Source organism: Podarcis filfolensis, assembly GCF_964270895.1.
Source record: "Podarcis filfolensis genome assembly, chromosome: 6".
Classification (NCBI taxonomy): domain Eukaryota; kingdom Metazoa; phylum Chordata; class Lepidosauria; order Squamata; family Lacertidae; genus Podarcis; species Podarcis filfolensis.
In genome coordinates, this window is record NC_139609.1 from 32,684,746 (window position 1) to 32,828,924 (window position 144,179).

The 144,179-nt window shown below is 41.7% G+C and overlaps 1 long non-coding RNA gene across 1 annotated transcript; it reads left to right on the top strand.

Moving 5' to 3' along the window:
- The first annotated feature begins 32,328 nt into the window (after window positions 1–32,328).
- On the top strand, window positions 32,329–77,369 carry LOC310765650. The gene is made up of 3 exons (XR_014549703.1): window positions 32,329–32,433; window positions 41,764–41,850; window positions 76,229–77,369. It is a non-coding gene; the product is annotated as an uncharacterized lncRNA (long non-coding RNA).
- The last annotated feature ends 66,810 nt before the right edge of the window (window positions 77,370–144,179 follow it).

The following is a 144,179-nucleotide window of genomic DNA, read 5'->3' on the forward strand; positions in this document are numbered from 1 at the left end:
CTGAGGTGTGAACAGAGACTGGGGGTTGGAAGGTTGCCAGGGTAACTGGGTGTCAGGTGACAGGAAAGAGAGTATTTAATGGGATCCTCATAACAGAGGGTCCTGGTTGCGCACGGGACCCAAGAGCTCACCTGATAGGGTTAAAATAGGGGGGAGGAGCAAGAAGTCCTGGCCATTCCCCTGGGATCACACCAGGTGATTTTAGCCAATAGCCAGTGGGTGGCGTGATCCAGGGGCTTTAAAAATGGCAGTGTGGCGCAAGGAGGGGCACTTGCTTCGCACTGTTGAACACCCGCCCACCCTCCCTAGTTTAGGTAGAGTCACTTGGCCTTGCTTTGGTTTGGGTCGCCTGTTTTGGAACAGGGGCTGGGTAGGAATTCTGCCATTTGGCAGATTGGCTTTAGCCATTTGGTTTTCGCCTACCACATAGCAAATCATCACAACTTGTAAGGTGGCAGTTAAGCATTGGCTCAGTTGGATTGTGGGGAGGGGAGGTGTGGCCATCAGCTGCCCCTCCAGGAACTGGGTATTCCATTAAAGGAATCTGGGGGTCCTGGATCTCTTCCGGAGTCCGCTTGAGGGGCTAGGGCCATGCCAGGACCACAGGAACCCCGCGGTGAGCTTAGGTTGGTCCTCATAGACCTAGCTCCCTCGTTTGGTTTACCCCACTGGACGATCACCCTGAGAGGTGGAGTCAGTTATAGTGGGGAGTCAATGCCTAAGCCAATACCGCTCACGTGATTGTATTTCAATAAAGTTGTGGCCAAAATTTGCCCAAAATTTGCGTCTCGAGGTCTTGGGGCCTCGAGACGCAACAGGGAGTTGGGAGAAGCAGGGAGAAGAAAGACTGGGATCCATCTTGGACAGATTGGCTGAAGGCTGGCTGCACTGCTGTGGGGGGCAAGCCCCTTTTGAAATGACTGTGCTGTACGATCTGGACTCCCTCACTCCAGACTGTAGATGTAAATAGGTGAATAAATCATATTTCTTACAACTATAGCGATCTCCACTGTGTCTTAATTCTCCAAAGGAACACAGACCCTGGGTGAGTGCCTGGAACCCCCTAGGATCTTGCTGCCACTCAACAGGGAGTGGGAGTGGCACACGTCTTTTGTAACACACACACACACACACAATTAAAAATGCCTCTGCGGGTGTGTCTGCAAAGCCCAACCCCACTGCCATGCCACCCCAATCCAGCCCCATCCAGGTAAGCTGTAGCAACCTCAGTGCCACCAGCCACTACTGGCTGTGCCCTAGGAAATAAGGGAACACAGGAAGAGCACTGCTTGGATCAGGCCAAAGGCCCATCTAGTCCAGCATCCTGTTCTGACAGTGGCTGGTATACAGAGGCATACTGCCTCAGACAGTGCAGGTAGAACAGTGGGTGTAGAAATGAGGGAGAGAGAGAAGATAAACCCCAATGACAAAATGGACCAAGAGTCAATGTACACTCCAGCAGGCTTCCTCAACCTCGGCCCTCCAGATGTTTTTGGTCTACAGCTCCCATGATCCCTAGCTAGCAGGACCAGTGGTCAGGAATGATGGGAATTGTAGTCTCAGAACATCTAGAGGGCCGAGTTTGAGGAAGCCTGATGTACAGGGACACTGGAGGCAGAGAGCTTTATTTTCAGCCAGAACTCACCAGAACTCAGTTCCGGCACCTCTCAGTGGGTATATGAACAAAATATGTCTATTCCATCCCACCCACCCCCATCTACAGGGCCTCCTAGGTATCATGATGTGCAGGGTTACATTAATGCACAGCCTGCGCATGGAAGATGGAAAGCACCAGTATCCTGGGACCAGGGGCCACCACAGCAGATAATTTCTAGGAACCACAATATTTCCTGCGAAACATGCAAACTGGCCCTATGTAACTAACTGCATGGTTTTCTGAGCTGACTCTTTCTGGTCTGTCATTAGGCAGCTGTACCCTTGTCTTCCCACAAACCTTCTTGAACTCTTGCTTTCATGGGCCAGCACAAAGGGGGGGCAATGGGGGGGGAGAAGCACTATTTACTAACTCACAATTACAAGCCACCTCTCATGCAAAGGTATATGCTAATGTGGGGCCTGCACAGAAAGGCCGTCGTCGCAGCTGAAAGGAAACAAGCTGCTTGTAAAAAGCAACGCGCCGTGCAAGATGCCTTATAGACTTCGCCTGCAGGAACTGTATCAATTAACGACGCTAAAAGCCCCAGCGTAAGATGGGCACTGCACACAGCATGTCTGCCAGTGTTTTATTATCAAGTCCATTATGATGAGTTCTTGTCCCAGACAAAGGAAGAACAGAAAAAGAATTCAGGCTGACAAATTAGACTTGAAATCAGTTTCATTTACATAACGACTGGAAGTTCATTAATAACAGAGTTTTAATTATTCATGCTCTTGTTTCACTAGATACAGCAGTTTTCCCCCTGCTGTGCTAGATGTCTGGATTAGCTAAAACGAACCATGGCAAACTGATGGGCTGCCCAGATTTCTTAGATTCTTTTTCTGCATTCAGCACTACAAAGAAGAGGGTAGCAAAAGGGAAGTGTGTGTGTGTGTGTGTGTGTGTGTGTGTGTGTGTGTACACTACTGTTTCTTTCACCCGAGTTTCCAGCATGCTTGTGCTTGTTAAAGAACTGTTTTGCACCGGGTGGGAAACTTCCCATTTGAATTGGAAAGCAGCCTTGTGAAGTGTTAACGGTGTGAGATGTTCAAGCTTTGCATACATTTGTCAATCAATAATTTCTCGCATAAGGAATATTGCACTTCTGTGAGAGGCTTGTAAAAACTGTTGCTTGCTGCACATTTCCTTCCAAATATTTTTAACGTTACTTTTCTATCCAGTGCAAAACACAAAGGCTGTTAACAATGAGGACTAGGCTACAGAACTTGAATCTTGCATGAGTTATGTGGGACCGTTTCTTCTTCTGTGTACATCTAGAATAACTCAAAATGAAGATGCCTCTGAGCATGAGCAGAATGTCAAAATGTTATCAGTGAGCTGCTATATTTCTGCAGTGAAGATCAGGGAGCCTGAGTCAATAAATCTGATTTGCAGTTAAATTTATCCACAGATGTGTAAGCTCATTGAGCCAAGCCTAGAATTCATAGGAGGGCAATCAAAAAAATGCCTACATCATGTGTTATCACCACCTGTTGTTACATATATGTTGCACACACAGAAGAATCATCCTGTCCTTACGCATCCACTCTTTGAGTTTGAATCTAAAGATCTCTGACAAATTTATACAAAGTACCATAGTTTATCAGAAGTAGTCCGCACAGATTTCACAGATTTTACCAGAGAGGATTTTGCAATACCCTTTGCTGCTTACTGAAAATCTGGTTATCACTGCAGAATACGCACAACTCTAATTTTCATGAAAATTGTGTGCATGTGTGTAAAGGAGGGGGAATTGGTGCTCATATCCTGAAACATTAGACACCCATCATACTGAATTAAAAGTAACATTCAAGGGTGGTTGATATACCCAAAAACTAGAAGGCCACTAAAATAACAGCTGGTAGACAACATGAGAATTCTTTCTAAATGCTGCAATAATGTAAATTATATCCAACAACCTATTTCATTTCAGCACCATTTAATTAAAAGGTAAGACTACTATGTCTGATGCATCCACACTAATAATACAAAGATAAGAACATAAGAAATTCAACAATGTGCTTTCCATTCATCCTAAGACATAATGTTTTCTTTATAGTGTTTTACTTCGAGTGTAGCTTGCCTGTTTCCAAATTCCCCTTTATTTAATTCACTCTCCCGCAATGTATATAAAATTACCATACCTAAGGAAAATGAAAATACTTCTTTTTTCTTTAAAAGAAAAGGAATGGAAAGCCTGTGCAGAAAAGAAGACAATGCAAGAGACATCTGGATAATGTTTGATCTGGCAGCGCCATTCAGAGACCCCCTCTTAGCTTGCTGCTGTGGGCAAACAGGAGGGTTCCCCCCACCCCTTTTCCTCTGCTTACATTTGATGTCCAGGTGCAGATGTGCACTCACCTAAATCCTCTCCAGATGCTGCCACACATCTGTATAAATCTCCTGCTTTTGTTTTTATGAGCTGAACACACCAGGCTCACCTGACACATGCATATTGTATTATATAGAACGTCTCGGCATTCCACCCTACAGCTCTCTACACAAAAGTCTTAGGAGACAAAAAGAAGGGCACAAAGCAACCCATTTGGACCTTTTCATTCCATTCAGACTTCATTTGGAAAGAAGAACTTCCTATTTGGATAACATTACCCATGCCTTCTCTATATGCGCCGTTGCCCTGGCCTGGTCAACAAAAGTAACCGTAGACCTTGTTTTCTGTTAAACATGTGGAAGGCTACTGAGCCATTCTCATTAGGACCTCGTTTTCATTCAATCTGGTCTGATTTAGAATCAGATGATGCAAAATGGGAGGGGGGAGAGAGAGCTGTTGAAACAAAAAAAATTATTTAAGTACAGATGGGTTGGGCAGGTCCTTTTTCCTCCTTATGCTTGACTGGATATAAAAACTAATGTGGCTAGATCAGGCCTAGCTCCAGCACCCTGAGAGGGTATATTGCTATTGCCTCCAACACCACTAATGATATCTGACTGCTGCTCTTACTGCTGTTCAGGACAGCTTCCTATCAGCCCGTGGTGGCAGGGAAGCAGTGCTACAGTAGTGGTGCTGTTTGGATCTTCGGACCCTCACATGTGGTGTCGCTGGCACCCCCAACTTAATTCTGAACTTCCTGTGATGACATGAGGTTGGCACCATTAAGTTTACTGCATATAATCAGGCGGCCTGTCCACCAGCTGGGCATTACAGCAGAGAAGTGCTGGGGGAAGGATGGCACAACACAGCGCACCACCTGAGGAGGTTTGCTGCTATCATTATTGCTGCCACCACCTTCCCGCCTCACCTTTCTCTCCTCTTCCTCCTCCTGCCTGCTTTCACCTTGCTGCTGCTGCTCCTGGCACTTCTTCCTCCACCATTTCAGGATTATCACTGCCTCTCAACATCATGCTTCTGCAGAAGCATGTGTGACATGCTTTTTATGCGTCACATCAGCCACAGCGTCTCCCTGTTAGAAACAGCCATGTCAAAATTTGCTAGCAAGGACTTAAGATTCTTCATAGCTGTCTTAAATGTCAAGAGGGCCTGGTGGGACTCTTACTATTAGGGTTTTGAAACCCGTACCATGACTGGATCCTCTGTCTACATCTTGTAGCACAGTGGCTATATCCACATTTTCCAACTTCTTTCTTGCTGGCTTGCCACTGGGCTTACAAGCCCAGAATTAGTTCCTTACTTTTTCTTCCTTGACTTGCAGTCTCTCCACTTTCTCTACTACCTTCTCTCTCTCTCTGTGTGTGTGTCTCTCTGTCTCTCTCTCTCTTTCTCTCTTTCAGCTGTAGACCCTTCCCTTCCCTTCTGGTCTCTTTCCACATCTCTGTAGCATCTCCTACAGACCCCTCAGCAGCCTGCCTCTCACGCAGCTGCTCTATGTAACACCACAGCTGCTGTTGCCCTGCCCCTTCTAACTTGACTGATTTTTTGCCTGAGCAAGCCAGGAGAAGAATGATGTGGGAGGAGGCTGCTACCCACCACATTCTCCCAACAGAAGCCTTAATCAGAGTGAGAATGGGTGGGCCTGGAGAGACCTGTTGGAGAGGCACTGGCCATTTTCAACAGCAGCATTCCATAACTATGCAGCAAGCTTGAGGACCACCACTGCTTCAACATCAGCCACAGCAGACTAGTATGAAGGTAGCTGCCAGCTGCAGTGGTAGGCAGACTCATGGGGATGTAACCTATCACCTCTAGGACAAAAGAATATCCCTGCTGGATCAGGCCAAAGACCCATCTAGTCCCACATCCTGTTCTCACAGGGACCAACCAGATGTCTTTGGGGTGCCCACAAACAGGACACGAGTGCAATGTCCCCCTCTCCATGTGATTTCAAACACATGGCCTCCTGCACAGGCTTGTATCCACTACAGCACTGAATAAGCATCCCACCAGAACAAGGATTTCAGGTTGTATGCAATGAGACTTTCCCCTTTCCCTTACTCCTAGCACTCAGCCTCTGCCATAAATGGGGAGCAGGCTTGCTTTAGCTCTCCAAACACAGTCTAGTAATTATGACTCATAACCTTAATGATACAGAAGGTATTGTAATTATGCTTATTTAGAATGCTATTTTATGTTTCTTTTGACATATTTTGCTTCAACAAATTTTATTACCATTTAACAATTCTGTGCTTAACCCTGGACTGTTTAAATCAGGGAAGTGCTGCCGAGATGTTCAAAATATGTTGCATTTACTGTAAAACAGGAAAAATGTGTAGGGGGCTGAAAATCCACCTCTATTAAATGGAGAGGGTTTGCGTAGGGTCATGCCAGCACATTCATGAATATCTTGTAGATCATCAGAATCACCTACATATGCCTAAAGGATCGAAATCTGCCTGGCAAGGATATGTTGAGGAAGACTTCAAAGTCTGTAAAAAACATTTATGAGTTGTAACAAACCTATGAAATCTATAATAAAAAAATAAAAAAAATTGTCCAGTAGCACCTTAGAGACCAACAAGTTTGTTCTGGGTATAAGCCAGGGGTCGCAAGCTTAACCTTGCCTGAGCCGGTTCACTCCTGCGAAGATTGCTTCATGGGCCAGATTGTGTCTGCGCAGATGCGATTTCCGGCATCTGCACATGCGCAGACACATTTTCAGGTGTCTGTGTCTATACAGATGTGATTTCTAGTGCCGCGGAAGCGAGTCCCCGCTCCACCGGTTTAGCACAGTGCGCAGGGACTCGCCGAGTGGGCGGCTCGGTTCGGGGGCGGCTCGGGGGCCATTTAAACGACCCCCATGGGCTGCTTGTGGCCCACGGGTCGCAGGCTGCCAACGCCTGGTATAAGCTTTCGTGTGAATGCACACAAAAGCTTATACCCAGAACAAACTTACTTGGTCTCTAAGATGCTACTGGACAAATTTTTTTTTTTTTATTTATTTCAACTGTGTCAGACCAACACAGCTACCTACCTGAATCTATGGGGGACTAACCTGTGGCCCTCCAGAAGTTGTTGGACTACAACTACCATCATGGCTGCCCATTTAGAACTACTAAATCAGACCAAAGTTCCCAAACACAAGCCCTGACAGGTAGAGACTTCCACACTTAATGCCAAGGTTCTAACACTACCAGTGGGTACTCATATGGAGCTTCCAAAGCACAAGGAAACAACACACTATGGGCTTTTAGAACTACTGATAGTGAATATGTTTAGTGCAGGTAAAATTAGGAGACATATCAATCCATACAAGCACATTTAACCCTCTGAATGAACACTTAGCCAGACTGTCTTTTGCCTGACAGCGGATATATATTCATTTATGGTTCTAGGGAATCAAATGATTTAGGGCTGGGAGACAATGATAACCCAGGATTTAAAGGCTTATGCAAAACGAAACAAAACAACACAACACACACACACACAATTTTAACGATACCAAATCCAGTTATCTGGATTTTTGAAGTGTCTTACATTTCATAACACCAGGTAATTTCCAGTTGCATACTCAAAACTTTCCCTTTAGCCCCAATGAGTAAACCTTCAGGTAGGTTTAGTGCAGAAGATTAAGACTGCATTAAGATTACGTCTGAAATGTTCTGCTACCAATTAGCCCTCTAGTATTTCTGTAAGCCTTGAATTTTTGATGCGATCAATGACACCAAGTGGAGCCATCTTCAGTGGAGAGGTTATTAAAGATATAAAAATCAATGCAAAGATGATACTTGGAAATCTATATCACGAGATAATGAATCACCATGAGAGCCGACTAAGGAGGAACGTCAGCAAAGCAAACAGAAGGTTTATGCATAAGAAAGTATTTGATGCCAGAAGAATTTGAGCTAAATTTTGCATGAGACAGAAATCTTCAGGCAACACTTATGATACATTTGCATGGCAACGTTTTAATGAGATGATGACACAAGCCCAACCAAGCACAAAGATTTTTTTGTGTGTGCATTAGAGAGAGGAGTTGGGATGTGAAGTGGGGGAAGGGAGTAAGGGCTAAGCTCAACAGAATGCTTTCACTTATTTTGCTCCATGCAAAAAATTGAAGAAAAGAAATGCCTTTCCAGCAACCAAATGTGCCAATGGTGAATGGAACTCAACACAGCCCAAAAATTTAATGCATGTTTTTCTCTGTTAAACCAGAATCACCAGTGTTTTGTTCACCGATGTCAACAATTTCTTGTTTTCACATGTTAAAAACTGTATACTAGGCTTGGCCACTACACCACCATTGTTTTTTAAAAGAAAGACAAAAGAAATAAAAGAAAAAGAAAAAAATCTGGTATAAAAATATCAATCCATCAATTAAATCATCTCCAGGGCACACAGGATTAAGACAAAAGGACTGTAACTTGACTTTAATGACAAAAATATAGCACTGTAAATGTTCTGTGGTCTGTAATCCTCACTCAATTTCTTCTAAATGAAACATTTGCCTGAGCTTTAAGTGCAGGTTGTAAATGGAGTTACATGCTGGAGCTTCACAGGATATTCCAAATTTAATTTGAACTGGGGATTGATTCAGATGCCTTCAAAGTCAGGTTTCTTCCTTTCCCAAATTGAGCTAGTGCATGACACGGCAAGTTCATTTGGGTTTTACTGCTTGACACAATTGTCTTTGACATTACCAGCATTTATGGCATGTTCTGCCTTGCATAACAACACCTGATTTTTAAAAAAGAAGAAAAAAAAGTGGCATGTACCAGCAAATTTACTAGGTTCTCAGACTGTGCTCTCACCTTGAAAACAATCCTACTCTCTGATTGTCTCACTTGCATTCAAAAAATAACAGTGAGTGACTTTTGCATAAGCCTCTGGTCCTCATTTCCAGTTGCAGTGAAGTCTAAGAAAAGCACCTGTAGTTGCTCACTTTTATCCCTTGTTCACACCTGTCCTCTCCCCACCCCCACCCCGTCTTGTAAAGCTTTGGCGTAAGGACATATGTGTGACAGTGCTTATGTTTCCCTGAAAAGCCCCGTAATGGCATAATAATGGGCTGAACCAGGATGGAGGCTGCAACACTAAACCCACTTAGCTGGGAGTGAGCCCCACTGAATTCAATAGGACTTCCAAATACAGTGGTACCTCGGGTTACAGAGGCTCCAGGTTACAGACTCGGCTAACCCAGAAATAGTACCTCAGGTTAAGAATTTTGCTTCAGGATGAGAACAGAAATCAAGCGACAGTGGGAGGCCCCATTAGCTAAAGTGGTATCTCAGGTTAAGAACAGTTTCAGGTTAAGAATGGGCCTCCAGAACGAATTAAGTTCTTAACCCGAGGTACCACTGTAGACATTGTTAGGATCGCAGCATCAGTCATGCTCTGAGCAGTCTCACTGAAGTCAAGAGAAGCTGATATCTCATTGCTTACTTAAGTCCCATGTATTTGAGCAGTCTACTCTAAACATGACTCTGAAAACAATAATTATGTCCTAAATGACACTGGGCATGATCTGGCAAAATTAAGTAATGTAAGCTTCACTGATTTCAGCAGCAGGGTTGATACAATTATAAAATAATATGAGACAATGTAATCTTCTTCGGGCAAGTTTGTGGCATTTGTGGTTGAGGGATCCAAAAACTGGCCCAGTTAAAATGTCATGAACTCAGGTCCATAAATGATGGGGAAATAAGTCATAAGCCTTCATGCTCCCTCCTTGCTTCTCTCCTTTTTTTCCTCCCATGGGCACATGGTTTTGTACTGTCTTCTGTAATGATTTGTTAAATCAGTTTCTTGTAATGTCGGTATTGGAAACTGTAATATCCTTCCTGCTTATGAACCAGGATATAAAACCAAGAGGGAAAGAGGCACATGGGTTGCTGTCAGACAAACCACGGTTTATCAGTCCAAAATCATGACATTTGACACTGCGTCTTTCGTAAATGCTATACTTTTATTCCAACAAATGTGTCATTCTTTAGAACCTGCTCGGCTTTAATTCTCAGGTAATTCTTGTTGTCTAGCTATGTACAAATGCAATGTTTTTCTTTTCTTTTTAAAAAATCTGTATTGCTACTTTTCACTTTTCAGAATTATCTAATTCTACATTCATCAGCATCAGGACACTCAGTTTTCACAGTTCACTGTGGTACAACAGTCCTAAACGCTGTTTCTCCTAGACATACCATGCTTTTACATTTGCAGCTGCCAAGCAACAACATTCACAGATAATCACACTCACAATCACAGCCTATTGTTCTTTTTTAAGAGGACGCAAACTGCAAGGCGGGTATGCTTTGTTAATCAGGAGCTTGCTGTTGATTTTTATAGATAGGCACATGCAGCTTTGGAGATTTCTCTTTTTAGCATTTTTTGAACTACAGGGATAAAGTAAGCCATAAAGGAACACAGTATGTGGATAAGGGGAGGGGAATCATACTTGCCTAAATCATATAGGATTTGAAAGTACCGTATTTTTCCCTCTATAACACGCAGATTTTTTCTCCTAAAAAGGAAGGGGAAATGTCTGTGCGTGTTATTGAGCGAATGTGTGGTCCCTGGAGCCAAATGGCAAAAAAAATCAGGCAAAAATCAAATCGCGCGTCTCGGAGAAGGGAAACCTGAAAAGAGGAAGTGGCTGCTTTCCTGCATTCTGCCTCAGGGTCTTACTGCCCACCCTCCTCTGTTTCCTTGCTGTGTTTGCTCAAACGGAACAAAGAGCAGGGAAAGCCCCTCCCCTCCGTCTCTGTGCTCCGGTGCTGCTGAAAACATGCAGGAGGGAGAGAGAGAGAGAGAGAGAGCTGGCTGGCTTGGGTGGGTAGGTGAGGGAAAACTTTTGCCTTCCTTTCCTCCCTCCCGTTATACCCCTCTCCTGCATTCTTAGCCAGCTGCTTCTCTGCACACCCCTCTCGTGCTCCTTGTCCATTCTGTATTTTTCCTTCCTTCCCCACTTAAAATGTGGTTAAAAAGCATGGATCCACATGGATCCTCAGGATCTTTGCATTGGGTCACCCCAAATTCACCATCAGATCACATAGCATGTCCATGGCTACAGCCTGCCCCCCAAAAATCACACACGCACTGTTGCCTGGGGCTGCAATGGTGCAAAAATGTGGTTAAAAAGCATGGATCCACATGGATCCTCAGGATCTTTGCATTGGGTCACCCCAAATTCACCATCAGATCACATAGCATGTCCATGGCTACAGCCTGCCCCCCCCAAAATCACACACCCACTGTTGCCTGGGGCTGCAATGGTGCAAAAACGTGGTTACAAAGCATGGATCCACAGGGATTCTCAGGATTTTTGCATTGGGTCACCCCAAATTCACCATCAGATCACATGTCTGTGGCCACAGCATGAAGCACAAAAATGATACATCCACTGTTTCATTCAGAATGTTTTTTCCCTTGTTTTCCTCCTCTAAAAACGATGTGCGTGTTATGGTCAGGTGCGTGTTATCGAGCGAAAAATACGGTACATTGGGGTACCATCACAGTTTCAGTCAACATAGGTGAGTTTATTTTCTGCCTTTACACCTGCTAGCAACAGTCAGTGGGCCAAAGGATCCTGCTCTACAATCCACACTTTAGATTTGTTTGCATGGGTAGATGGCACACATGAGCAAAAGTCCAACACAATTATTTCAAACAGAATGGATTCACACACATGTGTTCATCATGCACAATTGCCGATGTCAAGAGATGCAAAATACCCATCACAGACTACAGAACCCAGAGATAAGCAGAGCTTTCCTGCCTCTCCAAACAGAATGGTATTCACGGGTTAGAGATTCATCTGGGAATCCCATGACTAACGTACGATTCATGTGTGGATCCTCATTTTGAAGCCTCAGGAACTTTGAATGACCATGTTCTCTTCAGGAGCTACTAGATTGACCAGGATCATGTGTTTAGCTCTACTTCTGAGGTGGCACAAATTCTCCTGGCTACTCTAGTGATACGGAAGAATTTTTGCACAGGAACTTTTCTAACTATGGAAGCTCCCTCCATGAGGTCAGCAGCTGTCTTCACTCCCGTAATGCCTGAAGAGAGTGCACATATTCACAAACTCATGCTAAAATGGCAATTTATTATTATCTAATTTCCTTATGTGTGCATGTATGTGTGCTGCATGTAAGTCTTCATATTTGGTATTTGCTTTTTTATATGTATTTATTTTTCTGAGCACCAAGGGTAGCACACATCATTTCCCTCCCCATTTTATCTTCACGACAACCATGTGAAGCAAATAATGACTGCCTTAGGATTACCCAGTGAGTTTCATCAGTGAGGGGGGGATTTGAAATGACTTCTGTTCCAGTCTTCTTCAACCACTCTTAACTACTAAACTGCACTGTTCCCTTTGTACAAGGACAGAGAACAGAATACCACCAATCTGACACAAACATTCTGCAGAAAAAGACAAATCGACTATGAAATCTTCCTGCAAGGTCTATGAGGCTATCACTCAGCTGCATTTTTAAATGGACACAGCTGGATTTTTATGGCTGATTAAGATTTCTGCTAAACAACGGGCTACTTTAAATTTCCTTGGACTCAAAATGGTAACAAAAATTTATCAATGGCTGGAACAGGTGGCTCCTAAACTACATCGTTCCTTCAGCGAGGCAAATTGAACACTATGCAGGCAGTGGAGTACAATCAGTGTATTTTTCAAGAAGTAATTCTAGACATCTCAGCAAGAAGCATTTAAGATGCTTTCCCACAAACAAGCAACAGCAGCAGCATATGGATTCCCCATGTGCTGCATTTCCTTCCTGTCCGAGGCATAAGTTACGGTCTCCACTCAACTAGTTTTTACTTACAGGTCTTTCTTCCTGCAAAATTTCATTGCTAACCGATGGGCAATGGAGGATTTGCACATATTTATTGACTATGTTATTCATTAAATTCCTATACCACCCTTCATCTGAGGATCACAGGGGAGTTTGAGAGATTACACACACACACACACACACACACACACACACAGAGAGAGAGAGAGAGAGAGAGAGAGAGAGAGAGAGAGAGAGAGGATAGTAACAAACAAACGAAACCCACCCCTTCCTACACAATTTGAATGGCAATATGTTCTTTAATTGGCCTATATGGCATCTCCATGGCCAATTGTGTGAATGAAATTTAGTTTGATGTGGCCGTGTATCGATTAAAAAAAGCCACAGTTCCGTAACACATCAGGTAATGCATTGTAATGGAGTTAGAACCCAGCACAGAATTGGGGAAACAAATGCAGTAATCCCTGCATCCAAAGGCACCCTAATACTAAAAGCTAAGTAGGCTGTGTTCATACCCTATCAAAAGTTGATCCTAAAATATTGTTTCAAACAAGTCATAATATCGAAGCCAGGCACAGCCAAAAAAACCCAAAAACCTGGGACAGGAGACTGCTTTGGAAAGGTGGGTGTGCAAAGTTAATGGGAGCCCAATGTGACTCATGGGGCCCTGTGTAAACATGTTGGAAATGCTGCTTTGCACAGCATGGTGCTCTGTCAATGTCAGCATTCATGGCTTGTTGACCCAGTCAAGATACAGAGCAGGAGTGGGAAACTATTTTTTCAGCTCAAGGGCTGCATTCGCTTGTGGGCAAATTTCTGGGGATGCCATGCCAGAGGTAGGCGAAGGTCACAGCCAAAGGTGGACACAGCAACAGATGACTTTTGTGTAGCTGGCTACATTTCAACCATGCAGAAGTTGGAGCTTTCCACACTTCCACCACACACATCTCTTGATCCTCTTGATCTTCTGAGTAACAGGGATTATTGCTCTTTAAGAGCCTACTCCAGCCAGGTGAAAGCAGAGTGGGGCTAGGGTCCATCACAGAGTCCTGAGGGCTGGATAGAGAGGCACACATTAGATCTGGAATCCCCCACCTGATAGAGAGGATATTAGGTTTCTAAGCTGAGATGACAATGTACAAGAGACTGCAGGATATTTATGCCACTTCCTCTTTATGACTACTTTGGGTCATTTACAGTGACCTGAGAGCACATCCATCATGTTTATATAACTATTCTTCAGAGCTGGCAGCCAGTTCTTTGTGGGCCCTTAAGCATAGGTTGGCCATGGCTTTCATCCTGGCTCCCTTATCTCCTCTACCATCTACTTGCTCCTTTTGGGATCTGATTAAAGGAGCAGATTCCTTGACAACTGCCTTGTCGTACCCTTCCTATCACAAAATGGGTGCTTCCACTAGACATCTCTGCCATGGTATATCAGTCTGGCATGCTGTTACTCTGCATTCCTCCCATTGAGGAAAGGGGAGATTGTCCCAGCATCATGGATTTGTGGTGGGCCCTCTGCCAAGTTCTTGCCAAGTGCCTGAATGTGCCGACTGCTGCTGCTGGTCCCATGATTCTTTTCTGGGAAGACAGACATGAGTTAAGAACCCCAAATTCTGGAAAAGGCCTGCTAGCATATTCCTTTGATCCACGTCCACCTTCAATTCATTCCATCAATGTCTAAATAAATCAAATGGTAAAATGAGATCAGAGGGTGATATCACAGAATAGGTTACGGAACCAAGTCCTTTCTTGTGACTCTGCTCCACAAAGAGGCTGCTTTTGCATGTCTCGCAGCAACCCATCTTTCAGTGGAAGCAAAAGTATATGTCAAAAGAAATACAAGGCTATTGTTGTTTTAAAAAACCAGGATTTCTATCATTCTCCCAATTAGGACACTGCAATATGAAGTTACTAAATTGTAGCATGGCTTATAGTCTGTACTCATATCATTATGTCAGTTGTTTCTCTGCCTTCAGTCCATAAAATTGGCTGGGGTTGGGATTCACACAGTGCGATGACACTGAGACACAATGTAATTGCAGGCCTCACTACAGAATGGAAGAGCGCTAAACACGTGGCTTGCCATTTTAGATGGCGTTCATTTGCATTTTCTTCCATAACGTTCCACACAGATCCTGTGCTACAACCTCATACTGAACCGTGAGTGGGTTTACTCAGCCTTAAACTGAGAAAGTACATTAGTTCATCTAGTTCAGTATTGTTTACACTGACTGGTTCTCTGGAGTTTCTGACAGAAGACTTCCCCCCCGGCCTACCTTGAGATGTTGGGGGCTGAACATGGGACCTTTTATGTAAAAACTATGTTGCTCCAAGAGGGTAGGGAAGTGAGCATAGTGTTGTACATTTACATGGGCGGTTTTTTTTTACTAGGGCTTACATGCCTGCTTGCTCTGCTTGACAACTCCCTTACCATTCCCCCCACAGTAACCCATAAGGCATGTTGCCACCACCTATGTGCTTCTGTTGCCCCATGATTCACCAGTGAAAATAGTAAGAAAGAACTGCATGCTGGAATGCCTTCTCAAATTTCGTCCATGAAAATTACAGTGCGAAAACTCCTGCAATTTTCTGGGTTAACAGTTTTTTTTCTCCTCCCCTGGAGGCAATTAGCACTGAAATGAACATTAGATTTCCTCTAGATTCCTAGAAGTGGCTTTCATGTTGTGTGGAAGATCACAAAAAGCATGGAAATTATCAGGCAAGTGAATGTGGGGAAAATGTTCTGAATGCAGTATTATGTGTAAAATGGAGAAGGGCTTGTATCATATATTCTAAGCCTCTTTTGTTCGGTATGTTACATGCTGTTACCAAGCGGAGGGGTAGGGCATTTCATTGAACTTTCTGCTGAACACTGTCAATGCCCATGTCCCATCTGAGATACACTAAGAAAGATAGAAATAGCTATGCCAATGAAAGCAGTAGTAGCATAAGGTATCATAATGTCTCTCTTTGCTACTCTCTACTTAGTTCCTAGTTGAAAAGATATTATACTAGTTTCCCCCCCACAAGACATCCTCACCCCAAAAGCAGCCAAGCTAGTGTCTCTGGAACATCACAAGTAGGATGCCAGTTGGGTCAAGCACTTGCTAAGGTATTCTGATTCTAAACATGGATGCTCCATTTAGCTATATTGCCTCATATGTCCGGTCTATGCTATAACTAACACCTTTCTACCAAATTGCTTTGAGGGGTTCCAAGACAAGCATTTTAAGAAGACTCTTTCCTAGCCATTGAGCCATGTGCAACTACTGCACCTGAAGCCTGCACAAGGTCTACTGGTGTCTCGAGCTTTCGACAAATGAACATTTTCCCAGCTAAGAATGTTTAGAAGCCTTAAGAGTCTCTGAATTCAATGGCAATTCATTTATGTAGTGATGGTTCCAAAACATTTTCACTTAAAAAGACACAATAAAGAGGTGTCAGAACAAGCAGGAGGCTGCATTTTTTTTTCCTCTGCAGCAAAGATAATTGTTGTTGTTTTTTGCAAGACAAGTTGCTGGCAAGAGGTCTGTGTTTGATTGCAGCCAAGGCTAATCCTCATTGCTTTATACTGATTGTCCATTTGCCTCAAAAGCCTTTGGGGGTAGGAATGGAGGAGGGGGAAATCACAGAATCTTAGAATTGGAAGGGACCCCAAGGGTCATCTAGTCCAATCCCCTGCAATGCAGGAATCTCAGTTAAAGCATCCACGGCAGATGGCCATCCAACCTCTGCTTAAAAATCTCCAAGGAAGGAGAGTCTACCACCTCGCTAGGGAGCCTGTTCCACTGCTGAACAGCTCTTACAGTCAGAAAGTTTTTACAAATGTTTAGCCGAAATCAAAACTGTGGCGACCAGTTAAAACTCTGCAGGTATGTCAAAGCTGCTCTTGTGCTTTTGAACAAACAAACGTTTTAATCAAGGAATGAAAGGAATTCGTATTGCAAATGGAAACCTTGATTTCCGACTCTTTTATGAATTCCCAAGCAGAGAAATGGCCCACAAACATAACTATTACCCTTGTGCAACAATGGCTTGTCATCTTTCCTAACTAGCTTAAGAGAAAAGGACTCCAGCTCATCGCCATAGCAAGCAAGTGTAGGTGCAATGTACTGAGTGCTCAATCATCACATGTGAGTAATCACACGCCTCCTTTTAAGATACAGTAGCTTTCTGCAGGCTCAGAGGTGGAAAGCTGCCCACTTTCTTCAATATTTTACAAATGATACACAGGGGACAGCAAACTGGCCCCACACACGAGACCAGCTTTGCTCAGCAGCTGTAATCAACATGAGAGGAGAGGGAGCGGCAAACTTGAAAGCTCCTTCCCAACACTGTGAGCCCCCTCTGCAGTGACCAAAAGTTGAGCACAACCATCCAGAGAGATGAAACCTGTGCCTGTCAGCTGTCATGCAATCCAGAACCCAGTCACACAGGTTTCCAGGTCACGCGAGCCTTGCCTTTGTATGGCTCTGCTTCCACAAACCTTGCTTCCTTTTATCGTTCAGAATCTTGCCATGGAAATCAATAAAGCTTTGCGCAACACGCCAAACCAAAAGAAAAACCTGAAGCGCACGAGCCAAGCAGTGTAGGATCAGCGCTCAGATTAGGACAGCTAAGTGATGTTGAAAAGGGAAGCTTGCTGATTCTACGAAAGTCACAGAACCATCCTTTCATGTCCCCAGTTAATAATTTAATACCGGTAAGCATCCCTAGAGCAATCTGCAAGTTGTTTTTTTACGAAGCGAAATCTCTACGTGGGACAAAGAGCTTGATCTGGAATCCAGGTAAGTCCCTGCCATGCTCGGTGCTTTAATAACTCACTCCAGTTACATGAGAAGCAGCAGCCTTAGCATCTAAGGGCTTGTTGTTTTCTTCTCCTTTTGTTGTGTCTCTCAACATCCAGAAGATGAACAGAATCAAAGCTGTGGGAGAGGAGCTCATTGCGATGGGGCACCCTGCTGATCTACTAAAATAATAAGTTATCAAGTGTTTTATCTCTGTGGCAGCACCATCGGGTTTTATTATTGTATCTTGTTTTACCAGCAAGCATAATTGCATATGACAGTGGCTCTCCACAGACCACAATAACAGACCTTTTTTTTTGGGGGGGGGGGTATTCTTCTTCTGAAGATCTGGGAAGGTGGTGAAGCTGATCACTGGAGGAGCATTTCCTCCCAAACCAGTTTGCAGCATTTATAAGTCTAGGGACATCTCTGGTTGATGGTGTTGTGTATAAATTTTAATAATATGTTTCATTCCCTTCCCAAGAAGGCAAATACAATTGCATCTTTCTCTCAGATCTAGAATTGCAAGATTTTTTTCCAGGGAAGGATCCACAGCCTTTGAATCTGGTTGAGAGGAAACTGTAACATTTGAGAACGTCGCTATAAAAAAATATAACAAAACATATTATGTGTGAACATCGGTCTAATGTGGTATATTGGTTAAGAGCATGAGTTTTGAGTTGGTAGTCCTCAGTTTAACTCTCAGTAAAGGCCTCAATACCCTGTAGGCATCAGAGAAGCCATAATATATCCCAGACATGCACATGTTATGTGTGTTTAGAGCACCACACATGGAAAAAGAATTGACAATCAAACCTTATTTTCCACTGTAAGATTTTTAGTCTAAATCACAGGCACTGAGCAACATCTAAACAACCCTTGCTTAGCACTGTCTGAATAGGATACTGCCTCTTGAAACCCAAAAGACCCAATAGAGGCTGGACCATCAGCTATGCTGAGGTATGGGACATTATTATATAAGAACCAATTATTTGAAATGAAAACTCTGCCACAGTGGGAAGTTATGCTAGTGTTCAGAAATTACTAAACACTTGACCTTTCCCATTTGCTCATTCTACTTTATATCACATATCTTAAAGCTTTATTATAGTCATCCGACACTGCTGAAATGTGAAAAAAGCTTCATAGTAAACAGAGAAAATGATATTTGCACAGTGCAGATGCTTATGGGATTCAACCACAAGAATTCCATGAAATATAGACACATGTACACTTGGATTGAAGGATCGAGAGCCTCAGCTGCTTTTTCCACATCATTTATACACAAATACATAAAGGTATAGAAAAAGATACAAAGACTAAAAGAATGCAGACTGCCCTTTGCCTGGAATGATTCTATTCAGGAGGCAGACACTTTGCTTTCTCATCTACTTAAACTCTGTTTACATTCTTTTAATTCAGAAATCTGATTGAGCATTGTCATGTTAGGGTGACGTGAGCTTCACCGAAACCTCTGAGCTATAGTGCATAGCATGGATTAATGTACTTCCTTTGCATATTTTGGATATAAGGGCAAGAAAAATATAAATCTGAGTTTCCATGCCCTAAAAGGTCATAGGTGCTCGCCCTTTATTTATTTCAAACATGTAGATTTTGTCTTCCCACATTTGCTCAAGGTGGTTCAATCATGGCCTTGTAAGAGTAAAAGTAAAAAGCCCTACCTCCTGCGACCCCAAACCCTTTGTAGAGGGATATACCATATAGCAGGGAAGAGGAAACTGTTGCTGGACTACAATCCCCATCATCCTTGACCATCACCCATGAGTCCAGCAACAGCTGGAGGGCCACTGGTGCCCCACCCTTGGTTAAACTTGCTCCCTTCCCCCAGCAACTGAGTCTGTTCCAGACACAGGGAGAACCTTGGCCCAAGCAGGGTCAACACACTCCTCTTGAGCAGAGAAGTCCTCCTTTTATATGTTGGTGTCTATTCCCTTCAAATAGGCACCAAATGCACAACCATCAGGAGGCATGGGTGGGGACAGCTGTTATCAATGACAGGACCAGCCAGCACAACCCCATTTCATGTGTTTTCAAGTAAGGATGGATGACCCTGTTAATTTCACTTTACCTCAGTTCTTCATTTTTCTGATCTTAAGTTAAATTCACCTAGTTTCTGCAGCACTCACGCTTTAATACAGTATTTCACTGGTTGTTTGATGCACTCAGTACTAAGGAAGAAGACTGGGCAGTGGCATAATTATAGCAGCATGATATTCAAAGCAGGCAACCTTGGGGATAATGCCCAACTTGAATTACGAAACTCAGACATCCCCACACCCCAACTGCGAAATTCCCCCTCTTCTAAATTATGATTGGCTCCAAGCCTTTTCAGTTTCCAGCCATACCTATTCATCTAGGCTTTCAGGTGAATCTGCTGGCCTGTTGAGTTCTAATGCGTATGAGGATTTTATAAGGTTTTTTTAGTACTCTGTTATTTTAGTGTGCATTATGTTTTAATTACATAGAATTACAATGAAGAAACAACCAGTAATTGAAGTGTCACACACAGAACAAGAAGCACCCCAATATGCATAGAGTATCAAATAAAGTCCAGTGCTGCCCTACAGAACAGCTCAGATTGCATACTCTAGCTAGTGAGAGCTGGCTAAGGTCGTCCCAGTTTGAAGTCTTTTCAAGACTAGATGGATAGCATTTTAAGTGGCTAATACAAAATGGAAGCATCCAATCTCTCCCTCAAAGCCATCACAAATATTTTTGCTTCAGTGTTTTATTGTAAGGTGCATTTTGATGTCCAAACCTGGGCCAACTCATTAATTAAGCTAACTTCCATGTTTTATGAAGCTGGCTTCTTTCAACCATCCATAGTTAAGATTAACCACAGTTTAGCAACATGCTGGAACCCCAAACTATCGCTGATCTTCACTATGGATTGTTGAAAGAAACCAGTCTGAAATTAGCTTCTTTCAATAGACTATAGCTGAAAGATCAACCACAGTCCGCCTGGTTTTGAATAGCACAACACACTGCAATTAATCAAAGAAGGAAACAAAGCTTCTCAACTCTTCCTTGTGGTGGTGCTACAGCTCTAGCACAGGCATCCCCAACCTTCGGCCCCCAGATGTTTTGGACTACAATTTCCATCATCCCTGACCACTGGTCCTGTTAGCTAGGGATCATGGGAGTTGTAGGCCAAAACATCTGGAGGACCGCAGGTTGGGGATGCCTGTGCTAGAGGAAGTGCACAAGCCAGATGCTTACTACAGCTCATTCTCAAAACAACAAACCACAGTTTATCACTTATTCTGAACAATAGCACTCTCCATCACTGAGTTAGAACCTGCCCTCTGTATTTAACAGGTACAGTGTGAATTGGCCCTAGCAAACAAGAACAACCTGATCGAGAATTCTGTGCACACTTCTTGCATATTACTTAAAAGCTAGTTACGGATCACTTACCCTAGCTTCAGTTCCATAGTTCCCCACACCAGATGATGGGATGTCCTAAAAGCTGTATACCTAGGTGGAGAAAAGGGGGAAATACATGTTTTAAAGCAGCCATTAACAACAACTGCTAAACAAACATATAATGCTCTCAAATAAACAAATCAAGATCAATTAAATCTTTTGCTAGTGTTAATCTTTGAGTCTATATTTATCTGACTGAGGAAAGGCATGGGAGAATGCTTCTTCCTTGATTAGTCAAGACTGAGAAAAGCCAGACGGATTTTGCAAATGAGAAAGGAAAGGTGGATGGCTGCCTAGCTGCCTCTATGGAATAGGATAGCCGAGAGCAGGTGGAAGGCTGCTGATACCCCTCCCAGAAGAGGGAGGAGGCTAATCAGATAATCAATTTTCAATCTTCTGCCTTTCTTTAGAGAGACCGTTGTTGGCACCTGTTTACATTGACTGGGTGGAAACAGAGAATCCCTGGGAGAAAAAAACACCACCATCTGTATGCATCTTCAAATTTATTTATGTATTTATTTTAAATGTTGAGATGATTCCTACAGTTTTCATTAGCACCTGCTGCTTCCATATGAGAAGGTCTTCTCTGATGGTGCAGTGGAGCTGGAGGGAATTTTGGTATAGGAAAGATATATTTGATGCTTTGTATCTGTTTCTGCCGTTCTTAGCTATTTGCTTAAGTACATTGTTTGGAAATATTTAGTTAATTATGTGGCCGATCTGTGATCATAATAACAATAAAGAAAAGAAAGTTAATTATGTTGCTCAAAATGTGGAACGATGGTGATTAGTAATAGTACCGTTTGGTTTAAATGTGGATATTAAAAATTGCATTTCTTACATTGCTTCCTTTTTGTTGACATATGTAAAAAGCTTAAGAGATTTCTGCTGAAATCCAAAGTGGTATAAAATAGAACCACAAAATCACAACTGTAGTGTTGGAAGGGACCCAAAGGGTCATCAACAGAGGAAGGGACCCCCACAGGCTGTGGCAGAATCTCCTTCCTTGGAAGTTTTAAAGCAGATATTGGACGGCCATCTATCATGGATACTTTAGTTGTGATTCCTACATTGCAAGGGGTTGGACTAAATGATCTTGGGTTCCCTCCCAACTCCACAATTCTATGATTCTATGAGTGTGTCTATTTTGCCACTATGATGTGTGTTTTAGTCACTTTGGGTAATAAAAGTATATGGATAGAGAAAAAGACTAAAAGGAAAAAATTGGATTTTCTTTTTCTGGAGATCATTTTATTTTTTCTACTCTACGTCCTCAAAGAAGAGATGTCTAGAGAACAGGGCACAGGGCAATTCAGAATGGGCGAGCCTGTGGAAACCACTTTGTTCAATTACAAAAACAGTATGATGTCTTTAAATGAGGCCCAATTTTGAATTGGATACATGAAAGACTTAGGTCACTGTTGACCTAACAGGTAGCTTAGTTTATTGTATTTTTAAAAAAAAAATCTTTGAAAAGGACATCAACATTCTGCATATAATTCTGCAGGGATAGACAAGAGATAACAAGAAAGAACAAAGTTACAATATGCACTTCATTTCAAAAGAGAGATGATTTAGTTTGTAGCACACATCACGCAGAAAGCTACTTCTGCCAAAAGCTTGGACATCTGCAGCTTACAAATAGCTGCTTTTCAGATATGTAAAGATTAAACTGTCATTATTCTGCTCAAGAAATCGCTGTCTGCAGCCCTTTTTGGATTATTTAGGTAAGCAGCATGATGGCCTCTATGGAAAGGGAAAGAAAATGATAGTGTCCTGTTTTATATTCTTGGAAACGGTAACAGCTCTTCTCCTACAGATAACTTAGATGCACTGTCACACAACACACACACTCAGTTGGTGCAGCTAAGAAGTAAGATGTGAAGCCCTTAGCTCAATAGGCAAGCAAAGGACAACAGCTTGCCTAGGTCTTTCTGAGGCGTAGGTAAGAAACATGGGAAGGAAGGGAAGCACAACACATTGCTCTCCATATTCTATTGGCCTACAGGTTACCATGATCTCTGAACACTGGTGATGTTGGCTAGGGTTGAAGGGAGCTGCACTTCAACAACACTGGAGGCTCACAGGCTTCCCAACCCTGCAGTAAGTGGATATTACTGGCCTGTGTGGCAAGGCTATTGTGAAGATTGTAAGAATGCATCAACTGTAGGATGCTACTATGAGGATGTGTGCAATGTACACTTCCAGCACAGGCTATGTTCACTTGAGATGCTGCAAGGTCATTTCCCCTCTGCTGCATTTCCAAGTCTCTTTCTGTGTTCTCAACAGAGCGAAAGCGGAGAGGTCTTTTGCCTGATTATTTCTTCCCCTGCGCCAAACTCTAAGCTGATGACACTTTCACCACCATCTGCACATGTGCAAAAACTGCCCGAATTGTTCACACCACAATGAAATGACAGTTTGCATTTTTGAATCGCATTGAATCTGATTTGAGGGAAAGTTCATGAAAGAGGAAAGGAGTACAGCATTTCTCTAAAAGAAGCAGGATACAGATGGGTTGTGCCTCATGTCATATGAACCCGGCTCAAGAAACCACCCGTGGGAGCAGGCTGGAGCTGCAGTAAATGGTAATATGAACACACCCGCATTAATCTGCATGGCAATGAAAAAGCTGTCTGTTCCGTTTACATAATTTGGGCCACTATCTGATAATAGAAAGCGGAAGGCAAAATGCTGGCATTTTCATTCTAAAATGATGAAATGTAATGCAGTAATCATGAGGGGTGGGGAAAATCTCCCAGGAATGTACTGCATTTGTATAAAAGGGCAACATGCTTTTTTCCCTTCCCACAGGAACTGAATAGAAGATTCCAGTTGACTTTTTGAACAAAGAACAACCATCAAATTAAGAACAACCATCTCTATTAAACTGTAAATAGGAAGAAGTAATTGATAGGGCATTTAGTTCACTGATCCTACACACTTATATAATAGTAATTAGAAAACCCAGCAACTTCAGCAGTAGAAAAGAACAAGGAAACCCAACCAAGAAGTTCAAAGGAAGGATTTTAGAGGCTTTGAAGAAAATACATAGGTTCGATGGACTTGAGAGGATACATTCCAAAGAGCTGTGAAGTGAAACAGTGTGTGAAACCCCCTAATGTTGTAATTTGCACTTGCAGTTTGAACAGAGCTTAGTTTGATCAGAGGCTCAACTGGGCTTAGCTCTACAACCAGCTCTCGGTATCAGGATGCATGCCTGGCACCTTGAAACTACAAGAGAGTGACTCTGACCATGTGCAAAGTGCCCTGCTCTCTCCAGCAAATAACTCCAAGCAATCTCCATTGATTTAGAATTAGGGATAAGGCTTTCCAGGAAAACCACAGGTTCTTTGGGGAAGCTTTTTCTCAACATTTATTTGTTGCAACTATATCCTGCTTTAACTTTGGGAAGTGCAGTACTGAAGTTGCCATTTTTTCCCCCACTGGTCACTATGAGACGGTGTTTTCAATATCAGCAGGTGATAATGTTTCCATGCTGTGAAATCTTCACCTACTGAAATATGCTCACAGAGTTTCTTAAGAGCACAAGGCAAAGTCATGCCATATTGCTTTCTGGTCAGTTGGCAACCTCCCACACAGGCACCAACCAGGCAGAAACCTGCTTAGCTCTTGCTGTGAAGCAGCTGCCAAATGGCTTCAAACCATTTATGTGTGCGCGCCTATACCAGGGAATTCTCAAAACTAAATGGCGCATGTTGTGATATCTAAGCAGAAATTAGCCGGAATAAAGAAACCATCTTATGTCACTCAAAGGCTTCTGGTCAGGAATCAGATAGCTCATTTAGGTAAATATGATGAATCCACTTGACAACTAATGCTGCAATCCTATACCCGCTTATCTGGAAGTAAGCCCCCATTGAACTCATTAAGAATTACTTATGAATAGAAATGTATAGGACTGTGCTGTAAGCAACCATTTATGACTTACGTGATTATCTAATTCCTTTCAGTTTGGAGGGAAGGAGTCACATGGCACATTACAGCTCCTTCCTTCACTTTCTTCATTGGGATGGAACAGCCAGGGACAAAGAGCAAAAGTTTGTTTGGGCTATAGTGCCTCTTTGGATTTGTGCCAGATTTTGATTTTAAAAGGGAGGATTTTGGCTCGCTTTCCTAGCCTCAACATTTCCAAAGGATGCCACTTTTTCTGACATCTGCACTATTTCCTGACAGCTGTGGTGTGCCTTTAACAGCTGCAGGATAGAAATTCAGTAGGTTCATCTTCTCCTATTCTGGCATCATGATACTGAACACAAGCTGCACCTGTTGAATTTCTGCCCATGGCCCATCTTTGTGATATTGCAAGCAGAAAGCCTCTGTCAGGGAACGGCAACAACCTATAAACTCCCAGTCTCTTCCCTCAGTAACTGACCCTAGGTATGACAACAGGATTTTCTGTTGGCCCAGTACACTATATGTGGATGTACATCTATCAGCTTAGCCTAGACTACCTCACAGGGCTGTTATAAAGATAAATAGTGGGTGATGTACGCAGCCTTGAGTTTCTGGGTATAAATGCTAGATATAAATATATATCACAGATTATTCAAGGGGGAAAACATATACCTTGCTTTAAAGGCAACATTTCATAGTCCTGCTGTTTACAGAACCCACCAATAAGTTTGCCAACACTGATAAAGAAGAATAAGCAAATTTGGCGTCTGAACTATGAACGAATAAACTATGTAGCCTAGCCTACCAGACGGGGCTGCTGCAAAGATGAAATGGAGAACAATGTACTCAGCCTTGAACTCCTGGGAGATAAAGCAAGATAAAAATAAACAACAAGAAGTAACGAAATATTTACGCATGTGCAATTTCACAGCTCTGAGCAAAACTCACTTACACACATACAAATCTATTTTTTTTTTGCCAAATTTGAAAACCAAAAAAGTTTCCTTGTGCTAAAGTCTACAGGAATTTAAATTTGCTCCACAGCTGCATGATGATGCTCTGGTTGTATCTGCTAGTTAATGTTGCATTTCATATATTTGTTTTGTAGCTATTGTATATTAATAAATAACAGCCCAGTGAAGACAAGCATAATACTAAGTACTATTAATAAGCAATTAAAACAATAAAAGCACAAATTCAGTTCAGGAGAATGCTTGCCTAAACAGGCGTGCCTTCAGGAGCTGGTGGAATGCCAACAATGATGGCAGCTCTCATATTTCAGCAGGGAGGGCATTCCACAATACTGGTGCTACAATTGAAAAAGCCCACCTCCATGTTACCACAAGCTGATAGCCATCAGGCCATGGCAAAACTAATTCGTTTATTGCAGTGCCGTTACCAGGCAGTGGAGATTAAGATATCTTTTCAGGTAACCTAGTCCAGAGTAATTCAGGGCTTTGCATGTATCTTGCAGAGGCTTAAAAGGAGTGGCTGTGTGGGAGATATGAAAAATGGCAGCAAGGGGTAGGGGCGGCACTACATTATCACAATTTTTTTGCCAGTAGGAAGGAAGCCTCATTTATTTCCAAGACTCCCTTCTGAGTAAAACAGACCAAAGTCCTGTTGTGGAAGTGGAAATCCTTGTGTTGACTGAACATGTACCTACCCCATGCATCCCACCTCCCCCCAGAATCCTGAGACCTGTAGTTTGCTACGGGTGCTGGGAATTATAGCTCTGAGAGGGGTAAATTGCTACAGTCCCCAATATTTTTGGAGCGAAGCCATGCGCTTTATGTTTCTAAAATGTATGTTGTGTACACAACCAACATTTCGGAGGTGCTGTTTGAGAGACTCAGCTAAATTACAGGAGAACTGGAACATGGTAACATTTGGCTATTTAATTTACCAATTTAAAATATACCTCAGAGTGGTTCCTTTTTAGTGTTGCCCTTAATATCCGCCCTCCCTTCCCCACAGGTGGGTGGGGTTTGCGGCACCGAGCGAGGCTCACCTGGCGGGTGCCACCCACCTGCTTGAGCTGGCCTTTGACCCGCCCTCGGCCAGGGAGGACAATGGACGGCCGGCCGGGGGTGGGCCTAAGGCCAAAAGAAAAGAGGCTGAATCCTGGGCTCAAGTCTCTTTTGCCGTTCTTCCTTACCAATTTAAAATATACCTCAGAGTGGTTCCTTTTAAGTGTTGCCCTTAAAAAAACGTTGCTGCTCTTTCTTGTGCATTTAACAGAAAACAGTCTGACACATAGAAATTAAGCAAATGAAGTGGAGCTTTTCTTCTCACCAATTTATCTCTGGGTCAAGAAAACTTCACTTCTTTAAATTATGGGTGCTAGCTGCTGCTTAAAGGCATAAAGAGAAGGCCAGTAAAAATTTTAAAAACGGGGGGGGGGGGGGGAGCTTGTTAGCCTTTCCTTTACCAAAGCAGACACCTACTCATTAGACCAAGGAGTTGGTGCTCCCTGAATCCAGAGTTTGGGCAGCTACAATTATACGTCACTTTAAAATGTGAAATGGGGAATTGGCATCAGACCAGCTTCTGCCTGACAGGGTAGATTGTTTTTTTTTTTTTTTATAATATATTTATTAAAGTTTTCAAATAAAACATATATCAAATAAGCACTTATCGTTGTCCATTTAACATCTTTCAATTGTTACATGGGACTCCCCCACACCTCCCGCATACACTTACATCATTATTAAATTATTTTCAAGCAAATTATCATTTAACTCATCTTAATTAATAATCTTAATTTGGTTTGACATATAATTCGACTTTAAATCTATTTTAATGGTAGACAATTGTCTGCACTGGCATCCTATTCAGCACTCAGCCAGATTACAATATTTTTGTAAATAAGTCTTAAATTTCCTCCAGTCTTCTTCCATCCTTTCTTCTCCCTGGTCTCGAATTCTGCCGGTCATCTCGGCTAGTTGCATATAGTCCATCAGTTGCATCTGCCATTCTTCCACAGTGGGTAGCTCCTGAGTTTTCCAATTCTTGGCAATTAATATTCTTGCTGCTGTTGTTGCGTACAAAAAGAATGTTCTGTCCTCTTTTAACACACTCTGGCCGACAATACCCAGGAGAAAGGCCTCTGCTTTCTTAGTAAAGGTGTATTTAAACACCTTTTTTAATTCATTATATATTTTCTCCCAAAAGGCCTTCACTCTAGGGCAGGTCCACCAGAGGTGAAAAAATGTTCCTTCATTTTCCTTACACTTCCAACATTTGCTATCAGACGAATGGTATATTTTAGCCAGTTTGACAGGGGTCATGTACCATCTATACATCATTTTCATCACATTTTCCTTCAACGCATTACATGCAGTGAAGTTCAGCCCAGAGGTCCACAACCTTTCCCAATCTTCAAACATAATATTATACCCAATATCCTGCGCCCATTTTATCATTGTTGATTTTACCATTTCGTCATGTGTGTTCCATTTCAGCAGCAAGTTATACATTCTTGAAAGTACCTTAGTCTTAGGTTCTAACAGTTCAGTTTCTAACTTTGACTTTTCCACTTGGAATCCTAACTTTTTGTCGTTTTTAAACACTTCTTTAATCTGAGCATAGTGTAACCAGTCTCGCACTTTGTCTCTCATCTTTTCTAAACTCTGCAATTTCCAGTTGTCACCATCCTTTTCTATTATCTCCCAATATTTTGGCCAATTGGCCTCCATATTGGCTTTTTTCCGAGCCTTAGCCTCCAGGGGTGACAGCCACCTCGGAGTTTTATTCTCCAGTAAGTCTTTATATTTTGTCCAGACATTAAAAACTGATTTTCTGACAATATGGTTCTTGAAGGCCTTATTTATCTTAGCTTTATCATACCATAAATATGCATGCCATCCAAACGCATTATTAAAACCTTCCAAATCCAAGACATCCGTATCTTCAAGAAGTAACCAATCTTTTAACCAGCAGAAAGCTGCAGCTTCATAATACAACTTTAAGTCTGGCAGGGCAAAGCCCCCTCTTTCTTTCGCATCTGTTAATATTTTAAATTTGATTCTGATTCAAAACTTTGGTCGAGTGGCAGGATTTAAGTTAAATAAGCAAAAAACTAAAGTTCTGGGGAAAAACATGACAGATATTGAGTTGGAACAGCTTCAGAAAGAGACAGAACTAAATGTGGTTAAAAAAGTTAAATACCTAGGGGTAAACATAACAGCAAAAAATCTGAGTTTATTTAAAGATAATTATGAAAAATGTTGGTCAGAGATTAAGAGAGACTTGGATAGTTGGTCAAGATTAAAACTTTCATTGCTAGGCCGAATAGCTGCCATCAAGATGAATGTATTGCCAAAAATGTTATTTTTGTTTCAGACACTGCAGATTGTAGACAAGACAGAGTGCTTCCGGAAGTGGCAGAAAGATATCTCTAAATTTGTCTGGCAGGGCAAAAAGCTGACAGGGTAGATTGATTCTTTTTGTCCACCATCTTCGGTTACACCCCCAAAAGGCTAATTTGAGCATTCCTGTTGGGTGTGTGTGAGAGAGAGAATTAACTCTCAGCCCAGGGGGACAGATGTTAAAGGAATACGACCATTCAAAGGCAAGAGATTGAGAGGCATCCCTAAGAGGCCACTGTGTGTTTGTATGTGCAACGAGTGTGGTTCAATGTAGTCACATGGGTTTTGTTCAGTGCTTGTCTTTCTACCAAGCTCAATGGGAGCTAGATCAGGCCTGAAGAGAACTAAATACTTGACAGCTGTCAGGCTTGGTTATGGTCTACTGTGAAACCCCCAATGGCAGCCTTCCTTCCCAGAAACCGGTTCTCTTTATTGCAAAGAGGCAACCAACTGAACCTGTGAGATGCTGAGCCACATTGGCTTCACATCTCATTGACATTAGGGGGACCTCAACTCTTGATGGGGAATTATTTCCGGTCCCCAAACTAGTATGGTATGAGAGATGCAGCAAAATCAAAGCAAATTGTCACCCTCAAATAATTCTGGGCACTATAGTTTGTTAAGGGTTGCTGGGAATCATCACTCTGCGAGGGGCAAACTACAGTGTCCCGAATTCTTTGAGGGAAATGATAGGATTTACAGGGACAGTGTCATACACATCTGCACATTCCCGGGAATGAATGAGCAATGATTGGTTGAGAGTAGAACTGGGCTGTATCAGAGAGAAAAAGAACAAGAGTATTTGTAAAGTCCAGGGACTACTTTGTTCACTGATCAAAGCTTGAAGGTTGTTCTTGGCTTGTTGTGGCCCTAGGCAGCAATCGCAGCTACTAGAATCAGCCATATGTTGCCATGTTGCAGCTCTGCCGCTGCCTCTAGCTGTCTCTCTCAAGCAATATTTTGGGCATTATACAAGTTCAGAATCTCCACGTAGCCGGTTGTGTTGATTTGCACCACTGCACCCAAAATTCAGCTGAGCAGCCTATAATGCAAGATAAATTGTTTCAGTTTTGGTGTGTGGTGCAAATAAATTTCCTGTAGTTGCTGAGCCATTCTGAAGAAAAGTGGAAAAATATTCTCTTAAATACAAAATATGCAATTCTTTCCACCTTTGAATTGATGGTAATTTAGCCATTTTATCCCTCAAAACCTATTGCAGATTTATCAGGAATTCTCTCGTTTGCTTTTTTTTAATTTGGAGAGAGAGAACAAGGCTATTATACACAGTTTAGACACTATGTCTTTATGCAATGACTGCCCCACATTTCCAGATCACAACAATAGTCCTTTACCTGTCCTAAATGCACATACAAATCCATTGTCCTTTTTAGCTGTGGCTTGGGGTGGGGGACTACGACTCTTGTGCAATGGTGTAAATCCACAAGTTGGATTCGCCTAAGTTGCTGGCCAAACTCCAGCACTGAGTTAAATATGCTTGTCCATTGTAATAAATGGGATTGAGTTGCCAACTCTTTGTTGATGTGTTGCCAATATGTACTGTTTTCACATTAGCGGCACACAGATGTGGATTGGCTAAGGTCAGACCTTGACTGCTGGATCAAGCCTCTTAGGAAAGTTCAGGTAGAATCAGGTCTAGATGTATTCAATAAGATTTTTACCTTAAAATATTGATATACTGCTGTTTATCTGAGTAATACTAGAATGGTTCAGAAAACACAAATAAAATACAGTAAGATGCAACAGACATTAAAATGTTAAGCCACTGCAAAACCCCACCCACTGCAGCCAGCATGATATCTTACTTCAAGCTGCGAAGTAGGAGCCAGCTTGACTAAACAGGTATGTCTTAAGCAGGCTTTGAAAGCCCATCTCAGTCGATGCCTGCTTTATTTCAGAGGGAAGCAGCTTTCAGAGAGCAGGTGCTACCACAGAAAAGGCACTGCCTTGGATTGCTATATGATGGGGCTCAGCTAACAGCAGCATGCTTATGGTCACTTTCAGGTTGTGCAACTAAAGTTGGTTTGGTCTCTTGCACAATGAGCTGACTGAAATTAATGGACAACAACTAATTTAGGTCTATTAATTTCAGTGGGTCTCATTTGAGTATGAACAACACTGGATACAACTCTCCGATGTCAAAACCTGTTATTGTCATCCTGCTAGGATTTCCATTGTCATATAAACAACAACAAAGAACCCTAGTATGAATTCAGTTGAGACAAACTGTGAAACAGCTGTTGTATAAGACCATACACTTTTTACCTTTAAGAGTTTGATCAATGTTTACTTCTGCAAACGAGGGCAGAAGGCTGAGTGGCATTTTTACACTCTCTTCAGCAAAAGTCTTTATTTTTTTTGGGGGGGGGGGGAAACCTGAGGTAAAAGCTTCACAGCTTGTTAGTTCTAACAAGCAAATCTTATTTATTTGTCACAGCAGATGGGGAAGCAAATTGTAACGTGTTAAGAGACGTTAAACACTGTTTGTGTCCAATCCCAACCCTCTCCCCAAAGATGTGGCAACACCTTCCTTCCACAGCTCTAAATAGCTGGCCATCTCTTAAGAATTAAGCTCCATTACACAATCAAGAGTCTCCAAGAATCCACCCACAACAGGATACGCAGCAGCAACATCGCCAGTTAATATTAAGTTACAAGCTTTGCATCATGAGACTGACTCGCAATAACTAATAACGCAGTTATTATGTGCATGCCACTGTTACCTTGATAATTACGAACACCACTGATTAACTCTGAGAATGTTTCATCTGCCTCACCTACAGGAAGGAAGCCGCCAATCTAGGGCACTATTTATGTTGCTATAACAAAAGTTGCCATTCCAGATAGAAAGTAGCCTAATGAAAGGGAGACAGAGGGAGGTTTGGCAACCAGAGCTAACAAACAGGAACAGCCAAGGCTTACAGGGAACAGGGAGGAGTGATGTTCCGTTTTGCAAAATCGGGTTTGGAGAAGCCCTACGTTTCAAATGCACCCCACTCCCAGCATTTTGTGCAAATCCCCCATATGGATTCATGTACTGCTGCAACTCAATTAGAATTAATTGACGGTGAGATAACGTGCCATTCTCCATTTCCTAGCAGATAGGGGCAATGTAGCTTGTGCCAGGTTGCTTTTGGGTTAGGGTAGCTGGCCAGAGAAAGCGCCATTAACAAAAAAGCCAAGCCTTTTCCTCAAGTACAACCACATTGAGGAGGGCTGCATGCTGCTGGAGTCACAGAGAGGGATAGTGTGTCAGGCAGCATATGCTCTGCAGAAGCAAAGAACTGTAGGGAATGCTCAGCACAGCTGGTTCACGTGCGCTCTCACAACCCTTTGATTCCTATGGAGCGATGCTGACAGATGACACAACTTGGAGCAGTGTGCGCTCACACTGGTTTAGTGGGCTTTCCTTGCACATGATTTAAAGGCTAAGGATGCAATGTTTGGTGTAGTGCTGCACTATCAGTGCTTGATAGTGAACAAGAAATGCTGCCATGTATGTATGTATGTAACAGTACTTGTTGTATGTCTCAGGTTCAATCCCTCAAATCTCCAGGTAAGTCTGGGAACGTTCCCCATCTGAAATCCTCTAAGGCTGGTGCCAATTGGAATTGATAATACTGGGTTAGATAGACCAGCGACCTGACTTTATAATATAAGGCAGCTTCCTATATTTCTGTCTCCCAAAGTCATCTTTATTCTATGGCATGCCACCATCACCACCAAATCAAAACATGTAAAGACTCGTTTAGTCTGGTCATATGTGGCCTTGAAAAATAAAATAAATAAAATAAGGCACAGTAAACCAGAAAGTATTGAGTCCTCTGCTGAGGCTTCCACAACACAAGACTTTATCTGTGCTAGTGCAAAACTGTGCTCAGTTTTGTATTTTTTATATATTTATATACACATTTACTTATATACATACATCGCCATTTTGTATGCTCCTCAATTAACAATGCCTCCTGGGTAATTAATGCTAAAAGATAAAAACAATACAATGCAATTTACATGAGCTCTCAAAAATAAACATAATAAAACCAACCGCAGCACACATACAAAACCAAAGCAAAACAAACATATTAAAACAGTTAAGCATACATTAGCACGGCAAAGCTAAAAACACTGAAGATCCTAAAATAATCTTCAAATGCCTGGGAAAATATTTCTTTACAAAAGGTTCCTGGGAGAATCTTATAAAGGCTAAACCTTGGTGCCAAAAAGGCTGCAAGGGAAGCTTCAGTTTTACAACACATGCATGCTGAAGTGTAAACAAGCTGCATCTTCTACACTAGAGCATTATTGCTTGGTCTGTCATCAGATGTGTGTTAATGCATAACTGACACATGCACCATGCCTTTCAGATCCCACTCTTAAGATAAATAAGCCAAAGTGTCCACTGACTGGGAAGTCATGCCAATGGCCCACATCCTGATGCACTACAATTCTCACACACACTGCACTTGCAGAGGTGTTCCTCCAATGAGCCGAAAACATCTCTGCTGGCTTCTGCCTGCAAAGTGACATCCTGCTACAGTCTGGCTGAGGTTAGAAACACTCTGTTAAGGCAGGGATGGGGAACCTTAGCGCATCCCCCCATGATGTTGCTGCACTACAGCTCCCATCAGCTCAGCCAGCATGACCAATGGTCAGGGATGATGGGAGTTGTAGTCCATCAACAGCCCGAGGAAGGTCAAAGGTTCTTTATCTTGGGACTGGGCTGTAAACAAAGCCCAGAGTACCTGTAACTAGATCAGTCCAATTAAATCCCCCCACTCTATGCTGACCAAAGAGAAAATGCTTTGTTATAGGACACACACACACACACACACACACAAAAGCAATTCTATACATATTCAGTGCGCTAACATCGGCTCATTCTGTGTGTGGCTTGGAAATGGCACTCAGCTGTGGGTAAAACTAGCTTTTGTGTCTTTTGCTGATGGTTAGCAATGAAATTAAGCAAGCTGACTTCTTTAACAACACTTCCCACACTACCAGGACACCTTGCTGTTCTTTTTAGAGACACGCTTTGCTCATGCTGGAGAACTTGGAGAAGTTCAAGTGTTGCATAATTACCCAAAGCAGGCCTGAAAACAAGAATATCCTGTTTGGATTCCTGTACGCTCCCTAGGGTAGCTCATCTGAATCTCTGACAGCCTTCGAGCTCAATGAAGAAAACATTAAGGCTCCTTCCTGATAGCAGCTTTATACCTAGAGTTCCTCAGCAGTAGGGCTCTTTAGTCCCAAAGCGTCCTCAGACAATCGCCCCATTGTTTACTTGCTAGTCAGATGAAGCGTTATGCTTTCCCTCACTCTGTAGGGCCTCCATAATCCTAACAGTCATGTTCGCTCAGCAGTAAGCCTAAATATATGCTTCCTAGAGGACTTTCAAAGCCAGGCTATGTAGATTAACATTGCTGGGGTCTGATGCTATCTGTGACAGGTTTCTAACACCATTAACATTTTAAAAAATAAAATAAAATGTGGCCAAGGCTTTAAAATGATTTGCTCCCGATAAATACATTTTTAGTGGGTCAATTATTAGAATAGTAAGGGGGGGGAGTGATTGTCGATGGGACAGGATCCCATTCAGAATTGGTCTGTCAGCCGCGCCTCATCTCTTTATGTGTCACCATGCCCCCTTTTTTTGATTAAGAAGAGAAAAGAGGAGAGAAAGAAAGAGAGAGAGTAAGAAGCTCAATTGTATATGGGTGAATCAGGAGACTTCACAAACATTCAAGGAACACACATGCCACTACAAATTAACCATTAGCACTGCACGGTATTCATCTTTTCTGTCACACACTGTGGGAAGCATGCCTTATTAGCATGGAACCACGGAGTAATAGTATCTCCATCGACTTAGCATGTCCTTATCTTGGAGGTAAAAAAAGGCAGACAACTGCATAGGCAAGCACCCAGCAGACCCGGCCACTTTCCACCACCACCACCCCTCCTTTCTCCCCACCCATCCCTGGAATTACTGCCTGCAATTTACAAAGAAGAATAAAATAATCCTCAACCTCATGGCCTTTTCGACTGTTCTCGAGTTTGCCCTGGCGTTTTACTCCGCACAGTGGCGTTTGCATTTTTAATCAGCCATACGCATAAAGCAAACAATGACCCCAATTGCTGCATGGCTTCCCTCGCCCCGTCCCCCACCCCCAACTGCAGTTTCTCATTGGCTTTGAATTTGAATAGTACACGGCGCACGGGGCCCTTCCTGGAACCCAGATGTCAAATTATAGGCTCTGTCTCATTGTGTGGGGTGGTGGTGGTGGGATGTTTCTGTATGGCAGTGAAGTTCATTGTTAATTCCCCCCCTCCCCCTCGCTGTTGTGATCCAAAAAGCTGCAAAGGAATCCCCCCAAGTTTCATTTGAATGTGAGTCGGTCTTGGTGCTCCCCCCTCCCCAAATAAGCAATTAAACTGTTAAAAAGAGAAAGAAAAACCACGCTACGTACGTGGTCTTAAAACGAAGCACTTTCAAAATCTGTGCTCAGACTGAGGAGGCAGCTCTCATTTGATGCCTGTGCAGTCTATAAAAAGGCTTGAGAGGGGCCCCTTCCCCCTACCTGGCCCTCCTTGCATGCTGTTTTATTTAAGAAATCAAGAGTCTATTTCACAACCACTTTGCCATATAAAAACCAAACTTTTACAACATAAAAGTGACTTTCAAGGGGAGGGAAAGCTTATTGCTTGTTTCACTAGCTTCTTTTAGCATATACTTGTAAAAATAAAATAAAAAATCTGAATGCCATCCAATTTGGTAAAATCTAATGTAGCAACAACCCAGAGCCTCCCACTGAGCTAAAAGCAGAGCTGGTATTTTAAATGTTATAGGGCTGTAACCTAAGCACTAGAGGTAAGCGTGGGGAGGGGGGCAGAGATGGGGGGAATGTATGACACAGTTGTAACCCAACACGGTGGATTCCCCAGCATAAACAAAATCAAATGGGAACGTGGGGTGGTTTGGCCTTCCAACAACTCCAGTTTCAAAATAGTTACAGATTTGTGCTCCTCACTGAGAAACAAGACTTCACATGGAACAATGGGACAACGCAGGGCTTGACTGAAGCCAAAGCTCACCGGTGCTGAATCTTGTGGATCCAGCTTAATGCTGGAATGAGCCCAAGACATTTTGCTGCCTGAGGAGGACAAGATGGCGCCTCCCCCCCAGTTCCATGTATACAAGCCAACTGGACTGGCATTTGTGTCTTACTTCAACACTGGTTGATGGGGCAGCACCCTCCATGACGCCAAACAGCAGCAAGTTAGCTTAGGGGGAACAAGGCAGGCTATTTTGCACACCAAGCACTGTCTTCCATGCCTCGCCATGGCTGGCACTCTCTCTCTCTCTCTCTCACACACACACACCCCACACAGGCACCTGCTGCCTGAGGCATCTACCTCGCTCTGCCTAATGATAGGCCAAAGCTTGCTAGGAATTAGCAGGACATCCAGAAGTAGGCCTCTTGTATAAAGAGGGGAAGATGTGAACCTACTGAAAGTCAGAGTGATAAGATGCCTAGCATCCCTCTAGATCATGGAAAACTGATGCTTGGGGAAAGTTCAGTCTTTGCCGCAAAATTATACACCATTAAGGATGCCTATCTTGAGAGACAAAGGAAGAATCCAACACCATTCCTCAAACTTTATCTGCCTCTGAACTAGAATTCTGACATTTCTTCCAGTGATCCAGTGGTACTACTCCCATAGAAGCTTCTGGAAAATTGTGATGAGGGAAGGCTACAAAACCCCCCCGAATAAAACAAGCCATTGGCCAGCCAGCACAATTGTCTTTTGAAATACGAATGGGTAAGGCACATCTCTGTTATCCGTTGCCTGAAAGATGCAGGCGGACCTTCTCCATGCTTGCTGTCATGAGCATATGTTTTACCATATGCCTAGCGTGCTGTAATTCACCAGCCACTTCCAGTTCCCTCAGCCTGCTTCAAGACAACATGGACTACAAAACTTCACTCCATCTCACGTAACTTCTGCCACCAAGCAGCGCTTCTCGTTGAAAATTCCCTGTCAGCATGCAGCCGCGATAAAGTGCTGGTTTACTTACAAGCCTTTCTGATTTTTCACCACGTCGTTTTTGCTCAGACATAGGAACTCTCCACCTTTCTGCTCCACCCTTGCTAAATATGCTGGTTAAAGGCCACCCGATGTAACCTCAAGTATTAAAAAATGGACAGGTTATATTTAAACACCGGGGATTGGAAGGAGAGGGTTGGTTGTGACTTGTGAGGACGCGGGCCCCCTTTTATACCATCTCAGCCAGCTGCTTCTAGAAACAGCCCTCTCTACCTGCCCTTTGAGCAGGCTGTTTTATTTAGAAAATCAAGAGGCTTATTCACAACCACACTGCCACATAAAAACAGATCAGCACGCCAAAAATGGATTTGCGAAGCAGAATTAAGGAAGCAGAAGGGTAGAGTTTTACTAATTACTGGCACACTTCTTAAAGACCAGAATACACAAGATGCAGATCTGTGAAAGGAGGATAGTTAAGAGAGTTTAAATTCAGCCGTGGCACATCCTGAATTGGATTGGACCCCAGAAACTGGAGCAGGGGCAATTTAGCAGCCTTTCCCAAGTGTTACATCACAATTTAAACCACCTCTCCTCTCAACAGCCTGCTATTAGTCCTACTGGGGCGGTGGGGGGAGGGGGGAGAGAAATACAATACAGGCTACTTAACTTGAGGTGTGATCCTATGCAGACCTACTCAGACATGAGGGAGGACAGTCACAAAGAGGGCCCCATTCTGGCACCCCGATCCGCTCAGGTTGTGGGGTGCATTTGTGGCCAGCTTGGCCAAGAAGAGACAGCCTCTAATGCAATCACATAGAAATCATAGAACTGTAGAGCTGGAAGGGACAGCAAGGATCATCAAGTCCAACCCACTGCAATTAAGGAATCTTCTGCTGTGGTGAGGACTGCAGGGCCTGCTCCCTCTGCAAGGCCTCTACCATCTGGCCTGGGGGACAAGGCTGGACTCACTGGAACAAACTCTTGGGGCAGTGCTTGGGGGGTGTGTGTGTGTTTGTGTGTGTTTGCTATTGTTTCCCTGCTCCAAGTGTCTATTGTGTTTTAAAACATTCTTATGCAGCTTTTAACCTTTGGGGCTTTAAATTTTAGCGGCCTTGTTTTGTTTTAGTTGGGTTGGGGTTGTTTTTAATGCTTGGGTGGGGCCGGGGGTTATTTAAATCTGTCTGTCATTGTAAATTGTGTTTCTTTTTAAAAAAATTCTATTGGCTTATTGATTTGTTTATGGTAGTTTGTATAAAGAAAGTTGTTTTTAAGTTCAGGACTGCCCCGGGAGTGGTCCCTAGCCCACAGAATGGCTGAGGCAGGTTCCACTAGGGGGGATGCGCCGCGACACTCGATCACATGCCACTTGGAACCCTAGAACATTAAAACAAAATTTTAAAACACTTGATTTTTTTAAAAAAACCCTATGTGGCATACAACTTAAAAACAGTTAACAATATCATTAAAACAAAAATATAACATAAAACCAGAAAAGCTGTTCTGTAAAAGCATGTAAAACCAAATTAAAAATGGGAATTCACATAGACAGAAACAGAGTCTGATCTTATGAGTCGGACTTTCCCTGACCCATTGGTCGGGCAAAGCCTGACTCATAAGACCAGGGCCTTTTTTATCCGTATGAATTTCCTGAATACCTGTTTTTAATGAGTTATTATTTTATTTATATTTGAGGTGATCAAATAGCCTGCAAAACCAGATACGGTGATGCGGAGAGAGAGAGAGAGAGAGAGAGAGAGAGAGAGAGAGAGAGAGAGGGAACGTATTATGTACATTGTGGCTTCGCTATACTTCCAAATATTTGAAGCAGAAAAAAACTGTTGTGAAGTGCATATCCTTACAGTGCAATCGCATACATGCGCACTCAAAAGTAACTTGCATCAAGTTCAATAGGGCTTACTCCTAGGTAAATGGTTTTACAACTGTAGCCTTCATGTCATTGCAAAACCACTGCTTTTTAGCAGAGCTGGAGAACTCTTTATGACCTCTCTAGTCTAGCCTGTTCTTGATTTGTGATTGTTTATAGCTGGGCAGCAGCTATTACCAGATCTTTCTTACAAGCTGATTTCTGAGACAGAATGGACAAGCAAACACTGCCTGGGCATTCTGAGCGATAGCCCATATACAACCTGTATATACTAATTCATTTTTACATTTAGGGAATTTGTACCTTCCCTTTCCATTCAACAGAACACTGGAGGTCGTTCACAAAGCTCAGCAAGAAAAAAGAACATGTAAATGCAATATGCATAAATTATAGAATGTGATTGCCAGGCAAGCTTGAATTTCAGTGCATCTCACTTTAGAAATGCAGCGTAATAATAATCAAGCTACTGCAGTAGAGAATCCTGGTTTTGAACAAGTTTGATCTTACCACGAAGCAAAGTGAAGCAGCCATCACTGCCTACGGATCTAGAGCGACGCCATTTTGTTTTCTCCACATCAGTGTTTCATGAATAATAACAAGTCACCATTTTAATTTTTTTGCCTCATGTTTGAAAATGTGTGAGAGGTTTTTGTGGTGCCCGAGGTAGAAAACCTCACTGTTGTTCCATAAAAATTCAGGGAACACCTAAACCACCAATACATGCATTGCCCCTTAATGGTACCTCATCATCTGCCTCATCTGTGGAAGGCCCAACTCTGACATAAGGCCTGCACATATATTGAATACGCTCGGCCTAGGGCTTGTTCCTGTAAATGGAAAGGAAAGTGTGAATTGGTGCCCTAGAGATTCTCTCTTCGATTCTTTCTGAGACCTTTGCATGGAGGGGGCATTGGTACAATGGCACGACAGCATGTAGCTCTCAAGCATATGTGTGGAGAAGCTGATGAGTGATTATGGGTTAGAGGGAGAGAGAGAGGTAGCTGGGAAGCTTTCACAATGCTTCAAAGCAGATTTGACTTTGACCCCTGCATCACTCTACCACCTATGCTTCTCATTTTATGACCTTGCCATGCTGCGTCTCTTTTGGGAGGCCTCCAGCTTATGAGATGCTGCTTCACAAGCAGGAGAGACAGATGGCAGCTTTATAGATTTGGGGTAGGGGGTGGGGTAGGGTGGGGGTAGGGCACTAGAATGAACGGAGAGTGATCTGCCCAAAAAAAATAGGCTGGAAAGAAAAATATATCAAGGTACTCTTTTGTTTTTGTTTTTTTGTCTGCACATTTCAAACAGAACTGGTTTGCGTACACTAAATCGTTTGTTGAGTGCAGATATCCGACATGGAAATAACCCTTGCCACTCGCAGAGATAACAATGGTCTTATTCACAGAAACCTTTTGTCAAGTCTTGTTTTCGAAGTCTTGACAGAAGGGGGGGGTGTTGTTGAGAAAACACCCATGCAAGGTATTATTGGGAAATAATTTTCATTTAGGGGTGAAAAAAATCTCTTTCTCTGGGCAATGCATAAGCAGCCATAAGCACTCATCCAAGACTAACCATCCCTGCATTAGGAATTCCTAGCCACTGCTTTTAAACTGTGCTGTAGTTTATTGTTTGCTCTAAATCAAAGCCGAATACCACTGTGTCTGTTAGAAAATCATTACAGTGCCATTAAAGTCGGAGTCGCAGGCCTAGCAAACATGGAATCTCCCCCCCCCCCCCACCCAAGTGGGAGGTGGGTCTGCAGCACGCTGCCTCCTCGCCTGATTATGTGCAAACCAGTTCTGGTCAAGAGATACAGCTGTCACAAAGCACTCAACAGATGGCAGTTGCTGGGTGAAGGCTCATCCATATTTGGGCGCTCGGGTGACATCTGAGAGCCTGTGTGTTCCATAAATGCTCTCATGCAGCCTTTGCAATGCAACGGAAGGTTTTGCAATGCAGAATGGCAACATTCATCTTTCCCAGGAATAGAGATAAATTGAACTGCCCTTATGAAAAAGCACTGCATAAAATGCTCAAATTTATTGTCCTTTAAAACTTTTAACTGTTATGGAGAGAGGTGGCTGGAAAAATGGAGAGGCTGACAAATTGGGAGATGGATCCCTTTTTTACAGAGATGAAAAACAGTGGTAAATTCGTATTTTAGCCTTAAAAGGTTCTTTAAAGATTGGTTTAACTCACAAAGAGCAGCAATTTCTCTCCTGATGCAGGAAACTGCGAGGAAGTAGAGAGCTTTGGAAGGCAATCGTACTGATCAATTCCTTTACAAAGAAACTTAAAGCAGCCAAAATAATACAGAGTTTCTTGGGGCTTTTCATGCACTGTAAACCTACCTAGTGGCTTTATTTTAAATTAAGTTTTAAAGTTAATTCATATTGGAGTCTGGATGCCTTGTATCAAGCAATAGAATTGTGCTGTTTTAAAATGCCTCTCTGTTTCTTTCAGGAAAACCCTTTGCCTGTGTTGGACTAGAGCGTGAGAGAGCTGTGTTCAAATTCCCACTCAACCATGAAATTCACTTGCCATTCTCAGGTCAGTCACTGTGTCTCAACCTAACCTACCTCACAGGGGTGGTTGTGAGGATAAAATGAGGAGGCGAAGAACCACATAAGGCACCTTGAACTTCTAGGAAAGGTGGGATATAAATGTAATAGGGACACAGGTGGCTCTGTGGCCTAAACCACTAAGCCTCTTGAGATTGCCAATCGGAAGGTCAGCAGTTCAAATCCCCGTGATGGGATGAGCTCCTGTTGCTCTCTCCCAGCTCCTGCCAACCTAGCAGTTCAAAAGCATGATAGTGCAAGTAGATAAATAGGTACCACAGCCATGTGAAGGTAAATGGCATTTTTGTGCACTCTGGCTTTCGTCAGGGTGTCCCGTTGCTTCAGAAGCAGTTTAGTCATTCTGGCCACATGACCTGGAAAGCTGACTGTGGACAAACCCTGGCTCCATTGGCCTGAAAGCGAGATAAGCTGCCACACCCCATTGTCGCCTTTCACTGGACTCAATCGTCCAGGTGTCATTTACCTTATTTTACCTTAAATGTAAAAATAAATAAATGTACAGAAACTCCTGAAAATGCCAGTGCAATGTTATAAATGTCTACTCAGAAGTCACCCCCTTTAAGTTCAATGGAGAAGGACTGAGTGGATGAGAACTGCATCCTATATTGGATATGACATTATTTGTGTGATTGGCAAATGCTTTCTTCCCATGCCAATTTATCTGGTTGACATAGTTACCACACACCTGTCCTGGCATGCATAAGACACACCAATGCCAAAGGCTTATGCCCTGTATTATACACAAAGTGTATCCTGCACCAAGTACAATATCTTGTGGCCTCCACTGTGTAATAGATGAGACACCCATTTGCAGTCTCAGGGCATGGATGCAATCAAAGGAATATCTCCCCCCCACACACACACCTTTCATTTCATACCTAGAAAATAACCACTTCCTTTTACACATGTGTTCTTAAAATTCCTTCCTTCAGGAGGAACGGTGGGATATAATCATCATCATCAAGTGTTCATACATGTTGTTTTGTTCAGAAACAAGGCTCTAATTTGATAGCTTTGAACTGAATGAAAAAGCCTTAAGGCATCTCCTTCCTCTTTATTCTGCCCGAATATTGCTTCTACCCCAAAATCCTGCCCTGATGGTGCTACTGCTGCTGCTGCTAAATCTGCTCCAAAAAAAAGGTAGAGCAGGTATTTGGTTTCTCTCCAGTGGGTGGTTCTGCATTTCCCTCCTGCTGTTTCCAGAAGAACCTGATTTAAAAAGAAGTGCTTTCAGAGGCTAGTTGTTCTGTGGTAATCCTCTTCCTGCCCTGTCCTGAAGAACTTGCTCCAAAAGTATCACTTTCAGAAACATGGACAAGCGGTGAGTCAAAATGACATCACTGTTTGTTTATTTGCACAACTACATTTTTTTGAGTGACCACAAGCAGCAAGTATAGCTAATTAAAGCCAGCTAGTTATTTAATAAATTCTTTCCCATAAGAAGTTCCCATAAGCTGCTTCCTTCATAGACATGCCCATTTCCCAACAGCCTCGTCTTAAGGTCATGGGAACCTTCAACCACAACGCCTACTTTCCACTTTGGTAAATGATTAAGTGGCTTCCAGTTGCTTCAGGGAAATGGCACCCCAAGTGTTCAAATGTAGATTAATTCCAGGTCACTTTTTGGCTGTTAGAATGTTTGTTTGGTGTAGGGGTTACGAGGTTAAGCTGTGAACCAAGATAACACTAGTTCTAATCACCCACCCACCCCACCACAAGTTCATTAGGAATGAATAGGCAAGCCACTATTTTCATCTCAGCTCTCCTCCATTCTACAATATTGGTCCTACCTTACAAGGCAGTTGTAAAGATAATTACAGGAAACGCTGAATTCCAAAATCACTAAATAAATGCTTAAAGAACCACCCAATACTGTTTGCTTGGAATAAGCTGCAGCATGTTCAGTGGGATTTGCACCCTAGGAAGTGTTTTTAGATATGGAGCCAAAGTATTAATGTATTTGTACCAGGCATTTGATGCAACATAATTCACATAGATGCATATGGTTTTCTCTTTTACACTGTATGTGGTTCTTTTGTTTTGTTGTGTTTTTTGGGGCGGGGAAGGGGAATCATACAGTTTATCTTTTAAAATGACAAATGTTGGGCACTGCATACCCATATTTCTCACTGCCTCCCTACAAGGTCTATTGCTTTGATCACAGTCAGATTCTGATTGTTAGCACCATTTTCTAGTGTGATCTGAAAACTAGATACACTAGACAAAAGTATTACTTCATGAAGCATATACATCCTGATGTATAATGTAGGGTCAGTAACTAAGGTTAGAAACCTGCATTATTTTTATTTATTATTATTATTATTATTATTATTATTATTATTATTATTAATTATTTATTATGCATTATCATTTATTATTATTTATTATTATTATCCTCCAGTGAACCCAAGGTGATGTACATGGTTCTCCCTGCCTTGTGAGGTAGGTTAGGCTGAGAGACGGTGACTGACCCAAAGTCACCCAGTGAACATCATGGCTGAGTCGTGATTCAAACCCTGATCTCCCAGGTGGTTTAGTGTGACATATGAATATAATTTCCTTTTTTATTCTGTGCAACTCTACAAAATAATTTCAGAGCTGCTGCTAGGGGAGGTGATAGCACAAAAAGCATCCAGACCCTTCAAGTGTCCCTATTTTCCAGGGACAGTCCTGGATTTCCTGAAGCTGTCTGTCCCTGTTTCTGATTTGATCTGGGAATGTCCCGCTTTTCCTTAGGACGTCCCTATTTTCACTGGAGAAATGTGGGACGGTATGAGCATCACATAACGAATTGCCAGTTCTTGAGCTGGGTATATGCTCATCATCACTTACTGTCTGATGAAAGCCCAGATTACATTTGTTGAAGTTGCTGCTGTGGCTTTAGCCCTAGCCCTTCTGTCAGCGTTTTGCTGCGCGATTGTAAAGAGCAACCCTACGCATGGCAGAAGGCAGATGCTGGCGATTTAAGCAGGGCAACCCACCACAGTGCTTTTACTCAGCTGATCCTTAATGATTTAGCATTTAATGCAGTTCATCTTTCATAATGCAGAGTTCAGAGAGACACAACTGCTACTGAGGATGCAACAATATTGACCTCCCAGCCAAGGGCAAAACATGGCTTCTTTCATTGTCTTTGCCCCTGGAACCATGGGACCCTTCAGCTGTGCTCTGAAGGTGAAGGAGACTACAGTACAAAAGAATGAAGCAATTCACTTCCCATCAATGAGTTCTTCCCAAAGAAAAATCATAACTCTGATTTTGATACAATTAATTTTCATTAGAAACTCAGCCTCCTTCTCAAACTGTGGATGAAAGCAATCCATGCTATCCAATTATCCAGACCACTTTCAGAATTAGCCAGAGCATATGGCAAACCATGCTGATTGGGAATCAATTTCCTGAAGGTGTCATGGCCAGATCACCTTCTGGTGAGCTTTTGACTTAACAGTGGCCTCTGCCCACTGCAGAGGTGGGCGATCTATTAAGATGGTTCACCCAGAGACTAATGGATCCAACTAGTTTTCAGAGAGCTCTGAGCAGTTTTCCATCTGGCTCATCAATTAAAGCACTGTTCAATCTTTGGAACACAAAGATGAGCCAGGAAGTTGACTTAAGTGCACTGAGCATCCTCTCCTGACTGGCAGAGTTCAGAAATCTCTGTGGTATACCTCAAAACTAGGAGCAAGGAGTAAGACGGCTTGAGTACAGGTGAGAAAACTTCCTAGTGAATGTCACCAAACACTGGCATGCACTTACATTTAAGCCTACTCAGTGGTAATGAAAGTGTTGAAGAAAGCTTACTTCTCCACTGTGTCCTCAGTTGGCTGTCCAGTGGAGTTGTTTAAGAGTGGCTAAACGCTTATTGCATACTGGCTCTAGGGAGGTGATAGAGCCACCTAAAGCCCACTTTGATACGTTTGCTAAGCATTTTGAGGAGAAAACTGTTTCCCTCTCCTGGGATTTAGATTACATCATTGGTGCTGATGAAACTGCTAAGTGCTTTCTTGTCCCATATTGCCTGGGAACATAGACATGGCCATGGACAAGAAACTTGGCCAAGTTCATACAGCCACTTGTGGCTAACCATTGCCCCTCATGGGTTCTAACAGGGGGAGGAGTCAGCAGGATAGGCTGGCAAAGTAATTAATGCCTCACTTCAACAAAGAATGGTTCCAGGCTGCTATCTTCAGAAATGCTTCTCCCAGCATTAACCTACCTTAGACCCTTGGACCATCATCCAAGGCCCTACTCTGGGTCCCTCCTCTGAGAGGGTGACAACAAGAGAGAGGACCTTTTCAGCTGTGGTTCCCTACCTGTGGAACACTGTCCCCAGTGAGCTCTAAGTGGCACCTTCAGCGACATCATTTTGGCATCTGGTAAAGTTCTACCTTGTTTCCAGGCCTTTCGCGGATAGAGTTGATTTTGTTTTTATTTTTAGGATGCTGTTAATGCTTCCTGTCGCTGTTTTGGGTGGGTTTTTGTGTTTGTTGCATTAGAAATTGTTAATGTTCATATGACACACACACACACACACACACACACACATTTGTGGTGTGAAGCAGAGATATTTCTAAGACACGCAAATGGAGATCTACGCCATGGCTGCAGTCTGAAACACACTGACTTGGGAGTAAGCTTCACTGGATGCCATGGGACATAAACACTGATAGCACTGTGATATACAGAACTATTTTTCCTTATACTGAATTCACAATTTAAAGGCCAGCTGAAGAGAGAAGTGCCACCTTAAAAATCTGCTTGACCTCCTGTAACAATGTCCAAAGTTTTTCTTCATAGTTACTTTTCATCAAGTCTGAGCACATAAACAGTAAGTTGATAGGTCGAACAGCAGAAATATTATCAAATTGGTTGCTTTTAAACTCTGCTCCCTCACCACCCCCACCCCCACATCACAACCACCACCCAAAAGCCTTCCTTAATGCAATAATCTTCTGTTTTCATTTTGTGCTAGTGGAACTCAGGCAGAAAGTAGATTATATAGCAAGAGTGCATCTACCTCGGTTTCTAACAACATCTGTAAATTAGGATTTGAAAGAAAAAGAAGCAGATTATATGAACTTTCATTACAATTACAATGCCACAGAACAACTGTTGCCTAGCTATGATTATGGCTAATCCCTGGACACTATAGCAGAGATTTTAGGTTTATAATGTCTTATTCATAAAAAAGAGCAGAAGACATGCATGTTCATTTGAGTCTCCAGTGGAAAAAGAGACTCAACACACTATTTGATTAAAATCCAATGAAGCAATGGCATGCCTTAAGAGGAGAATCTAAAGATATTTCAGAAGTTCTATTTTTAAAAATGGACATATCCCACTGAAACCACCATTTCTGAGGCACCTCCAGACTGTCAGTATTTTGTGGAAAGACCTCAAGTTCATATTGGGAAATTTAGATTTGCCCAATTTAAGTGGATTAAAGCAGTCTGTTGCCTTAGTGCAACAAAATGTGAAAAGTGTGGCACTTAAAAGTGTGGCATGAACAAACTATTAAGGGGAAGACATATGGACACCCCATAAGCAAAACAAGCTGAATGCTCATTTTCATATATTCTTCCCATGAACAAGTCAGGATAAATGCTCAAGAATGACCAGATATAATCCTGCATCCCTGTAAACTTTGTGCCAGCAAATCAGGATGGATGATCAATAAATAGGTCATTTGTAAGAGCCTCTGGATTGACCAGTGTGCTAGTGGCATGCAAAGAATGACAAACTCTGTAATACTTTCACCTTAGGGTATTCTATTTCACCTACTTTGGTTCCATGATAGATTAATTCCAGGTAGTGTGGGATTGTACTGCCTGGCCACACCTCTGCCATTCATTGCATGCCCTTGTGGCCTTGCTCCTTTTACACCTACACATTATGCACAGTGTCTAAAGAGGAACACAACATGTGTGCAAGCCCAGATGTGGCGGCTACTGCCATACAATCATTTCTCTGTTATCACCTTCCCCCAGAAACTATTAGCCCTGTAAGTGAAATGCAGAGATATAAGGGCAAAACCTGAAACTCTTTGATACATGCAAAAACTGATTCTATTCCTAATATGAATGTTCTCCATTCGCTTTGGACTGTTTCCACTGCAGCCCTAGCCAGTGAGGTGTTTGGATAGGTGAAAATGTGGGTAGCCATGGTATGGCAATAGAGGAGGGGAAAGCGTTCTTCACACTTACCTTTCACAATAGAAAGCTGCTTGCATCCATCCTTGGTCAGCTCTCCACTTTGCATCCATCCTGGGTTAGCTCTCCACTCTGCAACTTGCACTCACATGGTGTTGTATGTGGCAGCCCCAACCTCTATCACAATAAAAGGTCTCAGCAATGAGAAGTAAAGACAGGAGCACTCTCCTCCTCTGTTGCTACCCTGCGGCTGTGGGCAATTTCACCTAACGAACCACCTTACCAGCTGCCATCCATATCCCCGCAAAGCTCTAGCCAATTGCCTACAAATCACTTGCAAATATTCACATTTTGCATTCTAGAAGTGAAAACTGATACACATGAGATCAAGCAAAGAAGTGACCGCAAAACTGGAAAGAACACCACTGACACGTGTGGGGCGGGGAGAACAAGGAATTACAGGTGCTTGAAGAAAGTTTTATTTCAGGCCTGATACATTATAATCCTCCTTCAAGGGACACTTTTGGTATAGCTGTTTCCATTGAGTGTATGAACCACTGTACAGTTGTACCTCGGGTTAAGTACTTAATTCATTCCGGAGGTCCGTTCTTAGCCTGAAACTATTCTTAACCTGAAGCACCACTTTAGCTAATGGGGCCTTCTGCTGCTGCCGCGCCGCCGGAACACAATTTCTGTTCTTATCCTGAAGCAGAGTTCTTAACCTGAAGCACTATTTCTGGGTTAGCAGAGTCTGTAACCTGAAGCGTATGTAACCTGAAGCGTATGCAACCCGAGGTACCACTGTAGTAACTCTGATTGGGCTTATAGACATCCAACAGACCAAATAAGTTACAGCTTCCTTCATGGCTTTTTCTTGTTCTAATGAAAACATAATTTTTGTATTTCAAATGGACTTTGAGGAGATCTGACTGTTACATACTGGGCAGACAAAGTCTGGGGTTTAAATGGTTAACCTATGTATGTGGTTTAAGGCAGAGAAATGAATCTTGTAGCCTGAAGAAAATGAGTTAGACAGTTTAGGAGGTGGTATCTTATGTAACCATATTTCACATATCTTTAAAAATGTAAGGAGGCTCCATGGCTCCATCTTCATCATACTTGATTGCACGTTGAGCTACCAGTTAAATTAAAATGCAGCTACCTAAGATGGCAGGTCAGAGATAGGAAACAGTTATTGCAAGGATGTTGATCAACACTGCCTTCGTTTTCATCATGCAGAATTACCCTTCCTATTGTTTCTGCTGCTACTTGGTCTGGTTTCTATGTGTGGGTGGTAGAACTCACTAGAAGGATTATGAAGTTTGCATGCCAGAGGAAAGGAGCAATCAAAAGGCAGGGATTGAAACCCTACCACGAAGCTACTGGCGCTCATGTTGGTGCTCTTAGCCAACAGGGCATGCATGTCTCCACCAAAGGATGCAACCCACAGACCCCTCGAGGCTGTGTATTTGAAAATGAATTGGTTAATCCTACAGAGCACCGCAAGGAAGTGGGTTAGCTGGTTTGTTAATTAGGTAGATGGGAGGCACCTGCTTGTGCAGCAGCAGAACGATGGAATTAAGACAGAACAGCTACATTCCAGAGACAAGAGGCCCCTGAGACACAGCAAGAAAGCAGAATTAACTAGGGCATATTAATTTTATCAATTGTGGGGTGTAGCTTTCTATATATATGCCCAGGGTTGTCAATCTATCATAGGTGGATCAAACCCAAATGGACTGAAGGACAAAATTCCTCACTCAGCCAGCCTAGGGTGTACTTGTACTTTTGCATCCTCAGAATGCCAGTTCCAACTCAATTTCACTCATAGGGAAAATAGCAATGGCACTCTGTCTTACCAAAGCTCATGCACATTCCAGAAAGGCAGATGTCTAATGCCAGCCTGCCTCTTGAAGGAACATTTCAGAAAGTCAAGGGTTTCATGTCGGTTGAATGCATCGGATTCCTAATTTTCAGGAGGATTTGGTCATTTATGTGGAATGCAAAGGTTCAGGTATTTAAATACCAGCTCCAGGTCTGAGGAGTCCCTTCCCCAGTGCCCTATAGCAGGCCTCTCTTATGTTGCTGGGTTCTGGTGAGTTCACCAGATGGCGGCAACAGCAGCAGAGTTGTGCAACTTTGACCCAACATTATTAAATTTTCCACACGTCCCCAATGCCTCAGGGCATTGTGGGTGAGTAAAATGACGTCCTTCCCAAGAGAAGTTTCCAAACCCATGGTAAGCAACAGCAGTGGGCCTTAAAGGCCCACCCATTGCCTGAGGTTGCTGCATGTTGATACCAGGCCTCTGTACAGAGCCTGATAAGGCCCTAAGCCTTAGGTTCAACACTCCTAGCTTTATGTTTACACACCGAGTTCTGTGCCTCAGCAGTATGGCATTCATAAAATTCCTGGAAATGGAATGTGATGGGGGAGTGGAAAGAATTCAATATATCTTTTGTGTCGTTTTAAAAAAAAAATTAAAAATATATTAGAGAAGAAAAGATAGGGGGAAAGTGAAGCAAGGAAAGACTCTGTTCCATTCCAAAAAAAAGGGTCTTGAAGTTTAAAAGTGCCTGAAGCCGTTATAGAATGCCATTCCTCTGAGGTTTCCAAAGAAAGAGATTGACAGGCTCTCTTGGGGTTACTATAGGTATAAGATACTCTGCCTTAGGACCAAATGACCTATTGGCTCCCTTCTAAATCTTCCATTCAAACATGTAACAGCATTCTGAATAACAGCAGGCTTTATTCTCCTTGATTTATTTACTTCCATAGAGTTTTTAAAGCAATCCCCCTTAAATTTTAACTGGTTAATATTGTTTATATTCCTCTCCCTACCCCCTTGCTAATCCTTCCATGTTCGCCTTCTTTGGATATCTGACAAGTACTCTCATGTTTAGGCTTATCACCTAGACAGTCAGTCTCCAGGTCCCTAACAATTGATCTTCATCTTCTTTGAACTCCCTGCGATGTGCCAATAGATGTGTCTAGCAATAGGGTGTCTAGAACCGATAACAATATTCACAGTGTAGTTGCGTCAAGGATGCACACAGCACAATAAATCTCCTCCTGTGATGTAAACTGTGTTGGCTGTGATAATAGCGTGTTGCATGCTCATCTAGATATATATTATGGATATCAGAGTCTTTTCTCAATATATATTTGAATCATGCCATGGACACTGTGGGAGACTCATCTGTTTTCAGATGACCTCTATGAGTATGGTACTGCTCAAGGTGTAGAGAACCTTTGACCCTCCATATGTTGCTGAACTACATCTGCCATCAGCCCTGGTCACTGGCCGTGCTTGCTGGGGCTGATAGGAGTTACAGTGGTACCTTGGGTTACAGATGCTTCAGGTTACAGACTCTGCTAACCCAGAAATAGTACCTCAGGTTAAGAACTTTGCTTCAGGATGAGAACAGAAATTGCGCAGCGGCAGCAGCAGGAGGCCCCATTAGCTAAAGTGGTACCTCGGGTTAAGAACAGTTTCAGGTTAAGAACGGACCTCCAGAACGAATTAAGTTCTTAACCCGAGGTACCACTGTACAGTTTAGCAATGTCTGGAGGGCCATAGGATACCCACAGCTGGACCAGCCAGTCGCCAAGTGTACTGTATACTAACTTTTAACAAGCATAAGTGGCAAGCGTAATTCCATGGTGTTGGTGCTGCTGGCAACAGTCACAGGTGCTTCTATATTTTCTTCTTACTTCTAGGGTTGACAATTTCAAAGGCAGGTGATACTCATCAGCAGGTTCAGTTTGACCTACAGTTGCCAGCTGCTGATCCCTATCACAGAGAGTTGTATATAACTTTATCATATGAGGATCAAATGCAACAAAATATATCCCCTTAATTACTCTTGAAGATGTAATGTAACAACAACAGTCCTCTTAATTACTATTTCTTCTAAGTATTTCTAGGAGCTGCCTGTTTCTTATCGGTTTCAAAAATAAAAAAAATAAAAGCATTGTACAATTAGGTTTGTGAAACGCTTGTTTTGTAATGAGGTCTATACATTAGCCATTAATTTCTTCTGCCCAGCTAATAGGCCACACCTTCAGCTGAAAGGACGAAAACATTATAGAACAAGTTGAGTGAGCAGCTAATTGAAAAATGTGTGAATGTCGGACTGCATAATTACAGATGCAGCAGGTGGATACAGGAATTTCACTGGAAGCAATGGATAGTTAAGCAACGAGACTGAACAAATGGTGGTTAACTATTTAGGTTAACCTAAGCCTGCTGTGTGGCCTGTTAGGTTCACTAGTGTTCTATGGCAAACAGAAATACCTGGAATTATCTCTTAATGATCAATCACAAAATATTATGGATCAATGTCCCCTTGATAGTGCTGCCCTTCTTTATGTATGCAGCACTAATGATCGCAGGAGCCTGAAGTGCTATAGTCTGAGTTATATCTTCTAAAACAGAGATGATATTTGAGTAGGAGAAAGTCAGCTATATAATTTTCCATTCATAGATGGCATGGGGTTGCCTTGGAGATATTGCAATGCAGTAAATGGATCACTGGACAGTAGAATAAGAATAAAGAGGATGAGATTGCCAGCCTGATGTTCTAAAATGGCTTTCTGTGTTTGTATGTAACAGTATATCCTCTGTATGCGCATCAAGCATAAATCTAAGGCATGCATCCTTTTTATGTCAAGTGTGGGCAACAATTACAATTCTTCACTTACTAGAATGCCTTTTATCTTGCAAGATCCAAATCACTTAGCAAAATCTAGCTAAAGATCTCTCCACTAGTACCAAGGAGCAACATTCAGTATTTGAAATTCAGCAGCCCCATATAAGTGGTAGTTACGCTACACCCAATTTATAAAGGGAAAGCAGCCATCCATTTGGAAGTGCTTTGGAGGACTGGGGATAGAGCGAGTTTAAGTACCTAAAGAATTTGGCTTGGACACAAAGGTGTCAAAATATTTAGCTTGGCAGAGAAGTAGGTTTGACTGCAATCCTATGTAATCAGCTGATCACTATAATGTTCTGATCCATAAGTGGACTGCAATGAAGAAGTTGTTTGTTCAGTCTCCTGAATTTTTCAATATGCAATTCCCTAGCTTTTGCAAAAAAAAAAAAAAAGGCATTTATTTATGGGCTGTGTCACCCCCTAAAGATGAAAATCCCATTTAAAGCTGAATACAATTCAATCAGATTAAAATATCATTAAAGGTCCTTGCCAGCTCAACTCTAACCCCCAAAGTCTACTTAAAGCAACCTCATAACACTTTTGAATAATGCTTAGTTTTACACTTTGGTGGGTCTCCAAGGGAATGGAATTCCATAATTGGGGGCTGGAAGTCACTGAGAAGACATTTCTGTGGACTGCTTCTGTCTGAACCTGGTACAAAGGAAGTTTTATTTAAGAAAACACCATTGCTTGATCTCTGAGATAATACTGGGACATGAGAGAAGAATCTATCATATAGTATGTCAGACACAAGTTTTTCAGAACATTTAAGTTCTAAACCAGTTTGAATGGAGAATTGATATCCAAGTCATAATACTGATTTAATTGATCCCAACTATTTCTTGGAACCGGGGAATAGATTCTACAACTTCCAAGTTTCCAAATGGTCTTCACATGCTTTTGCACTGCACAAAGCCAGCCAACTGGGTGATACTTCCAGATGCCACATCTGCTGACAGGACCTAACAGCTGACACCTGAATGCCCTCTGCTGGCCACACAAAGCAAACAAGAAGCTGGCTGTTCTTCCTTCCCTCCCTTGATACATAATAACTGCCCAGCCTAACCCAGTATAAGCAAGATCCACTTGCTCTGCCTATACTGCTTCTCTGTGGCCTGAAAGAAAACCAGGCAAATGCAAGAACTAAAGAGGCACTAAGAAGTCTTCATGAGTTTGTGTGACCAGAGAACATGGAAAGCACATGGGGGGGTTGTGTGGGGGGATGAGGCACCTTGAGGTTATATGCAATGTGAGGTGGGATGGTTTGCATGAACTGAGAACACAGGAAGACTACAGGTGAAAGAAAGAGTGCCGTCTGAGGAACCATGAGGTGAAACTACACTGACCACCTGACCTCCCTTGGGTCCATCACTGTTGCATGGAGAGGAAGAGGGGAGTCATCTGTGAGGTCAGTGCAGTGCAAATGCACTAGCAGAGCCAATCTGGCTCTCTTGCCATCATGTCTGCATCATGTCAGCCTCACCACCACATTGTCCCTGTCCCTCTTCATCCCAGGACACAGCAGCAACACAATGTGAGAAAGGTGAGGTGAGTGACAGAGCCACACCATGCTGTCTACTAAAAGAAAAAAGAAAAAGAAATCATCTGTACATTTCAACAATGCTGTTTGTCTGCCAAGTGCCATTAGCTGAAGGGTGTCATGTCTCAAAATCAGGCGAGACAAATTTCAAGTCATTAACTCCCATTCAGGTTATATCAACCAATGATTAGCCAGCTTAATGGATGATGATTCAGAAGCTGTAGCAGAGTTGGCTCAATCAGAAACCAAAGCTGGTTATTATATAGATGAAGGAGCAAGAATGTCCTGATACAAGTTACTTGATCATCAGTGCAGTCAGAGGACTTGGCTTTCAAACTCCAATGAAGTAGCTGAAGACATCCCTTTACTTTTCCATCCACACATTTATGGAAAATAGTAAACTTCAGTGCATGGGGTTCCAAGCACAGTACATGATGCACTGAAGGCAGTCTTCAGCATCAACTCTGGAATTCTTTGGCTTAGACTTCTTCAACAGGAATCTTTCAAGGTCACTACAATGCCCAGGTTTTAAGCCAGGGATGGGGAACTAGTGGCCTTACAGATGTTATTGGACTAGAACTCCCATCACCCTCAGCGATTGGTCATGTGGCTGGGGCTGATGGAAACTGGAGACCAACAATATCTCAAGGACCACACATTCTTTTCTACACACGGCATTTCTAACAGTCCTAAAAACAGAAAACAACCCCCCCATACACAAACATACAAAAAGGATTTCATTATCTTGTAATAACTGTGTTGAACCTGGTGAAGGGCCATCAAGTGACAATAATAATATCTGAATCTTCGCACCTTGGAGTGAATGCAAATTTGTGATGAGCCTCTTGTAATTATATTAAAAGAGCTTAGACCCAGAGTGCTTCCCCCTTAACTTTTGGAAACACTTGCAAAGGCGTGCTTACCTCTCCTGCCCCACAGGGCATAGCTGAACGCTTCACCCTGCTGCCTCTCAAGCGGAGATTGCTTCCTTTTCACGCCCTGCCTCTTGATAAACGCTGCCGTGTCATGGCAGAAACAATCACAAGTGACAGTGACTGAACTGTACAAACATGCAGACAACTGATTAAGCAAAAATAAAACAAGAATCAAATAGCTCTTCTGCATAATTCCTAATTTGCATGCATAAATGAAAAGGTGGCAAGGCTCCAGGACTCTGTGCATTTCCTAGAGCAGCCTGAATAATTTGGTTTTCTGTGCTCTTTCCTTGACAGGAATTTCAGAGTTGCCTGCCCTGCCCATGTACAAAGAGATGGGGTAGAAAAATGTAACTATCATCCCACGAATCTCGAAATCGACCCTTATTGCAGCAAACAGGCAGCATGCATAGCCAGCTGTTCTTTCACACGCTTGGTGCCAGAAGATGTAGCAAAAGGTGATGTGAATAGACAGCAGAAAGCCCATGTGCAGAATACAAATAAGTCAGTTACCAGGGTTTGGGTGACAAACTGAAACTGATTTCAAACTGGTTTGAGTGTCTTGGCTTCCATCACATTATGGGACTTTGAAATGTCATTTTGTGACACAGCTGGGGAATGCTCTGTTAGGATGTATATGCAAAAGGCCTTCCCATTATTCCATATTAACCAACCAACCTCTTCCTTCTCCCTCCTATTGCACAGTCTCACCCACATGGATTAGATTAATCACTCCACACATGAAACATGTTCACATATTACATCAAACACAGGCACAAGCTGTTTCTACACATGTGTTGTGTGAAAAAGTGAAAACTTGTGAGGACGATGGAGGAGGATGTTACGCGTGTGACATCATGAAGTTGTGTGTGTGATGTCAGGACGTCCGGAGTAGCTGGGCATGGAGTCGAATGTGGCACCTGCTTGACTTCAATGGCTGGTGGCTCTTCCTTCACCTCCTTCTGGTATCGCCACCAGCTAGAGGCTGCTTCAACCCTTCTTCACCTCCGTGGCAGGAGGAGGAGGAGGAGCCAGCCACTGGAGCTGAACCGTGCTTGACTCTGCACTTTGCCTCTGCACTTTTTAGACATTGGGGGGTGGCCCTATCTGAAAAATATTTGGGGGTCCAAAAGGCTCGGTTCCCAGGAGCTGGTGCCTGCTTGTTGATTTGCACAGCTCATCTATCGATTATACTGTTACTTTCGGTGAATGTTGCAGGCGAGGGTGCAGCTCAATTTTATTTACATAAACAGGTTATATACATTGTATGCTCATTAAATGTAGCATGTGAATATAACTCTACTGAAATAAGAGGGGTGCGTGTGTGATATAATTTATGGTCTTTAATCACCTTGACTGTAACTATACAATGATGTTTATAATTAGGTAAGAGCTAAACTGTACATTCACAAATATGACATGGCATGTAGCTCCTGAGAAAGGACTATTTTAGGAACCAGGTTGGGAAACTACATTTGAAGCCACTTAAGGTCAAAAACAAGAACATCCCCAGGTATAATAACTAGCATGGGACACTTATTGGAAATCAGTTTTGTCACCTCTTCCCCCCCAAACCCCGAGACAATGAGCCCAGCCACCGTTTATTCAGTCGCATTAGCACTACAGCAATGGAGATTTATGTTACTGCTTTATAAATGAACACTGTGTTTTATGAATGGACTCTGTATTTTGTGAATTACCTAAGAGCCACCAATAGGGAGCTCTAGAATCTGAGAGCTAACCAATGGGGTACTACCAAACAGTGACCCCTACTGCTGAAAGCAGGTAACCAGCAGGGAATGCTTCAGCTCAGTCTTTGCACTGTTGACTGAACACCCCCTGCTGTGCAAATAATGGAGAAAGTTCGTAAATTGTATCCCTTCTGGCATCCTAGCCAACTCTATTACGCTGGTGTAAACCCTGGTGCACCAGAAGCCCAGAATAACAGCAAATAAAATCTGCTCATACGTCAGTGACTGATAAGACTTGTCAACCAGTTCTTCCAAAGTATTCCTAAATTATAAAGTTCCAAAATACAGACCGAAAGAGAGCAGGTCTGGGAAGAGCGAGGCATACAATGGGCACCACCAGTGAAAAGGCCTTGTTCTGTGTAGCTCCTGCCCTGTCATTTGATAGGGTGCCCACTTGCCCTCCTTCTTGACATGGAATACTCTCTATTGGCATCTCCAGGTCCAGTACAAAGACCATAAGAAGGGAGAGCAGGGACCTTGAAGTTCCCAACAGCTGTTAATCAAGCAAGCAAGCACACAGGTCACCTTTGTCACAGTCAGGATGCCTATGTCCTGGCCAGGCCTGCACCCAATTTTGTTTTTGTACAATTTTGTTTGTCCTCAATAACCAAAATTATATTATCAACATATACAAGGAGAAAAGTTGCTTTCCTTCATTTGCAAAGAATTGTACAAAACAAAGTGGCACTAATAAAGAAAAGTTCCATGGTGGCAACAGAAAGCAAACTAAAAATGCTTTTGCAGTTCTTCAAAACTATCCAGTAATATCAAGTTATAGGAAAACTGGTGCTATTAACAGTAATCCTTCTAGTTGGTTAATTGGTTCAGCAACTTCCATGCACATGATGTGCGATGCTAATTATTTCTCCCAAGCGTTAAATGATAACTAATCAGAGGCAGCTACAGTTGCAAATGGCAACAAAATATCTGTGAAAGGAAGAGGAGCAGGTTTGCTCAAGTATGTTACAGGTAGAAATACTGTTTGTAATGGAGTGAGAGCAGTAGCTTACTTGCTCAAATTAACAAATAAGAAAGTTTTGAGAATTTAAATTCTGGATTAAAATTGATTACTTAATTGTGAAGGGGGTTGTAACAAAAACACCGGGGCCTAATTTGAATAGTAGAGTGCCTGGCATCTGGTGGGCAGACCAAAGCACTCGTCAGGAGAGCTATGAGATTCAGGTGAGGGTCAGATGCCTTGTCAATCCCAGCAAGTATATAAGAGGCCCCTTCGGCCTGCCCAGTTCAGTTACTGCAAAAGTCTTTCAGTGTTAATTTTATGCATTTTTTAAAATCACCATGGTATTTAACAATAATATCTTATGTCCTTTAGAGGAGAAATTGTGAATTGCAGAATTTTAAATACCTGTCACCATCCTTGCCTTCACTCAATTTTGTTTATAACACTCTTCCATTTTCTTCTAGCTGTGAGGGTTGGGGGATGGGGTGGGGCCTCACAAGTGGAGTAGCCTAGAGCCTCTCTTCATCTAAATCAAGCCCTGCCTACATGGTTTCTGAAGCGACATAGTCTAAGGATGCAGGAGTATCTCTTTGTTGTTCTGAAAGGGGTGTGATCTTTCATGAATGCTCTGCAATCTCCAACACTCCCTCTCTCTTTCCATGCTGCCCCTCGGCCATTTAACCTTACATCTGGCAGCAAAAGAGACAGACATGGGTGCTCCATTTCCCTGGTGAAGGAGGACTACACGTTCCAGAGTCTGTGCCAGGAAAATGACCACACAGAAGCGATCCACTTAAGTATGCCACAAGCGAAATATTGGATCAAGTCTTCCTTTAGCATGTCCCAACTTTACTAGAGATTTTCACTGAAAGGCAGAATCTTGCTATTTATAAACCGGAAAGGGTTCTGGCACTCTGCATATTTTACGTTATACTTTCTGAGTGATATTACATGATATGGAAATTAATGTTCCTCTAAATTAACATATCACAGTGGAGTGATTTAGCGATTTGTCATTATGAAACCTGCCAATGCCAAGAAAGAAATTTTGGTAGTGTTAACCTCATTAAGCAAGAGACTTCTTGTACAGTGACTATCAAGCCATGCGTTCCCTTCATGATGAGAATCCAGTCTTCTTGGATTGCAATATACCATGTGGCGGGGAGACAGCAAGCAAAGGAAGCTGCCTAATACTGAACCAGACCACTGGTCCATTTTGCTTAACCATGTAGCTCAATATTGTACTTAGTAGTTCTTCAGGCTTTTCAGAGAGGAGGTCTCTCCCAACCTTACGTGGAGATGCCAGGCTTTGAACCTGGGGCATTCTCCATATAAGACAGATGTTATGCCACTAAGCTACAGCCTTTTCCTTGGCACCTGCAGGTGCAGGACAGCACATATTTATCTGCCACACTCTTTCCTCCTACCTCATATGCTTCATTTTGCGTCCCGTAATCGAGTACAAGGTCAAAAACATGTGGATGACGCAGGCCCCTTAAGGCAGGATTGCAGCTGGATTTAAATTCCACATGCATTTAAAATACAGTATAGCATTAGTCAAACTCTGGTCTCGGGGGTTCTTTTCATCTCACCAAGATTATCTAGCTATCTCCCATATCTAAAACCTGTTTACAGTAGAGAAATAACAACAGAGCTCAAAGTCAGCCTGCCATTGCGATTCCTTGGCCATCCCGGATGTGGTTGCTACTAGCGCTGCTAATTCATTCATGCCTTGCTCCCTTTCATGGGCATGGGAATGTCTTTTTCTGTCTCCCCACCACCACCACCTCCCCAACCTTCTTCGCATTAACATGCTGCAGCTCTAGCAATGGCAAGGGTCCTGGTGCAGACTGCCTGCCAACATTTTTATAGTGAACTGGGCAATGGTTAACAGAATCTAGACAAATAAAAAAGGGATTCTGAACATAAACAGTGTGCAGCAGGGCATGGTGTCTTTACCACCCAGAAAGCTGCGAGTTCCTTGCCAATTGAAACAGTTAACTTCTCTTGTGCAAGAGAGATGGATGTGCACAAACTCTGCTTGGCAGCACACAGGGGCGTGAATAGAATAAACCCAAGACAAAGGAGGGAGGCTAATCCTCCGCGCTAGGCAAGGCAGACTATGGATTAGGGATCACTCCTAAAAGAGGCTCATCTAATCTCCCTTTTTAAAAAGGTTCTCCCCCCCCCCTTATTCCATAGCACTTGAAGAAACGTCACTTAGGCAAGTAGTATCTTTGGTGCCATGCAGCCGGGTCCTTCATACTTTCTAGTCCTGTGGTTGCTGGTTCAATTCAAGATGGAACTTTGCCAGCAGGAGAAGGGAGGCTGTCTTGTTAGGACACATGGTAGAGTAAGTGCTTTGAACAAAAGAGCATACAAAAGAGCCCGGCTGGATCACGTCAATGGCTCATCTGGCTCAGCATCTTGTTCTCACAGTAGCCAACCAGATGCCTTTGATTCCCCTCATTTGGTACAGAGAAGCTTACTGCCTCTCACAGAGGAGGTAGAATAGCAGCCATTGTGGGTTGCAGTCACATCCCCTCCAACATTTCTCCAATGAAAATTGGGGCATCGTTTCTACACCAGGAAGCTTCCACCGTGTTTCATCTCGCTGAACACACAGACATCATATACACATCTACATCAGTAACCTGGTACCAATTGCAACCTCACCGCCGAACCTACGTCAGAGGATTGTTGCAAAGAAAAATGCACAAGGGAAGGGATCATGTACAATGCCTTCCACAAATAGAATGAAATAAAATTTTAGCTTTAAGCTGCCTTGAGTCCCTTGTCCGGGAAAAAGGTGGGATATTGTAGCAGTAGAAATAATAATGGAAACTCTGAGAATTCTCAGGGACATACCAGAGAGTAAATCCTATTGAACTCAGTGGGACTTCTAAGTAAAAATGCTTAGAACTGTAGTGTAAGGCTGCCCAGTCTTTATCCAGTTACCTGGGAGTAAGCTCCATTGAATAAAGTGGGATTTACTTCTGAGCAGCCAGTGTAAGGGTCCATTTCCAATAATCAACACCCCCTGTATTTCCTAAGAAATGGTTGACTGCTGAAGCATTGCAATTAAAGAATTTAAAGTGGTTTGGTGACCTTTTTCTTCAAAATTATAGGAAGGGCTTCGTATGCCAGTGTCACCATTTCCTTCATTTGGTGCAGGTATTTTATTTTCAGGATAAAGGTTGCCATATGCCCTCTTTTTCTAGGACACAGCCTCTTTTTCATGGGTATGTAAAATGAGAGTCGTCACAGCGATCCGTAATTAAAAGTAGAAGTCGGCAAATGTGTCCTCTTTTTTGCTCTTCAAAATATGGCAACCCTAAACAGGACTCTGTTTTTGCACCTACACACACACACAACTTTTAATTGTTCTCTGAGATGTGAAGGGGAGGAAAAAGGAAAAGAGGAACATTCTGGGATCAAATCAGAAATCGAGACAGCTTCTGTAATTCTGGAACTGTCCCTGGAAAATAGGGGCACTATGCAGTCACTGATAGCCTTATCTTCCATGAATTTGTCTAATCCTCTTTTAACCCATCCAAGTTCGTAACCATCACTACATTTTGTGGGATTAAATTCCATAGTATGCCCCGCATGAAGAAGCAATTGCTTTTTCCTGTCTCAAATCTTCCAACATTCAGCTTCACTGAATGGCATTGAATTCTAATATTATGCAATACCAGACCTTGGTCATGCAAGGTTCAATCCTGAAGATCTCTAGGTAATAAGTGTCAGGAACTCATCCTACACTCGAGTAGGACCCTGGCAGAGACACATGCCCGACTGGAATGTTCTCTCCCTCCTGGTCGTTCATTCGGGAGCTTCAAAAGCTTTCTTCTGCCCAAAGATCACAGCGACCAATGCCAACAGACACCAGCACACTTAGGGATCCACAGAGTCTGCACAGTTCTCGTGACAGATCTCAGCAACTCAGCATTTTGGCTAATCTACTTTATTTACATATAAACAGACACGGAGCACTGCAACATGAGGAACGGCTAAGGGAGCTGGGCATGTTTAGCCTGGAGAAGAGAAGGTTAAGGGATGATATGATAGCCATGTTCAAATATATAAAAGGATGTCACATAGAGGAGGGAGAAAGGTTGTTTTCTGCTGCTCCAGAGAAGCGGACACGGAGCAATGGATCCAAACTACAAGAAAGAAGATTCCACCTAAACATTAGGAAGAACTTCCTGACAGTAAGAGCTGTTCGACAGTGGAATTTGCTGCCAAGGAGTGTGGTGGAGTCTCCTTCTTTGGAGGTCTTTAAGCAGAGGCTTGACAAACATATGTCAGGAGTGCTCTGATGGTGTTTCCTGCTTGGCAGGGGGTTGGACTCGATGGCCCTTGTGGTCTCTTCCAACTCTATGATTCTATGATTCTAACATGGCTCCCTCTCTCTCTAGCTTCAGACAGCAAAGAGAAAAAGAACAAAGGACAATAGTCCCACTTCACGGAACACAGTAACACAAACATCCTGTCTCCGTCACTTCCCACTCTGTGGAGTCAAAACATATACCGTCATGTGATAGACAAAAATCCCATGACTGCAATCAGGAAGCAGGAATTCTAACAGGCTTCCATAATGAGAAAATGTCTTCTGGAAACTCTGGAGAGCTGCTAGTCATCAGAGTGGATGGATCAGTGGTCAGACCTGGCATAAAACAACTTTCTATTGACTCTGATGGCAGTACTGAAGTGGGTGTGAGCACAGGCCATTGACTGAGTTCACTTTGCAACTGATAATGGTAAGTAATTTTTTGGTGATAAGAGGTGATAAATATTTAACTTAAAATGCCCAACTATATACATGCTAGTCAGATTGTTAAACATAATTCATAAATCTTTGGCCAACGGATAAGGTGTAGAACAGGTTCAGGGTAAGCAAATTTTTATCACTCTTCTTTTGGTGATTGATTGTGTCACTTCATTTATGATTATACGCCTGCATTTAATACATATAGAAAATAGCATATAACCTACACCACATATGTTAATGGTATAGCACTACATGTTTACTCAGAATATAGATTTATATCTATATATCTATAGTTGTATCTGGGAATCTGGAATCTAACCTGCTTCCCTAGTTTGTATTTGTACAACACACTAAGATGATCTATGCACTGATTACCTGCTATTTTTTCTAAAGAAGGGCAGGATGCATTCTCTGTAGGAATCTCACCTTGTGTAAAGTGATCGTGGCAGACCAGATTTTGCATCAAAAGCCACCCCACCCACCCTAGTTCAAGATTTACAATTGTCATTTTTTAAACAACATAAAAATAAATGGATTAAGCACTGCCATAAATGCTTTTATCAGCAACGTGACAATTTCTGAATGATGGCCACTTAGGAAAAAAGATAACGATGAACAGAAGGCTTGAGATAAAAGATAAGGCAGCAAATGTTTCCATTAAAATGAATACACACACCAATCTTTAAAAGAAAAGCCTGTCTGTTCAACATGCACCAATAAACACCTAATGAATCCTGATTCCCAGATTTCATGGCTACATGCACATACTCAGGTCTGATTACCTATGCTGACACTTTAGTTTATATATTTAATTAGCATAAGATCTTTCTAGCTGTGGCTCCTTCCCCCACCCCTTATCTCTATTATCCAAATGTGCAAAAGACATTTAGAGCAGATTGGTAACAACCAAAGGAGTGGTGTTGCATGAATGATTAGAGAGAAAAAAATGTTTTCCTTTTTTTTACGAAGGGAAAAATGCTAGTTGCTAAAGGAAGGAAGCAAAAATAAATAAATAAATAAAAAGAGGAAAAGGTGTTTTGTCCATGTAAACAACACATTCATTAAAATGGAAAGTGACTGTCTAATTTGGATTGGAAATTTTGAACTTGCAGATCTGAGAATATGCAAGATTGAGGGGTGTGGTGGTGAGGGGAGGAGAAGACATATTTTGCTTTGATTAGCAGGTCTAAATCCACACAATCTGTTATTGTTCCATCTTATTTGGCTGAAGGGAATGTATGATTGAGAACATACTTTCTGACTTGACATATTACATACTTAAATCCCCTGATTTGCATTAGGTAACCCTGGAACACACGACTGCAAGTTACTGCTGACTTTGATATGCTGCCTCTATATCTTCACCAAGGACAGCAAAGGCTTCCAACTATTATCAAATGTCCTTGGCAAATGTGAAAGTACATTTTACATGTACTCAAGCAGGCAATTTTTTCCCTATAAAGTAATGACAGATTTTGGGCTAATGATAGTCGTTGTCTTTATTTTCATACAAACTTTCAATGACTTTGTTTCTCAAGCTATTTCTCTTATCTTTTTCTAAACAGAAAGGTGGGGGGGATCTTTATGGAAGCAGACAGAAATCTCTGTGCTCTGTCTAAAGAGTTGGTGTCTCTAGGAAGTAAAATACAGACTAGGAATTCAAAGCAATAAAAGGTATGTTAGACATGTTCCATTATGTGGCATTTCACAAAAGAAGCCATTATATTTAGTCATTTGGGATCAATAGCATACCTCAGTTCTGTTCTCATTCATTAGGACAAACTGAATCACTAGTCCATAGTTAAGGTACATCCTCATGAGTTGTCGGCTAATTAAACCAAACCAATGGTGCCCATTCTAGTCTTCTGAGGATGACCTCTATGCAAAAGCCATCAACACTTTCAACACCTGCAGGTATTTCTCACGTAGACAGAACTTGCACATGTACATCTTTTATGTGAAGAATCTCTCATGAGCATGCAGAAGTTGGAGTCAACAAATGTAATTCCAATAGGCTCCCTCCATGCTTTTACATGCTTTTACTTTTATTCCCTATGAAAACTATTTGCATGTTCAGACCTTCAAACCTCCCCCTTAAATAAATTCAGACAAGACTCAAATTTTGGTTTGGTTTTTGGCAGAATTTAGGCCACAACTTTATTGATTACAGCAAGTGATTGGTTGCATAAGCTCTGGTTCGACTAGCTCCCTGCACCGTTGCAGGTAGTGCTGACCCAGGGCATCAGCACAGGTATGAACACCTGGATAAGCGAAAAGTCGGGAACAGGCTATCTCTGCCACCCAAATGCCCCCCTGGACTCAGGCACGGGCACAACCCTCTCTCAGGGGTTGACCAAACCATTTGAGTCCCTGGATTCCTTCAACGGAATACCCTTCACATAGGGCTGGCGAGAGTGTTCTCCCATCCCTATCACCTGAACCAGAGCCTATCCGCAACCTTACAAGTTGTGACAATTTGCTACACAGCAGGTGAAACCCAAAAGGCACCAGCCAATCAGCCAAGTGGGGAAAATTCCTCCCATGCCCCTGTCCCAACGACAGACAACACACAACGATATACCAAGGTCAAGCGCACAGCCCTAAATATCTGGAGAGGTGGGCGGGTGTTCCAATGCATGCACCGAAAGAGGACGCTCTGAGTCACGTGCATGGGCATAAATAGGCCCCTTGATCCGTTTAGCTTGCGTCCCATTGGCCTGATTAAACCCAGCATCAAGGGACCTACCAATTGGGTGTTGTGGCTAATCAATTAACCCACCCATAACACTGGGTTTGGTTGCCAGGTCCCACCGCAACACGTGCCCTCTTTAAGGGAGGACCTGATTCATTTTTATTTTATTTTTCACTTGATTCCAAATAGAACCTCTAAGCGGTTTACAAACTTTGGCAAAGGTTCAGTCTTTTAAATTCATAAATCCATGTTTATCAGATCTTACATTAAGGAACTTGAAATGTGCTTTCTTTGAGAGAACTGCAGAAATGAACAGTGCTGACTAGCAGCGTGTTTCAAACCCATAATCCACTGTGTTAGATGGGGTCTCAGTGGGGTGGAGGTGCCACCTTTGTCCAGGCTTGCCTTGTGCTGTTGGCCTCCATCAATAGCGACTTTTAATCTCATGGTCGTGGGCTCAAGCCGAAAGATTCCTTCATTGCAGAAGGTTCGACTAGATGACACTCACAATCCCTTCCAACTCTAGAATTCTATGATTCTGTGTAGCAGTTCTATTTTGTTTCCCCAAATTGTGAAGCCGAATAACCAAATACGGAACAATATATAATCCATGCTATGCTACACTATCGGGGAAGAGGAGGTCTGATTGTGCATGCTTATGATTATGTATGTCCCTTCAAGAATACAGTGGTACCTCGGGTTACATACGCTTCAGGTTACAGACTCCCCTAACCCAGAAATATTACCTCAGGTTAAGATCTTTGCTTCAGGATGAGAACAGAAATCATGTAGCAGCAGAGCATCAGCAGCAGGAGGCCCCATTAGCTAAAGTGGTGCTTCATGTTAAGAACAGTTTCAGGTTAAGAACAGTCCTCCAGAATGAATTAAGTTCTTAACCCAAGGTACCACTGTACACACGTCATAACCTTCCTATTCCCCTATTTATAAAATTGGTACAGTAACCTTGTTGGGATCGCTGAGATGAAACAAAGAGCAAAGCATGATATGTATGTATCCCTTTATTTATTAAGACAATTATACACTGGTACCTTGGTTTACAAACTTAATCCATTCTGGAAGTCCGTTCTTAAGCCAAAGTGTTCTTAAACCAAGGCGTGCTTTCCCATAGCAGCGGGGGACTCAATTTACAAATGGAACGCACTCAACAGGAAGCAAAACATGTTCTGCTTCCAAGGCAAAGTTCACAAACCAAAACACCTACTTCCGGGTTTGCAGCGTTCTTAATCCAAGTGGTTCATAAACTAAGCTGTTCTGAAACCAAGGGACCACTGTTCCACTCATTATTCCAGTTCCCATAAAAACCAATAACATGAAACCAGAAAAACTGAAAACTCACAGTAGAAAAATACAAAATGCTGAAAGCCTGGCAATAAAAAGTGCTTAAGTGAATCACAAAGGGTGGAGAGCGCAAAAATGATTGCTTTGTCATTGCAAGCCTTTGCCTGACAGAATGAAGCTCCACACACTGTTTCTCCAGAGCAGGTTTTCTGGAGGCATGGTGGGGTGGTGGGGTTAGCACACAGGGGAAGCTGGGGAAGGAATGCCCTATAGTGGGAGTGTTTGCGCTGGAACTAAGTAGCCAAATCCAGCCCAAAATTTTCAGGAAGAGTGCCCCAAACTGGCCAAGGTTGGTGCTTGCCTGACACCTAGAGGGAGCTGATTCTGAAAGCTGGGTGTCACTGCAGAGAAGGCCCCCTGGTTGCAGGCCAGAGTGACGGACCTCACCATCTCAGTGGGTGGGCAGGCCTCTACAGGAAAAGGCATTCTCTTAGTGAACCTAGTCCCAAGTCACTCGGGGCTTCATACATCGGCTACATTACTTTGAACTTGACCCAGTAGCAAGTTGGCAGCCAGTGCAACGCTTGGTGTCACGTGTGCAGCACAGGAATAGGAAGATCAGTGTTCTTCGAGGGGAGTGTCAATAGCAAGCACCAGGGCTTGTGAACAAGTCACGGTTTGCAGCACATCACACATTCGATGCTTTATAGTTTGGCCTAAAAAGTTTAGGCACTAGCCTTTGTATGTGTGTGGTAATTCAGTCCCTTGTTACTGACAGCACTTTCTAATGTTAAGCACCTGTTGGCTGTTATATTTCCTCAGAGCGCATTCCCATATTTGTCTGCTTGCTGCTCAGATATGCTCCCCACATCTTGTAATCATTATTGTACTCTGGAGAGAAAGGAGGGGGCAAAAGGACGGGTTTCAAAGTATGTTTCTGCCCAATTCATTTTGACTCTGTTTGGAGACCAAAGCAAAGCTTTATTGAGGCACGTCCTTCCTCAGCTATTCATCACAGCTAAGCTGAGATATAAGCAGCAATAATATGGCTTTGGATAGATTAGCAGAGCCATCTCACTTGTCATGCCTTGTTTTGGCTTTGAAGCTTCCTTCGTTATTTGTCATGCATAATCCCCTTCTGCAGCTACCCCTGGGCCCATTTTCACTGTCAGGGTAAAACCAGAAAAAAAAAGTCTCACTGTTTCAGTCATATCTCCCTGGAGACCACAAGTGGGAGATAAAAGCCCTCTTCGGGAGCCTCTGTGAATACATGGGATAAATTTGGCCCCTGATGCTGCCACACACAGCAACAATGCTTCCTTGGCTGAGTCTGAAGGGGGCAATTTTCACTACATGAAGGGGTTCCCCCCTTAAACTCAAGTGCCCCCCTTCAGAAACAGCCAATCATGCATTGATTCAGGAGCATGACCAGCGCATGGACCATCAAAAGTGGTCAAAGCTTGTCTCACCGATTCCTGCAGGTCCCCAGAAAATGTCTGATAAGGGTTTTTATTGCATGAGAACGTTATCTTACAGAACAAGTAATTGCCATTGCAATTATATCCATAAGTCAATGTTGCATGCATTCTTCCTGGTCATGCTAAGCCTCTGATGTGTGCACATCCTAGTATGAGCATGCTTGGAAATCCCATATTTCTCTAAGAGAGAAGCACCCTAGTGCCCCTTTCAACAAATTGTCATTATACAGCTGCCACTGTAGTTGCTTGGCTGAAGAACTGGAGGCCGGGGTGAGGAGGAAAGTTGGAAGATAGCAATTTCAAATTCCCCGCTCCTCTATGTAGCCAAAGCCCAGTTACTGCAATGCAAAGGGAAGACAAAGGTATGCCATGCAGCTCTAGACAACACCTATCATCCCAATTCATATTATCACATGCTTCATGCAGTACAGGGAATACGTTATCAAATGTTCCATACGATAAAGACACTATGGTTAGTTAGTCTCATAGCAATATGGTACATTAGTGCCACAGCTTCTGATGCCAGCTTTGGGGGGGGGGGGAAATCTGAACATATGAAATAACTGTACTGCAGGGTACAGCCTTATTTGCAATCTGTTGTCCATATGCTCTTTTTATAGGCACATTTCCCCCCCTGGTGCATTAAGTTTTCTATATGATACGAGCAACACTCTGATACATTAATGCAATATTAAAAGAAACTTTCTAAAAAGCTATTTCTCATTCTTTTGAAAACCTTCCGGGTTTTCCCATTGTCTGCTATTTTTTACCCTGGAACCAAGAAATGATCAATAAACAACAGAGAAAAGAATGCTTAAAAGTTATTTGAATTAAGAGGTGGGGATTTTGCTGATTGCTAGTACATGATGAATCTCATAATAGATTTCCATAATCATGATGCATTTTCATAAAAAGAAAAAGACAGATAGCTCCAAGATTTGCTCATTACAAATGTGCTCTTCATCATTTCACTCATTTTGTTTCGCTGTTTTTTTTATTTTTACTACCTGAACAGATTTCTGAGTGATTGCCAGTGGTTTATAGGTTGTATCCCAACAGGCCCTGTTGCCACCGCAGTATAGCAAGTGTGGTTTCTGCAGAATTGTTATAAACAATACTGAAACGAGGGAGATGTCATGCACCAGATACAAATCACAGCCAGTTGCAAACATAACAGGTTTACATTTCTTTGGAGTGAGATGCGAACACATGATAACGGGGTGTGTGTGGGAAATCATTCATCGTCCTTATTGCAGTGTGTGTGTGTGTGTCTTGGGCCACTGCCACACTTGTCACAGAGAAACAAGATAGGCATAGAATGTGCTGACACCAGAGCACAGCAGAAAGGGAAAGGGAAATCAAAGTTGATACGGTTTTGCATTCCTACCTGTTGCAGCCCTGCCTTGTCTAAGAATGTGCTGGCAACTCTGTGATCACGTCTGGCCATAGTGAAAGCTGCTAGCTGGTTGCCAGGCTGCCTCTTCCCACTTTTCCTTCCAGTGTTCATGCTACACATTTTGTCTGCATGTGGTTTAACTTTTCTGAACACACAGCAAGATTGGGCCCAGACTACATTTTGGGATGGTTTTTATGATGAGTGTGTCTCTGTCCCCTTGGACACACTCCTACCATTAAACATGCTTTTGTTATTGACATCATAAGAATATATCCCTTGTATGCTGAAATGGGGTAGCTGGCCTTGACATGAAAGCAGTGACATCAGGTTGGGGGGGGGGAGTAAGGAGCAGAATAAAAACAGCTGTTATCCACTTGTACTATTCCTCTCCTCCTTCTTTTCCTCTTAAGAACTGTAAGATAATGATGTGGAACAGTGGGTTGCCTCCAGCCATAAGAGCTTTTTCCACAAAACTGAGTTGCCATGTGTTTGAATCATGACTCTTCCCCACAGTCCCTAATGTGCTCATTTTGGCTCTCCTCATGGCTGCTGGTTGTTTAGTGAGGTGATAAATGTGAAGGAGGAAAACCACCTTTGATAGATACTCAATTGGACACGCGAGTAGGCATGTCTCTGGTAAGTAACCCACTAATATTAGGAGCGATGGCTGTAGGCTCTTGTTGTGTGATTTTCTTCACTGGGAACAAGTAATAGCTATTCCCCCATATCTAACTAGAGAGCACTAGACTGGTCAGAATTAATCAAGGCACATTTAAAACTATTACAGCTGCCTCAAAAGAACTTCGCTTGGGATAGCTTCTCTTGGCTAGGGAATAAGAAATAGCCACATTCTGACAAAGGAGTCCCGTCAAAAACTTGGGGCTTTAAGGGAAGAGACTGATGTTGTTAGAGAGCCATAGAGGGGGGGGGCTTTATTAGTTTAATTTCCATTCAGCCTTCCCTCATCCCCAGACCGTTCCCAAAGATTTCGCTGCGTTGGCCTGGACTGACAGGCCTAAACTGTATGTAACTCCCAGAGGCCTCTGTTCATATTGCTGATGTTGCCAAGTGACTATAGCACAACTCATCCATATCCCTTCTCCCAGCCAATGATTTATGGGCTCAAGATGGATCAACCAGTGGAGGCCATAACTCCCGTCTCTTTGCAGGAGAGAATGGTCATTTCCTCCTTTTAATGAATTGCAATTGTTAGTGGATAATGCTTAAAACTCACTCTCTCTCTCCCACTCTCTTTTTAGGAGGGGGAAAAAATCTATTCTAGAAGTGTGCTGAGGGCACATGTAATGAAAAATGCTCAAAACATCAAAAGAGTCATTTTCAAGTAAACCAGCATTTAGCCCATTATCCTGGCTTTGTTTGTGTGGGGCAGGGAAGCATACCTTGGGGCTACAGCACTAGAAATCCAATGAAAAGACTCTTCCATGGAATCCTGTCAGTTTGATTATAAGGCAGAAAGAAAAGGTAGTTCTACGACACATTTGCACTTCTCTTTTTGGCCCTTTACGGAATGTGCAGGTGCCAAAGCTTTTTTAAAAAAATCAAAAACAATTCAGTGAGCAATTTCATTTGAATTCTAAGAAAGGTCATGGACTGATGCTGATTTATGGGAATTGTCTTGCTCAGCACTAATACTTGGGAGTCTCCGTTAATACTTGAATCCTGAATGCTGCCAAAGATTTTATCCAACACATCTGTTTGTTTCTATGAGGCTGTGAAACTGAAGAGCTCCGGGGCAAGGCACAATGGAAAATATTAAAGGATTGATGAGGCAGGCACTGATGAGCATTGATTTCCCTATGGATATGGATATATAGGGCCAGTCCAAGACATTTTGCTGCCTGAGATGGACCAGATAATGATGCCTGGCTGCTGCTTGCTCCATCGCTGCTGTCTCCTCCCCATTGATGCAGCTGGTATCTGTATCTGCAGTGACTATGGCTTGCTCCTCCTCTTCCTCTTTCTTTTCCTTCTCCTCCATCCCCAATGGGGCAGCCATTGCATCCCAAAGTGCCTCATTTTGCTGAGGGTGAAGGCCGCAGAGAGCCATAGGTAGGGAATGGGTGAATCTGCCAGTTTCATTTCTCTCAGCTTCTAATACCCTCCCCCCCCCGTCTTAAATTCAGTTCTTCACAGTTGCATCCCAGTTTGCATTTAAAAAAAAATAAACTTCTAATGAACGTGAGTAGCATTTTTGTGTGAATTTCTCCTAACATACACATACATGCATACATGCAATTTTGTGCTTAATATAAGTGTTTTTTTGTTACAGCACTGCCATGTTATTTCTCCTTTTTTTCTTTTTTTGCTGCCATGGCTGCCACTTTGTGCTGGCAGCCACAGCACTTTCATCAAGATATCAGTACCAAAAAACACTGATGATTGGCTTCCCCAATCGCCCCCACAAGCTGGCACCTCTGTCACAAACTCTATGCAGCACTTTTAAAATGTAAGATTTTTTATAAAAAAATTGCAGCTACCATCTTGTCTTCACAGGGGCGGAGGAAGGGGGTGCAGTGGGGGCGGATCACCCTGGATGTCACCACAGAGGGGGGTGACAAAATGCTGGGTGGCACTCACCGCGGGGCCTGCAGCGTGCCCGAGTCATGCATCTCTCCTGGGAGTGACACTGTGGCTTGAGCGCCCGCAGGCTCCGTGCTGCCCCAAATGGTCCACCTGCTGCCTCCCGCTTAGCTCTAGGGCGGCTGAGTGGGAGGAGGCAGGCAGACCCCTTGGAGGCCCCACAGAGCATCCTGCCCCAGATGGCTCCGCCCCTGGGTGCAGGGCACGTACGCCGCCCCAGGCACCCGAACGGCTTGCTCTGCTACTGTGTCTTCATATTCTACCTGTCAGTTAATGCATGAAGCAAACTATTATGTGGGATGATGAAGAAGAAGAAGAGTTTGGATTTGATATCCCGCTTTATCACTACCCGAAGGAGTCTCAAAGCGGCTAACATTCTTCTTTCCCTTCCTCCCCCACAACAAACACTCTGTGAGGTGAGTGGGGCTGAGAGACTTCAGAGAAGCGTGACTAGCCCAAGGTCACCCAGCAGCTGCATGTGGAGGAGCAGGGACGCGAACCCGGTTCCCCAGATTACGAATCTACTGCTCTTAACCAATACACCACACCGGGCCATACCTCAGTTGGTAGAGTATCTTCTTTGCATGCATCCCATGTTCAATCCCCACCATCTCTAGGATGGGCTGTGAAGATCACTTTCTGCAGAGTCACTGCCAGTCAGTGTGGGCATTACTATGCTAAATGGGCCAATGGTAAGACTTGGTATATGACAACTTCCTATGTATTTATGGGGTCTCTATTAAAAAAATAGCCTTCAAAATAATTTAAACCCTTCCACCATCCCCGTATAACAACCCATTTTTTGTGCCACTGGGAAGGCATTCAATGGTTACTGCACACTGTCATCTGAGTAGGGGCCACCTCAAGTTCCCTATGCAAGTCCATTTAAATGAATTAGATGGTGCACAAACAGCAACAAAAGTGTTATTCCCTGTGTTACCCTTCTGTGCTAGACATTATTTCATTTATTACCTACACTTTTGGAACTCCCTGCCCATTAATATTATTCATTTGTTTTGGTGCCTGCTAAAAAAAAAAGCATTTGTTCCAGCAAGTCTATCCATGTAATTGTGTCGCCTGATTTTACTAGGTATAAGTGTTTTAAAATGGCTTATTTTATATTATATTTTAACTTTTTATAAAATGTAACTAGTTTTTAAAGTTTGCTTTATTAGCATTTTAAATCAATATGTTAGACTTTTAAAGTGCTTAGAGGTCTTTTGTTCCAGTCTGCAGAATGTTAAATAAATAAATGAAAGAAATTATGTTTCTATCTTACTCTTAATTTATAAAGCTCAGAGCATCTTAGAGTCTGTTTCCAATGGCCTCCCAGACAGTCACTGATCAGGTCCACAACTCATTAGTTTCACCATTCCTTTAGGTTTAGGAGCTGCAAGACCAATCAGAAATTGACAAAATGCTTCTTAGAAGGTATCTGAAATAATAGGTATGTTGAAGGGACAATGGAGTAAATCTTCTACTGCAAATCTACATCTGGGATGTTTAATAGCTACTATCAAAATCAAAGATGGCATTCACTGGAAACTGGGATTTGCTCTGAAATACCAATTTAATGTAGGTAATTCTTTGTGATTTCAGGGGGGGATTTAATCAAAGTATTATCAGCCAAGCTTTGTTAGCATTAATTGGGTCTTCTGGAATTTGGGAGTATATGTTGGTGCAAATAAATGAGCTTTGCCTACAGAAAATCCTTAAAGGGGTAAGGTTATTATTGGATGGCCAGTGACGAACATACGCTCAGCCCAAATAGTATTAGACTTAGTGATAAAATATTCTACAATAGTTTGATAAGGAAATATTAAAATTCTTTGAAACCTGTCGTGTTCTTTGTGAGTTGTGGCTAAGGTCCAGAAATATGGCTTTTATGATTGGCATTATGTTTTTATGCTGCCTTATTGCTTAGCTGTGCCATATTTTATATTTTATTGTCAGGTGGGGTTTGTGTTTGTTAGAGATTATAAATTTCTTTGTGAAGGAAGTTCCTTAAAAAGGGAACTGAGAATGTGTTAAATAGTTCCTTAAAAAGCAGCATATCCATTTTAAATACACTAATAAAGACAATAGTAATAAACGCTTCTTGTCCTTGATTTCAGTACACTGTGACTCAATTAAGTCTATGACTATGATCCATCTTTCTAAAAGGGGGAAATGGTGGCAGTGAAGAAAAAGGAAACCAAATCACAAAAATGGGGAAAGGGAATGTCTTGACCATTGGAGACAGGGATGCTCTTTGAGACATAGGGAGAAGTTTGAGAGAAAGCATGGAGGGAGAGTGGGGGCTGATAATATATGGGTTGTGCATAATAGAAGGAGATATAAGAAAGAAGATGTTGTAGTCTGAGCAGAGAGATTGAGATTGCAGGAGGTTGGACCAGATGATCCATGGAGTCCCTTCCAACTCTATGATTCTATAAGTGTGCTAGAACTCCACTTAGTAGTAGTAGTAGTAGTAGTAATACTTAATTATTTGTACCCTGCTCATCTGACTGGGTTGCCCCAGACACTCTGGGCAGCTTCCAGCATAGTGTATTTGGTAGGTAGGTAAGGGTAAATGACCCCTGGATGTCAAAAGCAATTATGGGATTGTGGCGCTCATCTTGCTTTCAGGCCGAGGGAGCCATCGTTTGGCCACAGACAGCTTTCTGGGTCATGTGGCCAGCATGACTGAACCGCTTCTGGCGCACCGGAACACCATGACGGAAACCAGAGCGGATGGAAACACTGTTTACCTTTCCACCACAGTGGAACCACCACAGTGGTACCTATTTATCTATTTGCACTGGGGTGCTTTCGAACTGCTAGGTTGGCAGGAGCTGGGACTGAGAAACGGGAGCTCACCCCGTCACGTGGATCCAAACCGCCAACCTTCTGATCAGCAAGCCCAAGAGGCTCAGTGTTTTACATAGTGTATTTGGTATGAAGATTGTGACTGTTACGTTTTATATTTGCCATGTCTGGCCCATGTAGGTTTATGGAAGCACTCCAAAACAACTATCTATTTGCAGAGTGTTATCTCCAGAGGATGGGCAAAGCACAGATTGCACAAAAGCAATTTATATGGCTTCATGTTTTATTTTGTTTTAAATACAACTAACCAAATTCAGCTTGTCTTGCATCCCACTCCTAGAATTAGCTCACCAGGCAGAACACTGAGGATATTGTGACAGACATTTAGTTGTAAAGGAAAGTGATATTACTTTTTTTTTTTTTAAAAAAAAGGACAACACAATTTAAAAGATACTGTTCAGAGAGAGGAGGGGGAAACATTCATAGTTAATAAAACAAAATAGTATTCCTAAACCTACAGAGGGTTCCATACAACGGCTGCCATCGTTGAAAATCTTCCAAAGGCTTTTGTCTGGAAGCATTGCTGAAAAGATCAATTTTAAATAGCTCTGGCTGTAAACAAGGCATCTACTGTTTCTTTTTCAAGCGAAAACCCTTCTGTATATTATCATTATTTCAAGGCTTCAGCAAACAGGTTGCTTAAAAATATATATCCATGTTCAGTCATAAAAGGCAGGTTGCAAACGCAATAACATTTTTTATGTGAAAATGATTGCGCTAACTTCAGCTATTTCACTGCACAATATGCTTTTATGAATGATTTTACTATTAGAATCACTGTCACCAATAAAATAGACTAGCGCATTAGCTTTATAAAGAAAATTAAGGTGATTTTTCTTTTAATAGCAATCGTCAGGAAGAAGGGCACCAAAAAGAATGCCAAAAAAGCAACCCTGCTCTGATTTAATAATATCAGTTTCCATAAATTTCTATATATATTTCCCCCCTTTTCCCTCAGATTCTGGTCGTGTGCCAAAGGATAATTTCCACTACACCAGTTGTGTTCCATAAAAAAAATGGTAAAAATCAATTAGAGTCATATATTCTTGAAGAGCACCTAAATATATGGAAATGTTATTAAGTTAAAGCCTATTTTGTTGTTTCTGGCAATGCTTCTCCAAATTGTGTCCAAACCACTTTGTTTCACTGCAGAATAAAGGAAGCTATGTGTTTTCTTTTCTTGGCAGGTTAGGGTAGAACTAATACAGAGAGGAACTGCCTTGTACAGCATGGGGTGCCGCGGAAGCTGGTTAACCAATGACATCACTCCCACCACAAAGGCCAGTCTCCAGGCTTTGGAAATCAGAACAAGCTGCTGTCCAGTCACGGGTGCCATTGACTGAAAGATATATACTGTTAACAGAGCAGGGGGCGGGGGAGAAGGTATGTAATTCCATAATGAAATTTCACCTATGAGCTTATACACACTGCATGCCAGTTAATGCACTGCTGAACAATACAGCTCAATAATACTTTGCTATTGAGTATATCTCTGGTCCCACGGATATTAATGTGCACAGATTTTTTTTAAAAAATACAACCCTGGGTATAATTTCAGATAAGGTCTCATGTAAATAACCATTTTTGCATTGTGAGAATGTGTATCCAGCAAACATAGGAGACGGTCTCCTTATGGAGAACTGGGCAGCAAAGTTTCTAAGAGTGAGTTAAATGGTGGTGCTGGTTACAGAGACTCTGTTCTGTTCCAAGTACTGAGGCAAGACAAGGGTACCATGGACAGCTCCCTGCCCAACTCAGATTGGCTACTTGATGAGAGCATGGTTTGTAAACCCTCTCAGTTGTTGTTTCAGCAACAGTCAGCTAAAGCTCTGTCTCAATAGCTACTGTATCTCCACCTTCACTGAGAGCAGTCTCTTCATTTAAAGGGACCCAGTTAGTGGAGTAGGAGAGCTGAAAAAAATTCACATCTGGCAACCAATGAGCCCCTTTGGTTTCAGATAGTACATGGGTAGATGAGTCTAAAAAGCTTGGAGCACACATTTTCTCTGTCCTCTGGCGGCTATGGTGGCTCATTTGCCAGTTGTATTTAACATTAACTCTGAAAGTGTATACTTGATTCTGACCAAACTAAGCCTCCTAGAGCACAATATACATCCAGAGGCTTTGTTTGGGCAGAATCGAGTATACATTTCCAGAGCTAACACTAAATACTTTACTTCTGGTAAATCACCCACCAACCGCTAGAGGGCCATGAAAATTTGTGTTCCAGACTTTTTAGGATCATCTACTCGTGTATTATCTGAAACCCAAGGGGCACATTGGTTGCCAGATGTGAAATACATTGGCATTATTGTCAGCTCTCCTACCCCACTAAGTCAGCTTTAGCAGTTATTTATTCTAATGAAGTGGAAGATCTGGTTGCGCCAGGCTTTTGAGCTGGTGTTCTCTAAGGAGGGCAATACAGTGTCCTCAGGCCAGAAGGATACTGGCACCATGAACTCTTCTTGTGGAAGTGCTTCCTTTTTATTGGGTACTTCTGGGACTGGCCCTCAAGATCATTCCCTGAATCTCTGGGCTCATCTCCTGAAGGAGAGTTTGACCTTAGGATCACAACTGGCTAAGCTGCAATATATGTATAATGTGCAGTGAAGGAAACTTCAGCATGGGCCTAGCATATCCTATCTCCAGTCAGTCCCTTCATCTCCCCTGATGACAGAGGTTGTACAGTCATAAAAGTTAATGCTTGCACTTTTTCTAAGTGCTCGAAGTTCCTTACGTAAGTTCTCCAGTGTTCATTACAGGAACACAATAATAGGGTAGTCCAGTATTTATGATCCGCATATTATAGGTGGGGAGTGAGACTGAGAAATAATGGTTTGAATAAGGTCACCAAATGAGATTATGGTTGAACTGACATTTGAATAATGGATCCTAGGCTCATAGGTGATGCTTTTAATAACTATACTTCACCAGGTTTGAGGGCTGATTCATGGGCACTTGGAAATAGGGCATCTGGGAGCTGTTCAATATGCAAAGGATCTGTGTTTTCTACTAAATTTTCAAGAAAAAACCCAAACCCCGTACCTCTATATAAGGAAGTCATAGACTCAGTTCAGAAATCATGCCAAATCATGGCTTGTGAGTCATATATTTTGCATCCCGAACCATTTTTGAGCTTCCAAATGCATACCAATCATATCATGGTTTAAAACTATTTGCTTTCATTCCATTTCTTTCCTCTCAGTAATCAACTTTGAAAATTCATTCCTTCTCCATAGTGCGGAAGCACAGCATGGAGGGCCAGCAATGGCCATATCTATAGTCGAGCAATTCAGATATCATGCCAAACCATAATTAGCAAAAACAAATAATGGTTTGTAAACCCTCTTCAAACAATGGTTTCTGATTCTGGTTTGCTGGCTGCACACAAACCATGATTTGGCTGTGTGTCCTAGAAGACCTTCTCCCTGCCTTGTATGCCATTTTTTTCTACTTGGCCTGGGAAGGTGGGGCCTTGACTGACTCCAGCTGCAAAACCTGAGGCTGCTGAAGAAGCCAGAGACCATCTTGGGTCTAATTGCAGACCCAAGTCATCAAGCCTAAGCTTTCAGAGCTGCTACCTGTCATAAATCACCATAGGCAGGACTGGCCGCAGCAGATATGTTCTATGCTTATGATAATATTTTATTCTCTTGCTGATTAAGCTGTTTTAAAAGTGCATTTGATATTTGACTTCATTTAGTAATTCTTTCTTTTTGAATGTTTTAGATAAAAATATATTCAGTTAACTTTGCTACATTAAATGTGCATTCTGTAGCTGACCTCCTTTGCAATGTTTTATTTTGAAATCTTTAAGATAATATTTTAGTTTCCTGTTAATTATGTTGCTTTGAATGTATACTTTATACCAAACTTCTTCAGTAATGGTTTATTCTGGATTGTGTTATTCAATGTAAACCGCTTTGAGGTTTACCCCCTTAAAAATCTAAAGTAGCATAGAAAGGAAATGAATAATAATAGATAATAAAATAAAATAATAGAAATTGTTTATCAGTTCAGACATCACACCAAGTCATAGTTAAGGTTTAGTGTGAGTCATACTTTCTTTTTCTGATTGCTTTTGAAGTGTAATGAACTCTTATGAAATATGGAGAACCAAAAGCTCAGAAACTTTGTAAAGAAGGAAGAAAACAAGAAGGAGATAGTTCAAAGCAAGTTGTACAGAGGTCATTAGTGTGAAGCATGCATGTGAACTCAATGATAGAGCAACCAAAATAATGTATCTGCTCTTGCATAGGCCCTGCCCATTGAAATGGGCATTGCATAGACTCCATATGTCCACCATGCAGAGTCGATCTCTGAGAATGCACCAGTTACCTCACCACACCTCTCTATAAGCCTTTGGTATAGTTTGGCAATGTATTTGCATCAATATGGCTTAACACCTAGAGATGCTTTTGTATGCATGGACAAGAAAGCACATGGACTTCCTTGCACAGAAGCCGCTCAATAGGAAAATGGCATTTGCTGCACTGTTTTAAGGCAACTATCCCACCTGCACTTCCTTGGGAGTAAGTCCCGTAAGTGAACATAATACGGTTTACATCCAAGTAAAGATACTTAGAACTTGGCAATGCATGAATGCTTTCTTTATACACTTAGGGTATGGAGGACATAAATCAGGGGAAGCCCTACCATTAGGTAGAGTGTGGAAAGTGCCTCAGGTGGCAGATGCTCAGCAGCACCAACAGCCAAGGCGTTGTGATCTTCCTGATCCTCCAGACATTCACCTCTGCTGCCACACGGCCTCTGGGCCTTCTTATATAGGGCCCAGATGTGGTGGATGGTGTTATTCCATCACCAATGTTAAAGTAAGACTCGGTTGTCAGTCTAGTTGGCTTATAGGAGTGGAGATGGAAGAGGCGCCCATTTTGTCCTTCACTACAGGCAGCAAAGCACCTTGGGTTAGCCCTGATTAAAATGTAATATCAGGGCAACACCCACAGGCTTCATTGGATTACATAATTACTTTCTGCTGAAGGAGATGAACAGAAAAATCCACTGACCATCAATCTAGCAATAAATAAGTTATGATCTGAAAGTTTATACTGCAATGAGCATTAATGTTGTTTGAAAGTCCCTGGCCTCTTCCTCGGGATCCTCTTGCCTATTTATATATTTTATTTTTTTTGCGATGCCTAAAGTTAGCGTTTCAGTATAAATGGCGACATCTATGCAAATTTTACATTAAATAATTCATACCCCTCAGGCTTCCTTGCTTTGCAGAACGCATTGCCAAATCAGAAGGCAAACCTTTAATTTACTGTCTTTCTGCACTGGTCATGCGCTTGTGTGTTTGTGTGTGCGCGCATGCATGTGTACAAGTGTGATTGATCGCCTTTGGCATGCTCCAAATATATTTTGAAATAACTGTACGTTAATTCTATTAGAGAGAGAACAATAAAACAAGAGTCTTTGGCGTTAGTTCTTTCTATCATGGGAGTGCTGACACTGTCAACTGTAATTCCAGTGACTTTTGCTCTTAGTAGCAATAAAGCTATTTCTTCAGATTATTCTATCCTGCCCTCAGGGGCACTTATCCTGAAGTATAACCTTTTTCTCACACATGCTACTAGCAACAAAGTCTCCACAGCAATTACGTATCTTCTTCCCTACCAGTGGCTGAAATGCTTCTTTCAAAGAGTCCGGATGAGCACGCCAGTGTTTTATTCCATCAAACCTTTGACCTTGCTAAGAGTTCTAATGTGTCCCCTCACTGGTTTTGAAATCTTGTTCAGCTAAAACTCCAAAAGGACGTCAGAAATCTGAAAGCCAGTGTTCCATTGGGAAAAGAAAGGCTTTATTTACATGCACAGATATGCCATTATCTTACTTAGCATCCAATCATAGCACTGTTTTCAAAAAGTATACCAGTGTAAGATATTAAGCAGACTGCTGGGCTACTGGCGTCCTCCCTTGGTATTAAGTCTCCATTTCAGCCTGCTGATGGGTGCCATGTGCCAGGGCCAGGTAGCACTAAATGGTGCGCCAAATACTAGTACTGTATTGTTTGAAAGTTTTCAGGATTCTTTCATTTCATTTTATTTTTGCAATGCCTAAAGTTAGTGTTTCAGAACCCTACATTCAGTTTCAGACATGGGACGTATAAGTAAACATTGGCAATTTCTGCTCCCCTTTCTCTTTTCACTGGAATTCTCTGACATTGCTAGTTGTGATAACTTTGTTGAACTGAAGTGGCCAAAATGTAGGGTTGCCATATTCTGAACAGGTTTTTTTGGGGGGGAGGTGTTGAGCTTTTTTGGGAACATCCTGCTCCCCAATTTTTTTTGGGGGGGGGGTTAAAGCATTTTTTTAATTTAAAAAACAAATTCCTTCTTGCCATACATCTGGGTTTTTCCAGACATTTTGCCAATTCAGCAAAAATCCGCCCAGACGCCATTTTGACAGCCCGATTCCTGGATGTGTCCGGACAACCCAGACATATGGCAGCACTACAAAATGGCCGTCTTGAAGCGTCACTGTGATGTGAAGCTCTCTATACTGAGACTTCCAACCTGGAAGTACTCCTGACTATGCTTTGGAAAGAACAAAATTTTAGAAAAGCTGTATTTGTGCTCACACTGCCGCAGGGCCCTTCACATGAAGGCTTCTATCTGGCAGGACTTCCTGGAGTGACCACGTGACCACAGCAATGGCTTTAAAAATTATTAGATCTCACTGAATTGTGCCCCTTGTGATTAGAAATATATGCGTCTCAATTAGTAGAGCAGATTAATTACAGGAATATAAATTCTCCCACTAATTAAAATGAATACCCATAAAAACGCTATTGCTGACCCCAATAAAAACATATTGCAGAGTATGTAGAAAGGTATGTATCCCTTGCAGGGTTTCTTCAAAGGGAACCACAGTTTGCACCAACATTGCAGTTAATCATTATTAACCAGTGCTGGGATGTTTTAATACAAAAAATGATGGGTACTGCTGGAAAAAATAAATGGTACAGTTTTAGGCGATGGGGTGAGGTGGGGGAACAAGTGTGTGCTGCCATTTTTATATCGTTTCTTCACTTTTGCTTGATGATGCAAAGCCATAATTCTATCATTTAATATTATATAGACAACATTTTTAAAATAAATAAATCTCTAAACCAAAAGTGTTAACCCATTTGAGTTAGTGGCTGAGATCATTTCAGATTAAATTTTGGTCATGGAATCCTCTGCGAGAGCTCACAATCCCTGCCAAAGACACATTTGTTAACTTTAAATGCCAAAAAAAAGCAGAGCATTAGATCATCAGAAGTATTTTACTTCACAAATAGATGTTTTGATACAACATCTGATCTTGCAGTACTGATTACGTATGGCAGATTCCATCTATCGTGTAGCTGAAGTAAAACTAGATTTCACTTGCGATCTGATTACCATCTCTGGCTACAGTCCTTGAAGTATGGAATTTAACAATACAACTAGGAGTGTGTCCCCCCCCCCCATCTCTTGGCATGCCTTAGTTATAGCTTCACATTCTTTTTACCTTTTTCAATTATGGTGGTTTCATAAAGGCAAAAAAACAAAATTAAATTAAAGCAATGGTTGCAATTATTTTAAAAATGCCTTAAAGAATACCCTAGGGATTAATTCAGAATGAAAATGATAAATAACCATAGGAACACCCAAAGCAGGCTTGCATTAATACATCTTTTTTATGTCTAGAAGGCCACACAATATTTCCCCGGCATATGTGACAGCATAGACCGCCCCCCCCACTTGAACAAAGGTAAGGCCCTTTTCATTTTTGTGAGATTTTAAGTAACTTTAGTACTGTAATGCTTACAGGTCCACTGTTCCTTTTGCAAGAGAGAAGGATAAGGAGAATACCAGAATGAATGGAGTGCTTTAGGAAGAACAGCCACTACCCTTGACACAGAAGAGTACACTGAGGTCAATATTAGTCTGTATTACAAAACAATGGAAACATGAAAGCTAATAACAGGCCTTTTTTTCAGCTGGAACTCCATTCCGGCACCTCTCTGGTAGGTGCCATTGCCATTATGAGAGAACAAGGAAGGCGTTCACAGTGAGTTCCAGCACCTCTTTTTCTAGAAAAATAGCATTGGCTACTAATAGTTCTGCTTCTGTTTGCAATTACCGTATTTTTTGCTCTATAAGACGCACCAGACCACAAGACGCACCTAGTTTTTGGAGGAGGAAAACAAGAAAAAAAATATTCTGAATCCCCGAAGCCAGAACAGCAAGAGGGATCGCTGTGCAGCAAAAGCAGCGATCCCTCTTGCTGTTCTGGCTTCTGGGATAGCTGCACAGCCTGAATTCGCTCCATAAGACACACACACATTTCCCCTTACTTTTTAGGAGGGAAAAAGTGAGTCTTATAGAGCAAAAAATACGGTAATTGTGAGCATCAATATGTCCAGACTCCAATGAGGGGACACCCACAAGCAAGGCAGTAAGGTTTCCAATGCATTAGCTCAGAGATAGCCCTCTTGGTGTTTTGAATTACAACTCCCATCAGCCCTGAGAGCCAGTGTGGTGTAGTGGTTAAGAGTGGTAGTCTTATAATCTGGTGAACCGGGTTCTAGTCTCTACTCCTCCACATGCAGCTGCTGGGTGACCTTGGGCCAGTCACACTTCTTTGAAGTCTCTCAGCCCCACTCACCTCACAGCATGTTTGTTGTGGGGGAGGAAGGGAAAGGAGAATGTTAGCCGCTTTGAGACTCCTTCGGATAGTGATAAAGCGGGATATCAAATCCAAACTCCTCTTCTTCTTCTCTTCTGATCAGCATAGCCAATGGTCGGGGGTGATGGGAGTTGTAATCCACAATGTCGAGGGGGCGGGGGCAGAGCACCGTGTTAGCTCTCCCAGCAACTGCCAATTCAAATAGCTTGTCATGATATGCTGGCCAAGCTCCATATTTTTACGTCGCAATATAAAACGATGCATTCTCCAAGTTATGGAGAGATATTTAAATCTGAAGCTTTCAGCTGGAAAACAACATTGCTTTAATTCTAGCCTGTTCTTTAACCACACAATAAAGGTAACAAGCACACCAATGCAGTTTGTGCTGACATAAAAATCGCGTCAATATCTAGCCTGATTGTGGAATATAAAAGCAGGTTTGCCACTAGGATCCAGAGCTGTGCTTTATCTAACAAATGCTGAGTCCTGCCCGCCTGCCTTTAAGGGAAAACGGACAGTACAAGATAGAAGATTCTGACTTCAGAATTTGTTTCCACAGTTTGTTTAATATTTATAGAAAACTTGGCATTTAGGACTCCAGAGCAGAAATAATTTACATTGTGCACAGGGAACAGCTTGGGCCCCTGGCACAGGAGCCAACTCCTAGGGGCTGAGGTCCCTTTGGTTTCCCCAATAAAATAATTGAGGCTGCCCCCGCTGCCGAGTTGTTGGTCAGTGCCATTCAAATGGTGTGTATGCACCAAGTCATGTTATCAATTATGCAGGGTGGTGCTTACATGGCCCCCAATATTTTATTCAAGTTGGCACCCCTGGCCCCTGGGTCACTGCTAGCCCCTTGTAGCATCTCATCCAGCAGTACTCTCACATTGCATGCAGTCACTTTTTCCTATCCGTGGAGGGGCCTTCAGTTACTGACTGCATTTCTTTGCAGTCCAAGCTGCTTAGCTGTCCATATTCTGGATCTCTCCAGCCACCCCTTCCTCTTGGGTGACTGGCATCTGGGCTTCCAGGTCACTAGTTTGCTAAGCTCAGGAATTTCTGTGTTTGGCACAGTTCAGAAAAACTGCTGCAGGCTTTATTTCCCCAACTATTATCTAAATTCTAACATTTTACTAACATTTCTAACACTCACTAACTCTAGATCTGTAACAGTTAAAAAACAAACAAACCTGACGACCTGGTTGTATATGCAGAGATGATAGAGAGGATAAAGATAGGTTTATTTATCCCCAATGTGATTCCTTCTTGGTTAGGCCCTGCACCACATTAAGAAGGAATATTCTTACTTTGTGTCATAGATAGCTAGCCTATGTTTTCTCCCACATGCTTTGAACTACAACTCCCATTGGACTAGCCATCATGGACAATTGGTTGGACAGTGTTCTCGAAGCTACAAACATGAGTCTGACCAAACTGCAGGAGGCAGTGGAAGATAGGAGTGCCTGGCATGCTCTAGTCCTTGGGGTCACGAAGAGTCGGACACGACTAAACGACTAAACAACAACAATCATGGACAATGGTCAGGAATGATGGAAGTTGTAATCCACAACATCTGGAAGCCACCACATCGGCTGACTCTGTTCTATATGGTGCATCAACACCTCTTTTTCATGTTACACAAGCACAGCAGAAATTAGCAATGCAAGAATGCCATCGATTATAAAATGAATGTAATAAAATAAAATTTACCATAATACAACTTGAAAATATACTACTTAGAAATCAGCACATCACAGGAAACTAAGAGTATATTTAATGATGGTTTTTTTTAAAAAAAAAATATTTTCTCCTAATTTCCTAAAGATCTAAGCTTCTTTAAGGACAATTGAGACTCATCATTTTGATCTTGAACAAATGTGCATCTGAATCACTGAGTAATTTTCCTTTTGTGCCACTTCATAAATCAAAACAAGTCTGTGGATTAAAACAATCTTTTCTCTGTGAAAATATTTGAAACTGTACTGCCAAATTGCATGCAGGGTTTTCAACGTGATATGATTTGAAATAGCCAGGAGAGATAAAAGGCATGAAAATTGGGATTTATTAATGAATAGGGGAATAAAAATACTGTCTCCTGTAATACGGAGAGGAGATAAACATTATGAAAAGAAGTATGTCACATACTTAGTGGCCCCATATCTCAAGTGAGGAAATGCATGTTTCATTCAAAAAAATAATAATGAAAAGACAAAAGCTAAATCATAAGTTTTAGAGCACTGACTTCTGATGAACACAGATGCAGTAGACACTGGATGCACCCAGCACCTCACAGAATTAAATTTCATTGAGATTCCGTGATGTCATTGGTAAAAAATCAGGCCTTAGTGCTCCAGGAAGGCACTTAAGCACGTACCTGCCTTGAAGTGGGTCAGTAGTCTCAATGAAATCAATGGGACTGGTCACATGTTTTAAATTAAGCATACATTTTAAGTGCTTTGCTGGATTTGAGCCGACAGGCTCTTACTGTTTCTTCTGTGAGAAATTGGCAAACACAGGTTATACTGATTCCAGTGTGTGGAAGACAGTCCCTCCCTCCCTCCCTCCCTCCCTTCCTTCCTTCCTTCCTTCCTTCCTTCCTTCCTAGGGTGAATTAAGGAACATTTTCCAAAAGCTTTCCATGGTTCCTCAGACCTGGTGTTCACAGCCAGTGGTGCCTCTTTTGAAGTCCTATGGGAGACTTTGTCTCCACCTTGTATTTGTTTTTGTTTCTTTTTCAATTCAATCTTACTGGCTGTTTAGTTGCACAGGTGTGCTTTTATAGTAATGAAATCATCATTGCATGATATGGCCAGCTAATTGCGCCCATCGCGTTTCACAGGAGCATCAGAGTGTGTCAAGGGAGGAAGGGAATAGATAGAGGATCCTTTCCCCACTTTACATTATCCCCCACTTCCAATAATTGCACACCTGGGCTTCAGAAGGCTTCCTCATAGTTTCCACTAAGTGGAAGATGCTCCATGAGGCTGTGTGAGATATGTAAGAGTCATATTACATATGGTGCCAAAGTGGAGTCTTTCCACACAGCAATTCCAATCCATACCAAAAGCAATAGCTACATAGATCCCCTATGAAGAGGCAGTTTCCTATTGCGGCCACAGTGTGTTATGTTTGTGGTGTAACATGCAAAGCAATAGCTCTGAACTTTTTTGGGGGGGATGTGGAATTAAAACAGGCAAAAAATGTATTTTATATTATGGCACATCTCCCACAGCAGCCAACATGTAGCACATAATCTTTCTCAAAGATTCCGAACGGTCCAGGAAAATTGTTACCACTTGGGCTTAGAAGGTTGAAGTTACTCTATGTTTTTCTCCAACCTCCCCATTGTTCCCACTGGGACCAGTCTATTTGCAATGAGGAGTACCACAGGATGCTTATTGCAGTTCCAGCACCTCTTAAAGCAGCAACAAAGTCCCCCTCCATCCCCTCTTTAAGGCCACATCCACACAATAAATTTCAAGCACTGATATACCACGTTAGGGGAAGGGGGATGGGATATTAGGGGAAGGGAAGTACCTCTGGTGGGAGACACATCATGCTCCCTCTGGGGTAGCTTGCCCACCTTTGGTCCCCACCCAGCATTGAGGTCTCACCTGTGGCGCTGAGAAGCTGCCAGCACCAAGACAGCGGCCACACCTCAGAAAATGGTTTCAAGTGGCCGGCTAAACCAGGTGAGGGAAGCCGATGGGTCTTATGGGTCCTCAGTGAGTTTTCCTGCATGCAAAGACAGGCTCCAGGGTATTGAGCAGATGAGACCAATAGTGGGTTCAACAGTCAAGAAGGCGGTTACTGCATGTGCTGTAGAGGGAAATAAGGGGCAGATGGGACTCGCCAACCTGGGAAGATAGCCATTCCAGGAGAAGGAAAACTCTGATCCTAGACTTCCACTGCCTTGCGACTATGCCCATTCATGAGAAAGGCTTCGGGAGTAAATTCCAAGGAAAAATCTGTATCTGCTGCCTTGAGGGACATATTCAGGAGAAGAAAAGAGTAAGGAGTAAACCCTACAGAAATCCAGAGTGCAGTCCCTCAGGCGGTTAGATGGCATCTTGTATATCTCCTTCCAGCAAATCCTGCAGCCAGGCTGGTGCCAAATGTATTTCTATGCTGTCCTTTGGACCACGTCAGCTATATCATCTGGGCAGCCCAGGACCTCCATATACACAGCTCAGGCTTGCACCCTGGAGTGGTCATTTTGGTGCTGCTAATGCAGCAAAAACAATGCGGGAGGCAGCAGTTACCAGTTTCTGCAGCCAAAACAGGCTCTGTGATTCTTGAGTGGTTTGACTTCAGCCCCAGAGGTGCACTCCACAGTCTCTCCACTCTTGAGACAGACAGATGCCAACAACAACAACAAATATCACTTGAACATGAATGGCTTCCCCTAAAAGAATGTGGGAGCTAAAGTTTGCCAAGGTTCCTAAAGCTTGTTACGAGACCCGCATATGCCTCAAAGAGCTACAATTCCCTACGTGGTTTAACAACCAATCCCTCTTCCTAGGAAACTCTGAGGAAAGTAGCTTTGTTGTGCGAGGGAGCTATAGAGATTTCCTAAGAACCCTCAGCAACTTTAAAGAACTGTAGTTCTCAGACTTATCTGAGGGAAGTTCTGACCATCACAATGGTATAACTTTAAATGTATGGTGTGGATGTGGTGTAATAGAGAGGTGGCAATGCTCTCTTTCCCCGCCTCTGTCATGGTAAGCCACTCTGCCCCTGAGAAACATTACAATTTTGGCCAGCCTCTGAAAACTGCAAAAAAAATACTTGGAGGGCGTGTGCTTTGTGTGTATGCGTGCAATTTGTAAAGAAGTATAAGGAAAAGCTGAGTATAAGGACTGGGCTTGTAAAATGAGCTATTTCAGAAGCTGAGATTCTTTATTGTGTTCCACTGTGGAATAAATTCTTGCACCCACCTCCCTCTACTCCATCTTTATTTTCAAAAAGAAAAGAAAATTAATGGAAACAGACCTGCAAACAAACAAAGGATGTTTGCTCAGTGAAAAAAGACAGGTATTAAACAGACAAAGTGGTGACGGAGTACAACAAAAACAGGGCCGTTTGCAGATAATGGAGAAAAAGTACCTGTTGGCCCATGTCATTTGCTCTGTGACAGCTAATTATCAGAGCAAACCTCCCTTTACTGCTTTCATGGACTGCACTCTGCTTTTGTCTATGCATTAAATTGTTGACACCTCTTTCTTTTCAAGTCAGCCATGGGTTTAGGCATTAAAGCTAAATTCCTTGGGGACGGTGTTTGACATTCCAGAAAGTGTTAGAGGCACCCTCATATCCCTGGAGGTGTTATAGACAGGGCATGGAGGGGAAAGTGGTGTTTTCTAACCAGATGAGGTGTTTTGATTCACTAAGAGGCAGCATGATCTCCTAATTAAGGTTGCAGGGTGAGTTTCCAGAATGCTTCACATTTCCTGGCCGTGGCCACAAACAGAGTAGCAAATAGTCACCAAAGTGGTACCCTAGGATTTTCTTTTTTTTGTTCCTAATCTCAGATAGTAGTGGTGGACTTAGCTTTCAGTTAAGCAGCATGTAATATGGAAAGCAGGCATTTCGAATTTGAACCATCCCCTTCATATGGTACGTATCATTTCAAATTATCTGGTAAATAAATGGATTGCGTACAGACATAGACTTTGTGTGGATAAATATGACAATATTTGGAATGTAAAGGTAAAGGGACCCCTGACCATTAGGTCCAGTCGCGGACAACTCTGGGGTTGCGGCGCTCATCTCACTTTATTGTTCGAGGGAGCCGGCGTACAGCTTCCAGGTCATGTGGCCAGCATGACTAAGCCACTTCTGGCGAACCAGAGCAGCGCATGAAAACGCTGTTTACTTTCCTGCCGGAGCAATACCTATTTATCTACTTGCACTTTGACGTGCTTTCAAACTGCTAGGTTGGCAGGAGCAGGGACCGAGCAACGGGAGCTCACCCCGTCGCTGGGATTTGAACCACTGACCTTCTGATCGGCAAGCCCTAGGCTTTGTGGTTTAACCCACCTGCATCCCATTTGGAATGTAGTAGGCTATTAATATTTGCATATGTATTAGGATAATAATATCAAATTTATAAAAGAATGTATGTGTTAGTGTATTTTTGTACCTTTTTATTTTTCCTTTCTTCTTCTCTTTTTCTTTGCATCCCTTTATTTCTTTATAACTGAAACCTTTTCAATAAAATATTAATAACTAGTAAATGAACATTTGCCCTTTGCAGACAGTCACATTAAAGAATCCCCTCTTTTATGTCTGTTGTTTGAAAATATTTCTTAACTGCCCCTCATCAGAATATTTCAGGGCATTGTACAAAAATCTGCACAACTGAGAAATATAATCTAAAACCAACAAATAAAAATTCAAGAAGTCTTGCATGTGGATATACGCAAATAATGTGCCACACACACATTCATCAGCATCTCTGAATGCAGGAAAGTTTGCTTCATTATTTTTTGTTTCCTATTTTCTGTCCTTCTCAAAACTGCTCTGCAAGGAAAATGGCTGCTCCTTGTGAATTTCACTGGATCATGGCCATGGCTGTAAAATGTACAATACTGGTTACTGAACTGATTCTATTTTATTTATTTTACTAGAGAAGCACACTTTCTCTTGGGATGATGGCTAATGGCATCTTGAAGAAGATTATGGATGTGCCAAGAATGTGGAATGTTTGGATTATCATCATCATCATCATCATCATCATCATCATCATCATCATTGGATGACTAGACTGCACACAAGGCAAAAGGATACAGGAAGCAGAAGAGAGGAAATATGAGGCTGAGAACAGAGTATGCAAAGTCTATCTCATCCAACCTTCTGTTTACCAAAGTGGCCTGTCAGATGCTGTAGAATGACCACAAGCAGGTCAATGGACCAAGCAAGGAAGAGCTGGCTGAAGCTGCACCAAACATATAGACGTCCACGTGGAAGGCCCAGAATAAGAAAGATAGCCAGCAAAGGGCTTTTTATATCTAATTTGGCAAGAACGCAAACAGTCTCATTAGACTGGTTGCAGCGATAGTCAGAAGAACTAGTGAAATAAGTATGACAGGCCAACTTAGAGACAGCTTTAAAAAAGGAACAGACAAATTCATTGAGAATAAAGCTATCAATGGCTACTATACTTTGAGTCCCCCCCCCCCACCACAAAAAAGCTCAACAACTTTTGTGTCCTTAATTTTACTTCTAGAAATGTGGCAACCCTACATTTGGGGGACACCAGCAGAAGGATATTGGTCTATTGCCCTGCTTGGGGTCATTCGATAGCATTTGACAGGCCACCCTGGCAAACAGAAGGTTGGATGAGATAAAATCTGTGGTCTGATTCAGGAGAGCTCTTCAGTTGTCAGTGAACAGACGAAAAAGACAGTGAAATCAACTAAGGGGGCTACACTTCATGTGCAGTTCCATCTAACTTTTTCTGTTTATTTTGTTTCTAATGTTTTAGATGGCTGTTCGTCATCTAAAAACGGCCTCAAGGTCCATTTCTCACTATAAGGTGAAAAGAAATAAGCTTTCTTTCTTTCTTTCTTTCTTTCTTTCTTTCTTTCTTTCTTTCTTTCTCATCGTCACTGCCAGGGGAGAGAGCTGACCATAAAAAATAGCCATAGGGAAAAGGGTTAAGTATCCAACCTTTTCCCACTCCTGACTGTAATCTCAAGAATCTGCATTTATTTATTTTTATTTATTAAAGATTTTCTTGTTTTACAGAAGTTTGTGTAATGTCTCTCATATTTTTTTTCCGTGTAACATTTTTACAAATCAGTTTCATTTGTTGAGACATTGGGGGGGAGGGGGGAGGGTGGCGATGTTTCTACTTTGCTTAATGTATGTAGGGTTTGGTGTCAGCACGTGCAGGTTCTCTGCTGTTCATTTGTGTCTCTTTGGTGATGTGAGAGGTTGGGGTTGGCCTAGGGTGTGGTTGTTTGTTTGTGATTGGCTGTGATTGGTGATCTTTGTTTTCGTGTGTGAGTGGGGTGGGTGGGTGTTTTGGATCAGGTTAGCCATATTGATTTGTATGCTGTTGGTGAATTTTTGTCATTGTCTTGTTGGGCTGTGTATGTGATAAACGGGAGCCCTACCGGGGTAAAGGTGTCTTCTTCTGTTTGTCACCATGTCAGTTTCAGTTTATTGGTTAATTTTTCTAGTAGGGCTGTTTCCCATACTATTTGGCACCACTGGTCCATGCTTACTCCTGACAGGTCTCTCCAGTGTCTGGTTATGGTGTTTCTGGCTGTGTGGTCTAAACTCCCCTTTAAATCCATATCAACAAAAAGAAAAGAATCTGCATTTTACTTAAAACAACAACTGCTCTACTCCTGTGGTTTCCAGCAACGGGTATTCAGATGCATTACTAGCACCAATTGTGGAGGCAGAGCATAGCCATCATGGCACATAACTATCAATAACCTTCTCTTCCGTGAATTTATCTAATCCTTTTTAAAAGCGATCTAGTTTGGTGACCATCACTGCTTCTGGTAGGAGTGAGTGCCCAGAGTTTAACTGCACTGCATGCTACTTTTATACTTTTATACTTTTATATGTCCTGAATCTTCCAACATTCAGCTTAACTGAATTTCCATGAGTTTTAGTCTTGGGAGCAAGGAAGAAAAACTTTTCTCTATCCACTTTTTCCATGGCAGGCATACTTTTATAAACTTGCCAACACTTACTCACCTTTCCTCTAAGTCTAAGCTAAAAAGATCCCTAACACTGTAACCTGTCCTCCTAGGGGAGTCACTGCATTCCCTTGATCATTTTGGCTGCCCTTTTTGAACTCTACACTATCATTTTTGAGGTGAGGTATTTTCCAAGTTCTGAAATGGTAGCATTTCGAAAGTGTCACCTTTTATAGGTTTCTTTCACCAGCACGCTGATGGTCTGGGGATCAAGCAGGCAACTGTTTCCCCCCCAAAGGTTTACTCTCAATTTTAGTCATCTGTTCATAAAAAATGTGGATAATAATATTTACTTGTTCCATCCTGCACTATCTGGTGAGGATTCCCCCTCCCGTGCTTTTTTTTTGGGGGGGGGCGGTGAGGGAGAGAGGGAAGGAGCCCATCTCCTTCAATAGATATGATGAATGTTTAGTACAATGGAGGGGCTGAGATCAGCAGGAGCCAATGTAGATGCTGCCAGACTACAAAAATAATCACATGGTGAATGTGGGATTCTCATTTTGCTGAGGCCTTTGGGCTGGGTTAGATGTGGGCCTCATTTAGCATTAATCCCTGTGGTTTTACATTGATTTTGCTTGCTCTCCATTGTTTCAGACTGAACTCTTACATGCTTTCAGTGCAATTTTCATTGTGCAAGCCCAAATGTTCTGACTGAGCAGACTCACTCTCTTTCCCCCACCTCTCCCTGGGTAGTAGGATGGAACAGAAGAGAAATATCTAGTAGCTTGTTTTTTGTTTTTGTGTTTTTTTAAATTCAAACTATGCCTCAGATGAGGTTTGTACTAGAAGCACCCCTCTTTCATTTTTCTTTTGAATATGCCATTTTTGTTGTCATGGGAAAGGCCATACTTTAAAAAAATCAAAGTAAAACAAAACAAAACCCACACACAACCCAGCAAGAACACAAAGTGAATGCATTATGGTTTCTGCTATTCTGAACAAGAATCATTACTCAAACACATAAATCAATGAAGCACACTGATGCATTACTTTAATTATCATTTCTGCTCAGATGGTTGGTTTATATAACATAATTGTTTACTGCATCTGCGTCTTACGCAAGAGTTGCATAGTTAGGCCTCTGATGTTAAGAAGTGCAATACTTTAGTAATTTATTCTGACTCTGTTCTTAGGGTAAATATCAGGCTAGGAGAAATGTGACAACAATCTCTGGTACAGCTAATACAGAACATATATTGATATATTTTCAAATTTTGTATTTTCAGATTTTAATGTTATAATTCTATTCTGAAATGTCACACCTGGCTTTAGAATTGGATTTTTGATATTCTTGCAATTTGCATGTTAGAAGAGAAGTTGCTTGACTTACGTTGTTTAACTGGTACAAATACAGTCATACCTTGAAAGTCAAACAGAATCTGTTCCGGAAGTCCATTTGACTTTGAAAACATTCAGAACCAAAAGTGCAGCTTCTGATTGGCTGCAGGAACGTTCAGGTTCCAAAAAATGCTTGCCAACCGGAACGCTCACTTCCTTAAGTACTCACTTCTGGTGCATGCCACCTGTCAGATACTGCCAGAAGTTGACAGTATTGCATACCAAAGGATGTGGTGCTCTCTAGAACACTACCTAAGCCACGCTGAGAGAAACCTGCACCTCAAGATCCTATATAGCTTATCCATATATAGTCTATTCATACAACACTTTCCCAAACATCTGAAGGAAAAATATTAGGATATTTGGAGAAACGGAACTGGGCTGAGGCACAATCACCCAATGCTACTCTTTGGAACTGAACTGGAACCATTGCAATACAATGGCTGAGTGGGAGGAGGCAGGCAGACTCTTTGGAGGCCCCGTGATGGCGCCGGCCCCAGGCACCGCCCCAGGCGCCCAATCAACTTGCTCTGCCACTGCTCTCTCTTTCCCCATCCTCTTCTGCACCTGACAGAGCCAATCTGCCTGCAAGAAAGCATGTTCCCCACACACACACAAAGTAACCAAGAGGTGTCTTATGCCTTTGTGAAACCCCAGAGACAAATCTTTTTTTCCTCTTAAAAAGATGGTATGGAATGAATGCTGCAACAGTGTCTCTTTATAGATCTGAGATTTTGCTGGATTTACCATTTTCAAGAACTGCTTTTCTTAAAACAAGCCATTGTAAAGTCACAAAGTCAACAGGATTCAATATGTGGATTCACCCTCGTGAACAACTGAACACCCCGAGTCAAACGGTTTTCTATTGGAAAGTTCATGCTGTGTAAAATGAACATCGACAGAAACATTTTTAATATATGTTTTAGGCTGCTTTCACATTAAACACTTGAGGGATTTCCTTTTCTTTTCTCTGATTGCTTGCCTTCCACAGTGGAAAAAGGCATAGTCCTTGTATTATTAATTAGCCGCTCTGCTCAATTTCCCAGCATTTGCAGTGGCCATTACTGTATTTATCTGTTAATATAGTAATATCGCATTTTGTAATTGTTTACTGAACATCATAAACTTCCATGGTACGACACCATAACATAGGGAGACGAAGGCTGATTCCTATGTACGGTATGTCCCTCTAGAAAAACACTAGTCAGGTGTTATATATAGGAATACAACAGCTTGTGAAATGTGTGGATACATCAGCAATGGACTAGGGACACAATCCATTCCTTCCCATGCACATAGTTCATAGATCCCAAGGCAGCACAACTAGTCTTTTCTTCCCACCCCACACAATCCTTCAGCATAAGTTCATTCACTGTTATGCATACGGCCATTAAAGCTGCAATGGGAAGTTGGCAAATCAGTGGCTCAACCTGCTTCCAACACTTCTTGATTGCACAAGCAACACAAGCAACAGTGGTGTGGATGGTAATGAAACTACACAGCTTTTAGAAGACAGGTGAATGCATCCATGTATTGGGAAGTTTTTAGTGTTTGATATTTTATTATGCTTTTATGTGTGTTTGAAGCCACCCAGAGTGACTTGGGCAACCCAGCCAGATGGGCAGAGTATTAGTAATATTAGTATTAGTATTAGTACTGGCAGTGACTTATGCCTCATAATCCCTCTGTGTTGTTATGAGGTGTCCTGAGTGCATCTCTTAGATTGTGCTTCTTGGTATATTTCTTGACAGATATTTTCTATGGACAGCAGATGTTAGAATCTAGGGCAGATATGTGTAACCTCCAGTTACTGTATAGATTTTCTACAAAAGTGAAGTGTAACTCATCTGCAATGTAGAGTCGAACAGGTATCCTTGAGAAAGCTTTGTTCTGTATGGTCTTTGCTATCCCTGGGCCCTTATTTTCAACATCACCTCCAGACTGGTAGTGCATTGTCACCACAAGAATAGAGCCACATGCCTTAGCCACAATCACCCTAAATTTATGGCCAGAGTTGAATCTATTTAAATTCAAGTCAGCAGTATGTATCCAGACGGTCTCTTCTGCAAGTTTATGAATGATATTTTAAAATCTCTTCCTGCATAACTCACATTCACTATCCCAATGCCGTTTGAATTTCAAGAGTTATCGGGAGATTGTGCCCAACACAATGAAGAACTTATTTCTGGCTCTTTTAGAAGACGATTTAATAGAGCATTGCACGAGATAAGGGAAAACAAAACAAAATAGCAACAAGAGAAGCTGCCCTTTCAAGGAAAAATATAACAGGGTAATATCATTGAACTTATGTGCTAACAAATAAACATTTGACATTTGTTTCTCTCTACTCACACGAGTCAATAGCTTTTTTTTCTGGGTGAAAGAGAAAGCAAACACACTCTGTCCCACCCCTTTCTGTTTATTACATTCTCCATTCCTAAAGACAAGACACAGAGAAGGCCAAATTTGTGCTTTATATTTTTGTCATTTCATAAAATGTCACTTGGTCTCATTCAGCCAGAGGGATCACGAATGGTAGTATTAGAAGTGTATGACAATAAGAATTTGCAGGACAGAAGAGAATGCAAGCAGACTTTTAAGAAAAGCTTTCTTCTTAACTTTCCAAAAACCTAGACTAAAGTTCATTAAATGCATCTCCTCCTACCCTCCCAGCAAGTGCATTTGCAGCTGTTCAGCATGCTGATGTGGTGAGGGAGTCAGCTGCAAGCTGAGGATCAGTGGTGCTGATTTCCATGCTGCCCATCATTAGGGAAAAGCAACTGTTCTGGACAACCAGCAATTCAACCTCCAGCTCCCAGGACAGAAGATCCTTCTTTCTATGAAAGCTGGGGACTGGCAATGTGAATAGTGAGCCAATAAGTCTCTAGTTCAGGGGTTGGCAAAAAAAAAATAGCCGCGGGCCAGTCCACTCTCCCTGAGACGTTGTGGCGGCCTGGAGAAGTGGCACCGGGGGTGGGGGGGAGCTGGAAGGAGAGGCGAGGAGGGCAAGTTGTCCTCCTCCCCACCCCCCAGCCCCAGCCGCTGCGCTTACCTTCTCTGGGGCTGCTGTTGCTGCTGCCGCCGCTACTACTTCTCATGGGTAGGCAGAGTGAGCTTGTCTGCTCCGCTCTCTGGCCCACAGGAGCACCAGGGTGGTGGCGGTGGTGGCATAGGGAAGATGAGTGGCGCAAAAGGGCTGGCTCCAGAGAGGGGCTTCTTAAAATGGTGCTCAGCCAGTTCAGCCCAGCCCCCTTCCTCCTCTAGGCAGGGTGGGGAGAAGCCAGGAGGAGGGAGGGAGGAGGCGCCACCACAATGTGTGTGAGGGAGAGGGGGGGAATGGAATGGTGCAGCGGAAAAAATGGCGCAGCCCGAACAGAATCTCCACGCCGAGACAGTCTGCGGGCCGGATCCTGAAGGCAATTGGGTCTGATCTGGCCCATGGACCTAAATTTGCCAACTCCTGCTCTAGTTCAAGCTCACTAGATGATCCCTAGGCAAATTCTTTATCTCTCAGTATCCTGTTTACAGTATGGCAACAATGTCTTGAATTCAGCAACATCACTGTGCAAGTGAAACAACTTCTGCTCATACAGCAGAACCTCTTCCTCTCCTTCCCCTGTGTGGCCCCTACATTCCCCCCCCAAATCTGCTCTGGAGGATTGGGGGGAACCGCAGACCAGATATTTTGCGGAGATAATATGGGGGAGGAGTGGTAGAAGAAGTTCCACTGCGAGGGCAGAAGCCATTCCCTCAGACAATGATTTCATTGGATACAAACCTATATCGCAGGGTTGTTGTGAGGATTACTGAGATAATGTATCTGGAATATTTTAAATCCTCAAACTGCTATATAATCACTATTATTTGTTGTAGCTTTGGGTTTGACGCTACTATAAAAAATTATTCTGAGAGGCCAATCAAGTCCTGAGAAGATTAGTTCATTGCTTAAAATGGGACCACTAAATAACCAGAAATCTGAGAAACTTCACCAGTCTTTTGCCTCTCCTACCTTCTGAAAACTCTAACTCTACTGTCTTTTTCAACAGACAGCAGAAAAAAATCTAAAAACATTTCTGTTACATAAATGCTTGCTCTTTTGAGCACCTCTCTGGTGACACTTTATTTTGGAAAATGTAAATTTACTACTCTTATCACATGGTATTTGAATTCAGCATAGGTTTATGAAACCGTCTTCAGCAAATCGTTTTTGTTTTCCTTCCTCAATAGCTATATATGATAATTTATCTTCATTACGTTCATGAGCTAAGCATTTCCATGAGTCATTTTCTAAATGAAGATTATGGAGAAGTAGAAAGGCATTCTAAGTAAGGAAAAGTCATTCCTTTTCTCCATTTCATACAAAACTACGCTGCCTGTATATTGTGGATTAATTATGAAAAGGGAAAGAAAGAAAGAAAGAAAGAAAGAAAGAAAGAAAGAAAGAAAGAAAGAAAAGCAACATGAGTAGAATTCAAAATTGTAAGAAAAGCTGTAGCTGAGGGAACATTGTTCTTTTCAGGAATGAACCAGACATGTGCTAAATAGAGATGCTTTTGATGGTTGTACTACTATTTAAAAAACGAAGAAGAAAAAACCCTCTTTGAGCAAACCTAATACTGTGCTATTGTTTCCAGCCCTTTTGGATGTGACTCCCAAATTATTATTTTATTTTAAAAATGTATTAACTGTTTTGAAAATTTCTAAAACACCCCCTCCATCTAAAATATGCCCCCCAAAGTGGTGTACATAAAAGCAATCAATAAAATATCAATAAAATATTAAAACAAATCTATTTTGTATTTAAAAAAACACACAGAAACTAATAAACAATAAACCGAAACTATTCAAGCTATGAAAATGGAGTCAATAGCAAATTTCTAGGCCCTATATGAATTAAGCTCAAATCTCCTGTAAAGTTTGAACCTCAGGTCACATCAACACCATAGACTTCAAACACTATTATAACATTTTAACATTCATAGCTTCCCCCAAAGAATCCTGGGATGTGAAGTTTCTTAAGGGTGCTGAGAGTTGAGAGGATACTCCTGTTCTCTTCACAGAGCTACAGGTCTCAGAATGATTTAACAATCAATCCCTCTTCCCAGGGAACCTTGGGAGCTGTAGCTCCCCGAGGGAAATTGTGGTTTCCTAAAAAATCTTAGCACCCTTAAGAAAATGCAGTTCTCAGGATTGTGGGAAGCAATGACTGTTTAAAGTGCATTGATAGTGCTTTGAAATATACGGCGCTGATGTGGCCTAAATAATAATGGGCTCGCTGCAACCTTACCTTACCTTCCCAAGCAAAGCTACCCTTGCAAGAACAGGGTGGAGGAACTAGCCAGCAGCAGTTGGGCTACTACTTACCTTTTAATTTTTCCAGTGCAACTGTGAAAATAACGCAACTGTGGTTTCTCTCTATGCCAGCTGTCCACCCCCCTCCAAAAAACAAAAAACAAAGCCCAAGTGTAATTGATAAAGTTCTGGCTATGTCGCACAGAATGTGGAGGAAGAGAATTAATAACAGCCTGGGGAAATCCACCACACCAGGAAATGTAAAGGTCTATGTATGTGTGATTTCCACTTTCCAAACTAGCAACTCTAAGCAGGATGGATACTTGGTTAGTGACAGGAAAGGACTTGTCCTTAGGGTATAGATATCCTTTGCCACCTGGGGCAGGTAGTTCTGAGTTGCTCGTTGAGGCAACTCAGTGAATCCAAGGAGCAATGGGTGCACTTGACCATTCAAACTTTAAGAACTTTCCTCCCCTCACAATGACAGTTTTGCTTAGCCAACAGGGAGGCTGTGTGGTGTGCTTCTCTGTGTTTTACCCTTCTGACATTGTTGTTGTTATTTTGAGAGCCCTGCTCTTAGGAAAGCCCTGTTCCTTCCCTTGCCCCACCAAGAATTTTCTGGAGAAAACAAGGACAAACAGAGGTAATTTCTCAGCAAGCCAAGGGGAGCTCACTCATCTGTACTCAAAATGGTGATTTTGACACGCAGATGGCTATAGGACTAGGTACACCAGGCTACATGCTAGATTTGGCATTCAGGTAAAACGGGTACCCATATTTGAAAACTAGATTACTTACCTTGGCTGCAATCCACTAACTGAATTTTTCCTCCGGAAATTAAAAAGTGGGGAACTAATTAATTCAGGAATGTAAAACTTATTCTGAGCACCATGGGACTCTGTTTATTGGTTGGGAACTAGCCAATCATTCAGCACACCTTGGCATCATGGCAGAGCTAATGGCCAGACTCATTCCCCCATGTGGCCAGTATTTCTGCCCCATCTGATGAGTTTCTACCAGAAGGGAAGAAGCCACATCGTTTATTCTCTACCAGAATTTCTCAGTCTCGGAAAACCAGATCTCCTCTGAAACGATGCATCCCATATATGAGATGGTTTTTCCTTTTGAAAGCTTACACCACAATTAAACGTGTTGGTCTCCAAGGTTCTACAGGGATTCTTGCTTTTGCTCCAGCAAGCTAACATGACTAGTCTTTTGTAACAAATAATGTGTTCTAACAGCCCAGAATAATCTCAGAGAAATCATACTGACGTCTCTGAGAGTGTTTCAAGCCTTGTTCCAAAGTATGTGGTTTCTGGATTGCAGCCTTTGATCACATTTGACCACAAGTCTCCTCACCAATGAAAACAGAATTTCTTCCTTCATCACAAGCCTCCTCATGTTACATCTCACTAACAAAACTGGATAAATTTTTCCACTATGTGCTATTGTCTTCCAAAGAAAATGGGGGGTTGAAGCTAGATGTCTTTTAAGCTGCTGTTGTCCTTTGTGACATCATTCAGTTTTCAATGGCCTATTCAAATATTTCTTCAAAAGACAGGCCAATAGACTTTAAAGATATGCAGTTGAGGAGGAAGGAATGCAGGAGAGAAAGGAAGTATTGCAAGAGACGGTAGGAGAAAGGGGAATGAAAAGGACGTTGCACTCCAAACACTTGGCAGTGATAGGCTGCAGAAGGATGTGAGCAAGAAAATGTTTTCTGAAGACTTCCGGAACGAGTTCTATGATGTGCATGGTTTTGCTCAACACTTTCCTCCCAGAAAAAAAAATTGCTTATGGCTCTGTACTGCCCCCAACTGCCAGTTATGGCTACCCAGCACTGTCTAAAATTTCACAAGGAAATAAAAAGCACACACACACACACACACACACACACACACACACACACACAGAGAGAGAGAGAGAGAGAGAGAGAGGTCCACCTAAACTTCAGCACTACTTCTTGAAATAAGTGGAAATAGAAACATCGGAGATGACAAATGAAAGAAAATCCGTTTCACAGCTGTCATCCTTTCTACAAGTTCATGCCTCACATTTTCAAAAAGACATTGAAAGGGCATTATGAGGTCAATTTAAGTTTTCTAAAAGCCTAGATCACGGCACTCTGAGAAATGGGAAATGACTCAATTCATTTTCATTGACCAAGAAAATTACATTTCAGTTTTAAGCTAATGTAGCTGTGCAGGTAAGGGCCATAATGTATAGTGTGCAAGTGAGCTTGGCTCTAACGATATCCCCCTTTAAATAATGGTTAATTCTTTCCATGATATATCATTTTAAATCCTTGCTCCCCAGCCCACTAGATTATTGTGGCTGTCATGGAACTGAGAAATTAATGGCAGTTGCTAGTGGGATAGAGCAGAGCTCTTCATACACCACTCAGTTACAAACGCAGATGAAAACTGTATTTGCAAAGCATGATTATTCACACCAACCCGCGCAACAGTTCCCTTTCATTTAATCCGGCCTCGCGGCATGAGACATGCTGCCATTTCCTGAAGCATGTTAGCAGAGCTCTGGCTCCGAAACTTTGATGTTATTCCATCATCTTATAGAACTTGCCTTGCATCCCAGGCAAGAGCAGGCAATCGTGCTCAGCAATGTGATGAATTTGTAATGTGTACACTTTTCTTTCTTTCTACTAATCACTTGAATTAGTGAAAGTAATTGAATGGTGCCTCAAAAAGAAGGGATTCAGATACCTAATTTTACAGGACTGCTTTAACAGTCTGGAATGACCACAAATGGATCCATTTTCAATCTCTAGGAAACTTCCCAATGTACTTGATTATGACTATCATATGTCCTCTTGGTCACCTATTCTCCAAGCTAAACATACCCAACTTCCTCAACTGTTACTCATAAGGCTTGGATCATCTTGGTTACACCCCTCTGCAAACATTCCAGCTTGTCAATATCCTTCTTAACTTATGACATCCAGAACTGGACACGGTATTCCAGGTGTGGTCTGACTAAAGCAGAATAAAGCAGCACTCCTAGGTCCCTTGATCAGGACACTATAGTTCTGTTGATGCAGCCTAGAAAAGCATTAGCTTTTTTGCCGCTGCATCACACTGTTGACATAGAACGCAACTATTTTATAATAGGATCATGGGCCATCCAAAATCATTCCCAAAATATAATTTTAAATATAATTATAAATTATAAGTACATATACAAACTCAACGAGAGATGTGAGCTTGTAGTATCATTTAATGCTTTTGCTTACATTTTGAAAGAAGATCTATTATTCATTCATTCATTCATTCCCTACCCATCTGGCTGGGTTTCCCCAGCCACTCTGGGCGGCTTGCAACAAAAGATTAAAAATACATTAAAACACCAGTCATTAAAAGCTTCCCTAAACAGGGCTGCCTTCAGATGTCTTCTAAACATCAGTTAGTTGTTTATTTCTTTGACATCTGTTGGAAGGGCATTCTACAGGGCAGGTGCCACTACCGAGAAGGCCCTCTGCCTGGTTCCCTTGTAACTTGGCTTCTCACAGTGAGGAAACCGCCAGATGGCCCTCAGCACTGGACCTCAGTGTCCAGGTTGAACGATGGGGGTGGAGACACTCCTTCAGGTATACTGGGTCGAGGCCTTTTAGGGCTTTAAAGGTCAGCACCAGCACTTTAAATTGTGCTCAGAAACGTACTGGGAGACAATGTAGGTCTTTCAAGACCGGTGTTATGTGGTCTCGGCGGCCGCTCCCAGTCACCAGTCTATCCATACAATACAATTTTATACACACACACACAATACTATACAACACTGAAATGTTCATATGTTTCCTTTGATTGTCCCTGAATCTTCCTGCTAAAATTGCTATCCTCTTTTGCTGCCCTTTGAGAACCACTGGTATAGACAATATTAACTTAGATGGACCAGTGATCTGATTCATTGTGAGGCAGCTTCCTATGTTGCTATATAGAGGAATAAGAAAATAGCTCTGTATATTGATGAAAGCATTTCATAAAAAGTATTATTATTATTTAAAATAGATATATATATATTTCACAAAAAACAGTTATGGTAATTGTGCATTCTCTGCAATTGCTCATATAATTATCCCATGGAAATATTGTGTATAACTCCACAGAGGATTGCAGACAACAGAAGGTTAGAACCTAATTTGAAGGAACCAAGTTATGAACCGCTTGCTGTGCAGCTGTTGTCACAATGCAAGTCTATATATTTGTCTACTCAGAAGTAAGTACCATTGAGTTGAATGGTGTTTCCTCCCAGGTAAATGGGTATAGGATTGCAGTCTTAATCCCCCAAACGGAAGGAGAAGTAGATATCTGTAGCACATGAGTTAAAAAATCAGCTGCGCGAACCCAAGAAAGCATGGTAATATTTTTCCTATGATGTGCTGAAAAACTATCAGTTAACCGGCACGGCTCAGTTACATTCAAACTATGCTATCAATTAACAGATGTATATGTCTCATTTTCCTGAGATACTATTTTTATGACCCACAAGAGTACTGCAAACATTTTGTTGTTAGCAAATTTTCTCTGTGTTCACCCAATATTCTGGGAGGAAACCTTCCTATTTTTGTGTTCCTATGTGCTTACGCAGAAGCATGGAGATATGTTTGGAGCAGTGAATTTCATGAATTACATTTGGACATGCCTTTCCCTGCATATATATGTGATGGGAGAATAGAAAGGGGAAATAGGGCTTAGGGCACATATTGTATAATATGCATAAAATCTGTAGAAACATGGACTAAACATCTGCTTCACCACACAGCCTACACTGACAGAAAGTAGGCTGATTTTCCTTTTGGGTCGATGGGATATCTATCCAGTAGACCTGGTATTATCTGGAAAAGGAATTTAGAAATGTTGTTCAATTTACAACAATTCCACTGATAAGTGGCCTCTGTGTATCAGACCCTCCTGCCCTCCATAGACATATATAGAAAATTGGGGAGGGATTATTCCTCTTAATCTTCCAGGGATGTTCTTTTCAACACACACCCATGCTACAAATGATCAATACGATTTGGTTAAAAATGTTGGCTCAGCTCCAGTTTTCAGCTTTCAAAACTGTGAATATATATTTGAAAATTTGTGGGCAAAGCTGCTTGCATAGTCAAAGACGGGTGCTTGTTGAGCAGGAATGCCAGTGAATTTGGTGGAGATAATTTGGCTTGCATGTTTTCTAGTAATCCTACCCCCTAGATACCATGCTGCCTGCTCTGTTAGCACATAGATGCCTTACAGAAAGATAGCACAGAGAGCAATGAAACCTACGAGGAATGGGTTTTGCATATCTGCTGGAGTAATTTGAAAAGGAGGGTATTAACCAGGAATGTGGCACCATCCTAAACATCTTCCTCTTGATGTCATAGGGACTAAATCAGATCAGCTTGGTTTAGTCTCTTTGACATCAACAGGAAGAAGTGGACTGTGGATCAAAGCCATACTCAGTGCTAACTTCCCAGAACTTAATATTTTTAAATAAGCTTACAGTAATATGCCATAACATCAATAAACCACGAGGGAATATTCACAATGCATCATTTCTGATTGCAGGCTACCTCTCCCGAATACAGAAAAGGAATCTCTTACAGCGAAGATATGGGGTGCGCAGCCTTTACAAGGATTCTTACAGATATAATAATAATAAAATCAAAATCACACTCCTCATTTGCATCTACAGAAGGACCAGGCTGTAAATTATACCCATTTCTTTTTAGAATACTGATTTTAAATCAAATGCACCCACAAAGACAACTGTGCGTAAACTGTGTTTTTAAAACAAACAAACAAAAACCCCAATTGTAGTTACTGTAATTAAATGGAGCATTTTACAAGCAACCAGGGACTGCTTTGGATAGATGAATGAAAAGTACTCTGGCACAGGCTGATTTTTGTTCACACCTCTTGTTTCCAAAGTAGTATTGTAGGACAAATCCTGACTGGGATTCCCCCCCCCCCCCCATATCAAAATTTGATCTTCCTTAGAGCATTTTTAAGCAGAAAGACTTTTGAACATCTCATAACAGATAGGGGACCTGAGAAACCCCTTCCCCCTTTCTTTTGTGGTTAGCTGCACATTCTTTCATTTGTAGCAAAGTGTAGCTAAGCAGTCCATGCAGGGTTTTAAAACAATATGGAACATCATTTATGAAATGCATAAAGCACTGCTTTGATAATGCAGGTCACTGAAACCCCCAAAATCTTTTTCTGAATTGAGAATAAATTATAATCCAGGGAAATATTCCTGCATTGCAGGGGGTTTGGACTACATAAGACTTATTGTTGTTGCTTAGTCGTTTAGTCATGTCCGACTCTTCGTGACCCCATGGACCAGAGCACGCCAGGCACTCCTGTCTTCCACTGGTCAAACTCATGCTGGTAGCTTCGCAAACACTATCCAACCATCTCGTCCTCTGTCGTCCCCTTCTCCTTGTGCCCTCCATCTTTCCCAACATCAGGGTCTTTTCCAGAGAGTCTTCTCTTCTCATAAGGTGGCCAAAGTATTGGAGCCTCAGCTTCAGGATCTGTCCTTCCAGTGAGCACTCGGGGCTGATTTCCTTAAGAATGGATAGGTTTGATCTTCTTGCAGTCCATGGGACTCTCAAGAGTCTCCTCCAGCACTATAAGACATATGGTCCCTTCCAACTCTACAATTCTTTGCTTCTGTGATCAGGGATATGCATGCTATTGTATGGAGGGCTTTTCAAACCCTCTTCATGTGTCAGTTCCATGTTGTTTCTATCTTTGGGTTTTGACCCCACATATACCTTGCTCCAACAACTCTGCAAGCCATCACAAGCTCTATATGGTAACCATGTGGGCTGCTTTAAAAGACAACCACTACAACAAAAATCCTGAGCAACATCTCGGTAGTCTACATTTGACAATTTAACGGGAGATGCTCTTTTAAATAGATTTCATCCCCACACAAGTTTCTTTAAACTATGCAAGCTGGTGCAGTTTGGTTCAGCCTCCCCTTCCAGATATTTTGGCGTGCATTAGCCTGATTGTTGGCCCTGCTGCCTGGGACTGATGGGAGTTGTAGTTGAAAACATCCGAAAGGCACCAAGTTGGGGAAGATTGTTCCATTAAATCAAAATCAAAAGGCGCTTTAACTTTTATACAGTTTGCGGTGGAAGAAAGTGGGCAGGAGGCAACTGTACATTTCCTTACTCTTGAACTTCCTATCAAGAGAGGAAAAGCAGAAACAAAAAAGAGAGGAAAAACCCAAATGTATGTTGTATACAGAGCAGGATCTTCTCAAGAGGAGGTTATTCTCTTGGGAGAAGGTCTATAGGGATATCTATAAAGTATGCAACAAGGAAGGAAATGTAGTATCAAGGAAACAGAAGGAAAAGTTGTGTTAAAGAAAAGTTCAAGTGCCACATGCTGGGTTAAAATTGCTGGCATGTATGGCATACTTTATGGGCAATAATGTGCAAACACTACAGAATCAGTTAAAAAACTCCAAAACCAACAGCAACTAGCCCTTGATTCTGTGTGTTTACAGGAGCTTGATCTTCAGTTGCAGATAATGCTTACCTAGCTTCATTTTTCATTTACCGTATTTTTAGCTCTATAAGACGCACTAGACCACAAGACGCAACTAGTTTTTGGAGGAGGAAAACAAGGAAAAAAATATTCTGAATCTCAGAAGCCAGAATAGCAAGAGGGATCGCTGCGCAGTGAAAGCAGCAATCCCTCTTGCTGTTCTGGCTTCTGGGATAGCTGCGTAGCCTGCATTCGCTCCATAAGACGCACATACATTTCCCCTTACTTTTTTAGGAGGGAAAAAGTGAGTCTTATAGAGCAAAAAATACGGTACTTTGTTCTCTACTGATTTATGCAGCTCAAACTGCTGTTAAAGAACAAGATCAGGCCAGAGCATTCCCCTCCCTTTGCTGATCTTTGGTGCACCTACTTTAGGCTCCACCTTGCTAAGTAACTCTCGCAGGTGCATCAAACCTCCTTGCTGTTTTAAACATATTAAAAGGGGCCTGGCGATATCTCTTACATGGAAATGGGAAAAGTCATTAATTCACAGCAGGGGATGCAGCCACAGAGCTGAGCAGCAGAACTGTAGGTTCCCCGTTTAAAACACTTAGTATTTTAGAAAGGAAATAAAAATGTTTGCATTTAACATCTGTCAAAATCGAAACAGCACTGGTTAGATGCCTGTTTGAACAAATGTATTGATCACTAGAGGACCAAGCCTATACTGTCTACTCAGAAGTCAGGATGGTCCCCAGAAATGTACAGCTACCCTTCAAAATTCTAATTTCTCTTGAGTTTTGTGATGCTGCTTCTCCAGCAAAAAGATGTGTACAAAAATGCATATGTTAGTGAATAATGATATGTGTTTGTGTGTAAATTGCATACAAAATGTGCACTAAAATTTTCATGAGTACCATAAAAAAATTATTGCAATTTGACCTGGAAATGTAGAGAACTGAAAAAATATGAAAATGAGATAATTCAAAATTGACAGATTCACCCATCCCTACTCAGAAGTAAGTTCCATTGAGTGCAGTGGGATTTATTCTCAGGCAAGTGTGCCTAGAATTCTAATTATCCTTTTACAAACACACACACACAATATTACAATTACTGATGAAATGCATCTCGCCCAACCCCTGATTGAGCATTCAACAGTATCTAAAGGGTGAACTGAAATATAAATAATTTAGTATAAAAGAAGTAGATAATGAACAGGAATGAGTCCGATCACCTTTATCTAAGGCTGCTGATGCTGCTTCTGTTCTGTTCAAGAAAAAGTCATCTTTGCTCAGTGGGGGTTTCTGGTATCCTCTGATCTGTGCAGTTTAGAGATAAAAGGAGCTCAGCATGGGCCAATAGTAAACAAAGGGAAACACATAAAGATATTATTAAGACAGGTCCAGGAATTGGAGTCATGGATTGTATCCACAGGGTACAAATTGGACTGGGCTGCTGGCATGGAAACAGCTTGGGTGTTCAGTGCCTCTCAAGAATATATACCGGAGATTTCAGCATCTCCTGTGGGTATGGCTCTATCTCAGCCTCAATGACCTATGGCTAGGGTCATATTAATGCGCATCATAGGAGTTTCCAGTTCAAACACAGCATGAGACACAACATCTGAGGGGGGGAGAGGGTTTCAAAATTTAATTCATATAATGCACTGCTGAAGCAGTGAGCCAGGAAACATCTCATGAGCCACAAAATTATTAAATGGTCTTAAGGCAGGCATGAGGAACCTGTGTCCAGATATTGTTCAACTCCAATTCCCATCAGCCCCTGCTAGCACGGCCAATGGTCAGGGATGATGGGAATTGTAGCCCCATAGCATTTGGAGGGCTTACATATTGATCTATGCTACAAATATCAACTGCTATCATCAGCAATCTCGGGACAACAATGCTAACCTGATTTACTTACTAATATCCAGTGTGTCTCTCTGAGCCAAAGACTCCCAAGGCAGCCAACAAAAGCAATGAGCATATTAAAATGATGTGCTTTTAATATGTTTATTTCTTTTAACATTTATAATAGCCAAAAGGTTGTAAAAGAGGAAAAAAGTAGACTTCTTGGCATTATAGAACAATAAAGCAAAACAACAACAAAAATATCTAAAGTCAGTTATCTTTAAAAGACAGAAATAATAAAAAATGTTATTATCTGTCACCTAATACATAGGGAGGGACGCGGGTGGCGCTGTGGGTTAAACCACTGAGCCTCTTGGGCTTGCCAATCAGAAGGTCGGCACTTGGAATCACCGCAACAGGGTGAGGTCCCGTTGCTTGGTCCCTGCTCCTGCCAACCTAGCAGTTCAAAAGCATGAAGTGCAAGTAGATAAATAGGTACCGCTCTGGCAGGAAGGTAAATGGCGTTTCCATGCACTGCTCTGGTTCGCCAGAAGCGGCTTAGTCATGCTGGCCACATGACCTGGAAACTGTACACCGGCTCTCTTGGCCAGTAAAGCAAGATGAGTGCCGCAACCCCAGAGTCGTCCGCGACTGGACCTAACGGTCAGGGGTCCCTTTACTTTTACCTTTAATACATAGGGAGGTCACTTAATGAATGGACAGAGCTGGTTATTATTATTATTATTTGCTGACGCCTCACAGCAAAAAAAAAAGCCCTGCTCTGTGTTGCCATTTATTGCAACATTAAAAGTGGGAACACCCTGAGCGCACCTCTGAGGATGTTCTTAATGCTTGGCCAGACTCATCGCAGAAAAGCCAACTTAACCCGGAGCTCTCTATGGGACTGAGGGTATCTGCATTTTCTTTCAAATTAGTCAGGAGCCTTGAGGAAGCACAAGCCAGTGTTATCCCAAACATAATTTTTTCATCTTATTGGGAGGGTTCTGAGGGGCTCAGGCTGCAACTGGACTTTGACTCAAGGGCTCCCTGTGAAGGCTGACCTTCAGTCATCGCATCACTGATCGAGCCTACATCTTTTGGGAAAAGTAAACCAGCATGCACCCTGGTTTTCAAACCTGTGCTGGGTTTCCCCAGCACAGAACTTATCTCCAATTGCTGCTGGGACCCTGGGACTCAGCTATGACCTTGGATCCTCAGGGCACAATGAAACTCGTAGACCGCTTCTCTTCACTCTGTTTCTTGGGACAGGTCATTATCAGTATCTTCTGCCTTTTATCTTTCTAATATTTCTAATCTTACTGCCTTTGGAACTTGTTAGTCCAAACCCAGTCATTTGCATTTGATTCCTCCACCCTGTGCATTTCAGACCCATACTGCTATTTTCCCTAGCTGCCTGGCATCTGTTTTCATCCATATAAGGGCCCCACCTGCCTGTCTCTCTCTCTCTGCAATGGGAACTATTTCAGCTTATGATCCATGCAACCTGGGCTTGAGTTCCCTGTGTAAGCTGCAGGAATTAACCACCTTGCTATTTTCTGTTTCTCTCCTGGTGCTTTGAGCCACAAAGCAATGCTTATTTACTGTCTGTGGTCTGGTGTAAATAAGCATTTCTATTCAAGTAGATTGGCTTTTATTGGTTTTTGCTAATTTCCAGCCCAAATAAGCAAGGCAATACTGTATGGGTATTTACAGTATTGCATTTCCAGAGTAATTTGGTCCACTGGAATAGCATCTGCGGTTCACAGTTCTCGAAACAGAAAGGAGGCAAGCTCCGGTGCTTCCGGTAATCAACTGTTTATTTAGTTCAGTGCGTTGAAAGCTATCAACGGTAAAGATCCCCAATATAGTACCTTCATGAACAAATGTGTAAGATGCAGTGTCTTTCTGTGCATGAGTGTGTTTGTGTAAACACACAAAAAGATCGGGTAGAAAGAGCAGACACTTCTTCCAGTATCCTGGATATTTGAGGACCAAGAGCTGCACTTAATTATGCTTGGAAACAAATAGGAACAAGCACTGGCAGGATCATTCTCTCCATTTCCAAAGTTCAGAGGTGCTTCACCATGTAGTCAGAATAACACCATCCATGTGTAAGAAGCTAGAGTAACACCACCAGATTGTCCAAATGTCCCTATTTTCCAGGGACAATCCTGGATTTACAGAAGCCTCTCCGGTTTCTGATTTGATCCCAGAATGACCTGCTTTTCCTTAAGGTAAGGTAAAGGGATCCCTGACCATTTGGTCCAGTTGTGACTGACTCTGGGGTTGCGGTGCTCATCTCTCTTTATTGGCTGAGGGAGCTGGCATACAGCTTCCGGGTCATGTGGCCAGCATGACTAAGCCACTTCTGGGGAACCAGAGCAGCGCATGGAAACGCCATTTACCTTCACGCCACAGTGGTACCTATTTATCTACTTGCACTTTGATGTGCTTTTGAACTGCTAGGTTGGCAGGAGCTGGGACCTAGCAACGGGAGCTCACCCCGTCGCAGGGATTCGAACTGCCGACCTTCTGATCGGCAAGTCCTAGACTGTGGTTTAACCCACAGCGCCACCTGCGTCCCTCTGCTTTTCCTTAGGATGTCCCTATTTTCTTTGGAGAAATGTTGGAGGGTATGGAGTTATGTGACCCCTGAGCCAAGGAGATATGTAACTATAGAACCTTTAGAAAACATCTGAAGGCGTGTTTTATTAGATTTTAATATATGTTGGAAGCCGAATGGCTTGGGCAACCCAGTCAGATGGACTGGATATAAATCATCATCATCATCATCACCATCATCACCCCTATTTTCATTGGAGAAATGTTGGAGTGTATGCACCAGACTTTGTAGAACTACAAAACAACAACAACAAAAACAACAACCTACAATTAATTTTAGATGGGCTAATTGGACTTTAGTCATTTCTTCTTAACACTCATATGCATCTATTGTCCCCTCCTTAGCAAAATTTCCTGTGCAACATTTAAAAGAAAGCAGTAGCTGAGCTGATCAACTTTGTTCAACTTTCCCTGTACAGAAAAAGGCCAGTGCATCAATCAATACCAATGCAGAACATAATAAATTCCTATTCCCCTTGCATTCCCACCCCGCACCAACTACTCTGTAGAAATGTGTAACATATAAGCTTGTCGGCGGGGTGGGACTCGACAGTGAAAAAGGTGAAAGGTTACATTTGCACGCAAATGGCAACATGCTGGTCAAGCTCTGTCCAGAGGGCAGGCCTAGAGATTGTTGCTTCATCCCATAGACTCTGGGAATAATGTGCAAAGAAGAGTGGTGCAAGGCCAGGATTTATGATGCTTCAGTTTCCATGCTGGTCTCAACACTAATGTTTCAAATAGGATGAATGGAGAGACACACCGGAATCCACATTTTCCTCTGATGACGGAATAAGGCAGAGGCTGCTGCATTGCTGCATTTCGGCGACATAACACAAAGGTGCAACACACATCACAAATGATCTGCCATGTCTACTTTTGTCTATGCTCGGGTGATACGTGTAAATAGTGCTGACTTTAACTTTCTGCTCTGGGTTCCATTTTAATTTCCCTAAACCCTGACCGACAGCTGTCAGATACACAGTTAACACATCTGAGGGTCCTAAAAGAAGCCAGGTGAGCCTTTGAGGGGAAAAGCAACTAAATTACAGGGTAAGGGTCAAAAAGCCTTTTTGTGGGGGAACAGCAGAGGTGATTTGTAAGCAGCAAACACAACCAGCTTGTTTTGGGGTTTTGTTGTTGATGTTTGACGATTTCAATCAGGGGTCAGCAAACTTTTTCAGTAGCGGGCCAGTCCACTGTCCCTCAGACCTTGGGGGGGGGGGCAGACTATATTTTGAAAAAAATATATGAACAAATTCCCATGCCCCACAAATAACCCAGAGATGCATTTCAAATAAAAGAACACATTCTACTCATGTAAAAACACACTGATTCTTGGACCGTTTACAGGTAGGATTTAGAAGGCGATTGGGCTGGATCAAGCCCCCGGGCCTTAGTTTGCCTACCCATGATTTAAATTATCTTTCAGACTTAGATGGCTTTTTTTTTAAAAAAAATCTGGTATCAGCATTTTATTGTCATGTTTAAAGCAGGCTGACCAGCTAAAACTTCTTGAGCCATTGTTTTGACAGGGATAGTTCTCAACATATACCTTTATAATATCTTAGCAAATTTGTGTTCCCAAACCAGTAGTGTGTAGGTTTTCTGGAAGATTTTAAACTGGGAAAATTTTCTTCCAGGGAAAATAGTCAGATACCCTAAATCAATTGCAATCAAATTTAGAATGCTTGTCTTATATTTTAGGATTTTTAAAAACAAATCACAACTGTAAACCAAGCTTGCTATATTACTTTATTTATGTGTGTTTGTGTATGCATCCAAAAGTATTTAAAGCAAAATATTTAATTAGGGCGAGAGAGGAAAACAGAAACTTTCCTATGGTTTAAAGGTTATATTTTTTAAAAAAACACATCATTATTTGAAAGCTATTTTTATGAGAATTCTGGCAGTATTTTGAAATATGGCAACTTCCTTACATAGTTCAAATTTTAAGAAAAATAATGAAGGCAATAAAAACCGTTAACACACTAGTTGTAACCCAGCTAACAAACTTTGCACTCATGCTTTCTGTGTTATTTGGAAAAAGTTAATTATAACTTCGAACGTTTTTTGCAGAAAAAAATGGAATAGTGGGAGAAAATATTTGCATAAAACACACTGCCTCACATACATATCCTAAAAACCTTCTTTGTTGAAGAAATACAAATGAAGGGGCATTCAATGTAGGGAGACTGAGATAATCTGATGAGGCGCTTGACCCTCCCATGTCCATTGATGGGGGAGAAATTCATTTCAGAACCTTTCTAATCTGCACTTTCTGAAATAATGCAGGAACCAAAACACAGCCGTCCTTCAAAATCGGCACTTCTCCAGCCACGTAATGTGACCAGAAATGCATGTGCTGGTATAAAGTGTCCATAAAATGTATACGTTAGTGAAAATACAATGTTAAAATGCATTGTTTAGGAGAAACTGCTTTGCAGAAATGTGTACATTAGGCAACGTACAAATGTGTGTATGTTGGGAGAGAGTTGCTCTGAGATGCTGGTTAATTTTCACAGGGACCTTAATAAATTGCAAACTAGGTGTAGACATGTGGTGAACTAAATTTAAGATTGGGGAAGTAAGAACCCGAGAGGAACTAAAATGGCAGATTTTCCAGCAGTACTCATGCTTGCTGATTTGTCCATTTGTCCATTTTCTGCCAGCTGGGCTTTCGGTCTTGGAGTGCACCTGTGATTTAAAAACCAGAGCAATCCAGAATGGAGTCAGCCTAAGAGGCATGTCAGATTAGAAAATATTTGCATATCCCAAATGAATCATGCATAGGACAAAACAACAACAACAAAAACCACTTGGAGTAAAACCTTCTTCCCATTGAACTTTCCCATTGAACCTTCCTTTAATTGGAATAAATTGGAAGCGCACCTTTTAAATGGTTAGCATGCTCTTAGATGGGTGACTTTAGCATTTTCACCTTCAGCAGACATGCCAGGATGCTTTCCAAACCTAATATCATAAACATGTTCTAAAAGCATGGCAAACACTGAAAATTGAGACCCTTGTGAAAGTTGGAGCTTTTATAACAGCCTTTAAAACGGCATGTGATCAAAGTCCAGGAGTCAGCAACACTTGGTAGGGGATTGAAGTAAAAGACAGTAAAAATATCATTTCCCCCCATTCCCTAGCAAAAAAACCACAAATTAATAAAATAATGCAACAATCATTTATGCTTCTGCTTCAAAAGTACTAATTTGGGTTGCATTCAGAATTAACATCCTGGGTTGCTGTTTGATGCTGAACTGCTGAGAAGAAAATGAATAAATTTTCCTTCTTTTTGTTATATAAAAAAATCCGCTGCTGCCCCAATTCTTCTAATATCCAGTGCTGTTTCCTGATTTGCCTCTAAATCTAGCTACTTATGATAGTCAAATATCTAATAAGAAATTTGTTCTCTAAATACAAATCTCAGTTGATTATTGTACCTGTACATTATTATTGTACCTGATATTTGATTCTTACACTCACAAGGCTGCTGTGAAGAATGGAAGGGGTGCGTCGCAAAGGAAATTTGCAAATAACGCATATGACAAATGAAATTTTGCTTGATGCCCATGAGCTCTGGAATATAATGTTTAATTGTTTTGTGGATGTTGATTTGTTAATTGTATAGTTTATTGTTTATATTCTGCCTGAACCCCTAGAGGAATGGGCAGTCAATACATATATTCAGGCAGAGAGACTATCCATCAGTAGTCTTGGTTAAAAGTTTCCCACACTTTGCATTTATTTGATGCTGATACCTGGCCATGCAGAGAAGACAGAAGCATTAGAGGAATTCATTTTTAGACCTGAAGGATAACACTTCAACACTTCAGCATAACACTAAGACTGAATATTTGACCTGTTTTGAAACTGTATCTGTTACTGTGCAGCTTTTCAGAACTTTAAAAAGTTGAAAAAGTGAATGACTTGTGAGCAGATCTAAAGCCTTTTTTTAAAAAAAAGTTAATTGCCAACACCTATTTCATGCAGAACAGTTATTGTGGGTCTTAACAGTGTATTTAAGGTTCTGACTTTCAAGATGTAGGAGACAACTGAGAGACTGAAGCCTGCCTTGCTCCCATTAATTTTGAGAAGGCATATGCATGCTTAACCCTCAATTTAATGTAACAACACACAATATTTTCTGAAGGATGTCTGTCCATAACTCTGCTTATCACCCTGGTCCACAGATGGCTATATTCTGAGCATCTCACAAATATTTCCTGAGAAAATATAGTGGCTCCAAAAACCACTTTCCCCCCCTTCTTTTTGGCATGGATCTAAGAAATAACAATAAATCGCTACCCTAATTTTGATTAATAGGAAAACTGGGGCAAGAGCAATTAATAATAAAAGTACATGGGCGGTCAATTAAAAAAGACTTAAACAAGCAGTTGAATACTATTCTTAGTTTCACACCGAATTTCTTATTGTTAAAGACCACACCTGAGGCATTCAATTTTTTAAAAGTAAAACGCGCTCTAATATTCGTTTCATTTAACACACATTTGTGTGCCTCCTGATAAAAACTTAAGCCGTTCTCCTCTGTTTTGATTTTAGGAAATCAACAGCACAAGCAGAATCCTACTGGGTCATTAATTGGAAGTATCCAAGTTCAATAGGGCTTATTCCCAGGTATAAATGTGCGCAGGATTGAATCCTAATAATTTCATTCATGACAAACATTATCAAAATCATTGAACGTATGAGAGCTAGGAATGCAAATATATTCACTTATTGCAACAGAAACAAGTAGCAGATTTTTTTTGGGGGGGGGAGGAGGGAGAGGAGAGGGCAGAGAGCTTGACTCCAATTTCAGAACCTAATGTAGGAAGTGACCCAGAATGCTGTGTTTAATTTGTTAACTCAGTACTCCTACTTACCCTGTGATAAACCAAATCATATGAACAAACCTGTGCAGCTAATCAGTTGGGCCTTTTTATAAAAAACACACGAATCCTGACCTTTAATCCACCTTTCTCTCCTTGATTATGAATGACAGTGACCTTTATCTAATCAAAAACAGATCTTCTGATGCAAAAATATGCAAACTCAACATGTAAATTCTGAATTAATATGGAGACGTGCACGTTCTTCTCAGGAGAAATTATTTGAAGGGGAGGGGAATTTATTAAATTCAATGCCATGGAGGAGATGGGAGAAGTGAGGAACTTGTCAAAAGAAGAATGGGCTTGGAGGAGCAGATGCTTAAAAAAACCTCAGTCTGTTTAGCGCCTTCTTTATTGCACTTTGAAATGTCAATATAAATACCAATTTTAACTGAGCTGTTTAGCATTGTACGCAGCTTACAAAATGTTAAGGATGCAACACAATCAAACAAACATTGCCTGGGTGAGGGTTTGAGAAATAAGGGGTCGGGGAAAATTTCACCACTAGAGTTTTTGTTTCAAATTAATTGATTCCTGTCATAATTGCATGTGTGTGTATATTAGACCTGCTGTATCAGAAGGTTGTGTTTGCACTGAATGTATTCTTCTGTTTTAAATCATAATCTCCACCAAGCTTTGTGCCTGTGTGCCTGTGGTTTATTTCATTTGTGATCCCACCACAAAAGTCCGAGCTGCGATACTTGGTGGGTTTCACATCCTATCATTTTGAAGCATGTCGTGCATATCACTCAGTAATTCCTCACCAGATATATGTGTATATATATATATATTTAAAAAACAACTTCTGTAGGCAGTGGCCAACGACGAAAAGGGAAATGTCATTTCCTGGGAAATTCTATTCCCGCCCCCAAATTGCACCTTTGTAACCACGTTCACCCCTTGCCTGAAACAAATGAACACCCACTGACAATACTAGCAACAAATTCAGGCACATGTGCAAATGGAACTTCAACCTAATCCTCTAATCCACATTTTCTGCTTTCCCACTATTCTTTCCTATGAATAGCTGTGAATTTAAGAAAGAAAGAAAGAAAAGATCTGCCCATCAATTCTTCAGTTTTTTGGTTTTTTTAAAAAAGTATCTGTTACGGGGAGGAATGGCAGGGCTAACTGACAATAACTTCACCCAACGAATTGATGAGAGTTTTCTTTCGCCCTCCCCAAAATCCTACCCAACAGGACCTGGCATATGCATGTACTTTCACGATTAACAACAGGGGGTTGTCAGACTGCTATTTCTGAAATAAACAGATTTATCCTGACAGATAATCAGCAGTTTGCACTTCCTAATACATGTTTATCATCTAGCGCTGACATCATTATGCTAAAAGCATGCTTACTGTAATCTTTCATAGGAAATTAAACAGAGTTATATATTTAAGATGGGTCCTTTTTTGTTTTTGTTGCATTTGTTAGGGCTAGAATAAAGCATGATGTACAGGAAAATGTGCATACAATTAATATGAGAGTCAAAGTAATTGTCTTGTTTATGTGAATCTCTTTGTAAAGGGGGGCAGGATTGAAATATTAGGATATTAAAATTAAAACGATTAAAATTAAAACGATTAAGCAGCACTGTATTAATGTCCTATAGTGCTCAAATAGCACTTTTGCGTAAAACCTGAAAGAAAGGGGGCGGGTTGTAGAAGTAATAGTTATTTCACAATAATTTCCTTTCAAGTGTGTGGCACTGACATTGAAGTAGGAATCAATAAAACAGTGCAATTCAGCATATGTTTACTAAAAAGTAAGCCCCATTGAATTGAGTGAGGTGGGTTAATATTGAACAATGTTGTCTAGGATTGCAAGCTTGGTCACAGTTTACTCATGTTATTTTATTGCGTGGACAGGCGGAGTCCCCAGATCCCGCGCGGTCCCACCGTCATGTGGAATAACGACTCAAGACAACGTGCTATGGGATTAAATTGGCTACAACTTTAGTAAATTTCAAATGTGGGTAGACCTTGGCTCAGGCATTGGGCGTTCTCCCTCCCCAGTCCCCAGCCGGGGACCTAGGGAGCATCAGGGTTATCCAGTGTGTGTGGGGGGGGATGGGCCGGCTCTGGAGAACATATGTTCAAGCAGAGATAGCCGCCCCCGTAACGCCGCCGCCGCAGGGGAGAGCAATGACGACCTTTCGGCGTACGGTCAAAGCCTCCCTTCAGAAAACCCAGAAGATGGACAAAAGGATTCCGCCTAAGGCCTGATACCGCCAAAGTTGTGACGTTTTGCTACGGGAAAGGCGAAACCTGCCAATGCAGGGAAATTCCTTTCCGGCCCTTTAACAGCGACCTTAACGTAGCAGCGCCCGCATACCTGTGAAGAAAAGTTAACCCGCAAAACCTGTGAAGAAAAGTTAACCTGCAAAATAAGACATTAACTGAGGGTGGGTAGGGTGGGAGAAGCTCTGGAGCCAAGTGAGGATTCCCAGGTAAGATCCTCCCTCTATTGTGTGGGCAGGTAATCCCTCCCCTACCTGGCCTGGTCTCCTTGGCAACGCTTCCCCCAGGTGGGATTGGACAACTGACTGAGGTAGGCGGAGACCTCCAGGCATCCCACCTGAGGGAAGGCAAAGCCAAGCCTATGCTGATGGAGCCGCTCCAGATCTAGGGGCTGCATGCGTCCACGCAAAGGGCGCCCCCCGTTTTAAGCGGGGAGCGGTCATTTATTTGTTTTTTAAACTACTTGCAGTCACTTATTTTTACACTGCCTTTCAAACCACTCTCAATATAGTTTATCAACATTCTAGTATAAAATATTTTTTTGTATTCAGGTTAATACCAGTTCATACTTTGCTACTGATCCTTAATGATTTTATCAGGCACTAATTATTTTCAATGAATATGGAATTATCTTACATTACGCTGTTGTAGCAATGAGATAAGTAACTTCATGCATGCCCTATATGTTTTAGTTACAATATTAAAGTTAATGTCTCTACCATCTAATCCAAAGGTAACAGCATAAAGCATTAAACTTACTTACTCCTGGAAAAGTCTTCAGATTTTGTGCAGATTTTGTTCATTGAAATAAATGTGGTTATGGGTGCTTAACTCTGTTAAATTGTGGCCAGAACTATTTTATACACCAGTTGCAACAATAATTAATTATAAACTGTTTTTCTTTATTAAAAAAACTGCCAAATTGTTTAAGACTTTAAAACTAGGATTAAATTGAGTACATAATTATTTGCTAATTTGTACTTATATTCATGGGCTTGAACGGAAATTCTTAAAAGATGAAAAGTACAGCAATAATATTAACCAGACCTTTAAAATATATTAATATATTTAGAAATCTCAGCCAATTTTATATCTGTTGCAGATAATGCCTCTAATACGTGAATATTTACTGACCGATAATTTGGACAGACCAATTTATATACATAATAACAAGTCAGACAGCATTCTCTTGTTGGGTACAGGAGAAAAAAAGAAAGTGTATTATTTTTAAATCAGAACTTGAAATGCATGGCTTATTTGAGAACAAAATTTAACATGTCTAAACACCAATTCTAAAAATCTGTCTCTGCATTGATCTTTATTTTAAGGGGCAGGACCTGATATCTTTTGCTATTAAATTATGAATATTCTTGCCCCGTTCTCTAACCTTGTGATGTCCAGTTCAGAGGAAATAGGATATGGCATGGCTTAAGTAAAGGGGAGGTGAGGCAGAAAATATTATGCCTTAAAAAATAATAATACAAGAAACTTTCTCAAAGTTACCATGCTGGTAAATGAGGAATGATGAAATCACATGCCCCCAGTTTAGGACCTGTTTTCCACAATCGCTTGTGGTTGCAGCTTTTCATTTTGAAGCAGATGCAAGTGTGCACCTGAAGTTGAACTGAGCCGGAGTCAGCATCTGTCAACACATCAGCTTCATACTTCTCCAATATGGCCAGGCTAAGGGCAAAATGGCTGATTGAAAACCCATAGTTTCCATGGGTTGATACTATCTTTTTTTCTCTCTTCTACTTCTGTATCAGTGCCCCCACTCCACCCCTGGCAAGAGGCACGCTCCAGATATCACCATCTAGGGGCAGAAAGATGAACCCTTCCTTTCTTCTCCCTTTAGCTTTGTATCCTCACTGGGATGAATCTGTCAATTAGGTTCCTCTCAGTTTTTCAGTTTTTCCGACCTTAAATTCAGTTCTTCACATTTCCTCATCAGTTTGTGATATATCTATCATGAGAATTCACCAGCATCTTAATGTAAATTTATCCCAATATTCATATTTTTAAAAAGCGATTTTCTCTAATATATATTTTAAAGTTGTTTTCACCAGTAAGTGTATTTTTATGCGCACTTTACACTCGGCTGGAGAAATGCAAGATTCAGGGAACCACAGATAGCGAAAGATGGCTACATTTTGGTTAGCATATTGTTTTGCAAAGTGTGAATTAGGTAGGTTCATCTTTAAATGGGAACTGAATTGAATTTCACCCCCATCCCTACTCCCCACCACATCACACCTGTTTTCATTACCTTATTGTATGAAAAAATATATATATCCTGTTTTAAAAGCTAATAATTTTTCAGAAGGATGCCCTAAGGAACTTGCAAATGTTCATGGTTTGTAGGTGAAGCAGTAGTGTCTTGCATAAGATTGCTAAACTTTCAGGTATAAAGCTTATTCCTGAGCTAAAGTTTCTTCTGCAGAAGTTAATCCTAATTCAGAAGATAGCTCTGATAATAGTGATTTCCAATAACAGAGAGAGAGAGAGAGAGAGAGAGAGAGAGAGAGAGAGAGAGAGAGAGAGAGAGAGGGGTTGGTTTGTGGCTGGTCTATTAGAAATTTCAGCCTTAATAGTGTTGCTTTGCAGAAAAAAATAGCTTAAGATAGCGAACAAGATCCTAGGTTACAGCAAGGCATTGCTGAGGTGAAGAAGCAATGGAAGCTGTACTTTTGAAAATATTAAGCCAACAGTTATCTGGAGCTATCCTCAAGGATAGAAACATATAGATCTCTTCTTAGGAAAATAGCAGAAATGAAGAAAAAGATTCTTATTTTAACAAAACTGGAGGTGTGATGTCCAGTGGCGTGCTGTGTGATTTAATAATCAACAAATTAGGTGGGGAGTTTAAGTTTCACAATTATCATTTTTCTTTGCTTAGAAGTAATTCTCCTTTAACTCTGGAAGCTTCCTTATATCTCAAAACAAGAACAGGAGAAATGTGTACTGTGTACTGTGTTCATGTGTACACTAACCTCTGAGGTAACTTTTTAATGAAAATTTTAACTCTATCAAATAGACCTTGAAGTCAGAGTGAGGCTCAAGCCATCAGTTCCAGGAAAAGCTGAATGAAACACTTTGAAATATTTATATATCCTACTTTTCTAGGTAGCACTAGAAATGTGTACTTTTAATTAATCTCACAGGTAAGTTTCAGATCAGATGTTATTTGCATGTTGCCTGAACGTTTGCCCATGCATTTCTGATCATAAAGCTTTTTTGTGGCAGCAGGCTGCTTTTTTTTCCCATTTCTCTCCAGTGATATTATTATTTTGGCAGCCTGGGTAAGTTGAAACAGCGGTTACAGGATACAGTTTTGGAAATTTCATTCACACTAGCATATGTTTATGTGAATCGCTGAGACTTCTTTTAAAGTGTCGCAACAATAACAGAGTGATGGGAATGAAGTGCCTTTGTGACAAATGCAATCTTCTTACCAAAAAACATATCTGGCAGTGTAATAAGGAGTTTAACTTGATACAAAATTCTTATGAGGCAACTGTGATGCCCTTTTCTTTTTCTTTTTAAAAAAGCATTATTTCTCCTTCTTCGTTGCTTCAAATGCAAGTCCTTTAAAACATTATCTTTGCATAATGCAGACTCAGGGCTATTGGAATAAATCAAGAGTTTGTGCACTTGATACTTAGTTTATGGCTGTGTGGGTTCAACATTGGGTGTAGTGGATATTCCTGCAGTCTAAAATACAAGAACATCACTGTATATGTAGGAACTTTAGTTTGGTGGTAACATAAATCTGAGGCATGTATGAGGGTCCTTGGTTAAAGCCTTGGCTCAAATAGCAGAGACAGGGTGTCCAATAAAAAAAATATTATTGGTTAGTGCAAGTGTCTAAAGTAAAAGGGTAGTTGGACCACTATGGAATAAACCTAAACATGTTTTATTCTAAAGTAAGCCCTTTAGTGGGTCATACTCCTGAGTAAGGATGCACAATATGGCAGCCTGATTCTGACCCAGTTTAACACTATTCTCTCTTATTTCTTCTTGTTGTTTTTTAAGAGATAATGTTACAGAAGACGAAAGGATTCTATGGGGTATCATTGATTGAGGGGGGTGTTTTTCAAAGTAAATTTGCTTGGCTCCCTCACATTCCTTGCATTCGTTATGAAATGGGGTGACATTTTATGCTGACATTTTATGTTTTATCCCCAATGGATTAAAGATCACAGCTTTCGCATCAAATTCCTCAAAGAAGTTAAGTCTCCCTGGCAGGAAGACAATTGGGGGAACTTTCCAAGCTTGCACAAATAAACAGACAGGAATAAAGCAACAATTGCTTCTTCCTCCCCCCTCTCCCTATATGGACCTGCTCTTGTTCATTTCTCTTTTCAAGATAACACTTGCTGACACACTGTCAGATAACTGCGATCAGCGTTCCACAGACTAACCATTCAGAGATGCATTTGCACTCTGTATATTTTCCTTTATCTGGTCGTCTGCTGGTGCATTTTGTCTTGGCTAAAATTGTCATTGATTCTCCAAGAAAAAACAACAGTTGTTGGGAGAGAGCGAGAAAGCCGGGGGGGGGGTTGTAGTGCCATTTTTGAATGTCTCTGGAAATCACAAAGCATGCGATGACATGACAGAAGCAAGCAAGATTCTGATGAGAACAGTTGTTTGCATAAAATTTTTTAACTGTTACCAGCACTTCAATAAAGTTAGAAGGAGAAACAGATAGATAAAGCCCCAGGTTAATTTCCATCATTACCTAGCACTTTATACCCACTGAAGAATTCCAAACATATAAAGGAGTGTCAATCTTTTTTCATGAAACAGGAGGTTAAAAAAAAAAAAAACCCTGAGAAGAGCTTCAAAGGCTGTCAGTAGGGAAGTCAGTCAATTACAGATCTGATTCACTTCTTAACCCCTTGAGGTATAAGGAAGCCTTTCCTGCAATAGCAATCATTTTCAGCATTCATTTGGATGAAAGGGCTGAAGTTTGCAACCTGATATCACAGTTATATATACTGGTGCACAAGGTAATGAAAGGAGTTGTAAAATGAGAACAGGATATAATCAAGTATGTAAATTGATGAGAAACCTAAGGGAACATATTTTCATTTCTGGCTGCTATAGGCCATCTCAGGTGGCAGCTTCTGCTTGATAAACTTGTAGCCAATTAAGTTCCTTTTCCTACTAATCTTTATAAGGCTCCAGTTTGTGAAATAATCTGTCTTATGGCCATATATTTCCCTTCTTGGTATGTCAAAGATTTGTTAAAACCTGGAGAATTTCTCAAGGCACAGCAAAGCAGAGGATTGTTACCAGGCTGAACGTTTTAAGAACTTAAATGGAATGTATTAGCAGTCTCGTACAGAATCCTTTAAAGATGACCATGTGTCTTTTTATAAAACTAGTATAAGAAATCCAAATAAGACAGTGCCAACTTGAAATATATATATATATCTACTATACTTGCTTGAAAATTTGCTTGCTCCAGTACTGAATCTGAGTGTACATATAAAGCAGTAGAAACAAGGGAGAAAAACTACATGTAGGGGAAACATGAATATTGTAACTCATGACAAATCAATCAGTTTGAAGCTGGACAGTAAAGCATAAACTTCGATTCTTGCAGAGGTGTCTGAGTGGTGGACATACTTATAATTTATGAAGGGTTTAAGACTGATGAAAGACGCTAAAGGCAGGTACAATATGTATTTCAGGTGACTGCATTCAGACCCACTGCTTTGAAATTATTCTAAAAAATGCTAATGAGCAGTCACTGAAAGACACATTTCCTTACCTGCAAAACTCTGGGCATTTGGTAGAGTTCAGAAGAGCGGAAGGAAATCAGTGCATATTACTACTATTCCCCCCCTCCAGATCTCCTTTTGAAATGCCTTTCATCTCCTTTTCATATCTCCAAGAGTGAGTCATCTAATTTCACCTCACTTTATTGCCAAACTCCAAAGGGATCATCTTTAATCCCCAATGTTATTTGGGCCACAATTCCATTCAAAGAAGGAAACTCCCTCGGTCTTTCTTCATAAACTTCAATGTTCTTAACTTAAGATTTGTTTTTACGACGCGAGTAACCAAGTGTATTTATTACTTGCTGTCAAGGTAAATTTCTTACACTCTTGCATGAAAAGCTCCCTTTTCATTACCATTTGGTCCCCACAAGTAAGAGAGAGTAAAAGGTTGTCTCCTGATTCTTTCTCTCCGTAAGCAAGGAAGGGAGATGCATAAGACTGCAGATGGATGTTGAAAATCCAGACCACTACCCTTTACGCAATTACAGAATCTTAAATCCCATTGAGTTATGAACTACAGTTGTGCGCAGGAGTGCAGTTTAAGAAATTGCAAACATATGCAAACTGACTGCTTCTGGGCTGCCCCCCCCAAAAAAAATCTAGAAAGGAAACACAGTTTCTAAGAGTGAAGAGTCTTCAGACGTTTTGAAGGGTTTTCTTGTTATTCCACATCACTACAAAGCTTACTTGCTTTTCAACATTGGTTCTTAGCAAGCTGGCCTGCCTACTGATAAGATCCCCTAAAAATGCCCTAGAAAGATTTCACCCTGCAAAACAGAACTTTCCTACTGGCTTCTTTACTGCAGAAACAGCAAGACACACTAGTTTTCTCATGTGTTACAAAACAGCAGATGCTTTAGCAAAAATCACACCGCAGTCCAGATGTAAAAGATACCTATACTTGGGGTATAGGATGTTAATATATCAAATCTGCAGTATACTCATGCTGTATATTAAACCCTTTGCATGTTTACTTCCTCTGTGTTTGATGGAGGTTATTTTCAGGAAAGTATGTATATAGGATTGCAGCCTGCAGTAACTATCATTTATCTTAAATTCCAGCTGCAGGGAGAGGGGGGGGAATACTTCTGTAAACTTCCTCATTCTGCATACTTCCTTATTAATTGTGGTCATGTCTTTATACTTTCTCTTTGAAGGTGGATACGCTTTGCCCTCCCAGAACAATTCTCTTGAAGATTTTAGACTTCAGCAGGAATTACTGGATCATATTATGTATGCAAGGACTTACTGTAATAGATTGACATTTGTGCAATGTATTTATTTCAGAGCAGGTCTGTGGACCGATTTGGTTTCTATGCTGTGAGTCAGACATATCCCAAGTTGCACTGAAGGTGTTACTGATTCTCCTGGCACCCACTCGCAAGGAACTATCCATGGTAGGTTTTGGGATTTCCTGTATAATCTGCATGTATCATTGAAAAATGCTTGTTTCACATTTCCCGCAGTACGTGCTTTGTCTGAGACATTGCTAAGAATACATCTGATTTCCCATTTTAGCTGCAAAACGAGTGACTGCTATATAGCTGCTCGGCTGTTGTATGTTTCGGATCATTTTTATATCTCAGTTTTGTTCCTGTACAACCATGTCTAACAGCAATGAGTCAGGGGCTCACTCTTCGAAACACTGCTGGCATTTCTATTAAATATATGTTGATCTAAGGGGTCTGCATTTATCTGACAGGCCTGCTTGTACTGAGGCCTGTAGGTTCCTTGTTTACCAAGCTTCAAAGAAACAAAAGGTGACCTTATTATACATATTGCTTTCCTGTAAAAATATCAACAGTTAGTTCTGCTCAAGGGAAATCACCCTTAATAAGGTCCAAGGACAGAGGCAGACACTTCTGGCAGTTTCACTTGCAGGAATCAACTACCAGCACTTACTTTAAAAACATCCTGGTTAGGGAGAGAGAAACATACTGTTTTATTTTTTTATTTTATTTTTTAAGGAGGAAAGTATTTTTTAAAAAATGTGACTGGAATGAAGAGGTTGCAATTGCAACACTACCTGATACAATCTCCCTTGCCATTGTGCATCAGGATAATAGCTGGCTGCATCACTATTAGAATAATAGCCACTTAAACAATTGCAACTGGGCATATAAGTAACAAAAGCATTAGACACTTGGCATAGCACTCTTAAGAGGCTGATAACAGTAAAGCATCATTTACTGCACAATCTGATAATGAGCAAGGAGTAGAGGTATTTCCATGACTTTAGAAGAATTCAGACTTCCTACCTTTCTTTGCAAGATAGCTGGAAGGTATGTCCCTCTTTAAAGAAAGTTGTAAGTAAAACCAGGTAGCAGTTGCAGTAAATTGAGTCCTTTTCAGTCAGTGTGTACAAGCAGCAGTTCTGCTGGAAGGGGGGAAAATAGAATGGGAGGAGCAGCTGTGAACGAGTGACCTCCTGAAGCGGAGTTCTCTTTGTGCATCGAGCACTTGGGAGCCAGTGGCTCTGATTTGCATGGATTATCTCCACTTGAACAGATACATTTAAATTTATCTGGCACAGTGGCAAAAGATGGAAGAGTAAGTGAGTGCGAGAGACAAGAGAGAGAGAGAGGGAGAGAGAGAGAGAAAGAAAGGGAAAAAAGCAGACAAGTGATCGGAAAGCTTGGCTGGGGAAGCTAGTTCAGGCTGAACTAGGCATGTGTCTGAAGAACCACAGCTCCCTCTTCATGTCATACTCATAAGAGGAGAATTGCTGTCATAAAGGACTGCTTAAATGCAAGGAGGAGGGAAGAAAACGAGACGTTCTCTTCCATTAGGTTAGGTTTTTTTTAAATGAAGATTTAAAAGTAAGAGTCACTGTTAGTAATCGTAATAATGCAACTGCTGTTTAGCCTTAATATGAAACTTCAGAGTGTTCATCAAAGTGTTCCACATATATTATCTTGGTCGTCCTTGCAACAGCCCCGTATAGGATGCTTTTATTATTCCTGGATCACGAGGGGATTGCTTGTGCCGAGAGACAGCAGCTGGCCTAGAGCCTGGTACTCAGCGGCAAGCAGGGCCATGTTATACGGTGTATGCAGAAGTAAGTCCTACGGAGCTCAGTGATACTTACTCTCAGTTTAGAATTTAGGATTTCAGATGTGCAGGGCAATTCTTTGCATGTTTGCTAAAAAGTAAGAACCCAGTGCATAGAAGCCAGCTCCTAGGGGCTGAGGTCCCTTTGCCCCCCCAATAAAATATTTAAGGGGGATGGGATCCCCAAGGTTGATGGGCATTGCTATTCAAATGGTCTATGAGTGCACACTGCATCTTTTGAGTGATTATTTATTCAAATTGGCACCCCTGATCAGTGGCACTTACTCCCAAGTATGTGAGCAAAGGGTTGCAGTCTCAATCAAAGAGCACAACGAAAGTAAAGGCAGGATGATAACATGTGTTCTTAAACCCCTCAGAACACCAGGAATATGCACCAATCAGAAGGGCATCAGGAGACACCTTGCTGAAGTGAAGCAGGTCTGCACCTGGTCAGTGTCTGGATGGAAGAACCTCCATATATATATATATATATATATATATATCACCACATTGGAAGAAAAGTGGGATATATATATACTCAATCAATCAATCTCAATGCAGATCCTACCACTGCACAGGCTATGACAAGGCACCCCAGACAGGTGAGTGAGTGGAGGATCCACCAGGGAAGGAAAGTCACTGCCTCAACACAATCATCTCTCCCCACGCCTGCCCTCAAGCCCTCCAAGATGTACAGGGCACTCAAACCCAATAGCTAAAACACGAATCCCTCTTCCTCCTATGAGATGTAGACACCGTGTCTTGGATGAACAACATTGCACACCAGGTTGTATCAAGGTCACCTGCCAACAGGATTAAGGGAAAGATGTATACTGCATGTGGTGAAGGTTGCAAAGCCCTAAGCTGCCCTCTTCTGTGCCAAACCATCTACCTCAGTCCTGCCTTTGCTGACTGGCCACAGGTCAGCAAAGACCCTCGAGATGCTGGTGGTGAACCTGGGATTTCACCATGCAAAACGTGTGCTCTGCCATATACGATGGCTTTTCCTCAAAGAAAATGGGAAGCAGGGTCACCTTTTCTGGGAAGGAAAAAGTGTTCCATAACATGCCATGTTAGTCATGGGAAAACACACAGGCAGACATGGTGCATTCTCTCTGCAGGTTCAAAGACAGGAGAAATATTGGCAGAAGAAATTTTAGCAGATGACGGACACTTCCTACCATGGATGTGTGAGAGTTATCAATTTCAACATAAGTCACACCTGCACTATCCATTCAAAGCTAAATCATGCCACTTTAACCAGTCAAATTCTGGGAGCTATTGTTTGTTAAGTATGCATAAAGTTGTTAGGAGACTCTGATCTCCTTCACAGAGCTAGAGTTCCCAGAGTGGTATAGCAACCGTCTGTTTTCACAGGGAATGCTGGGAATTGTCACTCTGTGGGAGGGGGAATAGGGGTTTCTTAACAACTCACAGCATATTTAGTGAACTACAGAATGCTTCAGGGGGAGCCAGGTCTGTTTAAAGTGGTATCAAAGTGCTTTAAATATATGGTGTGAATGTAGCCACTCAGCAGATGAAACCCCTGTCATAGATGCTATTGTAATGACTCAGTCAATGCACTTTGGAAATGGAGGCACTTTTCTCAACGACGATTCTCAATGGCCACTCACTCCCAGGCTGCAATCTATTATACTTTAGTATCCTTGTGTTTCTCTGTTTTCTCTCCATAGGCAAAGAGGCAGCCATCCAACAGGATGCCATGGCAGCAGAAAACTAAAAATCAAATACAGTTAATCCGCCACATGATCATGAGAGAGGACACTCAGAAGTCTGGGAGGCTAAATATCACCCAAGCACTACAGAGGCAACAAATTAAATCAACACTTGAGTGAAGCCACACAACCCAAACTGCTTCCTGAGATCCACACAAATGCTGCTCCACCTCAGAATGTGAGGCTTCACTCATTCAGCAGTATGTGCTCTAGAACTCAGCACAACTGGGGTTACTAGCATGCTTTTGTATATACATCTGTATGTTTGTGTCTTCCCTCATAGGAAAAATACCAGCATGGCAGATATTCTCCTTTTGCATGTTATCCCATAAGTTCAAAAAAGAGAAAACAACAAGCGCTCATTTTTTCCTCCCTTTTCAGTACTTTATTTCAGACATATGAATCTCCTCAAGCATATGAATGTCCCAATAAAAATTTGAATTCCTTGTGATTACGTGAACTCAGCTGTAATTATAAAGCAACTGCAGCGTCTGTATAAACATCAGAAACATTTAACAACCCCTTTTAAATGTTTATTTGCTGCTTCTCCTCTACAAGTAGAGTTCAGTATTTCCCTGTAGAGAGCCATGTTGACTGATAGTGGGGAACCAAAGGATCATGCAGCATTTACAGGGGCGGGGAGTTTATTTGTGTATGACCTAATGCCTTCGATGATGCATCTATCTGCACCAGAAAAAGCTATGAGTACTTATACATAACTCAGCCATGAATAAATGCTTATTAGAAATAATCACATTTTACAGTAAAACCTCACAGATAAATGACCAATTAAGACACTGAGGAAAGTGGGGAATATATTTAAATTCCATAATAATTGCTCCGTGACTCAATAATTAGTAGCTGTCCATGTGCTATAAACAACGTCTGACTAATAAAGATGCATTTAGTTTTCTTAAAGAGGAGAGGGTAAGGGTGAAAGCAGATGCCCACTATCCATGTGGGAAACACTTTACAGCCTGGTTGCATTTTCTCTAACTGGATGAAGAAGCAATTGTTTGTACCCTGCAGCCATGATCCCTTAAACATATAGATCCAATTGATACCTTAACACAGAATGATACAGTAGACCAAGAAGCTAAAAATCAGAACTAGAGTGCTTCATCTTGCAAGTGTATATGTGTCTTCATATGGGCTGCTTTAAAAAATACCCCACCCACCCATTGAAAAATAGCACACATAATGTCCTTTGTGCAGCAAAGCAGAACATTTGGGGGTAGAGATCTAACACAACTATATCTTTAATGTGCTAGTTCAGCACGCAAAGAGCTTTTTACATGGGGAAGCATGGAGGCAGAATGACCCTCCTAAAGGCATGATGCACTTTTGTATAATGTGCAGAAGCTTTATCACAGAATTGTAGGGTTTGTTTGGACCCTGAGGATCATCTAGTCCAGGCATGTCCAACAGGTAGCTCATGACCTACCAGTAGATCACTGGACGTCTGTGGTAGATCACTGGTAGATCACTGGCTCCCCCCAAAGAAGCTCAACAAGATTGGCTTCCCTAAAAAAAGCTCAACATGTTTGCCCTGCACCCCTAAAAAAAAGGGGGTAGATCACTGCCAGTCTTTACTCTGTGAGTAGATCACAGTCTCTTGGGAGTTGGCTACCTCTTGGGAGTTGGCTACTTGGGAGTTGGCTACCTCTGATCTAGTCCAACACCCAGCAATGCAGCTGTCCCATAGAAGGATCAAACCTGCAACCTTGACATGCTCAGCACCATGCCCTAACCAACTTAGCTATCCCCCTCCAGACTGGTTCTCCAAGATCCTGGAAATCAAGAATTATAATGCTGCATGTCTTTGCCAAAGGTTGCTGTCTCTCCATATGTCCAGTGTCTTAAACTTCTGCTATGTAGTCAGTGGACAGAGTCAGCCTCACAATCCAGTCTCGTTTAGAATCAGAGCTGTAAGAGCGAATTCAGGAATGCAGGGTTCTGAACTCAGTAACTGCAACATCAAAGTCCTATTCAAGTCTTATCAGAGTGATCAATTGCCATTCTTCTGTGGCTTGGCCCTGTATTTATCCAGTAACACTGGCTGGATCTGATTGCTCTCTGGATTACTGAATCTGGTCTGGGGACTACTATCAACATGTGGTACTGGATCTGAATTTTTACCAGAGCAGGATGGGATGCAATCATGGGGAAGTAGTAAGCAATTAGTCCCACTGAAGGAATGCACAGGCCATGCCTGTGAGCAAGATAAAAATGAATCCAAATATGCAAGATGTTTTGGATTCATAAAGAAAATGAAAACGTTGTGCAACTGCGGCTGTACAATAAGGCAGCATATGAAAGAGTTTTATTTTTATTTTTTTAGGAAAACCAGTGATGGACCAAAAAGTTGTGGGGATTGTTTGTGCTTAGGAGACGCTTGGCAAACAGCTGTGATGAAAGTCGGATCAAATACATATGAAATGAATGAAAAAAGCTGACAAAATTGTAGCAGAAATTGAATGCTAATTTATGGCACCTATTGAAAGAAACAGGACAGCAGATTATATCTGCATATAAATGGCTTCAAACTAGTGCTCAGTGCCAGCCCATTATCCAACCAAAAGGAAACAAAACACATTTTTACTGGACTGGGAGAGGTAATCATCAGAGCCTTCCTTCAGACTCATTAGTTCCAGTGTAGGCTTAAGGAAACCTTGGGATAGTGTTTAAAATAAAAGCAAAACTCCACCATTGTATAAAAGCAGAGGGTGATAGAAGAAATCTGCAATATGTATGATCAACCCAAATGCACAAAAATCAATGGCAACACACAAAAGTGAATCTCAGTTGTTACTGGCAAAACATAGTTTCATAAAAGAGATCATCAGCCCTAAATAATCTAGAGTATTAGTAATGATCAGCTCACATTTTTACTTTTTATACCTGGGTGTAAAAAAGAAAAGAAAAAAGGATCAGGCCAATTTCAATTCAACACACAGGGGAAATTTCATTTGTTATCAATGATGCATTTAAATAGTAATGTCCCCCAGTAATAAACATGGGATATGGGACCCGATCCTTTGGCACCAAACTCTTCTGTTGTGGGAAAACATTAGTCATAAATTTGCATGCACCATTCATAATTGCCCGTTTTTGTTATTTAAATTGAGGCAAACTTTTGTCACCTTAAAAAAGGGAGCTAGGTTTGGGTGATTTTATTTATTTTTCTAATTCCACCTGTGACAAAAAAAGTAACTGGGTAAGAACTTTTAAAAAAACAAAAGTCCTTCAATACAAAGGTAATTTTATATGATGCATTATTTCCTTATATCCCAGCTCTTCAGTAAGTTGCTCGAGAGGACACTCTAGCATGGTCAAAGGCTTCTTTATCCCAGAACTGACAACCGTGACTGGCAGGAGGTCTCCATGGTTACTGGGGGAAGGCATTCCGTTCAGCTGAAGACTTGCTGCACAATAGTTCTTTAATTGAATCATAGTAACTTTGTGGGGAGAAGAGTTCCTGTTTCCCCCCAAGGCTCTTCCTTGAGGTCCCTCAATGAGGAAGTGACCGGGGGAACCCCGTTGTTTTTGTCTCCCCTTTGCGTATTTAAAATAAGCGCATTGGCAGAGGCTAGGGCTGCAGGGAGTTTACGGGGCAGAGACTGCCCGAGAGAGCAGTTAGGTTGCAGATGTTTGGGAGTGGCATTTTCCAGCAGTGGCCTTGGCCTTACCCAATCCTGTTCCAAGGAACAGAAGGCAGGATCTGACATGTTTTTAAGTGGATCTTGAAAACACATTTTCTACCCCCCAGAATGGTTTTATTTTGACTGCTGAAAAAAAATTAAAACGTTTTTGCTCAGATTATACAGCACTGGTATGTTTTTAGCAGGGGGGGGGTTTAAAAAAAAAAAGCAGGGACACTCATGTGATCTTTCTCTGGAGCCCACAGTGCCTCTGTGCCCTATGATTAGGGGTGATGTGATTTTTAGTTCTATAACACCTGAAGAGACAGGCTTGCTTTAAACAGATAAAACTTGGTAAAATCAAAATGTGCATTCCTCCGCTGACAGACGGTGGGCCAATCATCTCCTTTCTTTACTAACAGCTCACAACAAAATTATAGTTAAAAAGGTAACTTGGTGCATCATTCATTTACTTCAGAGGTAAAAGCTTCAACAATTTTTTTTACGAGTACTGAAAGTCTCCTAGCCGTTTTGAGAATTATGGTGACCTGGATGAACATCAGAAGGTTTACATATTAAAATTTTCAATTTTCAATTTACCACCTGGGTGCTGTATGTTATTCAGCCTGGTTTACACCATCTAAAAAATGTCTCCCATTTCAGGAATCTGAGACATATAAAGCAAAAGAAAAGAAGAACTTGTTTAGCATAGGAATTCAAACAACCCTCACATTTATGGACGCAACAATTCTGTGTGTGGGGGGGGGGGGGGGAGAACACGATGCAACAAGGTTGAATTTAAGCAGCATATTTAACCTTTCCAACTGTGTTATGCAATGCAATGATATTAGTTCATGATGGGCATGAAGTGCACTTAAGTTCTAGTTTATCTAGTCATGCTGTGGTTGAAATGGCCCATGACACTATGCTCTGTCTTGTTATTAATGTTTATTTTTCACTGCAGCAGGCAGAGAAAGTAGGTGTGAACATCTGTGGGGTGTAGGCTGTGCTGCTGTGAGGTAGGAGGAAGCCACAGGGCTAGGAAGCTAAGAAGCTTAACCAGCACATAGGGTTTGTCTAAGTCTTCAATCATATCCAAAGCCCTTCTGTTTGCATTGATTGATTTTTTAAAAAAAAATCCATTCTATGTGAAACTGCTTTCAGCTGAGTCAGATCCTTAGTTCATCTAGTGAAATATTGTCTAAGCTGGTATATGGTGACAGGGCACAGCTATTTAGGGTCTCAGCCATGTTCTATCTCAATCTAGTATCTGAGACCCTATACCAGTGCCGGATTTTTGTATAAGCTAAACAAGCTATAGCTTAGGGCCCCACTCTCTTGGAGGCCCCAAAAAAATTTAAAGGAAAAAAACCTGAATGTACATTTCCAAAATATAAGATAAAAAAGAAATAAAATAAAACCTACATACAGCAACAGTGTTTTGTGTTGTGCAGGCTCCTATGATGTATGTAATGGGCCCCGCCTGCTAGCCTGCTCCCTAAAATATCACTGGTTTGCTCATTTCTATATATAAGGTGCTTACATTCTGCGTGGACTGGTTGCATGGTCCATATAGCATATATATTGAACACACAAAAAAAGTGACAAGTTGTTGTTGACAAAGGACATTTGGACATTTAAAGGGCCCCATTACCTTCAGTAGCTTAGGGCCTCATCAAACCTAAATCTGGTCCTGCCTAGAACCAGAGATGACAAGATTTGAATATCAGACCTTCTGCATCCAAATCATTTGCTCTAACAGTGAGCAGATGAGCTTAATCTACTTTTTCTTTAACCAGCACTGACTTGAAAGGAACTTCAGAAAAGGGCAACTCAAGTGATCAAGGAGATGGAGCTATTCCCTTATGATGAAAGATTGCAGCGTTTGGGACTTTTTAGTTTAGAGAAAATGTAAGAAGTGACAAGTCATCAGTTTATAAAATTAAGCATGGCATGGAGAAAGTGTCTAGAAAAAGGTTTTTCTCTCTGTTCCATAACACTAGAACTTGTCCAATGAAGTTGAATGTTGAAAGAATCAGAACAGATAAAATAAATTACTTATACCTCCTACAGAAGGCAGTGGTTGTCACCAACTAGGATGACTTTAAAAAAGAATTAGACAAATCCGTGAAGGCTATCAATGATTACAAAGGAAATAGTCCCCCCGTAGCAATGCCCTAAAAGACGAGTCTGTCTGCACTTAGCCCTGAATTCCCCTATCCTAAAAGCTCTGGGAAAAAGTGGTTTGGTCTGTATCTTCCATTAGCCCTAGGCAGTATATCTGGAGAGCACCAGGTTGGGGAAGACTGTCATATAAATGTAGATAAAACTAACACATAACAAAAAGACCTGATTAACCAGAGAGCAACAGGTCAGCTAAAACTAACAAGAAAATAGATCAGCTTGGAAGACCAATGACTTGTTTAAACAAAAAAGCCATTGGAAAGCCATCAGAGGGGAATCAGTGGGCCTGGGTAGGGAGTGAGCAAAATTGCACAAAAGAATGGGGCCAGTTATGATCACACACACACACACACACACACACACACACGGGTAAAGTCAACATACTGCAATAAACCAGCAAAACGTAGTTGGGTCACCTTAGTGAAAAGTAGAGAAACCATGTTCTATAGCACCATGGCACACCTAAGGGAGAGGCCTAAAATAGTTCCGTGGATGCATGAGAAATGTTAAGTCTTTCTCTGGCAATGAGCTAACTTCAATATTTGTAGTATTCAAGGTATTTCCTACAGCTTACATGGGATAGACAAAAGAACACAGCCGAGAGTTTCAGTTCTTATGAAGTGATGAATGCCTGTCTCCCTTTAGGGTCAAAGGGAGTTTAGTGTGCTATGTACTTCAGTGCAGACACACTCAGCAACCTCTGAAGATGTGTCTTATGCTCAGGATCTATTTATCATAGGTTTAACTAACAAACCGTTCAATAGCCATTTAAAAGAGCAGGCGAGACAGAAAGGCTATAGGAGGGGAAAGTTAGTTCTGCTATCCTAAGCAAACAGCTCCATCAACATCAATAGAATTCCACGGAACAACAATAAAGTCATATTTGCCCTTTGCTGCTAATGCTAGTCGTAAGGTAATCTGACTGGTCTTTGAAGTAAATATGTCAGGTACGAAATGGTCTAAAGCTAAGATTGGCTTATTGTTTGTGGCTCAAACACATAAATGGCATGGATTGGTGTGTGTGTGTATTTTTCCTTTTAAAAAGCAGCTATGTGAAGTCTGTTTGTGCCAGACTAATATTTGTTTCTAAGCTAAAGAATCTGGCATCATGCTGTTGATTTATTCTTTCTGCTGAATGAATGTTTCCATTGCCGTTGTGATTTGGCTATACCCTATGGCCATTGCGACTGCCCCTGGGAGTAAGGGCAGCTCCAAGAAACCCGTTTCCATGGAAACAGACTCAGATGGCGAGCCAACATGGCTGATTTCATTCCCGTTGGGGCAGCACTGCAAACAAACATACCAACAGAGAACGATCCATCCATCTTGTTGCATTATCAGAAGTCGGCACAAGGGCTTGCACTAGTGCAATGGGAATTCCTACTCTCCACTCCCCATGTGCACCCTGCACGATCTGCAAATTTGCTCTGAAGGTTTGAGGGAAATCCTAAAACAGAATTAGGGTTTGTGCAGGTGGAGTAGAAGAGGAGAAGTTTCAGTTGCAGAAGAAAATGAAGGAACCTTGCTATAGCACTATGGTGAATGCAAGCCCTGGTCTTTATATCTAAGTGTGCTGACTTACTTTAGCACCAGCAAGGCTCCTGTAGTTGTTCAATAGGGCAGGGAGAGCTGTTGTCTACTTTGGGATTCCAAAGGGTCATGTAAATGATACACCTGAGAGATCTCCACCTCATGCTTCTCCTCCATTCAGTCAACCTTCATCAAGCTAGGTTCTCCTAAAGGCCACCATCTCACTCTGAGATGGTCTGTCTAGGCAGCAAAGGAACCACCTTTGGATGAGGAAAGTAACTGGTACTACGAGAAAAACACATACCTTCCACAACAGAAATGGAAGCTCCAGGGCATTGCAGGGCTGTATCCCATGCTTCCTTTCAACTGAATCCTGTCTCCAATATACTCAGCCATTACCACCCACTATTACTTCTGCCTAAAGCCTCTCGTGCTTTTTTCTCCACTCTCTCAGATGCTGGACCATTCTGGTTCCTCTTCTGCACTTCCAATTCTGGTTTGGCCTGTTGTTGCCCCTCCATCTTTACCTTACCAAGAGGGCTTGACTGGATGTGAGGGGCAGCATCCACTTCTGCTACGACCTCTGGGGCCACATTGGGCTCCATTGCCATATTCTGGGTGTTGCAGGAGAATGGACTGAACATGGTGACCTTCTCTGTGGCTCTGATATCCATGCACTGTAGAAAACTTCAGTATAAGCTAGGATAAAGTTATTGTTTGTTGATCAAATTAGTACCCAGTCTTTCCTTTAAGGGTTGTATGGATACAGCTATTCCATTTTATAGCACCTCTGAAAAATGAGGTTGAACTGAATGGCTGAACCTTTTCAAAGACCATCCAAAGCAAACTCCTTCACATTTTATGGTGCTACACAGGTCACAAGTGTTTGACACAGCAAACATGTCATGAGCAAAGGAGAGATGTGCATCCCAACACATCCAGAGACATGCTAGGAAGCAGCTTTGGCAATGATTTGGCCACAGTGGTTCCCACACTTCACCTTCCCCATAGACCACTAGAAAATTGCTGAGGGTCTTGGCAAACCACTTAATATTTTTTCTGTTGAAATACACTGTGATAGATGTTGCATTATTTTAATTGTATTTTACAGACATGCCACAAACCCCCTGAATGAAGCTTGCAGCTTAGGAACCCTTGGTCCATGTTTAGAGAGGGCATGTTTCTGGTAGACACTTCACATGCATACAACTACTTGAAGTAGCTTTGAGCTTCACGGCTGTTCTGAATTTGAATCACTCCATTTACTAAGGTACACTAGCACACTACCCTAGCCTTTGCTATAGTAAATAATAGTGGGAGGCGAGGGGGGGAGAGAGAATAGTTTGCTACCATATGATCACGGGGCACAAAAATAAATAGTGTGATGAGATCAGATAGTATGGAGCTCTACCACAACCACCTCCCAGCTGTGAGTCCTCAGCTTTTCTCTGGACGCCAAACAGAGAAACAGCTATGTACTCTGCAGGACTCCATCAAGCCACCCAGCCACAGGACACAAATGAATCTCAAATGAATCTGGTGACATGTTTAATGCTGGACACGGTTACGAAAATCCTACTGGACCCCTGCTGGTGATCACTTTATACGCTGAAGCATGTGATGTGATTATGTAGCATTCTGCAGATCAGAGAATGCCTGATGAGAGGGGGGAAATCCAGTTTGCAGAACATCCCTGCGACAAAGCAAGCAGAATTCTATCACAGGAAGTATCCCACAGACCTGTCCATGTAAGCCTACAATTCTAACTCCTAATCTCCCTTCCACATTTATTTTTGGTTCTTCCTTTCGTTTGGCCCTTAGAACTACAACTACCAAGCACTGCTCTTCTGTGAACCTCCTAAAGTATCTTTGACCAACCATTTTTTAAAAAAACCTTTTGACTTACTCAAAAGTTGGCTGTAGTTGAGAAGTCAGCAGTATATTAATTCTGGTATGCCATGCTGAAGGCAATACAGTTTTGCCCCTGTTGCTACTACAGTGGGTTGTGTGTATTTTGTTTTTGTTTTGTTTTACTTTGTTGCTGAGAGTCCAAAGTATCATGACAATATGGCTTTCCACAAGAGTCTTTCCACATGGGAGGTGTGAGAGAGTTGAGTGCCCTGGTCCCACCCCCGAATGCCAATATGCTTTTGATGGCTCCTCACCTTTGACGTCTTGTTAATTCAAGTGAATGTTTGAATAAAGAGCCTATGTGTGCACAGTCATACCTCATGTTACATTTGCTTCAGGTTGTGCATTTTCAGGTAACGTAACGGGTTACTTCCAGGTTTCGCCGCTCGTGCATGCGCAGACACACAAAATGACGTCACACGCATGCACAGAAGCGGTGAATCACGACCCACACACACGCAGATGCGGGTTGCATTCTGTTCAGGTTGCGAGCGGGCCTCCGGAACGGATCCCATTCGCAATCAGAGATACCACTGTACAGTTAAAGATGTATAGATTGTTCCATGTAATTGGGAATCCTGCACAATTGGGGTTCCTCGTCATGTGGATAAGTCGGCATGTCTACAACTGTTTATGTGTAAGCTACTTGGTTAGACCTTCTGCCACAGGAGCAGGCGCACGTGGAGTGGAGTCAGTCAACATATGGATAATGTGGTGGGCAGATTCATGCACTTAGCATGATGGTCACTGGCATAATACGACCCGGGATGGTCCCCTGGCTCTGTTGCTTATAACATAACCACAGATATTCTGACATCTCCCACATCCAGACGTAGGCACATGAGGATTCTTGTAATGCAGAGATATCCAACATGGTGCCCTAAAGTTGTTTGGATCACAACTCCTAACAGTCACAGCCAGCATCAATTATGAGATTTGTTGTTCAACAATATATGTACGGTACCATGTTGTCTACCACCATTTTTTAGCCACAAACTTGGGAAACCTGAATATTTCAGCTTTTTTATTTTAAAGAAAGAGTGTATAGCTTTGGAGAAGGGGAAGAAAAGCAGAGATCATGATAAAAAGAGGTGGTGCGACCTAAGGTTGGACAGAGTGGGCATTGGAAGGTCACCAGTTTAGACCCAGGTGATCGGCTGTTTTGAACTCGGCTTGGCAGATCAAAATATCAAACAATATCAAGGGACATATTTGCAATGTTTTGACTGAAATGTGGAGCACAACGACCTGCAATTGATCCTTTGCCTACTGTCTTGTGCTAGACACGGTATTGCATGTCACTGAAGAAATTGAAATAAATCCAAACCTAATTACGTTTTAATGGTGTTTTAGTATCTGAAAAGTTGCAAACATGTCAAAGAACTTATGAGCTATATGAAAGATTGTGAAGGGAACAGGAGGAGAAGTTTATAGACAATTGCCCTTTACTCATTATTTGCATTAATTTTAAATATTGTATTCATTTTTGAAGGTAATGCTACTTTGTGTTAATTAAATTTGAAACCATTTAAAGTTTCAGCTATTAAGCACTGTATGGCATTCAGTGTTTAAGTGTGTGAAGCGGGAAACAACAGATACCCATAAGATTCAAAGGGACTGCAAGACTGCGATTAAAAAAAATAAATGAGAGATATATGTGGACTATAAAACAAAAAAGGAAGCTGAAATAATCATTTGAAGGAAGTAGGTAGGGACTAGGAGTGACAGTGTTTGGGGCTCAGTTTGGCTATGGTAGGTGTGCATGGTCGGCAGTAGCTGAGAGGCCATGAAAATGTGCCATTTTCTATTAGCTTTGTGTAATATGTGAAACTGTGAAGCAGTAGTGTGTCGGTCATGGTAGAGCTGGAAATAATGTAGATATACAGATCGTCAACATCACTTTAGATTTTTGTGAGGAAAGAGGAATTAGTTTGTGGCATCTGGATATCTTGGAAGTAGGCATGGACAAATCTGTCAATTTTGTTTTCTTTTTGTTTCTCATTTCCTCCCCTCCCCCAACTATGTTGAGTTCAGTTTGCTACATTTCCACATCAGTTCATGATTTTTTCAAAAAATAACAAATAACTTTAAAAGTCCCCACTATTTAATGTGCATTTCCTCCTAATACACATATTTTTGAAACCAGTTTTCCTAATGTTTTGGGGAATTGTTTTTATTCATAAATGCATTTTTATGTACACTTTCTCCCAACATACACATTCTTGTAAAACTTTTGTTGTTGTTGTTAGAGAATTCAGAGGAGTGAGTCTCTTGTACAATAATAGCATTTCACTATTGCTTCAGAAGGTGTGGGTGATATAGATTCTCATCAACGTGTAAAGCAAACAAAATTGCTCCTCTATTCCTTCTTGGAACTCATGGGAGACAGGTGTTACAAAATGGAATGGAAAGCAAGAAGCATGCCAACTTGATTGTGAGCTTTTCACTGCCTGCTACAATGTGCAAAGCCTCTTCAAAAATGAAATTATTAAGGAACTCAGTAGGTTATTTCTTTAAACAGGGGTAACTAATGTGGCTCCAACTCCCACCATCCCCAGCCAGGACAGACAATGGTCAGTGATTATGGGAGTTGCAGTCCAACAACATCTTCAAAACACCATGTTGGCTATTCTTCCTCACCTGAAATTTCAGTCTATGTCCAGACCTCCACAGGCAACTGATTATTTTTTTTTAAGCTGGCTAACTTTGAGAGGTATCTTTCTTATATTCCTTGTGACTTAATACTTAGTGTGCAAAGGAAGTGAATTCTTAACACTGCCCTTGATGATCTTGGGCAATCTTTATACATTTTGATAAAAGGAACCCATGGCAGCACTGTACTAAACAGAGTGAATGTGAGGGATTATGACTTGCAGTAGGTTGGAAAGGAAAACTCTTTGTTTCTGGATCCGAAACGTTTTAGAAGTACAAGCAGAAAGCTGCGTCTCTATCACCCAAACATGATATGGAATCATGTTTTCCTTTCTGTCACACACAGAACGTGCTCTAGATTTTATCTGCGTTGAAAGCTATGGAACCGGTTGCCATACAATACATTTGTAAAGGTGAGCAATATTTTAACCTTAATCTGTGACCAGAATTACAATGGCAAACATTTCTTCTCAAGGAGGCTCAAAAAAAGAGCTTTTATTTAGATTTTAATGCACATCGCAGTTAGAAAAAAGCCCATGCACATTGTTGCAGAGCCCTTGAAATGTACGGACTGAAGACATATGTAAAACTGCACCATTGCAAACCTTGTCAATCTCTCATCCTTGTCACGGAGCTGTGTACTTGCAATCTGGAGAGATTAAGCCATTTTATCGCTGAAACTGTCACAGAGCCTTGTAAAATTAATAAATAATGGCATCAGCCACATTTTTCTTTTTGATAAAACTGATATTGCAAACTGTGCATAGTGAATAATAATAATAATAATAATAATAATAATAATAATAATAATAATAATAATGAAAGCCACGGAAGCATTAGTCTCTCTCTCTCTCTCTCTCTCTCTCTCTCTCTCTCTCTCTCTCTCTCTGTACTTCTTAAAATAAAAAAGTGTGGGGGGGGGAGACAGTTATTTGAATACTAAACCTTGTGCTTTGTCAAGCAGGGAGAGGGGGATAAGACAATGCGAGTAAACCTATACAGTTAATTACTCATAAGTTTCAGTTTTCGCAATGGGGTGACTAGTGCATTAGTTGAAGCTTGTTCGAAAGCTGGGCTTCAAAAGGCTTTCAGGCATGTTAGCTCAAGCTGAAAGGAAACTCACACTAAAAACTAGGGACATAAACCAAACCTCCTCTGAACTTACCAGTATGTTGTTTATATAAGTCTTTAGGCTCTGAACATGCTAACCAATGTTTTATGTCATCTGTTTTCAACAGAGAAAGGAGAGGGCTGGATTCTATCCTCTCCAGCATTAAAACAGAAGGTGCATTCTATTAGCAAAGCTGGCATGACTATTTTTGCTCTTCTGTTCCAATTACCACCCCCCCACAAAATCCTTGCGTCTTAGTACATGATGAACGGCATAATAATAGCTTATTAAATGATCCACAGTTGACTGGAATATTATTTTCACATTTCTTATGTTTTGCAATCTGCCGAAACTGAAAATGCCGCCTTTATCAGAAATGCATTCCGTAATGGAGAGGGCTTTTTCGGTGGCGGCACCCCAGTTGTGGAATGGCGTTTCTAAGGGAGGTCACCCTGGCACTTCTGAAATTGCAGCTGGTCCCGTGCCAGGTTCCTAGGCATTTCCTTAGTATTATTTTTTTCCTGCTGCTGTGCAGTTTTTAACTATTGCCTCATGTCATTGTTAATGTTATATTTTACTGCATTGCTTTGTGATGTAAATGATTTATAAGTTAGACATATTGCTCAGCGCCCTGGAATCTACCGGATGATACAGAAGAAATGCCACCCTTCGGAACTGTTTCTACAGTTTGTGTGGTGGATGAAAGTAAAATTTCTTGAGCATGATCCTGGAAATAGGCAACATTAACCCAGCTCTTCAGGTGCCAATTCCCTCTGTGCACCTACTGTACTTCGAAAGTTCAACAGGCAGGACCCCATACTGTTATCAACCCAGGAACAGAACCATATGTGGATGAGAGCCCTCAGCAAATGAACCCTACACATAAAAGGTTTGTGGTTTTTTTGGTATGACTAATCTTCTTCCAAAAGAGGACCTACGCTTGAGGATTTGGTTCAGGGTGCTGCTGCCTCTTTTGCATCAGGGAAAGACTGGTCAAAATTAATTGTCTAACTTTATTTCAGGAGATTATAATCTAAAAGCCACCAATCACTGTATACACACAAACAAACACACACACTTTCTGAAACTATTCCCCCCCCCATATGCATGGAATTCCATTTTCTGCTAAAAAAAATAAAATTGTTCAATTTCCTGCATGTTACACTGCAGCAATCCCTTTACAGTTAACACAGTGACAGTCTTTCAGACTGAAAGCAGAAACTGTCATTCTTATTCAATGGTAACTGTGGAATTGATAGTTTGATTTAGTTTTACTCAGTATAGTGGAGCATGTGATTTAAATAACAATACCCTAAAATAAGGCAAGAGAGAAAGAGAGCGGGGGGGGGGGGGGATAGGGGTGGAGAAAGAAAATCTCAGGGTTTTTATTTCTATAACCATAACTAAATATACTACTTCTGGCTTATTTTGGCATTGGGTCCTTTTAATCGGAACTGCAAGACTGGTTGCTGATTTAATTAGTACACAGTTTCAACTTTTACCTTTTCCCCTTAAAACAAGGCTCCAGAAAGCATCTGCAGAAGTCTTGTTTTGATTACCTCTTTATCTTTCGGTCCAAGATTAGGATCAGGACCTGCTCCTTCTCCCTCCCCTCCCGACCATAATCCATTTTAGAAAATAGTAGGGGAGACGGCAGCGTAACTGAAGGTCCACATTACGTTTGCAATTATCCATAGGATTTGCGGAGCACAAAGCAAAAATGCTCGCTTGAAGCGGGACATCTGCTATAAATAAAATGATACCATAAATTTTAAAGACAACCATCGCCTGCTCTGTTGTTGCAAAGGCAAAACATTCTGGCTTGTCGGAGCAGGTTCTCATGTTCATCCTTTTGCCAGTGAGGTCAATAGTGTTTACTTTTGGGCTCTTTATACACACTCTCTTCCCTCGCTTTAATGAAATTAGCATGTAATGCTTTCGACGCCTGCATATATCAACTTTCCTGCTTTGGGAAACATGTGAACATCATTAAAACACACTTCTAACTCTTTATTTTCCAAAACATTTCCCTAACAAACTTTATGAAACTCAAACCAAGGGGCTCATTCCCGATGCTATCTTTATTAAAGCTGCATCTGTTGGATGCTGCTTCAATGTGAGCATCCGTCATCACTTCTGCTTCAGAAAGCAGGATTCTGTTCCGAGAGCAAAAAAGAAAAAAGAAAAGGGGAAAAAAGACATTAATGGGGGCTAATATTCAGCATAAAGGGTTCTGACTCCGAGATAAGATGCAATCTCAATTATGTTTTTAAAAAACCAATCATTGAGCCTTTTCTGCTGTTCTTTTGAAGACAGGAGGAGGAAATATAAAAAAAAGTAGTGGGGAAAGAAATCAGTTTCCATAGACAGGCCAATAATGAGAACATAACTT